The sequence below is a fragment of the Pogoniulus pusillus genome, chromosome 3, assembly GCF_015220805.1.
Source record: "Pogoniulus pusillus isolate bPogPus1 chromosome 3, bPogPus1.pri, whole genome shotgun sequence".
NCBI classification, from domain to species: Eukaryota; Metazoa; Chordata; class Aves; order Piciformes; family Lybiidae; genus Pogoniulus; species Pogoniulus pusillus.
The window spans coordinates 17,294,229-17,408,200 of record NC_087266.1 but is presented as its reverse complement, the minus strand read 5'-3'; the positions used below and the strand labels follow the sequence as shown (position 1 = coordinate 17,408,200).

The window sequence follows — 113,972 nt, the reverse complement described above, 5'->3', positions numbered from 1 at the left end:
GGCCTCTCTTAAGTTCATAGAGATCATAAAATCATAGAAGGTTCTGTGTTGAAGAGACCTACAAAAGTCAGCTAGTCCAACTCCCAGTCCTTCAGCATGATGTCCTGGTGCAGTGATACCGGGGACAAAACTCTCCCAGGTCTCAGAGACTGCATTTCCCTGGAAGTGCTCAATTTAAGCTTGGTAGGGAGAAGCTTAGGACAGCAAATGCAAGGGACAACACACTGACTGTGTTGTTTTGTTGACCGAGAGCCTCTAAAAGCAGCATGGGGCCCACAACTTCACTTCAGAGGGCTTGAAGGACTGTCCTTGGCAGAGTGAGCAGAAAAGCTCTGTACTGCTCCTCAAACCTGTATGAAGTCAACATAGAGGAGAATGCAGTAGGAAAGGCAATTTTCCCTGTTTTGGAAGTCCTCCAACAATTTAAATATGATGGGAATATTCTTGATAGATTTGTACGTCAGTCAAAGCATCAAAATCTACTTGAGAGCCTATTTCTGCTGGAGCCTCCAAATGATCATTTTAAGAGGGTATTTAGGTCTTCACTGATTAACTGAAGTCTCAGGTTTGCTGTTTGCCTGTTTTGTTTGGTTGTTGTTTTGTTTGGTTGGTTGTTTTTTTTTTTTGTTTAGTATTTGCTCTTTTTTTCCTGAACCGTTTCTCTATTTCTAGTGGCATTTGGTAAGCTCTTTACTTTGCACAACAGCTTTAAAAATGATTTTATTGAAATCTGCAAGAAACATTTGTGGGTGTGTTTAGTGAGTGAATCACAGAATCAACCAGGTTGGAAGAGACCTCCAGGATCATTCAGTCTAACCTATCACCCAGCCCTGTCCAATCAACTAGACCATGGCAAGGCATGCTTTTGCCATTACACTGACTGGTTAGTCTGTGTTTTCCCATTTCATCTGAATCTGGAAGGGGTCTCAATATGCAGCTCACAAATTTCCCTTGTTACTAGGGTCCACATTTCTGCAAATTCCAAAAATGCATTTTGGTTAACTTTTCTGCCTTGTCTTGTGTGTGGTTGTGGACTATCTTCACAGGATGTTAGGGGTTAGAAGTGATCTCTGGAGATCTTTAAGTCCAAGCTCCCTGCCAGAGCAGGACCATATAATCTATTGCAAGTCACACAGGAACACTTCCAGACAGGTTTTGGAAGTCTCCAGAGAAGAGGAGACTCTGCAAGCTCTCTGGGGAGCCTGTTTCAGTGCTCTGTGACCCTAACAGTAAAGAAGTTCTTCCTCATGTTGAGGTGGAACTTCCTGTGCTGTAGTTTACATCCATTGCCCCTTGTCCTATCACGGTGTGCAAGTTAGAAGAGACTGTCCCTTCCTTCCTGACTCCAAACCATCACATATTTAAATACATTATTAGACCTCCTTTCAGTCTCCTCTCCAGACTAAAAAGCCCCAGATCTCTCAGCCTTTCCTCATCAGGCAGTACTCCAGTTCCTTAAGCCCTCTGTTGGACTCGAGTCTTAAGTAGATCCCTCACTCTCTTGAACTGGGGGGAGCCCAGAACTGGGTATGATATTCCAGATGGGGCCTCACCAGGGCAGAGTAAAGGGGGAGGAGAACCTTCCTTGATCTGCTAGACACACTCTTAATGCACCCCAGGATGCCATTGGCCTGGTCCCATTCTTTCTCCTTTCAGTGATAAACCAGAAAACACTGGAGCAGCGTGCCAGTAGCAGCTGCCTGTCCCACTGCTGGGTGGCTCCTCCTTTCCTTTGTCTTTATCTCTGTACATTCTCTGAGGCATTGGCTCTTTGTGTAGTGTGACTGCAGCTGGCTGCTCCTCTGCAGCTGTGTTGCAGGTACGATTTGGTTTCGAAGGCATATTCCTCACTAGCAAATGCAGACCAAGATATGTCTTCTCTTAAGCTGTGTGATTCTTTCAGCTCTACTGAAAACCTGTCTGAGGTGGCTGCACAGAGCAAAAATAGGTGAGATGCTTCATTGGTAGGAGGAAAGAGTCCTGAGAGAGACATGTTAGCCTCAGCTTAAGGTTATTCCATGGGCCCATGCAGATCTGCACTGAGGATCCAGGTGGCAGGAGATGGTATTTGACCCCTTTCCACACTTCTGCTCTGCCTAATCTCTCCCTGTTTTTCACAGATACACCGACATGTTTCTAATAACATTTTTTAAAGAAGTGACAGCTGAATGACAAGCCATTAAGACACATTGCTCTGTTAGCAAACAGCATTCCAGTTTCTTTCTTCTGGAAAAGCTACTGCATGATAGGAAACGTTGAAGCAGGATGAGAACTTAGGAAGACGGGCAGTTCAGGAGAACCTGCCAGATATCCAGCCTTTGATCCTGCAGACCATCAGTCTTCTCTTACAAAGGCATTAATCTGTACAAGAGATACTTGTCAAGGTCTTTTCTCCCAAGTTATGTCCTCAAAATAGTTTGACATGTACAGGGACAAAATGTCCAGAGGTGAGAATAGTGCATATTTGTCTCGGGTACCATACAGGCTTGCTTAAAGTGGGGCAGAGTTTCAGTGAGAATTTGACAAACACAGTAGTAGTCTGATGCTGATGCAGAAGGAAGCCAGCAGTAGTTCATGTTGAAAAGGAAGGATCTCCTGGTCTGAATGGCACTTTTTATACTGCACCTGCACGGCTAAGTCCAAATCAGGCCTGGCTGCTGAGCAGAGCCATATTTCTCACATCTCTCTGTGCTATGACTGATGCATTGTTTGAGCCAGAAAACCTCAAGGTATTTCTGTGCTTCAGGGAGGCTGAGGATGCCTCCTTTGGTGTCAGGTTATTTCTTCTTATAGGGACAGCCATGGCCTCAGCTCTCTGCAACTCAAATTCTTCTGTGCCAAACTTCCAGGTCACCGAGCTTGAGAGTTGAATTTACCATCCTGCATATGCATCTGGGTTCCTTCCAACTCGGAGGCACTGTTTCCACAAAAGGGGCAGCGAACAGGCAAAGTGTACTGCTAGATGAAGATGAGCATTTGGGGTCCAGAGTTCTGAGAAGCTTGTAACATGACAGCTTGGTCTGCTGTTTCCTAATAGATACTTCTACAGTGTTGTGCATGATGAAAACAGAAATGAACCATGCTTCACAGGAGGGGCTTAGTCCCGTGGAGATATGATGTGGATGCCTTGAAAAAAGGCCATCTCCTGAGGCTTGGCCACAGCTTTGAAGAAGGTAGCTGAAACGCCTGGAGAAGAGAAGGCTTCGAGGAGGCTGTGTAGAGGCCTTCCAGTATCTGAAGGGAGCCTGCAAGAAGGCTGGGGAGGGACTATTGACAAAGAGTTATAATGACAGGACAGTTTAAACTGGAAGAGGGGAGATTTAAACTAATGTTAGGAAGTTCTTTAGGAAGTTCTTTGCAGTGAGGGTGGCGAAACACTGGCACAGGTTGCCCAGGAAGGTTGTGGATGCTCCCTCTTTGGAGGTGTTCAAGACCAGGCTGGATGAGGCCTTGAGCAACCTGTTCTGGAAGGTGTCCCTGCCTATGGCAGGGGGGTGGAACTGGATGATATTTAAGGTCCCTTCCAACCTAAACCATTGTGTGATTCTCTGATGAATACACAAAGAGGAGGTGCAGTTTGTGCAAACACTTGAGCCTACAAAGCTACTGTGTGGGGAATTTTCTTACTGCCGTTTTAGGTATGTGTTATTTTGTGTCTGTCTCAGTTCTTCACTGTTTCCCTGTTGCTAGTAGTTGAGGTGCAATATGCACATGCCAACAGGACATCTTATTCCTTTTGGGCTCATGTGGCCTTGGACCACGCTGTTTTTGTATCAGAATCAGGGGTGGTCAGTTAAAAAGCCCCAGGAAGCACAGCTGGGCACTGGAGTGACTGAAATAAAGACTGTGGAAGAAAGAGCATGTTGTATTTCAAAACTGACTAAAGGAAAAGGCATGGATATGAAGGCTGGGTGGAGTTGCTTTGCTTTGCTGGTTTCACTGTAAGCGCTGGTAAGAGGGAGGACCTGCAGGAATGCACATGAAGAGCTGTGCTCTCCCAAGCCTGGTCTGTGCAGCACACTAGGGAAGGTCACTGTGCCACTGTGTGCACAGACATGGAGGCAATGTCGTTGTTATTCTTGTGATGTCTCTGTCTCCACTCAGAGTCAGATGGTTAAGAGGGATGCTTGCTCACTTTCTAGCTGTGCAGGGATGCAATGTGACAGAAAGGACAGGACTGGTGAGATTCCCTGAAAAAGAAGCAGCTTGTAGAGGGGCTCCCAGCAGAGTCCCTTAGTTCAACGGTCTGAAAGAGACAGAAGGACTTGCCTGCAGGGTTGCAGATTCCTGGAATATTTTGAAGACTGAACTCACAGCCTAGCTGTCCAAGAGAGATGGTCAGGAAAGTGGTGTGGAATTCTTCTCGTGGCATTCTGGGAATGGTAGGATGTGGAAGGAAAGGTACTTTTAGAGTAGTGAAATTTGGAAAGACAGCACTCATTGTTTATGGGTCACTTGACTCCAGTAGCTGAGACGCTTTGTTTCTTGGTGTTAAGGAATCACAAACAGGTGTGTCCAACAGCAGCTAATCAAGTTGAGCCAAGACAAATTCCAAGTCCAGTTCCCATGACAGAACAACTCCATGCACTGGCCCAGGCAAAGGACTGATTGACTAGGTAGCATTTCTGCAGACAAGAAGGTGGGCTCCTGGTTGACAAAAAGCTGAACATGTGTCAGGCCTGGGATGAAACCTCTATGCTCAGAGATTTGGAAAAAAAAAAAATCAGTTGGGCAAAGGCTTGAGCTACTTGGCTGAACTTTGAAATTTGTTTGACTTCAAGCATAGTTGGATTGTGTTCGCTCCTGAGGTCCCTTGCAACCCGAATTGTTCTGTGACTCTTGACTCTGTGACCACAGATAACACCATTCCCCCCCTCGTAACTCTTGTGAGCAAATCACTCGCCTGTGTGGTTTCCTCACTGTTTCCTCTGTGTCTGTTCCCCTTGCTTCAGACTGATGTATCTTTGCTGCCAGCATGAGCATGCCAGCTGTTTGCTGCAGCAAGGAGAGAAGAGTGAAGGGAGCAGCAGAATAGGGCCAAGAGCTCCCTGCTGTTCATAGTCTGATTCCCTGCATAAGCCCTTCCCTGCCACAGAGGATAGGTGCTATCAGCTTGGCACAGGATGGAGATTTGAAGGGGATTGTTCTGAAGTCAAGGCAGAGAAAGAGCCGTATCATGAAGCAGTGGGAAGGAAGTGGTGAAATCTTCCCTGCTTCTCTCCCTGTTAGTCATCTTTTGTCATATCCCAAGTCTCTGGTACAGGTGGGCATGGGTGGCACATGCCATGCAAAACAGTGTACTTTACTGCAGTTTCATCCTGCCCCTCATCTTTACACTTTTCTCATGTGAAAAGATATCCAGACTTTAAAATTGTGGAAAGAAATAGCCACTTCCAATACTGGTGGATGCTTCTTTATCTGAAATTAATTCACACAGACAAAGCCAACAGCTTCTGGTTTTACCTGGATCTTTCTAATTTCTTATGGGTGTTAATACTTTGTCTAAGTGCTTAGAGTGGCTTGGGTGCACCAGGCTGGACTTGTGTTCCTCCTAGGCTGAAGAGAGTAATTTGTGGTGGGGTCCTAAGCAAGCCCTCCACTGGCTGTAAAACAGCCAAGCCACAAAGCAGGTCTGTGTTAGCACAGCCACTTTGTACAGGAGGTGGGTTAGCTCCCTGGGAGTGCAGGATCTCCCTCAGCCAGGCAGAAGCCATGCTGACCCTTGTGTGAAATCAGGTAGGGAGGCTTGAGATCCAGCCTGGCACTGCCTCTGCCTAAGGCTGCCATCCACAGTGGGCAGCCAGACCCCTTCTTCCTGATATAACTCCTGGGGGAGTGGAACAGCTTAAAATCCTAGGGAGAGAGAGAAATAGATACGTCCTATATGTCACTATGTTAGTTGTCTGTCTTCCAAGCACAGTCAACAGACCATCTGAATTTTGCCCTCTGATGTCTCTGTAGGAAGTATGGGCTTTCACCATGGGCCACCAGGGTTGTGCTGTGTCTGGGGGCGGTGGTTTGAGGGATGTGGTAGTTCAGATAGCAGAGCTACAGACTGCAAATACTTCTTGATATCCATCTTTATTTTGAATTATGTGAGAAGCAGGAGGAAGAATGAAATCCATTTTCTTGGCAGCAGATCCTTTCACTGCTATAGCACATTTTTGAAATTTAGGGCAGAGTCCTCTGGCAAGAAAACTTTGTGTGGTTTTCTGCTCAATGCAAGCACATGTGCAGACACAAACAGCCTGCTGTACTGGACAAACACATCTCTCTCATTCTATTCCTGATCTGAGTCTGAATCATGTTCAAAGTCAGATTGGATGGAGCTTTTGAGCAACCTGATCCAGTGAAAGATGTCTGCACCCATGGCAAGGAGTTGGACAAGATGTTTTTTGATGATTCTTTCCAACCCCAACCTTTCTATGATTACAGAATCTCCCACTATGACTTGATTCCTTGTTCTGCTCCTGAGGGAACTCCTAGTATTCCCATCTCACTGCAGGAAAGCTGGGACAAAATTGCATTTTTTCAGCTTCATCCCATTTGTCTGAGTCTGGTCTTTGTATTAGCTGATGGCTATCAGTTACTGTGTCCACAACCCCCCTGGGCAGCCTCTTTAAGTGTTCTGTTGCCCTCACAGAGAAAAGCATCTGTCACATGTTTCCATGGAAGTTCCTAAGCCTCAGCTTCCAGACATTGCCCCTTGTTCTGTTACTAGGCATCACTGAGAAGAGCCTGGCTCCATCCTCCTGGCACTCACCCTTTACATATTTATAGACATGAATAAGTTCATCCCTCAGTCTCCTCTTCTCCAAGCTAAAGAGCCCCAGCTCCCTCAGTCTCTCCTTGTAAGAGAGATGTTCCATTCCCTTAATCATCTTTGTGGCTCTGTGCCAGAACAAATAAGGAGACAGCAAAGTACTCAGCATTTACCTTGTCTAATACAGATGAATGTTTTGCCAGCTAAGGTAGAAACAAACTTTCAGTGGGTGTTTGTGTGCATATCCTTTTGTTAAATGGTTAGGGGGAAAAAAAAAACCCAGAACTCTTACCATGTGTGCTCACAAGATGCTATGTCAAAAGTTACTGCTACATCTGGATGCTGTCAATTGAACTACATTTAGCACTTTGCAATACAGCCACTTGCAGTTCCTCAGGTCTTAGGGCAGTGTATTAAAAAACAAAGTAAACAGCTCAACTGCATGCATAGGTTTTCACTTAGGCATGTGGTTGTAGGTCTTCTTCTAAAATACTTCTGTGTGCTTCTGCTTGGTTTCTTGTACTAATCACCACTGGGGGGATGTTTAGTTTTTTAAACATGTCTTTGAATAGAGACTGGAAGAATAAGGAATGGACAAAGGTTCCACTAGTCTGACTTAGTTTTAGTTTCTGAAATGGTGTTGCTGTGACTTGAGGGTGGAGGAAAAAACCCATAGTTTTATACCATATTACTCTTCTGCCCTTTCTACATCCTTTTCTTTGTTCTCTAAGTGCTATTTTAATTAAGCCATGGCAAGGTTGCTACAAAGCCATGATCTTCGCTCTCTTGTTGCAGACAATACTGCATCCCAAACACTTACATTAGGAGAGATTTAGAAGGATAATATTTCCCATGCATTACAAGAATTTTCAGATTTTCCAGAATTTGAGAGTTTTAGTCCCAAAATTCCAGTTCAGATATGCTATACCTGTAAATGTTACAGAAAGATTCCATTCACAAAGGGAAAATCACAAAGATTTGTCTAGAAATACTAAAGAAGATTATTAGTTACTGTTTCCAGTGAGCTTTGTTTTGTGTATTCTTCTTGCTGCTGCAATTAAGGATTTCCTGTCACTATCACATTTTGTGTGTCACGGTGGGTTTCTCTAATTTATTGGGGAAAGAAGAGGGAAAGACATTTCATTCTTCATTGCACATCTTTTGTACGTGTATTAATGTGCTTTACATGAAGTGATTGACAACAGCAGCATTTGGACCCTCATTTATTATGCAGACAACTTGCCCTGCATTAACTAATGTGTGTCCACCAGAGGCAGAATCAGAATTGCCTGGGTTTGTCCAAACTGCTCTGAAAGGCCACACCTGACATCTCAAGTGGCCACAAATGAATCATTTTCCTCCTCTTGCCTGTCTCCCCTACCTGGTATTTGCTTCAGAGATGCTGGCTGAATGCAGACAGCTTGTTCCTGTGACTGATGCTGCTCTCATCCACAAGCTGGATACAGATCTCTAGACTGAGCCACTTCAGTTGCTCCTTTCTGCACTGAAATTAGGAGAAAATAAAAGCCTAGTTTTAAACCGTGACATAAGGAACTTGCCCTGTGTTTACCCCAATTCACCAGATTATCCAGCCTGTCTGTGAGTAACATTGAATGTATGGTCATAACAGACCAGATGATTACTAAGCTTTAGTAAAATATCTATAAAATTTATGTGCAGGTCATCCAGTTCTCTTCACTCCATCTAGTTCCACAAACAGTAATTCATGTTAATGCATTCAGTCACTGAAACTCTGGACTTGTTTTGCTTTTATTTTAATGGAAAGGTTTTGCATGTGAATGGGTTGCTACGCTGAGCAAATGTAACTATTTGAGCCAACATAACTAGGGATAAGAGTCATAAATAATCATGTGCTGCAAAGAAAATTAAGACCTTTCACAAAATACAACTTGGCTTTTATTTGTTCAAAGAAGAGGAGGATTAAGGTTGCTATATTCCTGCCGTGTTCTGCACTTACAGCAAGCAGTTACTGGGGTGTAAATACTGTAAAGTTGTTAGAAACTTTACATGATTTTAAGCTATTTTGAAGGTACTATTGTTTAAATTACTCTAACCCATGACTGTCATAATATTCAATGTCTGGTATTGTGTGAGCTGACTCAAAACTAGACGTTTTTCCTGTCAACCATAGCTGTGGCTTTGAAGAACTGAGGATAACACAAGGAGGAAGCTAGAGACAATCCAGCGGGATTTCTTATCCTGTCTATTTCTTGTTCCCTTTGCTTCCAGTAAATAAGGTGTTCTAAGCATTTTATTTTGGGACTTTATCTAAAGCCTCCTGGGGACTGATGGAGAGCTGCCTCTCTGACTTCTGTGAGCTCTGGATCTGGCTCTGAGGAAGGTGGCTTAGACAGAAGGGCTGGACACACCAGTTCTGATGTAATGTGAGAGAGGACTGGAAATGCTTGCAGGTCATCATGACCTCACTGTAGGCAGCCCCTTCATACAGGCAGCTTTATGGAGGTAGATGTGGGCACTGGCTGGATCAGGGACACAGAGATAGCTCTCTGACATGGGAGTTTACTCTCCCCCTTAAGCAGAGTACGGCTATGTTTTGCAATTACAAAAGAACAACCCCAATGACAGCTGTAGTTTCCCCTTTGATTTTACAAAAGCAAAGGCAAAAAAATTCAAAATGACAAGCAAATAAGGTGAAGACACGTGCCATGGCAATATTAGTAATGAAATACCTCCCTCCATTGCAGAAACACTCTGTGTTATCACTCCAACATGACTGTAATCTCACCTTTGTTGTAAAACTACTGCCCTTTATCTAAAAAATAAAACCAACCATCTATTGCAGCAATTGCAGAATCACAGAACTTCAGAGGCTGGAAAGGGCCTCCAGAGATCATAGAGTCCAAGAAGGCCAAGGGGATCTTGGGGTGTATTAGGAAGAGTGTGTCCAGCAGATCAAGGGAGGTTCTCCTTCCCCTCTACTCTGCCCTGGTGAGACCTCATCTTGAATACTGCCTTCAGTTTTGGGCTCCCCAGTTGAAGAGGGACAGGGATCTGCTGGAGAAGGTCCAGCAGAGGGCTACGAGGATGATTAGGGGACTGGAGGGCATGGCTGATGAGGAGAGGATGGGGCTTTTTAGTCTGGAGAAGAGAAGACTGAGAGGGGGTTTAGTAAATGTTTATAAACACCTGAGGGCTGGTTAGGAGATGGGGGTAGGGGGGACAGACAGGCTCTGCTCACTTGCTCCCTGTGATAGGACAAGGAGCAATGGGTGTAAGTTGCAGCACAAGAGGTTCCACCTCAACACAAGGGGCAACTTGCAACTTCTTTACTGTAAGGATCACAGAACACTGGATCAGGCTCCCCAAAGAGACTGTGGAGTCTCCTTCCCTGGAGACTTTCAAGGCCTGTCTGGATGCATTTCTCTGTGATTTGTGCTAGATTTTGTGGTCCTGCTCTGGCAGGGCAGTTGGACTTGGTGATCTCCTTGGGTCCTTTCCAACCCCTAATATGCTGTGATCCTGTGAACTTGACTCTGTGCCATTGATGACAACTCTCTGAACTCTGTTGTGGAGCCAGTTTTCTATCCACCTCACAGACAACCATCTATGCCACATCTCCTGAGATTATTTACGAGGATGTTGTGGGAGACAGTATCAGAAGCCTTGCTGAAGTCAAGGTATATGACATCCACAGCCCTTCCTTCATCTAACCATTTGGTCATGGTGTCATAGGCTATCAGGTTAGTCAAGATCTCCCCTTGATAAATCCATGTTGACTACTCCTGATTATCCTTTTTTCTTCCATGTGGAAGAAAATCACATTGATGCATTTGGTATTTGCTATGTTTTTGTCTTCTATTGTTACTGAAATGTAAATAAAAGAAAACTGACTAAACTGAAGCATAAAACAGTGTAATTATTTACTGTGAAATATGTATTTTTGCCTACGATTTTGTGCTCTTCATGTGATACCTTGTTCAGAACTTAGACAAAAACTGAAATAGTGACTCTAAAATCTAGAAAGACTTTAGAAATTATTAACATTACAAATACTTCTGTCTGTGTCTGAGCCATCTTGTTTCCTCAGCTACTTCATCTTTGTTGCCTTGTGCAGAGCAGAAGCTGGAGAAGCATATTTCTCATTACATTCAACTGCTCAAGCACACATCAGTACTTAATATCAGGTTCTCATACCCTTGGATGAGTTAAAAGCATAGACTTTCAACCAAGCAACTGATAATGCATTCATCTCCTGAAGGCAGAGTCCCTTACACTGTGCTGTGGCTCTCTTCAATCATTCAAATTGCAATCTGACTATAATTAAAGCTCTTTTATAGAACAATTGCAGTGGACCTTGCGCTCTTGCTGTTAGAAGGTAAATCTTGCCTTCAGTTTTCCATTTTCAAAGCTCCCCAGCTTTCCACACAGCTTTATTCTTCTAGTTGGAGGTGGCAAGGATGAGAAAAGCTTGGTCATTTTTTTTTCTCCCCTTGCATCTTGCTTAGCTTCCAAAGTGATTTGCACAGTATATAGTCTTGCTGCATTCTTTTATTCTATCTGAACCTGCTGATTTCCTTTTTCTTCCTTTCCAAATCAATCTTTGGAGCATAGCATCCTTTTCTGAAGCCTTGTTTATGTGTGCTGTTCATCTTTGCACCTTTATTAATGTACACATTTCCTCTTTCCAGTCTCGTGGCCTCTAAACTCTCACCCACATCAGGTTTCCTACTATACCAATATTGAAATAATCCCTTGACTCACAAGTAATGCCATGCCTGAATCCCTTGAAAATCCTGCTATATTTCCCATCCAAATACTCTCCTCAGATTTTTTGCTCCTCACTGCAGGGCAATCTTTTGCACATATTTTTCCCCCACTTTTATCAATTTCCTGTTAAAGCTCTTTTTTAGTCATGTGTTGGCTTTTAAAGGGACTTTGGCCATTCTGAGGAGGGACTCCTGTGAAGGAATTATGTGCAATGTGAACTCTTGAGCCTCAAAGAACAATTGTCTCATAATCAGTCTGCACGACCCTAGACGATGGACACAAGCCTCAACACTGGCCAAATGCTACTCTTTTTGGATGAGCCTGGAGTTTGAGATACTGGAATGTGTCCAGAGCAGGGCGATGACACTGGTGAGAGGACTGGAACACAAGTCCTGTGAGGAGAGGCTGAGGGAGCTGGAGTTGTTCAGCCTGGAGAAGAGGAGGCTCAGGGGTGACCTCATTGCTGTCTACAACTACCTGAAGGGAGGCTGTAGCCAGGTGGGGGTTGGCCTCTTCTCCCAGGCAACCAGCAATAGAACAAGGGGACACAGTCTCAAGTTGTGCTGGGGGAAGTATAGGCTGGATGTTAGGAGGAAGTTCTTGCCAGAGAGAGTGATTTGTCATTGGAATGGGCTGCCCAGGGAGGTGGTGGAGTCACCGTCCCTGGAGGTGTTCAAGAGGAGACTGTGTGAGGCACTTAGTGCCATGATCTAGCTGATTGGCTAGGGCTGGGTGCTAGGTTGGACTCGATGATTTGGAGGTCTCTTCCAACCTGCTTGATTCTATTAGTCTTTAAACCCTCTCTCTGCTTTAGGTGTTCACAGAGGGGTATGCATAACAAAGACCTGAATTGCACAGTGTTTAAAGCAATTACTCTTAGACTTTACTGAGTAACCTTTAAATTTATATGAAAGCAGTTTTGGGTTTCCAGAGCAATTTTTGGTTCTATTTAGGCATCTCAGGCTTGGAAATTTTGACACAAAGCCCTTGTCTGGTAGGCAGCCTGATGCTGTTTTTACTTTAGCGTAAGAACCAGATTCTAGCATAAGCCTTTCCTTGAAGGGTTATGCCCCTCGAGAAAGCTTGGATTCTTTGAAGAATGTTTTCTATCTTCTTTTTTGAAGTTGTTACAGTAGTGATTTCTGCTGTGTGCTCCCTTCACTTCTCACTTTCCTCTCTCTGAATCCTGTATTCTGGTCAAGAAACAGAGGCTCTTTTATTTAGAGTTCCTCACTGTCTCTCATCAACCACCAGAATGAGTGGTTGTATTTCATCTGGCCCAATTGTTTGGTTCCTTGTTTGCCTTCAAATTCTTTCCTCTCGAATTGCTCTGAAGTTAAATTACTGCAAAGATACTGGAAACTAACATTCATGCTCAGAGCATAAGAAAAATTTTTGAGTCCTCCAATCAGTGTAATATATTTTTTAATTGTTGAGTAATTTGTCTTCTACAGTATTAGTGCTTTCTACTCTGGCCTTCGTGAGCTGGACTTTTCAGAGAGAGCCTCAGAGAGAGCATTAAAAGGCATCTGGTTTTGGTAGGTCATTTGGCTTAAAACCACCTACAGCACTGGCAAGAGAAGGCTATAAGCTGCAGCTTTTAACATTCTGTGTGGGCCTAAAGGCAGTGTCTGTTACAAGCCTTCATTGGTCAAGGCCAGAGTAAGCCTGGTTTCCCTGTGAAATTCCTATCTGCTAAGCGCAGCCAGTACATATGGAGATACCTAAGACTGGAGAGGGATGCAGGAATCCTGCCTCTAGGATCTACTCAGTTTCCAAATTATGCACACCTGAGGAAAACTCTTACAGAACTTTCCCCTCTTCCTCATAAAGTAATATGGTCTCCTCATCCAGATTCATTTATGCCTCGGGCAAAGAAATAATGCTTGTAAGGGAGTCAGAGCATTACATTGCCTGTATTAAATTAAAGGAAACTGAAATTTATGCTAAGATTTCTCTAGCCTGTATCACCTTATTCTGTATTTCAAACACCTCTAGTGAAAGTGGTGATTTACTGTGCCATTCATTAATGCTGAACCTTTCCTCACATGAATGGTTCTTGTATTGCTGTATAGGAGGAACAGATTTAAACATAGGCTTGAGGGGGTTTTAATACTTTTTATCAGAAAAAGATCTCCAGTCTTTCTTTCTAGGGCAATTCCATGTACCGGTGTAAGTTGGGACTGACCTGTTTGAGACCAGCTTTGGGGAAAAGGAACCTGGGGAGTCCTGGTGGACAGAAGAATGACCATGAGTCAGCAATGTGCCTTTGTGGCCAAGAAGGCCAATGGCATCCTGGGGTGTATTAGAAGGGCTGTGGTTAGTAGGTCGAGAGGTGTTCTTCTCCCCTTTTACTCTGCCCTGGTAAGGCCTCATCAGAAATATTGTGTCCAATTCTGGGGTCCTCAGTTCAAGATCAGGGAACTGCTGGAAAGAGACCAGTGCCAAGCCACAAAGATGGTTGAGTGGAACATCTGCTGTATGAGGAGAGACCGAGAGAGCTGGGACTCTTCAGCTCGGGGAGGAGGGGACTGTGGGGTGACCTCATGAATGTTTACAAATATGTGAAGGGTGAGTGTCATGAGGTGGGACCCAGGCTCTTCTCAGTGGTGAACAATAACAGGACAAGAGGCAATGGGTGCAAGCTGGAGCACAGAAGGTTCCACGTGAACATAAGGAAAGCCTTTTTTACTGTGAGGGTGACACAACATTTGAACAGATTGCCCAGAGAGGCTGGGGAGTTTCCTTCTCTGGAGACTTTCAAAACTTGCCTGAATGCATTCCTATGTGACCTGCTCTGGGTGATCCTGCTCTGTTGGGAGGCTTGGACTAGATGATCTTTCGAGATCCCTTCCAATTCCTAATATTATGTGATTCTGTGAATGCTATTAGGGATACACTTTAAGAAAAGCATCTTTATTTATCATGCACTTTTCTTGGGTCTCAGGCTGTATATGGACAGATGTAAACTAGGAGGTAATCTGCAGTGAAACACATTCACAATGATTCCTTTTTAATGAAGCAGTGCTGATTATGAAGATTTATCTTATCTATATGCTTTAAGTTACCTTTGCTCTACCCAAATAATTCTCTCATATGAATCAGTTTGCTCAGCTAGGCCTACATGCCAGGTAGTCACCATGGGAAAAGAGGGAAGCCTAAATACAGGGTCAAAGATTACTTATCCATCCTGTGTATTTAATTTTATGGGTCATCTTCTAAGGCACCATTCCTGTGTTACCAAATCCTTTCAAGATTCACCACTCAGGCAGGATATCTTGCAGGGTTGTGTATATCTGCCTGTGTCAGCAGCACTAAAAAAAACCAACCCTCCAAGCTTCTCCAAGTGTATGGTCTCTTTTCTGGCTTGGTACTATCCAACACCACGACATATGCTTGAAGTTATCCTTGCTTGTTGCTGCCTGTGTGTTTGCAGTAACAGGAGCCTGGAGAAGCATTTGTGCTTGAGAATGAGGTGAGTGGCAGGACAAGCTGGTGGTTGTGCTCCTCAGAGGGTTTGCTGTCAAAAACAGCGGCAAGACAGTGGCTTCGGATGTCAGGCACATTACTCGGTATTTACAACTACTTTTGGGTCAAGGGCTGAGACAAGAACTGGATATGAAATTACTCTTCCATCTTGACACAGTACTATCAAATAAAGAAAAATGAAAAGCAATTCCAGGAATTGTGGGGTAAAAATTGGAGAAAAGTAAATTGTTCAAGTTGCTGCCAAAAGAGACAATTACAGACACTCTCTATGGCACTCAGATTCTCTTTAGACTTATCATTACAGTGCTGTAATGGAGCCCTTTCCATGGAGCAAGACCTCCTGCTCTCGATGATTCTTTCCCGTGGGCACTCACCATTTCATTAGAGAAAGGCATGCTTTCATCTCTGTGTGGTTTTTGATTTTTTACTGTGGTTCAGGTGATACTCCACATGAAGAGTCCAGCTAGGAGTGTTGAAGCAGCTTCTGACAGTTTGCCTTGTGTTGCCCATGCTGCATTGCACTGAGAAAAAGCACCACCATAAAAGGGCAGAGAGCCCCAAGTTCTCTGGAGCAGCCAAAGTGGTTATTTCTCCTCGTATGGGGTCTGCAGTATCATCTGTGGTATCAGCTTTTGGTATTGCTGCTCTTGTAACTAATGGGGTGATACAACTGTCTGTAGGTCTAGTCTACAAAAGGGTTCCTAAAACTGACCTACTTTTAAAACAGAAAAATAGGCTTTAATCTCACTTTAAAAACAAACCCAACCCATTGCACTGCATTGAAGCTCTGCCTAAAACTGTTTGAGTTATTATTGCATTGGTCTGATGCAAAAGGACTGATAAACTAAAGGATTTAATTTCCTGTCTCAAACAGGTGATCTCAGTCAATAATTAGGTCTCATTGTGGAAGTAACCCATTTGAAGCTCCCTGACATGTGCAATTCTGGGCCTTTCCAAGTTGAGCAGGCACTGCAGAATTATTTCTTTCAAAGAAATGATTTCTAAAAATGTGGGTTACCAGACTCAGTGAATCAAGGACAGGATGTTATCATTGCTGAGAGCTTCCTGCCTGCTTTCATCTTCTGAAAGGGAAAAAATAAAAATGCATGTAGAATTCCCACAAGAAATGAACTGAATGAGTTATCATTTCACATGTGTAACACATTCTTCACAAAAATTGTAGTAGTAGTTCACTAGAAGATGTCCAAGATTAATGATTCCCTTTATTAATATCATGAAGCTGGGGTTTCTAAACCCCATCTTCTAATTGAGATCACTCGTTTTTAAAGCAGCTGAGCAAATGAAGGAAATAACCATGGCTCAGGGGCAACCAATACATGATTTGCTATTGATTATGGAACAGTGCATGAATCATTCTTTGATCCACCAGTCTCCTTGTTTGTTTTCATTGCAGTCTGAGCTCTCCTTTCCAAGGTGGACTGTCAGGATTCTCAATGTCATAGAGGCTCTTTTGTTGCTGCCAAGAGCATTCTTTTTGACGGACAGCAGGAAGTTGTTTGGTTTTTCAATTCAAGTGCTCACTGCACAATTGAGGCATGAGCAACTAACGACTCGGGCTACTGCATTGATTTTTGGGCAAGGGCTTCTATCATTTTACAGCACTGAGTTTAGACAGAGTTGCTTTAATTTTCTTCTGGGGAAAAGTAATGAAATTTCTGTGAAGGAAACATGCTTTCCCTCTAACTGCGTCATTCTTTGGTGTGATTTTTTTTTCCTCTCTCCCTGAAATTTCTCCAAGGACTGACACTTTATTTCTGAGACAAGTCATTGAAAATTCCTATCTCAGTCTAAGTAATATTTTGGAGTTGAATGCTCAGCAGAACTAACTATAACTGGAAACCAGGTGGTTTTAAAAATGAATGAGAATTAACTGAAACTAAGTACATTTTTACTTGACTGTATCTTCTCTCTCTCCCTTTCTCAGCACCCAACTCAATATTGTGCTTCTTTAGTATGAAGACTTCAGAATACGTTCTTAAAATTGAAGTAAGAAATTCTCCAGTGGCATTGTGGAGAAAACATTTCATGTTCTCAAAGTAAAGAACCTCTTTTCCCCAGGGAAACATTGCCTTTCACTTTAAGAAAACTGCACAGAATCACATTGAGTGGAGAAGATTTTTTCTTCCAACCCTTTTTGTATAAAAATAAAATATCAACCAGAGTGTTGAAGGCTAGCAGACAAGGTTAGCAGCATGGAGGTTTATAGCACAGGTCAGTTGGAGAGTCATTAGCCTCTTTCAAAGCAAGTGTAAAATGTGTCATTAAATGGGAAATAGTAATTCATTCTGCAAGGTCAGTGCCTCCCTGCAGGAGTTCAGCAAAGATCAGTATCTTTGAAGCATTATTGTTTTATTAGCATGTTTAATTTGGGCACTGAGACTGAGATGACTGAACAGAGGTGCCCAGCTGACCATCAAAAGTGGTACACTAAGGACATGTTCTCTAATTCTCACTGGAGATTTCTAAAGCTATAAGAAGCTCTCCAACACACATTAATATCTTGAAAGAAATAAGACTAGACTTTCATTTTTGTTTGCTTCCTCTGAGAAAATCCTTTTCTTGGATGAGGAGAGGAAATAAGATTAAATTATGTCACCCTCTCTCTAACTGCTGACTTCAAAATTAAACTCAACTCTCAAAACCACAATAGCAGAATGATTGTATTTATAAAATACTTTCCTAGTTGTTATTGCTCTTCAGATTTTGTGATTCTAGAGTATATTTGCATCAGGTTTCTCTCCTAAAACCAGGGGCACTGGAAAGGTGTTTCTAAATGAAATTTTAAGGTATTAATGATGTAGACAGTTACAGATACCATGAATAATGTCAAATCAGGCAAAAGCTCACATCCTGCTTTGAGTTTTCTTATTTCTCTGTATCTTCCTGCTGCAGAAAACACATTCCCTATTCTCATTCTGGTACTGGTAGAAGAAATTGTCCACAGCTGTTGCAACCCACACTGTACCACAGTTGCCAGGCTTTCTGCTTTCACGCAGTTCTTTGAGTACTTCCTAAACGGACTTATTCACAACTAGTAGGGCCAGCTCAAAGAATCATAGAATCACGGAATAGTAGGGGTTGGAAGGGACCTCTGCAGATCACCTAGTCCAATCCTTCTGCTAAAGCAGGTTCTTCTAGAGGAGTTGCACAGCAATGTCTCCAGGAGGGTTTTAAAATTATCCAGAGGAGATAACTCCACAACTTCTCTGAGAAGCCTGCTCCACTGTTCTGTCATCCTCAAAATAAAGAAATTTTCCTTTATGTTTAAATGAAACCTCCTGTATTCTAGTTTGTGCCCATTGCCCCTTGTCCTGTCACTGGGTACCACTGAAAAGAGTCCGGCCCCATCCTCCTGACATCTGCCCTCTAGGTATTTATAAGCATTGATAAGACCCCCTCTCAGTCTTCTGTTCTTCAGACTAAAGTGCTTGAAGTCCTTCAGCCTCTGTTCATAAGACAGAAGCACATGGACTACCAATTTGCTGTTTAATACATTTAATATAAATCTATTAGGCCAATATGCCAAGCAAATGAGGAAGCACCAACCCAAGATGTTTTGCTGTCTGCCTGGAGCAAATGACAACATTGGGTGGAAGGAAACTGATTTGTTGCTAAGAACAGCACATCACAACCAGAAAAAGAAGCTTTCCTTACTGAGTCAAACATGCCCTTTTCTTGCTCAACCAGTGTACTTTGCTGCATATAGCTGAGGACTGAACATAGCATTAGTCAGTCCTGGTGGAGCATCTTTTATATCCATCTGTTTGTTTTCTAAATGGCTCCCCAAAGCAGGTTCATTGCTTAAGAAGCTCTATCACTTACCATTCTCAACCTAGTGGTGATCTACAACAGGTTCATCTTCAGATTTTGTTAAGTGTTATAGCATAAATTGAACCTAGAACACAAACCCTATGAGAAGAGGCTGAGAGAGCTGGGGTTGTTTAGCCTAGAGAAGAGGAGGCTCAGGGGTGACCTCATTGTTGTCTACAGCTACCTGAAGGGAGGATTTAGCCAGGTGGGGGTTGGTCTCTTCTCCCAGGCAACCAGCAACAGAACAAGGGGACACAGTCTCAAGTTGTGCCAGGGGAAGCATAGGCTGGATGTTAGGAGGAAGTTCTTCATAGAGAGAGTGACTGGCATTGGAATGGGCTGCCCAGGGAGGTGGTGGAGTCACTGTCCCTGAAGGTGTTCAAGAAAAGACTGGATGAATTAGTTCCATGATCTAGTTGCTTGGCTAGGGCTGGGTGCTAGGTTGGACTGGATGATCTTGGAGGTCTCTTCCAACCTGATTCTATGATTCTATGATTTAATACCGCCGTGGAGAGGATGATTAAATTACTGTTAACACTTTGAAAACATACTGTCCCATACAAATAGCTAGCAAATTACTCAACCACATTGCTCAGACCTTTACTGAAGTCATATTATTATGTAGTGACTGTGAAAAGTTAGTGTTAGACACACTAGTAATGCTCTGATCTCATCTCAAAGAATTTGAGACAGCAAATTGTTTTAAATCTGATTTGAGACAGCCAGCATGGCTTTACCAAAGGTGAGTCCTGGCTGACCAATCTAGTGGCCTTCTACAATCGAGTGATTACATCAGTGGACAAGGGAAAGGCAATGAATGTTATCTGCCTGGACTTGTGAAGGGTCTTTGACACAGTCCCCCACTGACTCCTGTCTAGGTTGGAGACATATGGATTCAGCGTGTGGACTGTGCAGCGGATAAGGTGGATGGTTGCATCCAGAGGGTAGTGGCCAATGGCTTGATGTCCAGATGGAGATGGATGACAAGTGGCCAGGTGAAGCTCTTGAAGTTTAGTGAGACTAAATGCAAGGTCATGCACCCAGGTGAGAACAATCTTCATTATTAATACAGGATGAGGGACGGTGTGGTAGAGACCAGCCCTGCGGAAAAGGTCTTGGGGCTGCCAATGGATAGAAAGCTGGACATGAGCCAACAGTGTGCGCTTGCAGCCCAGAGGGCCAATCACATCCTGGGCTGCATCAAGGGAAGCATGGCCAACAGAACAAGAGAGGTGACTCTGCCACTCTGCTCTGGCCAGATCTCTCCTAGAGCAGTGTGTTTAGCTCTGGGGCCCTCAACACGAGGACACAGACCCGAAGGAGTGGGTCCAGAAGAGGGACAAAAAGATAATCTGGGGGGTGGACCACCTCTCCTACAAGCACAAGCTGAGGGAGTTGGGTCTGTTCAGCTCGGAGAAGTCTCTGAGGAGACCTTGTAGTGGCCTTCCAGAACCTGAAGGGGGCCTACAGGAAAGCTGGGAAGGGCCTAGGGATGTGGTTGGGACCCCACCTCAGGAAACATTCAGCATCAGGGTTGATGGGGTCTGAGCGACCTGATCTAGTTGGGGATGTCTCTGCTGCAGGGAGGTTGGACTCTAGAGGTCCCCTGCAACGCTGCACTCTGAAGCGCTGCCAGCGACGCCCGCCCCGGCCCGCCCGGCGTTGCCAGGGACGCCGTTTACGACAGTGTCCCCTGCTCGCCGAGCGGCAGCGCTGCTGCGCGGAGCCTGCGCACTCTGCTTTCCGGGTGAGGCTGGCCATGGCGTCCGGCTTTGAGAGCCAGCGGAGCTTAGCGGCGCGCAAGGAGCAGCGGCGGCGGCAGCGGGAGGCGCTGCTGGCGCAGGTGGGGTGCCTGGCTCGGATCGGCCCGGATCAGCCTTCCTCCGGGGCCCGCTTAGTCCCTTCCCGGGTGGAGGCCGGCTGCTGGGGCACTCTTAACTTGGGCAGGGTCGGTGAGCTCCTGAAGGCAGCCCTAGCCGCGGCCTCCTACTCAGCCCCTCCAGCGGTAGCTAGAGGTGGGAGTCGCCCTGGTGGGAGCCCCGAGGGAAGTGGGGCTGCGGTACCAGGAGGGGTAGAAAGCAATCAGGAACTTAGTTTTGAGTGACAGCCACCTGAGCGTCTGCATTTTGCGTCTTGTAGCGGTATTGATGTGTTTAATATTTCATTTATGTGTTTCTGTTGATACACCTTTAAAAAGAGACAGACTTCAGTCTTCTTTGTGACTTCTTCTCTCCAGTTGTTTGTGTACATTGGTAAGACGGCTCTACCCCCACTCTCTGATCTTCTTGAGGCTGAACAGCCCCAGCACTCTGCCTTTCTTTAAAAGACACATACAAGGTAGCTCCTCCTCCTTGTCTCTAGCGTCCCCAACTTAACAAGGACAGGGAACTACTGGAGCAGGCCCAGAGGAGGGCTGCGAAGATCATCAGAAGTCTGGAGCACCTTTCCCGTAAGGACAGGCTGGGAGGATTGGGGTTGTTCAGACTGGTAAAGAGAAGGGTCTGCAGAGACTTTATTGCAGCCTTTCAGTATTTGAAGGGGGCCTGAAGGATGGCTGGAGAAGGACTTTTTACAAAGACACGTAGTGACAGGACAAGGGGTAGTGCCTTCAAACTGGAAGAAGCTAGATTTCAGTTGGATACTAGGAAGAAATTCTTCCCCATGAGTGTGGTGAGACATTGAAATGGATTTCCCAGACAAGGTGTGGAGACTTTAACCCTGGAAATATTCAAAGCCAGATTGGACAGGGCCATGAGCAATGTCAGGGGATTGGAACTAAGTGGTCTTTAAGGTTCCTTCCAACCTAGACCATTTTTCTGTGCTTCTGTGATTATGCAGGAAGGCAGTTCTAATTTTCTATATACAACAATGGGCCCAGATTTGACTTTTTGACATTCAAGACATAACAATTGGGGCATAAATAGCTCTGTAAAGATGCTGCATTATTGCTCAGACAGAAACTAATCTAGTGGTTGGACAAAGGAAGTGGGTACATAGGCATCTTACTGATTTCTGTATAATATCAAATAGCATGTGCAATCCTGGTCCCAGCATCACAAGGAGAGCTGAATAGTCTTGAGGAAAAGTGTCAGAGGTGATTTTGATACCATCTGTCCAAGGAGACTAAAGGGTTTGAGATGAGAAGTAGGCTGAAAAAAGTTAACATGAGAGAATTCTGTAAAATTATAAGTGATACAGAGCAGGGAAAAGAGAATTGCTATCTACTGTTTATTTCAGTGCAAGAACTAGATCTCTATTAAAAGATTTGCAGGTGACCAGCTTGGAGCAGACAAAAGAAATGAACTGTTGGGTGATGCACATAGAAGTTATGGGGCCTTTTGTATAGCATGTTGCAAATACTGACACTTCATTTGTATCCAGACAAGGATAGCCTAAAGGTAAATATTTATTTTGAAAGTTACTGACTGAAAAGCTACTGGGCCTCAAATTGCTGGAGGATACATGATTACTTTGCCAATTTCTCATTTTAAGCTTAACACTTTCATCTGCTTCCCTGGACTTGACTGTACATTTTTCAGCTGGCATACTAGATTGGAGTCTCAGTTTTGAGAATTACAAAGTGCTGAGAAATTCAATACATGGAAGCAAGATGAAGTATAATTATGAAACACTAGGCACTATGTTCGTACTGGCCTGTTTTCTTGTGGAGTGTAGGAAGAGGTCTTGAGACACCAAACATTGTTTTCTGCAGTATTCAACCATTAGAGGTGCTTGGTCTCTATATGGCCATTGAGAAACTTTTGCAGTATGACTTGTGTGAAGTGTGTGTGGGTAGATTTAGTAAGAGATTAATCCCATTGCATTCTAGCCAAGTCCTTGAGGTCAGAGGGGCTGAATGTGGCTGTACTTAACTCTTTAATAGAGGTGCCAATTAGGATGTCTTGCTATAGGTCTGTCACCAGACACACTAGCAGCCTGGTTTTGCTCTAGTTTGGGTTCCCTTCAAAGGGAGCAGCTGAATGCACAAATAACACCATAATTTCCCATGATTGTAGGTCAATCAATCATAGGAATCAATCATAGAATCAACCAGGTTGGAATAGACCTCCAAGATCATCCAGTCCAACCTATCACCCAGCCCTATCCAGTGAACTAGACCATGGCACTAAGTGCCTCATCCAGTCTTTTCTTGAACACCCCCAGGGACGGTGCCTCCACCACCTCCCTGGGCAGCCCATTCCAATGGGAAATCACTCTCTCTGTGAAGAACTTCTTCCTAATATCCAGCCTATACCTACCCTGGCACAACTTGAGACTGTGTCCCCTTGTTCTATTGCTGGTTGCCTGGGAGAAGAGGCCACCCCCCACCTGGCTACAATGCCCCTTCAGGTAGTTGTAGACAGTAATAAGATCACCCCTGAGCCTCCTCTTCTCCAGGCTAAACAGGCCCAGCTCCCTCAACCTCTCCTCATAGGATTTGTGCTCCAGGCCCCTCACCAGCTTTGTTGCCCTTCTCTGGACATGTTCCAGCACCTCAACATCTTTCTTGATGAGGGGCCTAGAAATGGACACAGTACTCAAGGTGTGGCCTGACCAGTGCTGAGTACAGGGGCAGAATAACCTCCCTTGTCCTGCTGGCCACACTGTTCCTGATGCAGGCCAGGATGCCATTGGCTCTCTTGGCCACCTGGGCACACTGCTGGCTCACCTTCAGCTTACTATCTATCAGTACCCCCAGGTCCCTTTCCTCCTGGCTGCTCTCCAGCCACTCAGTCCCCAGCCTATAGCGCTGCTTAGGGTTATTGTGGCCAAAGTGCAGAACCCTGCACTTGGCCTTGTTAAATGTCATCCCGTTGGCCTCTGCCCACCCATCCAGCCTGTCCAGGTCCCTCTGCAGGGCTCTCCTACCTTCCAACAGATCAACACCTGCTCCTAGCTTGGTGTCATCTGCAAACTTACTGATGCTGGACTCAATGCCCTCGTCCAGATCATCAATAAAGATATTGAACACCCGATGTAGAAACAGCCCAGTTTGCTGTAGATCCAGCTGCATTTCAGCAGTCACATGCACAAAAAACATGGTTTATTTACATGTGCAGTACAGATTCTTTATGATTGCTGGTGACAGGAACTTAACTGCAGAAATCACTGTACAGCTTTAAGAAAACACAATTGTAATTACCTAAGACAAAATACTCTCAGTAGCGCTGAGGAAGAGGACAAAGCTTGTCAATGTGTGTCTAGGACTTTGTTGTTGAATTCTTGTCCACATACTGGGTTCAAAAAATGGCTAATGTTTATACCTTGGTTTTCTGTTGTGTAAAGTGTGGGACTGGGACTGTAGCCGTATCACTAAGTGAGCTTTTTGTGGCACAAACATTCATTGATGGGCCTTTCAGACTTGATGTCTTTTGCTGGGAACAATCAACTTTGGGGCTGGGGTGGGGGGGAGTAGGCGGGAAGTGGGGTATGGTGGTGTTGGTGGGGAGAAGGTTGATTGTGGCCCAGAATAGTTAACTACTGTGATACACAAGACTAAAGGAATGTCAGGGGCACACCTGGCCCTAACCAGCTTTTCATTTTTGTTCCGTCACAAACACGGACAGCTGGGCCTCCATTCAGTTTCAGTGTATGTTTTAGACTTGGATGCTAATCAGCAGTTACACTTTCCTATTTCATAGAATCATAAAGGTTGGAAAAGACCTTTAAGATCATTGAGTCCCACTGCAACTGAACTACCATAATCACTAAACTGTATCCTGAAGTGCCACGTCTACACCTTTCTTGATCACCTCCAGGGATGGTAACTCCATCATCTCCCTGGGCAGCCTGTTCCAATGCCTCATCACTCTTTCAGTGAAGAAATTTTTCCTAATATCCAATATAAACTTCCACTGGCACAGCTTAAACCCATTTTCTCTTGTCCTATTGCTAGTTACTTGAGAGAAGTGGCCAACACAGGTCTCGCTGCAATCTCCTGTCAGGTAGTTAGTAGGGAGCAATAAGGTCTCCACTTAGCCTTTTCTTCACCAGACTAAATAACCCCAGTTCCCTCATCCACTCCTCATATGATGTGCCCTCCAAACCCCTCTCCAGCCTTGTTGCCCTTCTCTCGACACAGTGCCAGACCTCACTATCTTTCTTAAACTGTAGCACCCAGAGCTGAACACAGTATTAAAGCTGTGACCTCACCAGGGCCAAGTACAGGGACATGATCCTGCTGGATCACTACTATTGCTGGAATTTCTAATAATTGTGCTTCCATCAATGACTTTTCATCTCCTTATTCAAAGAGTAAAGGACATGTTCTGAAGTCTCTGTTATTTTTCCGAGGTGTAATCTTTCGACTTTTGAGCAGCCTAATGATGTTGTGTTAGACTCATGACATTCAGGGATTCTCTAGGGCGTTTGGGGTAACACTGAAATGTACATTAATGATCAGATATTTATCATTGCTGTTGCTTGTGGAGTTACTGTGTTCATTGCTATATGTATGTCCTGGAACTATTTGTTTTCCTTGCATTAAGAACTAGGAGTTGTACTAAGGAGTAGATATGTTGAAGGTTAGTATTTCCCCTGCTGTCTTTTCTGTGTCACAGTTTTAGACTGTGCTAGCAGGAGTATGATAAGCATTTTATCCTATTTAAGTTGATGTGGGACAAGGATAAAGAGAGTTCTTAAGCTCTGGTTCTTGATAGTTAGGATAGTGAAGAGTGTGAGTGAATGTTCACTATCTCTTTGGAAGTAATCCTCCCCAAATCACTCTTGCCGATTCCATATCCATAGTAATCAGGAGATTAAACAGATAGTAGAGTCTGAAGCAGTTACAGAAATGTATTTCCTTAGTTACTTTTATAGCAAGCTGCAGAACTGCTTCTTGTTGATTTTTGGTAAGTTTTTTTTTGTGGTTATGAACTTCTACTTGTTTTGAAGAACAAAAATACCACCTCACTAATTGATTGGGATTTATCTTTAAAATTTTGGAAACATATTCTTTTATTTGTGTAGTCTGTCCTCCCAGCTGCATTGGTAGAACCCAGCAGCTGGCAACGTTCATGGTAATGCTTGGTAATCAAATAATTAAGTGTTGACAAGCAAATTGTTATTAACCTCCAGAAATAGCACCATGTTTTGATGAATGCAATAGTACATGACACTACTGTTTTAGTTTGCAAGTTTAGAAAGAGAAAATAATCTGATAGATGTTTTGGTATTTTTTTTTTTTAACTAGCAATTCAGTTTTGAATTATTGTTGTATCTGTGCTATGACACAGTATTTCTGTACTTGAAGGTTGCTCTTCTGTTACTTGGTTGGGGTTTTTTGGTGTATGAAGTTGGAGTCTTTCACTCTCTGGTCTCTGAGAGTGATGTGATTTGACCATTCCTTGTGCAGAAAATCCAGACATTTAATTGTTGAGGATTACGGAGAGATTACAAGTTCCTCTTGATTTTTGTTTTGTTAAAGAAGTTGACAGTAGGTAAATAAGACTTCAATCACACAAATAAGACATAGTATTGAAGCAATGTAAATAAAATTACACCTTTAAATGAGTTCATTGCACTAACAAGAAATTGTGTGTTTAGTTTTATTTATTTAGATTCCTGAAAAAAAATAAGATGTGCAAGCCATTATCTTTAGAAGCATCACTTGATGCTTTTGACTTAGACTCTAGCTTCAATTTTGTTTCACATTTTAAATGTGTTAAAAAAATAAACTCTAAAATTAAACAAAAGCCAATATAGAATCAGTCAGGTTGGAAGAGAGCTCCAAGATCATCCAGTCCAACCTATCACCCATCCCTCTCCAGTATGTAACAGTATTACAGAATTCATTGTATTTGAGCTTTAAGCAAGCTGTGAAATCAGCAGGTTTTCCTGGTGAAGTTAAATTAGGTTATTTCTTCATAAAAGCGTAACCATTAGGTTGCTGCATTGATTAGTATTTGCTGAGGTGATGAACTGCTTTGGCAGTACTTTGCACTTCATTTTTTAGTGGAAAATCACAGAAATTTCTCCTTAGAAAGGAAGAGTAAAACATTTCACTTTGGGGCCCACAGAGCTGTTATTTGTTCTAAGTTGCTTCTGTGCTGTAATTCTAAGTATCCTTTTGTTCTTTTCCTTTTAAATAATTTATGAAGTGTTGCATCCCAGACTCTCTGCCAACAGAAATTAGCTTGTCAGTGTAACTATACTCAGATCTTTGAGTGATATTAGGAGAGTACCAGCACTGAGAAAAGAATACTGCCTTTTTCAAAAAAGAATTTCAGTCTTTTAACAGAGTGTCCCTGGTTTTTTTTTTATATGATGCATAGAGAGTAGTCCCAATGAGAAAGACTTTGGGGTTCTGGTTGAGGAGAAGCTCAACTTGAGCCAGAAAGTCAAGAGAGGTCATTCTCTCCCTCTGTTCTGCTCTTGTGAGGCCCTACCTGGAATACAGTGCCAGCTATTGAGGAGGTCCAGAGAAGGGCTACAAGGATGATAAGAGGGCTGGAGCACCATGAAGACAGGCTGAAAGCATTGAGGTTGTTCAGACTGGTGAAGAGAAGGATCTGGGGAGGTCTTTCAGCAGTATTCCAGTATTTGAAGGGGCCCTACAGAATAGCTGGAGAAGGACTTTGTAAAAAGGCATATAGTGGTAGGACAAGAAATAATGACTTCAAACTGGAAGAAGGTAGATTTCGATTGGACATTAGGAAGAAATTCTTCCTCATGAGTGTGACGAAACACTGGAACAGTTGCCCAGAGATGTTTTGGAGGATCCAAACTTGGAAGTGTTCAGAGCCTGATTGGATGGGCCCTTGTGCAGCGTGGTCTAGTAGGACATGTCCCTGCCCATGGCATGGGGATTGGTACTAGATGATCTTTTAGGTCACTTCCAACCCAAACTATTCTGTGTTTCTATGGGAATACATTTTTGTGAGAAGGTGACTGACGAAGATGGGTATCTTCATTGTTCTATTCTGTGTATGTTATTTATCTAGATTTACCTCTGAGAAATCCTATGCTAACATGAAGTATCTACCTACAAGCTTCCTAGTAGTAGTAGCTAGCATCTGTTTATCTGTTGTGTCTGCAGCTGTACCAGTGGAAATATTTACTGCCTTACAGATGTTTCTGACTGAAGATTGACATCTCCTGCAGTCTGCTCTTTAAATTGTACGTGTGACTGTTTAATAATGATTTTTCATCATTAGAAGCATAAATGGTGGTCATTTCAGTGACCTGTCTTCTCTGCCTTCTGGCAGGTGACAATTACAGAGCACTGACATTTCCATCTGGCATGGCACTCTCTAGAGGAGGTGGGGGTACTCTGAATCGGTTGTGATTTGGCAAGCTGCAATGGAAGCTGAGGCTTTTCTTGTGTTTCCCCTGATATTCTTCTTTGGAAGTCTCTGTGAATATAACAATAGTCAGAATACTGGAGGTAGAAAAATAGGCTAAGCATTCAGAAAAGTGTGTTATTCAGATAGAGAGCTGGGGTAAGAGGATCAGAACTTCAAGGAAGGATGTGTTCAGATTCCCTGAAGGTAAGCACTCATGTGACTGAAGCTTTCCAGCCCTGAGCTTTGGGCTAGTAGGGCCTGGGGGGTAATACAGGCCGTAGCAACCTTTCTGATAGCTGAATATTGGAATTAAAAATTAGTGGAATAATTTGTGTGATAGAATGGGAGTTGGCCCTGAAATTAGAAAGAAGAGTTCATTGTTTAGATTTTGCATGCCTTATCTTGCTATCTGAAGGACTGGGCTCACTGCTAGGTCTTCAGAACTTGTGTCACAGAAAGCTGTTGCGGAAAGGAGTTTTTCCCACACTTCTTCCTCCCCAGAGTGCACATTTTATCCTTGTGTTTAAACTGGTACCCTCGTTGACCTTGCCTGAGGAAAAGCTTGGAATCTTTATCTACAGGAAGGTGCACCTTGCTATTGGTGGAATTAATTTTGTGTCAGGATGGTTCTTGAAGTGGCTTCCTCTGGGGCTGGAGGGTAGATACAGACCTGGGAAAGGAAGATGATGGGAATATGCAAGGAGAAGTGTACAGAGGAGAGGTGTAGGAATGTAGCCCTGCCATTAAGTGGTGGGTAGCCATTGGAGCAGCTTGGCTGTTGCTCTCTGCATTGGATGTTTTTGTCACGCTGTATTGATCTGGTGGTGTGCTGTAGTTTCTTCTATTTGCTTGTTGGAGATAAAGGGATTTTTTTTTTCTTTCCAATGGAGAAATTGTCTACTGAGTGGTGATGATTGTCATCTGAAGAACTAGAGTTTGACCAGAGTTAAACATTGGAAATTGCATGGTTTCTTTAGTGGCACAAACAGTTTTTTTCTGGCCTTGGTGAGAGCTGGAATGGAAAATAGAATTGGCCTCAGGAAAGAGAGCAGGTCAGCTTTGCTGTGAGCTAGGGAGGAAGTGTTTTAGCCTGCCTCCCTAGTTGACAACCCTCCATCCCTTCTGGACATATTGGAGAAACTGTTGTGTAATAACCTCCTTTTATTGTGTGACCTGGACCTTGGCTGTTGACAGTGCCTTTGATCTTTTCTGCTTCTTACTGGGATGATATGATACAACTTTTACAGCATTTGGAGTTTGTATCTGCAGTCTTATTAGGGGGATGTTTGGAGCAAATTTGAATCCTCATTTAGCAAATGCTGTTGTCAGCAGACACACAGGCTGGCCTTAATGACCTGTTTAATGAAAACCAGAAAGCACTTTCTCTGAACTTCATTTATTTCCCAATTCAAATGGGGCTGTGAAATGCACAACTCTTTGGCCTGCTTGTGCTGAAGAATACTAAGTTTGGCTCTCTTCACCTTGGGAAACATTGCTAGCATGTTGCTGGGGAATAATTATTATTTTTATAGCACCTTTTATGATCCGTTGTGTTCATGTGTGGTGTGCACAGCCATTTGTATAAATAATGCATTACTTTGAAATGGTATTTGAGAAATGTAGCATTCTATATTTAGGAAGAAAATTTTATTGCTTTGGTGACTTAAAATGTTAAGTACTTGTTTGTAAAGAGGAAGGGATTAATTCTTGGGTTTTTGTGGTATCATAAACTATTAGTGAACCTTAATGTGAATGAACTACTTGAACTTCTCTGGGTGAAGAGATGAAACTGTAAGAGTTTGCTTTCACACCGTAGAATGGTAAGTCTGACAGGAGAGCTAGTTTTTCTTTTCTGTATTTTATAAGGTGCTAGTAAGCTCTGCAGCATCATTATAAGTAGAAAGGTAGGGTTTGAAGCTAATAAGGTAGTGTAGACAGATTTTCTTCCTCCTCCCCAACTTAAATTAATTATGTATATGTGTGAAGGGAGTCCATTCACCAACAGTAAAAATTAATACTGTAATTTGATGGTAGAGGGAGCTAGATATTTTTTAGGGATAGAACGGATCACAGGGTAACACTGCTAACTCTACAGTCTTATGTTGAAACTATAATTCAGGAGAAAATACATCTTCTTTTGTATTTTAAATCTCTAGGCAGCTTTCTCTTTATTTTGCATGCATATATTGTTAAGAATCTTCTATATTTTCTACCTTTGTTTAAGAAGAAGCAAACTTCCACCTGGTGCTGGACTCTTTAACAGTCTGATGGCATTGCTGCTACAGATTGATCTTGCTCAGTCTTGTTTCATTTAGTATTCAGGAGACAACAGTCTGCAGTTTGATGATGATTTCTAGTAATTCTGTGTTCGGAATATGTATTTGTATTCCTCAGCCAAAATGGTGATCCACCTCTTTTGTTCAAAACATGTATCTCAATTACCTAAATACTTGCCTGTATTTTTTATGTTTATTCTTAGATCTAATAAAATGTAAAAGCACTTTGGATGAAATGAAATTAAGATTATAAATAATGTATGTTTGTACTGTTGGTAACATGAAGAAAATAGTAATTTTATTTAAAATACACTGGTTACTGTAGAGAAGCATAAGAGGCTAAATCTTTGTAGATAGGCAAAGAGCATATTAAAAGACAGGATGACAAGTTGATCTTGATAGGCCTTTATTTCAGTCATTTATAGATTTATATGCTGAAGACCTGATAAGGGGACGGGAGATATTTCTCAACTGAAAATGAAATGAGGATATGCAGAAAGCCTGTCCTTTTTCCAGTCTAAATACTTGCAACAGGTTTTGTGTTTACTTGTTTTAGCAAATAAATTTGAAGTATGTTTTTGTCCTGTTTTTTGCATCTAGAACTATATTCAAGTTGCCTTTAAGCTCCAGTCTTTCATCTGTGTTCAGTTACAAGCTTAACATTTGTGTATGTGTGGCTTGTAGACATTTTGTGATTTGCCTCCCTGAGATTATTACCTTTCACTTGCCCTTGAATGTGAAATGCTTAACTACTTTATTTTAATCAGATTCATGTATTTTTAAGACAGAAGGGCAGTCATTGTCTGTGTGGACTGAAAATACAGTCAGTGATGTCTGCGTGAGCTTTTGAAGGTTTTGTCCCGGATGGATAGATGTCTTAGGGTGTCCAGAGTTAGCCAGGGAGCTCTCTGGATCATAGAGAAGTAGAAGGAAGTATACCTGCATTTTTTTTGAGCCCTGGATGGTAATTAAGAAATATTTTCCTTGCAGTCTTCTAAAAGGAAATGTTCTCAGCACTGTGTTTGATTGTGTCAGTGCAGCTTACATAACAGTTGTGTCTGTCACTAAATGCTACTTCACTGGTTATTTTTCTTCTCTGTTCATCTTAGGCCAAAATTAGTTATGAAAAGGAGCAGAGGCACAAGCTCCTAAAGCATCTTCGGGGTGAAGATACGTGGATGCTTGCTGATGTGAACGAACGTGTGGAACAACTGGAAAAGGTGACCCAAGTGTAAATTATGGAACTGTGTTAATATCTTTATGGCATGTTCATATGAACAGAATTCTTTGAGGGCTCTAAGATGATATTTACAGCCCTCTTGGTTTCTGAATTCTTGATGCTTTGATATTAGCCTTTTTAAAGTGAAAACAATCTTTTACTCACAAGAAGAAGAATATCTGTCATTTAGGTACAGCTTTAATTTTTGGCAAAAGCAGGAGAGCAAATGCTTCCAGACTAAAGTTGTGCCTTGGGAAGAAATCTGTGTAGATACTTTGTCAAAGGACAGATGCGTAGTGATGCAGCGATTCTGGAGGAAGATTTCACTGAAATAAGCACAGAGTAGATGATGTTATATGTATAGTTGTGCCTTCATTCCCATGAAAAAGATTGAGGGGAGGATAGAAAGTCAATTTTGGATGTGAGACATGCCCTCCTCATTCCACCACCAATAGTATGGTTGGAGTAAATGTAGCTATGTCCAGCTGTGTATGTTTTATCTTTTTCATTATGGTTTGGTAAGTGGGTTTGTGATTGCTTTTCTTATATGTGGGTGATTTGCTTTATTCATTTACAAACATTTACTTATAGGAGCATTCTGTGCAGAAAAAAAAGAAAAAGGATAAGCATTCAAAAAAAGCTAAGAAAGAAAAGAAGAAGAGTAAGAAACAGAAATCTGAAAAGAAGGATGACTTACTTGATAGTTCTTCAGTAAGTAAGCAACTTCAAATGCTTCAATGGACATTTTTGAAATGTGCACCATTTTAATGTCTTTGGGTACACATCATAAACAAAATAAAGACTCATTCTTAACATTTTCTGTTGGGAAAAACTGTGACAGTTTGTCTTTTTAATATGCCAAATATTAAATCAATTGAAAAGATGCTGTTATCTGAATGCTTGCTAATTGAATTCACTTATTAGAAACTAAGGCACTTATAGTTTGTCAGTCAGGAAAAAAATCCTTATTCTAGGATAGAATGGAAAAATTCCTAGGTTCCCTGTGTCAGTATATAGCAGAATGATGTAGCTAAAAATGCAGATACTTTGCTTTCATTTTGAACATGAGTTACTGCTGCCATTTTCTGGGGATATTTCAATCGTGGAAACTCCCAGCAACATGGGAGTTGTCTGTGGGTCTGAAGGAAGGCTCAAATTTCTGAATTTCAGTCTGTAAATGGATGCCTACATGTTGAGGGGTAGTCTGATAAAACAGTACAGAAACTGCTTTATAAATCTAAGTGCTGCTTTCTGGCTGCATTTTTGTATAAAATCTTGCTAGCAAATCACTTAGCACTGGGATATTTTTCTTTTCAGAGGATCTCTTTTATTGAGTGAAGGAACATCACACTGCAAGTATGATGACATTTATTTGCCAGGAAAAGATAGCAGAGGTGAACTATGCTTTTCCCTGTGGGAAGTGATGTAAGGCACATGTCCCATATTTCCCATGAGAGTCATCAAAACCCTCAGATCACATCCATGAGCCTTAGGATACAATCCTGGCTGATACCTTTTTAAACCTTTACAAAGTAAACCTGACATGTTCATCTAAATAGCAAAGAAACTTTGTTCAGTGGAGTTCTATTTGCTTCAAGTGTAAAATCAATGTTTGCAAGTACAAATGTGGGAAGTTAGACGATAGGAGGAAACAGCATCTACAGTGCTTGATATTGTACTATTATTGATTTTTTAAAATGTAAAACATACTCAGTAATTAATTTAAATGTTTATTTTGCCTGATTTTTTTCAATGCCATAAAAACAACTGTTGGTTTTATTCTGAAATTTTTAACTTTTGTCTTGCTTACGTACTGTGATGTGCACATGAAATGTTATGGAGTGTTCTGATCACAAAGGAATGATCTCCTCTGGGAATATCAATATTTTGGTTTTATTATCAGTATTTTAAAATAATAACTTTATATTAATCATGCTAATCAAGATCAATTTTCATTATCAATATACTTGATAAGTATAGCAATATATGTATGTTAAGCTGTTGTTTACATAAAACTCTTGTTTTCAGGATTCCTCAGTTGAGTGGGTTGAATCAAATGTGTTGCAGCCAGATAACACAGAAAAGGCTTGGAAGGTCAACAAGCAGTCACATGCGGTGGAAGAGCCTTCCCAGCAGGTGAGCAGTCTGATATCCACTCCAGAAATAGATTCAGCATGACCAAATGTGAAATGTGCTTAGATTTCTTGACAGCTCTTTTGCAGTGTATTAAACAAAACCTATTTTACAGACAAAGAAATATAAATCCTTATGTCTGTCATGATAATTTATACTGCAAAACCATTTTCAAAAGCATTTATTGTGTAATGTGTGCTATGGACCTGTCTGTTTTCAAACTGAGAGTGTGCTTTTGAAAAGAATTTCATGGTCATCCCTACTTCCTGTATTTTGGCTCACATTATGAAGAAGTCTTGGAGCATATAAATCTGTTTCCTTTTGAATTAAACTAAATTAGAAGATAGGTTCTCAAGGTGCACCTAAGGTGCTCCATGGGACTGGTCTTGGACTAGTCCAGAGTGTGCTTATGTACAAAAAATAAAAAATCCTCAAACCTAAAAAAACTAAGTCAAGCCCCACAAAATTCCCCAAACCACAGATTCAAAGCTTGTATACAGAAGTCAGAACCAGGCTTTTTTTGGTGCTCCCCAGTTGCAGAACTAGAGGCAGCAAGCAGGAACTAAAATATACGAGTTTGACCGCCAGAAAACAGTGTTTTACTGAGGGGGGTGACAGGCAGTGGCATGGGCGGTTGGACCAGATGACCTCTAGAGGTCCCATGCACATCCAGTTCTGTCGATCTATGTTGCTTGCTAATGTTAGCATAGGGTACTATTAAGTCACTTGAAGGCAAATTATTTTTCAATTCCTTAGAGGACATCCAAGAAGCAGATTGCTGCATTTTACCTGTGAAACTCTCCGATGTGTTGCCTAATACAATTTTTAAATAGCAGAGAGTGTGTGACATGTAGCAAGTCAGACTCAAACCCTGCTGAAGATAGAAGAATCTTCTGCAAGGACACATTTCAGAACGAGTACAATCTTGTTATTTCAGTTGTGATACTATCCACAGAAGTGTTCCAAATGCTTGTTTTATGGCATGTACATCATTGCTTTTTTTTTTTTTGAGGCTTCATGTTTTGTATAGGTTTATCTAGGGGTTTTATGTGCTACTTCTCTTCAGACAATAATCCTTATTTTAAAAATGTCCTCAGTTGGGCTTAGGCTTTGTAAACGCAGTTTTCTGCCTGTTATTGTGGATACTGTTCACAGAACTTAGAGTGAAGTTGGTGCCTAGATATCCAGGGTTTGGGCTGTGCTCCATTATGATTGCAGATGTTGTATACAGTAAGAGGTCATGAAGTCAGAATTAGGAAGAGGGAAAGGAACTGGTCCAGACATACCGTGTTCATTTAAGCACATAATAAGCAGTCTGTACAGTTTTCATGTTTACTTGTCTTAAGTACACGGTGAAGATGTGTCTCTAATTACAGAAAGACATGACTTAGTTTGTGTAAATGATTTTTAAAGATTTGAAAGATGGAAATTCTTAAAATCATATTTACTTTTCATTATAATATTTAATACATGTTTGTAAAACCTATGCTGTTTATTCTAGGTAACATTTGCCAGTTGCACTGGTTGGATTTGTACCTAAGCCATGTTTTTGTTGAAAATATGAACACCAATTCTTTGTGTTTGTTTTAAAGAGAGAAGAATGGATGAATTTAGATTTCATGTTATTAAAAACCACATCAGCAGCAGCTGTCAAAGGTGAAAGAAACAAAGATAAAGTGTTGGAGCGTCAGAAAGCTCAAGAACTTGAGCAGGTAGGAGAAATTAATATGTTCACCTTTTTCTACATGTTACTAAATCTGTATGATGAATGAACCAATGAATTAGTTCAAATACAAGTCTGTATAGTTTTAAACTTGATTCCTGTTGTGTTGTGTGATAGCAGTTTTTAATTTAACTGATTCTAGTTTGGATGGGAAGGGCTCATACGATAGGCTTATCTTGTGGAGAAAAGATTTGAAGCTATCTTCTAGGTTTTATTAGTGCTGAGTTCTTTAGTATTTGAAGGGCTCAGTAACAATGACAGACTGTTGGTGTGGCCTTCTGCCCAGTGGTGTGTGTATGAAAGGAACATCATTGTTTGTGTGATAAAAGCTAACTTAAATAACTGTGTTAAAGCCTACGGTACTGTGGCTTCTTTGTTCCTGATGAGAGAATTCTGAGCTGTTGCTGTGCCTTTTGTGCCAGTTTTGCATGAACATGTAGGTGGTCAGAATCTGACTGGAGAAGGGGTTTCTTTTAATAAATTAGTTCTGTGGCTGGCTACTTTCTTTGTTCATTTAGCTCCTTAAATAAGCTGATCTGAAAACATAGTTGTCCTCATGTCTCACAGTAGGCCATTTGTTGCTGTTAGGTTTTCCAGTTAGTTATGTTGTGGCTAGGAAGCAAATTGACCTGAAATGCAGTTCTTATCTAGTATGCAATGCTTTGTGGTTTTGTTTATTTGTTTTGGTTTTTTTTGATGAAAGATTAATCTTTTTTATTTTATTCCCCCCACGTAGTTTTTTGCTGAACAATTTTTCCTGTTCTGTTGAAGAACCATTTAATATGGAATTCTTAAATCTCTAGAATGTTGGAATGCATTATGTGGTTAATGACAAGTTATATGTATTCTTGATCCTAGAAGAATATGACTTACATAGATGGTCCAACTCAACCATTTGCTTTCCATACATGTTTATACTGTTGGGTGTTCCACATCAGAGTATCTGTCCTTACTTTGGTATTCAGAACAATGTGCACAGGAGATACATCTGGTATGCCACTGGTGGTGAAGAGTTTATGATGTAACAGAAACATTAAAAATTCACTCAGTGCTGGAGTGCCTGGGTCAACCTTTCTCTCTAGTAGGCTTCTTTGCCTGCTTCCAGAGAAGTCAGTTGAGAGAATCAATAAGTGAAGTAGAACTCAGAGACCCTGTAACAGCAGTGCTTCAAAAATGAATATTTCTGTTACACTGGTAATGCAGTTAAACACTAAAATTGTTAATGTGTAAGAATAATTCGATAGCTTTGGCACAGCACAAGTTATGAGTAAGCTGTTCTGTTTCCTGTTATGTCTCAGAAAATTTATCAGTTACTCTAGAAAATACAAACCATATGCTATGCACACATTAAAATAATTTCTGGTTTAGGCTGTGCTGTCTGAGAGAGAACTCAATCCCTACTGGAAAGATGGGGGTACAGGTTTGCCACCAGAGAAGGATGAAGCAGCTTCAATTAAGAAAGGTAAACAGCAACTTTTAGTAATAATCTTAAATTTCTGTCTCCAGGCTCTGGTCTCTGTGTTGCTAACAAATTACTGATAATGTTGATGTATAGAGGGTATCAATAACGTGTAATAAAATAATATTTGGATGAAATTTTGATAGTGAATATCAGGTTAATATTAGAGTCTGTTGGTTTGTAGAACTTATTTTCACTGTTTTTAAATCTCAAGTGGTTTGACCTACTACAGGAGAATTCTCCATTTTGAACTAATTAAGGGAAAGCATGATTTAACCAAGACAAGATAAATTGTTGTCATTTCATTTGGTTCCTTTCATTCCATTACACAAATTATAGTTTTAAAAGAATTCAACCACAGAAGTCTGAGTCACATGAAAATGAAGTACATTACAGATGCACTTTGTGAAAAATACTATTTCTGTGACCTTTTCACTTCTTTCTTTACACTAGAGTTATCCAGCCTATTTTCAGCAAGATCAGTTAGAAAACGTTTTTCATAATGTCATGAAGTGTTTATTTTGTGATAAGAAGGGTCCTTGTATTCTGTCAACAGGGAACAGTAGGGTCCCTGGCTTTTCTCTTTGTGAACCTTTCCCTGTGCACTGTCTGTCGTGGAAACCATTAGCCTCATGCTCTCTTCTAAGAGTCACAGAGGTCTGTGATCTCTAAGAGGTGACAGGCATCAGTATGTGTCCTGAATGTTAAGACCTCCATTAGCTTCTCAAATGGAAAGCAATAGGCAGTCATTAGTTTTCTGGAGAGGTGAATGGACTTATTTTTATGTAAGTGGTGTGCCAAAGAACGGGCAAATAACGTGGAAACAGTAAGAAGATTCTTTAATTTTGTAAAACTACCTGACAGCTTCTCATAGGGCACTCTTGCCTTGGAAACTGCTTGTTTGTGTTTTGCGATAAAATGAAGAAACTTGAATTAAATCAGTGGTATTACACGAAAATCAACTTATAAAAACATGTAATTGTATTATGATGATCTTTCAAATTTAATTTTTTTTGCACATCTTGAATTTTTAAAATAAGTTTAGGTAAAGATTTAATGTCACTTAGAGAATGAAGTTAAATAACTACTGACATGAAAAGCTACCACCTCCAATTATTTTCTACTTTAGTTACAGCTGTAGAAGATGCTGGATTAAGCTGGTTACGAAAATCATACCAAAGGATGAAGGAGCAGGCTGAGAGGGAGAAACGAGATTTTGAGGAAATCGTAGCTGAGAGATATGGGGTAAGAAGCAGCAGTTACATTTTAATTTTTGCATTTGTAATAAATGCTTAGAAATGGTTACTTTTATGGTAGAGACACAAATACTTCATATGTATTGTAAGACATAATGAAAGTAAGAAGAATCATCATCTGAAGTATTTCCAAAGTGACAAAGAGTTTAAAGCCACCTAGCCTTTTATACACAAACCGTATGAGGAGAGGCTGAGGGAGCTGGGGTTGTTTAGTCTAGAGAAGAGGAGGCTCGGAGGGACCTCATTGCTGTCTACAACTACCTGAAGGGACATTGTAGCCAGGTGGGGGTTGGTCTCTTCTCCCAGGCAACCAGCAATAGAACAAGGGGACACAGTCTCAAGTTATGCCGGGGAAAGTATAGGCTGGATGTTAGGAGGAAGTTCTTGCCAGAGAGAGTGATTTGCCATTGGAATGGGCTGCCCAGGGAGGTGGTGGAAGCACCATCCCTGGAGGTCTTCAAGAAAAGACTGGATGAGGCACTTGGTGCCATGGTCTAGTTGACTGGATAGGGCTGGGTGCTAGGAGCAATATAACTTTTTTTTTTTTATTTCTGTCTTGCAGTCAATGGAGATATTTCAGTCACGATTAGAAGAGGCTGAAAAAGTTGCATCCAGAAAGAAAGATTCTAATAGAACTGGAAGATGGAATAGAAGTTACTATTCCAAAGGTGAGAAAGAGAAGACAGAGCAGCATGTGAAAAAGCAGACGAGAGATGAAGATGATAGGAACACGTGTTGGAACTATACTAGTGAGAAGTATGGCAAGAGACAGGCACAAGAAGACAAAGGTTATGAAAGAGATACGTCAAGAGAAGACCAAGGACATAGACACAGTAGCACAGACTCAGTAGCGAGAGACTACAGCTCCAAAGCAGAAAAAGACTCTGATCTAAAACGAAGTTGGGAAAAAGGTTTGTCTCTAAGCAACATGAAACAAAAATTTCTGAAACCCTCTGATGACGATTTATCATCTTACAGTGCATCTAGAGACTACAAGTCACAGCAGTCCTCTTCCAGAGTGCCAGATCACATCTCTTTGAGCAGTCGTTTCCAAAAACCTAGTGAGGATACTGCACTGTGGACCAAAACACACACAGAAGATACCAATGAGAAATTAATGTCTGATGAGAAGTCATCAGGTAGTAGGGAAAAAACTGATGACAGTAGTTGGCGAAGAACTTCAAGTGATGAGAAAGAGAAGTCACCACAGGAGTACCTGAGTGATATACCTGAGAAGAAACAAAAGTTAACTGGCAGTAAACCAGCATTTTCTAGGTATTTTACAAATGTCTTTTCTTGTCTTTTATTTGCTGTATTTTTCATGGCAAAGTATATTGGAAACTCTATGTTCTTTGTGCCAGTGTTACATCAGATCTCCTTAATTAGAAGGAGGCTAGCCTTCCAGCCTAGGGGTGGCTAAAATGAGCCTCTGTAGAAGTAATGAACATCCTGTACTTGCCCTGTCTCCTCAGTTCAAGAGCTGTTTATGATAGATTATCTTCTGCTTCATTATAAATGGTCATTCAGACTGCAGTAAAACTGGCCTTTTGGTCAAAAACTCTGCAAAATGGTATCTTAACTGTTGTTGAATTTATAAAAGACAGGCTTGAAATATTAGAAAATGCTGACTAAAACCCAGCTAATTAATACAGTAGGGATAAATTTGCCACCAGTGAGACAAACTCATGCTAAAGTAGTAGCATATGAAAAATAGTAGAAGGTATTGATTAGAAAAGTGAATTTTCTTTGAAAAAGAGGAAAAACTGAATAGGAGAGGGAAGGGTAACACAAACGTGTAGTGTGATAAGGAGTGGTGGTCAGAAAAGTTGTAGACAAGTGAGCTTTTGCTCTGTTCAAGGCCACCTGTATTACCAGCTTGCTGATTCTTCGAGTGAGTAGTGTGCTTATTACTGTGAACGCTTTCCTTCAGATCTTCCCATAATAGGTAGGCATGTGCAGAAGTATCCCCCCCCCCCCCACTTTAGAAATCACCCAGACTAGACTCAGCTGGCTCTGGAAATATGAATGAAGCTTATATTTACAGCTAGCACAATATACAAGCAGATATTTACAGTATATACAATTATAGACAGAAATATACAAGGTAAAAGGTAATACAGAAACACAACTCCCCTCCCAGAAACCTGAGTCCCCAGGAGGAGCTCTCAACCACCCCTTCACCTTCCCCCTACTCCTCTCAACCTTACCCCAGTCCCAAGGAAGAATAGAGGTTCGGCCAAGAGGTTAAGAAGCAAAGTGGGTTAGCCCAAAATGGAGGGTGAAATTAGAGAGATGCAGTTCAGCCAGCAGCCCCAGCGAGAGTGATGCCGAGTGTGAGTTATCAGATGTTTTTATTTCTTGTTCCCATACTTCTCGGCAAGACTGTGAGCGAAGTAGACGTCACCATTGTTTTCCTTTCACAGCCTGTAATCTAGTTTTTCTCACCAAAATATTCTACCCTGCTTCAAGCTAGGACAGTCAAGATGGTGATTTAATTGCTTGAGGAAACTGGACAAGTAAATGCTCTTGGTGATCAGATGTAAGAAGGATGATTTTAATTGGAAGCGATACTTGATGAATCTCATGAAGGTGTAATTCCTTCTTTCTTAAATGCTTGTGTCAGTTATTTGCAGAAAAACTTCTTATAGCAGGATTATGAATTTAATGTTTAATTGTTAGATTCTTGAAACTATACCTTGAGTGTATTTATTTTATTTAAAACAATTCCATCACAGATTCCTAGAACGGTCATCTAGTCCAGCCCTCTCTGCAGTCAGTAGGGACATCCTCAACTAGACCAAACTGCCCAGAGCCCCATTGAGCCTCACCTTGAATATCTCCAGAGATGGAGCCCCAGCCACCTCTTTGGGCAACCTATTCCAGTCTTCCACCACCCTCGTAGTAAAGAACCTGTTCCTAACATCCAGTCTAAATCTGCTCCTCTATAGTTTGAAGCTGTTGCCACTTGTCCTATGACTACAGGCCTTTGTAAATAGTCTCTCATCATCCTTCTTGTAGGCCTCATTCAGGTACTGGAAGACTGCTTTTAGGTCTCCCTGGAGCCTTCTCTAGGCTGAACAACCCCAGATTCCTCAGCCTGTCCTCGTAGCAGAGTTGCTCTAACGCCCTAATCATTTTCATGGCCTTCCTTGACCCTCTCCATCAGGTTCGTGGCCTGAGGGCTCCAGAGCTGGATGCAGTACTCCAAGTGAAGTCTGGATCTGCTGTCAGTGCATCTTATAAATGCAGCCCAGGATGTGATTTGCCTTCTGGACTGTAATCACACAATTGTCCAACTTCTCATCCATCAGCACTCCCAAGTCCTTTTCCACAGGGCTTCTTTCTATCACTTCATCTCTCAATCTGTATTGATCACCAGGGCAGTTCTGGTCCAGGTGCAGAACCCTGCACTTGCTCTTGTTGAACCTTACGAGGCTCACCTGGGCCCACCTCTCCAGCTTGTCCAGGTCTCTCTGGATGACATCTCATCCCTCTGGTGTATGGACAACACCACTCAGCTTGGTGTCATCTGCAAATTGCTGATGGTGCACTTGGTCCTACTGTTTGTAGCATTGATAAAAACATTAAACAGCACAGGTCCCAGTATGGACCCCTGAAGGACACCACTTGTCACTGCCTCCCATCTGGACTTCAGGTAGTATTTAGAGATACTTCTTTGTGTATTTGTAAAGAGAGATTGTTCATTTAATGAGTATTGCATGATTAGCTAGAAACAGGTAGAATCATAGAATCAACCAGGTTGGAAGAGACCTCCAAGATCATCCAGTCCAACCTCTCATCCTGCCCTATCCAATCAACTAGACCATGTCACTAAGTGCCTCATCCAGGCTTTTCTTGAAGACCCCCAGGGATGGTGCCTCCACCACCTCCCTGGGCAGCCCATTCCAATGGGAAATCACTCTCTCTGTGAAGAACTTCTTCCTAATATCCAGCCTATACCTACCCTGGCACAACTTGAGACTGTGTCCCCTTGTTCTATTGCTGGTTGCCTGGGAGAAGAGGCCACCCCCCACCTGGCTACAATGCCCCTTCAGGTAGTTGTAGACAGTAATAAGATCACCCCTGAGCCTCCTCTTCTCCAGGCTAAACAGGCCCAGCTCCCTCAACCTCTCCTCATAGGATTTGTGCTCCAGGCCCCTCACCAGCTTTGTTGCCCTTCTCTGGACATGTTCCAGCACCTCAACATCTTTCTTGAATTGAGGGACCCAGAACTGAACACAGTACTCAAGGTGTGGCCTGACCAGTGCTGAGTACAGGGGCAGAATAACCTCCCTTGTCCTGCTGGCCACACTGTTCCTGATGCAGGCCAGGATGCCAATGGCTCTCTTGGCCACCTGGGCACACTGCTGGCTCATCTTCAGCTTACTATCTATCAGTACCCCCAGGTCCCTTTCCTCCTGGCTGCTCTCCAGCCACTCAGTCCCCAGCCTATAGCGCTGCTTAGGGTTGTTGTGGCCAAAGTGCAGAACCCTGCACTTGGCCTTGTTAAATCTCATCCCATTGGCCTCTGCCCATCCATCCAGCCTGTTCAGGTCCCTCTGCAGGGCTCTCCTACCTTCCAACAGCTCCACACCTGCTCCTAGCTTGGTGTCATCTGCAAACTTACTGATGCTGGACTCAATGCCCTCATCCAGATCATCAATAAAGATATTGAACAGGACTGGGCCCAGTACTGATCCTTGGTTATGCAGTTCTTTGCATTGTAGAGGTTGGTATTTTTGTTTCAGATTTTACTTGTGATATTTTTACTTTAAGAGGAACCAATGAAACTTACATTTCTTTTGACAGCAGGAAGACAGATTGTATGAAGTTCACTTAGAATAATTTATTATTTATTCAGTTATTATTTTTTAAAGTGTGAGTTTGAATACACATCATTGCAGGAGTAGTTCCCATTCTGGCATGAATAGTTTGTATTCATTGTGGGAAGTCACACTCATAAGTGTTTGTCATGTCTTGTTTTATTGTTTATTTTAGTATTTTTCTAGGTGTTGCTTTGCTGGAAAATGAGAAATATATCTCAGAGTTTTAGTTACTCTGAAAAAAGTATCTTGTAACATTAAGCCTGTGATGTATGAGTCATACTAGACATTGGAATTTAGTGAGCCTCTTTGTTTTTCTAGATATTGCCCAAAGAGATACTGCTCTGAAGTGCCTGGGGTTTTTAACCACTTAAATGTGCTCTGTAAACTTTCATGACTTTGCTTGGGTACAAGGTATGCACAATCCACAGTTGTTTAATGCCTGCCTTTGAGTAGTACATTGGTTTCCATATGGAAACACAAGTATTCCTGTAAGGTGGGGTGTTGAATGAGCTGGGAAAGTGCACCTATGTGCAGTTCAGACAAAGAAAATACACACTCAGAACTACATCTAGAAAAACTCCACCAAGACACTTCTTTTTTTATGCACAAAAGGTGTGATTATGCATAGAGTCTTACTCTTCATTTTAAACACCATGCACTTTAACCCCCCCCCCCCCAAATTTAACTGATTAGCACAAATAGTCTGTGTAAATGACAAGTAATCCTTGAGTAAGTCTGCCTGCATTTGCAGTTTTGTTTCCTCCATGATTTCCAGAAGGAAGAAGCAAGATTTCACAGCTGTGTTGGTACAGCAAATGGCAAATAAGAGTTCTGACATCAGTATACTTTATACTTTGACTGTCATGATCTGCTGGTTTGGACTGTTTGATTGTTTGGTCTTTTAGTCGTCTGTTATGTCTGTATTTTTTTTCATTTGTTTTGTGTGTTTGTTTGTTTGTTTGTTATTTATTTTGCTTTTGAGAATGGAGCAAGGTGTGGAGCTGGATGTTGCTGTGCGTGTTTATCTCAGCAAGCAAGTAAGCCTATGTCCAGCCACCACACACATTCTCCCTCTTGCAGAGGGAACCAGAAGCAAAAGGGGAAGAAATTCCTGTATTGATGAAGACATTTTAATAAGCAAAGAGATTAAAATAAGTGATACAATGGCAGTCACTTGCCACCTCTCATCAGCAGACTGACGCCAAACCACTCTCTGAGCAGCAACTACTTTGGAAGGCTGCGCTCCTCAGTTTTTATTACTGAGCGTGATGTTATGTGGCATAGAATAGCCCTCTGGCTAATTTCGATCAGCTGTTCTGGCCATGTCCTTCCCAACCTTTTGCCCATTGTGGCCAGCTTGCTTGGGGTGAAGAGTGAGAACCAGAGAAAGCCTTGAAACTTTGTAAGCAGTGTTGAAAAACAGCCACGACTCTGGTGTGTTACCTGTGCTGTCAGCAGTTATGTCCAAAGTGTGGCACTGCACAGGCTGTTATATGGAGAGCATAAACTCCATCCCAGACAGACTCAGTAGAATATGTAATTATTGAGCAGAAGTTAGTGATACCACTGCCTCATTTTTTGTATAAAGAAGCAACTACTCCTTTACAATTTTTGGTTTTCATTGTTAAATAAGAGTGGTTCACTTTTTATTGCAAGTATGAAAGCTGTATCTTTTAGCTTTTGATTACTGCATGTATTAAGTGCAGTGATAACTGGAACTGGACAAAGCTGCAGATTTGGGCAAATTGAATTGTGTACGGAAGTGGTTTGCTTATTCAAGCTCAAAGAATTCAATTATTATAATAGAAAAGATAGTTCTTTTCTTTTCGTCACAGAAAAGAACTAAGCATAGAAGCTATTTACCTGAAAACTTTCTTTTGCAGATGTTTTCTGTTTCAATGCTGTTAAATGCAATTGTACCTCGTCTTTGATATTTTAATTGTATTTTTTAGCCAATACAATTGCTGAGATGATTTATTAGTAACGTGGTGATTATTTAGGCCTGGAAAACCGCATAGCCTCTGCTTTTATTGACTAATTTATTTCCCAGTTCTTTTAAGCTTCTGTGTGTCTGAGATAGCATATGACCTGTCTTCCTGTTTTCTTCACTAGGGAGTTGTAGAATTTTGTGGGAATTTTTGGTTTTTGAAGCATTGCAGATTTGAATACATGGGGTAGTTATCCATTGGGGGTAATTTATGAGCTGCTGCTTTCTTTTTCTTCCTGAAATTTCAAGTCTTGGAATACACATACTTGTCATGTGGCAGTGATGTTGGTCACAGAAAATAAATCTGCACTGATGTGAAGGGCTGGATTAATAGATGTTACTCTTTCTGTTCCTCATCTCTCATGCTGACCATGTACCTTTAAAGTTTCGTCCCTTATAAAACACAGAAAGTTTCTTCAGCCTATAAATCAAAGTGCTTTGAACAGTTATGACACAGGGTAATTAAAAGTGTTGATTGGATGTCCAGGTTATCTCCCCAGAGGATAAGTCCATTCAGCTAGCATTTGCTGAAAATCACAATAATGTGGCTGGTTCAGAGTTTAATTTGAGGCAAGATAAAAAAGCAAATTAAAAAAATGTATCTAGTGTCAAGAAGTTCAGATGATTCAATCTCTGGCACTGCTGTAAAAAAGCACATAGTATGAAGTAATAAGCATGTCTTGCTCCTGAAATAGTCTGCCTTACTTTGAAAAATACAGGTTAAGGTGAAGTGAGAACTTCATCTTAGAGAGTTCTGTTTCTGGCAAATTTCATGTAAATGTTACTGCTGAGTTTTGGGGCTTTAGATTGGTCATCTCCAGAGCAGACCAAAATAACCGGTAATTTCCTCAGGGCTGCGGAGATCTGACAGTTAAAGGTGATGCCGTCTTCAAAGTTCTGTGTTAAATCCTGCAAATTTCTAACCATACTGAGTAGTGAATGATTTCTCCCTCCTTCTTTTGTTCTCTCTGCTCCCTATGCACAGCCCCCATATTCTTTAGTGTTAGATATTTTACTTTTAGGGTTAGTTGATTTTAGTCTTTTTCTAAAGTTAGAGGAAAAAACCCCAAATTTGTCATCATTCTTAGAGACTTTATTTCTTATCTTAAGAATTCATACACTGACATTTTAATATTAAAATTAACATACAGTGCTATTTATTACTAGCTGTAGCTTTGCTTCAGGTTCTGTAAATATTTTGCCTTTTACTGAAGATTTCCATGGACAGGAACAAGTATGAGTGTCAGAGTCTATGATCTTATAGTGGCCTTCCAGTATCTGAAGGGGACCTACAGGGAGGCTAGGGAGGGACTATTTACAAGGTCTTGTAATGACAGAACAAGGAGTAATGGATTTAAACTGGCAGAGAGGGAGATTCAAACTAGATGTTAGGAAAGGTTTCTTTACAATGAGAGTGGTGAGATACTGGAACAGGTTTCCCAGGGTGGTTGTGGATGCTCCCTCCCTGGAGGTGCTCAGGGCCAGGTTGGATGAGACAATGAGTGACCTGTTCTAGTGGGAGGTGTCCCTGCCTATGTTGGAGGGTTGGATCTGGATGATCTTTGAGGTCCATGCCAACATGAACCATTCTATGATTCTGTTTTAAAAACTGTACCAGTTAATTTTCCATGGAAACTTCACCATATCAGCCCTAATGTCTTCAGAACAGAGAATGTACTATGGACAGGTAAGTCTGGGCATGTAAAGAGTTTTCAAGAGATGGAAGGCCATTTGGCATACAAGAGAACTGGGAAATGGGTGATTTTGCTTTAGCTGTGAAGTAAGAACATGGCCAAAGCCTGAAAGGAGATTTATAGAATGATTTAAATTACTCTTTCTGCTCCTATTTTCCTTGCTTTTTGTCTACTCATACCTACTACTGGCTCTTTGTCTGTTTTTTTCATGCAAAGAAAATCTTCATAGATAGTGCTTTTCATTTTAATTGTTCTCAAAAGTAAAAGGAGACATACTTTATAAAAATTTTATTCCAGCTTTGTGGTTTGAGTCCTTGGAAACTTCTGCAAAGACATTTTAATGACATATTGTTACCAGTTTTTTGACAACAGTAGCACATGTACTGATACTGTAGGCATATAATACTTAATTATTCAGATGATTACTATATTGTGTTTCCTGTGGATTTAGTGTTGCTGGTGTTTTGCAGCTATACATCAAAAGATGAGCCACCTCGAGTCCTTAATGAAGAGGAGATGAACAGACTGGGAGCAAGGATTGTGAAGGCAGAACTCATGGGAGATATGGTAATGTCTTTGAAAAAATGTCATGTGTCCTGGTTTCAGATAAGATAAAGTTAATTTTCTTCCCAGTGGATGTTTTGCAAGTGCTTACGCTGAGTAGCTGCTCTTTAGGAGGTATTGCTGAAATGTTTTGAAGCACATATGAAAATTACATTTTTGGAGATGAATCCTCTAACCACTGTGAAGCATTGTATTATTTTTTTAAAGCAAAATGAATTTTTAATGCAGCTGTTTGTCTTGCCTCTCATGACAGGATTTGTACCAATATTTGTAAAATAAAAGAAATAATAAATAAGACATGTTACAATTCTAAGTGCCAAATTAGTGTGACTTGAGAGCCATTGATTCTTTGATTTGTGGCAAGTTTTAGGACATTTGGTTTATCCATGTATTGCTGGGTTAGGACACAGTGTTTGTTGATCTTTGTCAAGTTACCATCTAATTTAATTCTGTTAGGAGAAAGTGTTCGTTTTGTAAGTACTTTCTTTACAGACTTTAGACACAGGTGTATATAGCTTTACAAAATTTGAGCAAATACACTTTTTCTAGAAATCCTGTCCATTCAAAATCTTACTAGCTTCAAAAGTGAATTAAAAGTAACCTCAACCAGTTATGTTTTCCACCAAGATACAATGAATGTTAATGATTTAAATAGATGCTTCTATGTTTTAGTCTGTAGTTTTCTGAATGTTTAGGAATATGACTATAGATTTGTGAGGGACTGGTGCTAGTCACTTAAGTTAGTATTTTAAGACATTTTCTTACAGGTCAAAATGACTGATGCTCAACCTGCATACTTGTTGTTTTCCAAAAATTCTTATGGAGAGGAGCAAAAATTTGTAAAATTTTTTTTATCTTTCTCCCCAATTGCTAAGATTCAGTATCATTGTCCAAAAAAAAAGAGGTTTGGACACAAATGTGTTTTTTTCTTAATATGACAGTTACCAAATAAAAGTAATTTGAGTAAAAAACCCACAGGTGTTTCTGTGGGAAGAGTGTGATTCTTCTATTACTCCTATTATTAGTTTTATTGGTATTATTGGTTCTTCTATTACTACTTTAATTGATTTTGTTTTCACCAATATGTAGCAGAAGCCAGCACTACAATTTGACTGTTGATTTTGTGTAGACATTTTTCTACATATGCACTCTGAATTAGCCTAGTTGAAGAACAGAAAACCACAGTATAAGTAATAAAATAACGAATCTTTGCCTTGCTGCTTTCTAAATATTTTTTCACGGACATTATCTGATCAGATTGGAAATGCAGCTTGTTTAAACAAGATCATCACACACCAAAACGTGTGGTTATGACAGTATGTCCTGGTGGCCAAAGCTCAAGGTTGACCTTGTGGGACAAACAAATTCTGAATCTGTTGTTGCTGACTTGCTGCTCGGTGTTGGCCAGATGACTTAATTTTGGATGGCAAATACAGAGATGATTGTTGGAGTACAATCAGTGAAACTGATAAAGTATTCAGAGTAGAAATGGTTATATTTCTAATAGGTTAATAGGTTGCCATCTGGCAATCCCTAGCAAAGAAAGATATTGTAAAATGTTTGTATTTATTTAACAGACAGATGGATGAGAGAGCAGGATTATCAAAACCAATTTGTGCAAAGCTGTAAACAATTTTCATTTTCCACCTCTTCTATGTTTTAATGTCCTTAAGTCTTACGTGCCAAAAGTGGACATGTAGCATAGAGATGTGTGAAACTATGTAGTAAAAATATCTGAGGTATTTCCCTAGACCCATTGCATACATATGTGTGTATATATATGTATAAATAAATGACAGGATGTACAGTATATGATGGAAAGGTTATACACTCGATGTTTTCAGTCTTCCTTGTCTTTCTATACATAAACAAGTGTCTATTTAGCTACACAAAATGTTTATTGTAATAACTTAAGTAATAATTAAGCATAGTTTTTCTGGTGGCTTTATGGCAATATTTGTTTTTACCCTTTGTTTTTTACTTTTGTTCTGAACAGTTTTTATTGTTGCTAGTGAAGAGTTGTGTAAATTACATTGACATGCTTTCTTTAGTCTTTTATGTTGTTAGAGTAAAAAAAAAGTACAAAACATGAAGAAATGGAATGGTTAATTCTGATGTAAAGGTCTCTAAAAGTTTTAAATGGTTAAACTAATGGAATCCAATTGCTTCCTTTGAAGGAATTAGCCTCAAAACTTCAAGAGGAACTTGACAATGCTCGAAGATTGAGAGAGACTCAAGGGCAGATTCCAACAAAGTCTGGCAAAGAGGTAAGGGGAAATACTCTTCTTTTCCTTGTGCTTACACAATGGTTCAGACAGGTAGCAACTGTATTACAGAGGACATGAAACATACTTAAGAAAATGACAAAGAATGAATTTAGATGAGTTACTGTTCAAAATGGATTTCATGGTAAACAAAACTTTCTTGATTTTACTTTTGCAACTTCCATAGGATTTTGGTTTTTTACTGTTTTTGTCAGCAATGATATTTACCATGAATTAAAAATAAAACTGATAACGTGTTGTGTTGTTGACTGTGCTGACTGTTAGATAACTGTGATGTCTCTGAAATGGCTGGCTCTTCAAATCTTGCTCTTTTTAAGGGGTGGTTTTCAGCAAATGGATTGCAATCTTCTTCCATATCAACTTAATGCAGCTACAAGGCAGCAGGGTCAGTGCCTTCATTTATGAGTTCTGTCCTCATGATGTTGAGGAGAATTAGGCAAAAAATGAAGTTCTTCTTTAATTTGACCCCAATTCCACACTGAAAATTCAGTTGAAAGTCAGCTGTGTTTGCAAAGCTACGCATACTTTTTTCTAAGAGGCTTCATCTCAGACCTCATACATTGACTTGTGTCTCTCCAGACACACTGAATTAGAAGTTAATATGTGGCCTCTTGCTGAGTACATTGTGACAAAAATATAAAAGTTTCAGATGTTGAATTTTCAATAATTTTAGATTACAGAAGCTCTGTGTAGGTGAACTTCATTGCAGTGCAACTCTTAGGAGCATTTTTAATTTGTATGTAAGAAACCTGAATGAAATAGGTTGGAGATGTGTGATTAAGTAGTGTAATTGTGGATAAAGTGACCGGCTACATCAGTCACTTCAGTACATCAGTAGCAAAAGGAAGACTGTGTTCTGCACTCCACTTAAACATGGTGGAAAAAGTCAGTACTCTTAGTCTGCCTTCATTTTCATTCCTGTGGCAGCTTGTCTAAGCCCCCAGTGACCACCTTAGTGTTGTGACTGATACAGGCTTCTGTTGATAACTGAAGATGTGTAAAACCAGGGCTCTTTCCTCTGTGAAATAATCTTGATTGCAAAGTGTCTACCCTTGTGTATTCAGTGTTGGCTTTCTCTGAAGCTAAGGATCAACTTCTTAAATGATTCTGGGAAAGAGCTTGTTTTATGGACCTCTTAATCTTGGAATGTTTATTTTCCTGTTAGAGTCCATCTGTCTTGCAGAAACAATCTTCTGTGGAAGCCAGAACTAGCTGGCGCTCCTACTGGTTTGGACTTTCCCTAGTTGGAATGGCCAGTGTCATGCTGAAAGGTCCTAAAACATGACTTTGCCTTATTTTAACTTTTCTGTTGGGAGAACTGGGGAGATAAGTCTGGAAGCAGTGAAGGCAATTCTGAATGCATCTCTTTAGGAAGTTACTTTTCTTCTTGATTAATTGAACATGAATCAATTTCCCAATTCAGTTCACTGTGTGACTGAATGAAGGCTCATGCTAGTATAGAGAGATGTGTTTGGGGAGCTGGGTTTTGTACAAAGGACAAGATCAATTCTTTTGGCAATGGTGATGGTTTATTCTGCTTTAAACTGATCAAGAGACTGAAGGACAGTGAAGTGGTAGCCTAAATTCAGCTTTTATTTATTTGTGTGTAAATGAGAAGAGAGGCAAATCTACCTTTTGTAAATTGATTTACACAAGAACTGTACCCCAAGTGACCTTAAAAAATGTGATTTTAAAGTGCAGTTTTCAAATACTGGTGTTTAGTGTTTAAAAACCTTGCATTTATTAGCTGATATATTTCACCAGGCTTTCAGATCCTTATAAGATCATTTTGTTACTAGTTCTTATTTTGATCCAAGTCATTCACAGTTTTAAGATCTGCTGTTTATGATGTTGCAAGTAAAGGATTTCCATCTGAGGAATATCACAAAGCATGAATGTATACATCTTTATGAGCTTAGAATATCAAGAAAATAGTGAAAGATACTGAAGCAGAAGAGAAGTTTATAGCTGTGTCCTGAATAAGCCCACTTGCCTAATTGTATAGCAAAAAATTACCTTGAGAAAGAGCATAGTTGCTTTTTCTTTTTTCTTTTTATTTTTCCCCTTCTTCATTGTTCTTGGTAATTAGTGTGTGTTTTCTGTTAAATGAAGTGAACACCCACAAATAATAATGTGTAATGAAGGGGTAGTTAATTAATTGTGAGATTATATTTTTTCCAATATTATTATTGTTTCTTAATTTTTATTCAGAGCACTCACTGACCACTCATTTTAATAATAATAGTTTCTTCACACAGATAATAACATAGGATCTAGAAATAAACAGCAAAAATATAAACATGAACTCATGAACTGAACTGGAAGAGAAGATTCTTGCAACCAAATACCACTTGCTGTCAATATACTGCTTGCCCACTAGCTCCTTTCTGCTTATGGAAGGAGCATTTCTGCTTATGGCAGAAGGCAGTGGTGAATCATGAAGAGGCTTTAACTATTTACTCACAAAATATTATCTCCTGACTTGTGGGGCTAGCTAGAGCTTCAGACAGTACTCAAACACTTTCAGAGAATTCTGCTGCTATCAGCCACTGAGACTTTTGAATCTTCCCAGGCTTCCCAGGCTGGGAAAATGGAGGCAAACAATCTCTGACGTGGTCCTCTGGACAATTTGTGTAGCTCCAGGACTTCCCATCTTGGCAGGAGACTTTCAGGTGCAGGCAGGATGTCTTGCAATGTGCAGTCTCAGCACAATGTCACACTGGCTATGCAGGCTGGTCTCATGGAGACATTTAGAACCTGTCTCTGGTAAACTCGAGACAGTGGAGTTTCCAGGCAAACAGAAGGCACTGAGGCAGTAAGCAATAGCAGCAGGCAAGCAGCAAGTGAGAATACAATGTCAGAGCACACTGTGTTTACCTGTGTATCTCCTTTTAGCAGTACAGCCCAAGACTAAAGGGCCTTTGGACACAGAATAACCAATCAGAATGGCAGTTAGCCAAGCTTGACCATATTAGGTGAAGTCATGGGCTTGCTTTACCCAAATTTGGGAAAAGCATAGGTCTTGCACAAGGCAGGCACAAACCAAGCATGTGTACCTTGTTCACCACAGGAGAAAAACATGCCTAAGCAAGCCAGTAAATGTCTAAACCTATTTCTGGCCCATGAGGCCCACCACGACATAATGTTAAAGATTTTATGTGTGTGAAGATATTCTGGATTAAAATTCAGTACAGGTTAAAGCATGCTTATAATCTCTTGGTATGAAAAAAAAACCACACATGTTTTTTCAGCAGTATTGAAGTGTTTTGGCTTTTTTTTTTTTTTTAAATGCACTACCAGCCTCCATTCTGCCTAACATTTGATTTGTTTTCAACTTCTACCCTTATGTGTGTCCAGAGTGCAGAAAAGATTAGTTTTTTTTCAGTTGAGTTGCTCCTATGTTATTTATGGCATTGTAATAACTGCTGGGGGCAGATGTGGCTGAGTTGGAGGGTAGAAGGGCTCTGCAGCGGGACCTTGACCACCTGCACAGATGGGCAGAGTCCAAGGGGATGGCGTTCAATAGCTCCAAGTGCAGGGTGCTGCACATTGGCCACAACAACCCCATGCAGAGATACAGGCTGGGGTCAGAGTGGCTGGAGAGCAGCCAGACAGATAGGCATCTGGGGGTGCTGATCGATACCTGCCTGAACATGAGCCATCAGTGTGCCCAGGTGGCCAAGAGAGCCAGTGGCATCTTGGCCTGCATCAGGAATGGTGTGGTCAGCAGGAGCAGGGAGGTCATTCTGCCCCTGTACTCTGCACTGGTTAGACCACACCTTGAGTACTGCGTCCAGTTCTGGGCCCCCCAGTTTAGAAGGGACGTTGAGATGCTTGAGCGTGTCCAGAGAAGGGCGACGAGGCTGGTGAGAGGCCTTGAGCACAGCCCTATGAGGAGAGGCTGAGGGAGCTGGGATTGGTTAGCCTGGAGAAGAGGAGGCTCAGGGGAGACCTTATTGCTGCCTACAACTACCTGAAGGGAAGTTGTGGCCAGGAGGAGGTTGCTCTCTTCTCTCAGGTGGCCAGCACCTGAACAAGAGGACACAGCCTCAAGCTACATCAGGGGAAATTTAGGCTGGAGGTGAGGAGAAAGTTCTTCACTGAGAGAGTCATTGGATACTGGAATGGGCTGCCCGGGGAGGTGGTGGAGTCACCATCCCTGGAGCTGTTCAAGGCAGGACTGGACGTGGCACTTGGTGCCATGGTCTAGCCTTGAGCTCTGTGGTGAAGGGTTGGACTTGATGATCTATGAGGTTTCTTCCAACCTTGGTGATACTGTGATAAATGGAATTATTTTGCTTGAATTAGGATGTGAATTTTTCAGTAAAAACTGTGCGCTTTATTGAAGAGGCTGGTTTTTATCTATGTTCCTCTTGAAGCCATAGGTATAGCTGTTATTTTTTTCTTTTTTTTTTTTTTGTACTTCATGAAATATACTAGGGAATTTTGTTTAGGGATATTGGTTTACTGAAGTTGTTTAATTTTATTCATATTATTTTATTTCCCCCACATCATTTTAAATATTGAATTTCTCATTTGCATTTTTTGGGTACTTCTTTCCTGTAGCTGGTGTGGTAGATTTTGTTGTTTTTTTCAATGAAATATCTGCATCTTTAAATAAATAAATATATACTTACACATGCATGAAGCCTAAATAGAGGATAAGTGTTTTTTAATAGCCTCTCATCTAATGTGTTCTCATAAATATTTTTCCTAGTTAGTTGGGGTAGGAGAGCTAATAAGTAGTGCTATTTTTCTGGCTTAGTGCCTGAATATATAGTTAAAAAGATACAAGCCTTCTGCTCTTCAGTAAGCAGGACTGTGAGAGGACACCACTATGCATTAGTATGCTATAAGCTGCAAAAGCTTCTCAGAAATTTCAGCATTTGGAAAAATGACTTCTGTGTGTGAATGGTTTAGCATGGTGCAGTTACCTGAAAGTGCTGCTCAACTCTCTACTTGAATGCATTAGTCTTGAGGCTGTTATCTATGACACTGTCAGTACCAGTTGTAATTTATATAATTTATGCTTTTATTCTCTATTTTTTTACTTAATATATCTGGAGCATTAGCACTCCTTGTTGGCACATAATTTGCAGAGCATTTTTTTGGTGGAACAGAAATTGGAGACTAAAATGTAAATGAGCAACAGGCAGTATATAGAATATTTCAGTCAGAAGGGACCTACAGCAATCATCAAGTTCCAAGTGAAAAGGCTGATTTAAAACAAGTGGAGAAAATGTGATCCTTCACAGAATGGCTGTTCTAAGATGCTGTGAATGCTGAGAGCTTAAGTAGATTCAAGAAGAGACTTGACGAGTTCATGAAAAATAACCCCCTTGAGGACTGTAGATGAATGATGTCTGGCTCTTAATTGCTGAGGCACAAATACTCAAAGGCATTCAGTTTTGGCTAGTGCTGGAGAAGGCATTTTGGGCTTTGGTTTGATACAGTATAGCTGCTTTTATGTTTTAGTGTGCATGTAGAAAATGTTCTTTATGATGATTCTAAATAATTTATTATGTGCTTTATTTGTATGCTTTGCTTTTTCAGGTTTTTTTTCATTTTTTTTTTCATGCTTTCTTCTTTATGCTCCCAGCATAAGATTTATAGCCAAATCTACTAAATGAAGAACAGCTTTCTTTTTTGTTGCTATAAACTGACTTAATTGTGTTTATTTCTTTAATTTTGTATCACATCAATATACTACCAGATTAAGTAAAGCTAGACTTGGTTCATGATGGTGGATAAATAAGTGTAAGGGAATGCATCTTTCACAAACTGTTTTCGATTCCAAATTGAGTGTCTGGCCTTTAAAAATAATGCTTCTCAACTGTAAGCCTGCTGCTGTGTTCCGTGGCACTTAATCAGTATGCAGGAAACAAAGTAGTCTCTGCTGAGCAATTGCTAGAGACAGTTCTTAATAATGATAAATTGTGTTTAAAATACAAAATCAATACAAAATTGATCAAAACATGAAAGGTGATACTTCACGTAAAATAACATGGTAGAGCATATACTGTCATACAGTATTTAAGAGAGGAGAGTGAAGCTCTCAAAAAGAAGTAAATACAGGCTTTTCTGCCCTGCATTTGTGAAATTGTATGGACAACACAAATTATTTCAGCATAGCATATCTTCATTTGCATAACTGAATTTTCTGTGTAGGTCCATCAGCCTTCAGTCTACTATGGTCCATGTAATAAATAAAGCATGAGGAATAAAGCAGTGATTGGGATAGGTACAGATATATATACACACTTAATGTATGTAAATATACACATATATTCTGTAAGAGATATATATTTCTAAAAATAGAGCAAAAACATTCAGAACTTTTCCTAATTAAGGGTATGAAATGCTTCTCTGGAGCCTTTTGGACATCTGTAGAGCAATACTCTTCAATTTTTGGAAGAGACTTTATTTCACTTCGTAGTAGGCATCTGACATGATGCTGCTTTAAAGGAGAAAACTTTTTCTATGCTACCTGTTGTGTCTGTAAAAGTGACACTCTCCATTCTTTTGGTTATGCTTTTCAAATGGGGAAAGTTTAGAGTGGAAGGAGAAGTTCATTTAGCTAATTCTATATTTTAAGTAGGGCTTGTCTTCTCTGGTGAAAATTTCCCTATTATTAAGTTTCCCGTATTTTGAATACTTCTGCCTTTTTAAATTTAATTATGCTTCCTCAGTTAAAGGATGATTTGGTTCCCAAAGCAACCTCTTAGAAACTGCAGTTTGAAATGTTGAAGGTCTGGTCTTTAATTTGTATCCCTGAGATGCATTAGAGTCCAGACGGAGAGAGAATTCTGTAAGTGAATTTATTTCTGCCTTCTTTTTGAAGAATTATCACACCATTTTTTCAGAAAGGAAACTGAATACAGCCACTTGACTTATACCTCAGATTGTATTTATGATAAAGTACCATCCATCCATGCCATTGTGCCTAGTTCTGCATTAAGAAAGACAGGATGGAAACTGCTGGATCTAGAGAAACTATTTGCAGCACAGTTATTATCTTGGGACAAGTAAACCATATGACATCAGGAGTGGCTGAGAGAAATCAGTTGTGGAAAAAAGCTGAAATAACATTCTGTTGGTTCCAATAATGATAGTAGGGGAAAATGACAATCTTCTATTTTTCATGTTTTCAAGATTAGCCTTTTCAAGAGTAACAAAAAAAATTACAGCGATGTCTTAAGGAAAGAACCAGTTTAGTAAAAATAAAATGGTGTGTTTGTGTGTGTGTATGTACATAAGTGTTTGTATACATTAAAATATTTATTTATTAATACTTTGGAGTAGGAAGTGAAATGAAGAAAGATAATCAGTACTTCTGATGTGTTGTTTATTTTCTTAAAAAACCCTTTCAAAACTAACAATAAAAAACATCTACCCCAAATCACCCTGAAAACTGACATTCAAAATTACACGTGTGCCAATATGTTTAATTTTAGGTTTGGAAACAGAGACTATAAACATGTATTTTTCTGCAATAAAAATAGGTGCTTGTCACAATTTACCTGTAATATGTTTTAATAACACATGGTTGAGTGGCATTTTGTTGTGACATACCTGAGGCAGAACTTAAATACAGTTGTAGTAATGCTTCTAGACTTGGGATACATAAAGAATCATTTAAAAAAATACTTTAAACTGCTTCTTAGAAAAGGAGGAGCTGAGACACTTATCTGAAACCTAGAATGCTGGGGATTAGTGATCCTTGCTAAATGCACAATAAAAATCTGTGATTCCATTTCAAACTTCAGATGGTGATGAGATACAGCAACAGATGGCTCTTGGCCTGTTTACTCTCAGATGTTTTCAGTTTATTATAATTTGTAATTCCTGGTGGTCTATTACACTTGAATCATGTCTGCAGGATGGCTCAGCCATTCTTTCTTCAGCAAAAGTTTGTGTTTTTCATAAATTGAATTGACAAGCTCTAACTGGAAGAGGGAATAATGAAGTGGACATACTTTAGCAGAACAACTTTAGTATCATTAGTGTGTATGTTTTAGAAAGAATAGGTATATGCACCTATTTTTTACTATATATATATGAAATATATATATAAAACATAGATATAATATATATTATATATACAAAATATAAATAAATGTAGGTATTTCCTGAACACAAACCCTATGAGGAGAGGCTGAGGGAGCTGGGGTTGTTTAGCCTGGAGAAGAGGAGGCTCAGGGGTGACCTCATTGCTGTGTACAACTACCTGAAGGGCCATTGCAGCCAGGTAGGGGTTGGCCTCTTCTCCCAGGCAACCAGCAATAGAACAAGGGACGCAGCCTCAAGTTGTGCCGGGGGAAGTATAGGCTGGATGTTAGGAGGAAGTTCTTGGCAAAGATTTGCCATTGGAATGGGCCATCCAAGGAGGTGGTGGAGTCACCGTCCCTGGAGGTGTTCAAAAGAAGCCTGGATGAGGCACTTAGTGCCATGGTCTAGTTGACTGGCTAGGGCTGGGTGCTAGGTTGGACTGGATGATCTTGGAGGTCTCTTCCAACCTGCTTGATTCTATCATTCTATGATATATATATAAAGGCAAAGTGGCATTACTTCTTGAATGTAATTTTTTAGAAATTGTTTTTTGCAGTTAAAAAGTACTGGAGAAATTGCATCAGTAACTAAGCCATGTAAAATCTTACTGACTTCAGTGCAAGTTTCATGGCTAGTGCAGATAAAACTTCTGAGAATTCAAACTGATAGTCAAAAAGGTTTAGAGTAAGCTTTGACACTGGAAGCGAAAGCTGTCTGCCAGTGCCATCCAGCACTTGTGGTTGATGGTGCCATATTTTTGTTGCTCTGTTTTCTCCTAATACTGTATTGAATTTCTGCATATTTTTTAGTGGTTGTATCTAACCTGTTGCTGTGTTTTCCTCAAATAAATTCTGTGTTTTATTAAAAATGTGACACCTCCTCCACCCCAAGAGCAAAGAAAGCAAAAGTGTTTTTCGGAAAGCCTTGGTTCAATAGATACTTCCAATCCAAAATGGATTCTAACTAGTCCTTTTGCATGATGTGAAACCTTTTTAGACTTAAAATAATTAACACCTAAAGCCATTTATAAAAGGGTGAACCATAGGTTAATTTTTCTGTGCATTTAATCAATGAAATACAGTAATTGTGTTCAAAATGAGATTTTGAAAGGAGAATTTGATTGACTAATGAGTGTTGGCATCACTCAGTCTTTAGTGTAATTGTATGTTAGGTCTCATTAGCCACTGCTACTGACATAAACCAGAAATATTTTGTAGCAGTAGGCTGTTTAAGAGGAGCAATTATACCATACACACATTTTCTTAAAATAAATGAAGACATTTGGTTTTGGGCCAGCACATCTGGGTAACGAGACACTTTCAGCTAGCAGCATGGCTTGCAAACTTGCGTGTGTGAGATACTTACAGAGGCTCTTCACTGGTGCCACACTGACAACTGTGGAGGGTGGTGTCTGAAATGAAAGTGCAGCTACCAATGTCACTATTAGCCTTGACATTCTCTTCTGCCTGTCTAAGTCAGGCGATGGTATCGACTCCTTGATTTTGCAAGTGATTTTATTTTCTTCCCAAAATAACAGAGTCACCTCTGGCTTGAGACTACTGATCTGCATGAATGGAAGCTTAAAAGGATGCGGAGCTGGCTGTCTGTTCTGCAACATCCAGTTGTCCATGTTGGTTTTAGTTTTTTCTTTATTTTTCCCTCCCATGCCAACTCATTCCATGGTTCAGATACAGAAGATACTCCTCTATAGCCTGAGTTAGTGTGCTGGCACGCAGAAATGAGAAGAAAAAAGTTTAACTGTTGTTACACACACATAAATGCACATACTGTCTGTTTTTCTGAGGTCTGGAACACCTCGTGAATTTGGTTCAATTGGGGAAAATAACAGGCTGCTCGACAACGTCATCCTTTTTGAAATGTCTGTATTTAGAGAAGTTTAGTGAAGGTACTTAAAAGGAATTAGATGCTTGTAAGTTAAGGTAAGAGTCTGAGATTTACTGTGCCAGGCAATTGCTGCAGAGTTTTTCTTATGATGCCTATTGTTTTAGTGATTTATCTTTTTGAAAAAATATGTATATAATGCAGTGAAATTTAAAGACTGGGAATGGATAACTTGTGGAAGATTTACATCCCTTCTCTTGTTTCAGCAACAGTTGTGAGGAAGGAGTGTTTCTGAAGGGTCCAGTTTATGTGAAATCCTCTGTCAGGCATATCTTTCCATTTATATCATTCACCACCTTGTTGCCCCTTCTGTATGTGGATTTGATTAGTTCTGTTGGGAAAGCTGCCATATTCCTGCTTGGTCACGTGTGTTTGGTAGGTTTGAGATAAGGTATTTTTTACCCTCCACAAAGATCAGTTTCATTTCAAACTAAAAAGCAATGGTGTGGATTGTCATAGTTTTCAGCACGACTTCTATGGTTATGTCTTCAGCTTCCAACCTTGTAGAGCATTCAAAATCTTTAAAGAACTAGGGCATTAATTAATGCTTCCTATCATGTGTTCTGGTGGTGTTAACTTCATAGAATCAACCAGGTTGGAAGAGACCTCCAAGATCATTCAGTCCAACTTATCACCCAGCCCTATCCAATTTCTCCCTCTCACAATAGAGAGAAAACTATTTTGTGAAAAAGTAACAGCTGAGGCAAGTATCTGGCTGATACTGGAAATAAGTATTATTATTATTATTGCAGCCAGACCAGTGCTGGACATCTTGGCATTTTTTGCAAAATGAGATTTATCTTTGATGAAACAGAAGAAAAGCTGCTTCGCTAGGCAGTCTTTTGATCTATAACTTTTAATTTTATTTTACTTTACTCAGAAAAATATAAGCAAGCTAGTGTACCTCAGTATCCACAGAATTTTGAAACCTTATTGGGGTTTCTGGGACAAGCTTTCATTAGGCAAGATGGCAGATGTAAAAGCAGACATCAGTTGTTTGATGAAAAATAGCTTCAAATTGAGATTAATAAAGTTGTTTATAAGACTTGACATAGTCTGTCCTAATAGCACCAGATTCAGTGATGTCCCCATTATTTGCTCTAATTTAATCAACCAATTTACGTGAACGTCTTTGTGGTGTAATCAAGGAGTTTTCAGGCTATTTTTAGGTTTGGTTTGGTTAATATTTTTTGAAGTGTAAATGCCTATTTTTCTGGTAAAGAGTTTTTTTTTATTGGTAAAATTTCTATATGCATGTATATTTATCTAAGTCTGAGAATGCCCCTTTGAAGTAGGAATATACTATACTGTATGTGTTTTGGAAGAATCTGAGCTGAGCTGGCTCTTACCAGGACATTCCCACCTGAACACGAGCCAGCAGTGTGCCCAGGTGGCCAAGAGAGCCAGTGGCATCCTGGCCTGCATCAGGAATGGTGTGCCCAGCAGGAGCAGGGAGGTCCTTCTGCCTCTGTACTCTGCACTGGTTAGACCACACCTTGAGTATTGTGTCCAGTTCTGGGCCCCTCAATTTAAGAAGGCCATTGAGATGCTTGAACATGTCCAGAGAAGGGCAACGAGGCTAGTGAGAGGCCTTGAGCACAAGCCCTACGAGGAGAGGCTGAGGGAGCTGGGATTGTTTAGCCTGGAGAAGAGGAGGCTCAGGGGAGACCTTATTGCTGTCTACAACTACCTGAAGGGAGGTTGTAGCCAGGCGGGGGTTGCTCTCTTCTCTCAGGTGGCCAGCACCAGAACAAGAGGACACAGCCTCAAGCTATGCCAGGGGAAATTTAGGCTTGAGGTGTGGAGAAAGTTCTTCACTGAGAGAGTCATTGGATACTGGAATGGGCTGCCCAGGGAGGTGGTGGAGTCGCCGTCCCTGGGGCAGTTCAAGGCAAGGTTGGACGTGGCACTTGGTGCCATGGTCTAGCCTTGAGCTCTGTGGTAAAGGGTTGGACTTGATCTATGAGTTCTCTTCCAACCTTGGTGATACTGTGATACTGTGAACAGATGTCCATCATCTGAAAAGGTAACATCTTCCATTCTAAATGAGCAGGTAGCTGGCAGGAACAGATGGAGGTTTGAGATGACTGAAGGCTGGCATCATAAAGGGAGTGGTATGAAACAGCACTTAGCACTCCTGTGCTTTACTTTTAGGCAGCTGGCAATAATACTGCAACTGTAAGTACCTAGAAATTGGGATTGCAAAAGCTGAGGTGTAATGAAGTATTTAAGCAGTCATTTGTGAAGTGGGTATATTCATTCTGCACCCAGGTGTTTTGTCTGAGAACTGGAATACTAAGTTCTGTCTGGATTGATGAGTCCTCAGTGACTGTTCTTCACTTGTGCTATACAGGTATTCCAGGCCTCCTCCTCTCTCTGTTGGGTGGGAGATGTATTTGTAGTCTTCCTGGGTGGCATAGAAGTTCAGTTAGTGAATGACATTCCTCCAGAATATTTTTACAAAAGGGTATTTTTTTTCCTGAATTATGTCTGTGGGCACAGCATTTTTTAATGACCTTGAGAGTTTTAGTTAGCACTGTTTCTAAACTAGAGATAAAACTTGGGAATACAGGTGCTTAGTCCAGACATTCAGATTGAGTTTTGATATAGGGAGTAGATGTTTAGAAATCCATTTGTCAAAATGGGAGCAGTTTTGGGCATTGTTAGAAGAACTCAATGCTACTATGGAACTGCAGTGAGAAAAACAAGGTGCCTATAAGATCTTGAGTGCTGAAGCATAGACTAGGAGTTCAGGGATTACACTTTTCTGTCCAGGCTAAGATGACTTCAGTTCTAGGTAATTCCTTGAGACAGGTGTTTTCTTCTGAAGGAGATTCCAGGAGGATGTATGCCACCTGTCAACGTGTTTCTATTTTACAAGGAAACTGAAGGATCTCTTCTGTGCTCACACAAGTGACAGTGATCTTACTATCCATTCATTTGCCACTGGCTGACAGACTGAACTGAAACCAGGCAGTTGGAAGCTTGCTTCTTGGGTTCTGTTAAAGAAAAATCAATGTTACCAGTAGCTTTAGTATTAGCCTTCTGTGTCTGTGCCTATTGGTAAGGATTACTCTGTGTACTTCTTTCTGATATCCAGCATTTAATGTGCTCGGAGCTGTTCTGGTTTTCGTCTTTGTAATATAATCTCAGAAACCCTGTCAGTCATACCTAATAGGTTTTTTTTTTTGGTGTTTCATTCTTCCCCCCACCTTCCACACTCCACTCAAACAGAGAAGTTTAACAGCATCCTATAACATTCCTATGTATTTGTGATGAGGATCTTTTGATATCTCACTACTAGTGATCTACCTTTCAAGTGGCTCCAGTTTAGAAGTTTTGAACTCTTAATGCCAGTTATAAGCATATTACAAAAATACATACACTTTTTTTTTTTTAACTTGTGTCATAAAAAGGTCTCCATGCTTCATCAGGTAATAGTGATTGTGAAATAGCTGGTAAGATGTGTATTTGGCCCTGCTTATTTTAAGAATACAGGTTAGACCTTGACCATATGAATAGCAGTAAGAAAGCTGGGTTTTGCTAAGAAGAAAAGATTTCTTACTGGTATCTGTTGCTTACAAGGAGAGCAAAGGCAGTAGAGACTTGAGAAGTGTATGAGTTTGTCCCCTAGACTGAGAATGTTGGAGATTCCTGTCAGCCCATTCTTCAAGTTATTGAGCTCTCTCTGAATGGCAGTCCTACCCTCAAGCCTATCAATGCCCTACCACCTATTTGGTGTCTCTGCAAACCTTCCGAGAGCTCATTCTGTTCCATTTTCCAGAGTGTTGAAGTTGTCTTGATTCATATTGACCCATGACCTAAATAGTCAATGCACATCTACTCACAGATGTAGAGACATTTACACCTGTGTAGATGCAGATCTAGTGTATCTGTATAGATAGACAGGTACTTGTGTTTGTATTTCCTATTCTAAATCAAGATTAAAAAAAAAATCATAATTACATTGTGATAAAAGTGGTCTGCACTGGTGATGGGTTTAGTGAAGGAAACAAAAGTCTCATCTAATAGAATATATTGAAAAGCAATAGCTAATGTTTTGCCCATTAGTTTGTTAGCCAAAAATACCCCACAAAACACCCCCAGCACCCCCAGTTCACAATAGCCCAGGAGTTGGTAGTGTGCTGCAACTTTTCAGATGGCTTTGAGGAATACACTGTTAGCATGATGGTGATGCATGCTCATTCAATATTATTGTATATTTCTTTGGGGGTTGAAGCTTTAAGAAAATGAACCAAGACTACAAACTTGTTTCTTTTTTTTTGAATGGGTTTGTTAACTGTGCACTAAAGATGCTGAATATCATTTTAATGTTCTTTTATTTTTGAATGTGGGAAAGACAGCCTCGTGTAATGCCTGCTTTGAATTACAATGATCAGGCAAAATGTAAAGAATACATTGTTTAATCTTCTGGATTGTTAACATTTACATTTAATCCATTTCACGTGGATTAAGTATTTCTTTTGGCTTTGCTTGTATCATTCTGTTTTCAACTTCTTAAAATCTGACACAGGCTTCAAGCCGCCAGGAAGAGGAACAAGTGGCCCTTGTCAGAACAGATCGTAGTGGAAGGGCATGGCCTGTGTCTGCACCAACTGAACCACAGGAGCCAAAAGGAGGACGGAGAAAGAGACAGATGGTAAGTTTTACCAATGTGAATATTAAAGTATAATTCGGAAATGATTTTGTAGTCTTACTTTCCTGATGCCATAATTAATAGGAATGTCTTACCACAATGTCAAAAGGTAATTGAAAAGTTCCCTTCAAAAGATGATTGAAATTGAGTTTTAGAGTACATATTTGTTAAGCATATATTAAGTTTATTTTCAGACTGCTTCCCTAGAGATCACTTTAGGGCTTATTTCATTTAGTGCATTCAAGGAAAAGTAAGTTTTTTCAAGTAATCACAGTCTCTTAGCCAATTAGTTTATATTACATAAAGTTATGTAAATAATTAAGGTTAGCAGAGGTGGATGTTTCCAAGATAAGAAAGGTATGCCTGAGATAGTCAACTCTCAGGGGATTATTTTATCTTTCTGCAGATCAGGAATACTGCTACTGCTGATAAGGGAAACCATGACTTAATCTTTGTAACAAAGTGCTTTGCAGGACAGTGAGAAGCTTGGAGGCTGGAGCACTCTGTGGGATGGTTGCTTGCAACGCTAAATAAGCTAATACTTGGATATTCTAGGAATAAGAGGAGATGACAATACCTTATATTTCTAGTAGTTATGTCATTGCTTGCTAGAACAGATCAGTTTGGAGGAGTTAAAGGCACAGGAGGACGAGGAATTGATTGTCATCCTCAAGTTGTTTCCATTTTGGAAAATGCCATCTTGCTTTATTTTTATTCCCTGTGCTCCTTCAAGATTTATTTTGTTCCTGCTCTAGGAGAAAACCTCTGTTCTCTTGTGCACTCTAAAATTTTAACATTTCCCACCAGAGATACCACATTTATACAAGTTTTCAGTACTATCTGTGTTTCAGTAGTGTCTGTGAGTTTGCATTTCAAAAGCTTCTGTAAATAGTGAGATCACTTTTTGAAATATGCTGCTTAACTAGTTCAGTGAGTTATTGTACATCTTTTCTGAGTGGTAATGTTGTAGCTTTGATAGCTTAAGGATACAAAGGGTATAGTGATTGTGGGAAAAGGCTGTGTGTTCATTTAAACATACTGATGCAGTTGAAAAAAGGGAAATATATTCTTTTCTTTAGGACAAAGGAAGCAGCAAGTCCCGTTGTTTCTGATCTGCTTAGCCTGACTCATGGTTCTTTAAAGTTGTTGAAATAATTAGTATTTTATAGTGCATCTTCCTCACTGGGCTAATAGTCATTTTTAATATGTTTGTTTCCAGATCCCTACTCATATAGATAAAGAAAGAGTAAGGTATTTTCAGGATGATGATAGTATGGACCTGAAGGACTTGGTCAAAAATGAGAAGATGAGAACAGCAGAGGATCAAAACTCCCTGTTCATGCGTATGGCATCAAAGGTAAGGTGTGGTGTATATGGCTTTTTAATTAAGCAAATTATGATTAGAAATATCAGGGAGGACATTAGGCCTCAGTGCTCTAGGTATGTTTTTTTCAGTTCAGAATCTTCTTGATTAATAATCAAGTCTGTTTTAAGTTGGTCCTGGTAGATATTATCAACATGATGGAAACCTGCGTGCATGCAGGAAGTGTGTTGGGCTCAGTTCCTTCAGAGAGGTGATTGTGCTGTTACTCTCCCTGTAGAGTTCAACACTTTTGAGGTGAACACCTTGAGTGTGTTGTACACTAATGCATCAGCAGGTTACCTACACCCAACAAAGGTCCCCAGATCAGTGACAAATAAAACTAGCATTTTCTTAGTATTTAAAGTGTCTCTTCCATCTACACTGGACCTAGGGGTCTGGTTAAATAAATGTGTCTTATTGCTAGTATTTGATTTCTTTCTTTACCTTCCCTTCCCCCAGAAAAACCCAAAACACGTAGAACTTTACTTCAAAACCTATGCAATAGTACAAACTATTACCAGTAAATGAAAATGTAAGGGCAAAATAAAACTGTACTGTACACATCATATAATAGTAAGTGTAACAAAGAGACGTGGCTGCCATTTTCTTGTCTTGTATTGTCTTCATGAAGTATTTTCTTTAGAAGAGGTAACTTCTGTGAGAAATGTTGGTTAGAGCATGTGTGTCTGTAGTAAAACATAAGTGGAATGGAATTATAAAAAAGTCTTATAGTCAGATCTGGTCATCGAAGGTGAGTTTGTAAATCAATATTAACATGACTTTCTGAAATTCTTACTAATGTGCTTAATTCATCCTGTGTATGGTCTGATGTCTTCATGTGACTGCTTCCATTGAACAATTTACAGGATTGCTTTGTGTGCTTTGATTCTTCTCAGAGATGTGAAAATAAAATGAGCCTGATTTGGGCTGAGTCAGGTAATAACAATTGTTTGCAGTGTCCCTGTGAAAACATAGTCGGGAATTGTTTTGTTTGTTTTTCATGGATTTTTCCAAACAAATGAAAGGCTGTGATGGTTTGGGTGTTACCCCACTATTATGAAATCACCCAGACTAGACTGATCCAGCTGGAAGTTAAGGAATGAAGCTATATTTACAGCTTAGCACAATTTACAAGCATATATATACACAGTTATATACAAGTAAAAAGTAACACAGAAACACAGTACCCCTCCCAGAACAATCAGATTGTAGAACTGAGAGATAAGTGAGATGTGTGTGAGAAGTATTTGACAGGTACAGGTATGGATGGCTGGTACCAGGTAGGCCTCTTCCCATGGGACCTTGCCCCTGCAAATCCATGGAGATTGCATTCCATTGTACAGGCTCAGTAACTTGTTATGGAACAGGTTGCTGCAAACTCATGTTAGCCTGAATATGGATCCAAGTCTTGGGGTATGGAGGTCCTGATTCCTGATGACAATGATAAGACAGATAATGCTCTTTGGACCAATCCTGACAGATGATAATCTTTAAAAAGAAAACAGAGGAAGAGATGATTTTTGATGTGTGTGTATTTGTTAGGGTTTTTTTTGTTTGTTTCTGTTATAAAAGAAGTTGCCAGTAGATGCATCAGGCATCTCTTCTGTTCAATACACATACACACATACATAAAGCATCTGAGGAAGGGGTACTTCATGACCTGACAATTTGTTATCGCTACATAATGAATCAGGACTGCCAAAAATAGAGATCACTGTGAATTGTGGAATCTCAAGATACAAAGCTGGGATTTTTCTAACATTATGACCTTTACCTCTGAACTGATTATTAAGATACACTCTACAGTGTCTCTGGAGAGAGGTACAGATCTTAGTGGTGCCCTACTTGGAATGCTGTCTGAAAGACATTGATATAAAAGGAATTACATTATCTAGCTTAGACAAAGGAGATTATGCTTTAGGCCTCTTAAATAGAGGGAAAGAGATTGCACCATAGGTATCGAGGAAATCAATTCAGCTGAAAGTGAGAACTGCTGAATGCAAAACAATGCTAATTGTGAAGTTGAGTGAAGCCCTAACTGCATATATCACAAGAGACTGTTACTGCTTGATTTGAGAGTCATTCCAAGTCTACAAACATAATTGCTGCTTTAATTAACAAGAGAAACAGAGAAAACAGAGAATTTAGGACCAACTGAAAACATAGAAGACTACTGAAGTGTACCCGCAGTGGACCTGTAGATTAGAATCATAGAATCATTTTTCATTGGTACGGAATACACAATTAACATAAAATATTAATAGGAAACAACTGTATTTGCTTCTCATATGAGAGGTGGTTGCAAAGCAGTGAATGAATGTTTTGCTTTGGTTTTGTTTGGTTTTTTTTTTTCAGTGAAGAAGGAAATTGTAGAATTTGTGCTCTAGATGCTGCGGAGGTTTTAATTGTGAGTGGGAGGAAGAAAGATACAGTGACTTTGTGAAACACAGTTTAATTGGTAAATATTAAATAGGGAGACTCAGCTGAGGTTTGGACTCAGGATTTTTACAGTGAAATGCTGAGAGCTGCTAGTGTGTAGCAGAAGTCAGTTCTATGTGCTTTATGTTTTTCCCCATAGATTTTAGCCATTGCTGGTGATGGGGTTTTGCAACATAAAATGACAACACTGGTGTAGAGCTGAGTTGAGTATGTTTTGTTCTAAAAGCTTTTTTTTTCTCCCTCTCCTCTTCCTCCCCTGTAAGGATAGATTTTCTCAATAATGCTGCAAAAATGTTTTCTATTTTGTGGCTTAGCCAACTACTTTGTTTTAGTTTGGGAAGGCTCTGAAGTTCCTCATGACTTCAGTAATGTTAGGTACAGGGTTTCTTTTTTGTTACCAGGCAAAGATACACTGCATCATATTGTTTTAAGAGAGCACATTTCTTGAATTAATAGGTAATGCTCGATTAATCTTTTAATATTGAGCCATATTATTTATGTACTAGCTAAGTGTGCTCAAATTAGATGTTTTTGTCAATTACTGTTGCAAGGGATTTTGGTTGTTCAAATTTTAATTTGTGGTATTGAAGTCCTCCGTTCCTGTGCTATGTCATATTTAGGTTTTGAAGGTATTTTTGTTTAGCTTTCATAAAAGGAAGCTTCACAGAGGCCAGTTCTTCTCTGTTAAAACCTGAGAAGTTTTTGGTAGTTTCTTTGCAGGTGATTCTCAGCTCCTGTCACCTGTTCTTCCCCAGATGGTGATTGTGTCTTGATCCTAAGTTAAGAAACTGGCTCCTATGCTTGCTGAGTTTTCCATATCTTTCCATGTCTGTTCACAGCATTACAAGATTAGTGTTAGTGCTGAAGTGTTGTCAGTAGTCAAAAGTTTGGATGTGATCACAGATGCTCTAAATGGTTTCTTTATGTACTTTATAAACCTCTACTATGTAGAGTGTCTGCATTATGATCTGGACCTTAGTGAAACAATTGTCTAAAATTTTGCATCTCTCCTAAGTGGATTCAGCAAGGTGGTTTATGCCCAGCAAGAAGTCTAGCAATCAAGCCTCTTTTGTCAATTTTAGTTTGATAATAGTACACAAATTTGACACATACAAATTATGCTCTCTTTGTGCCTTCATTTGAGAAGTGGAAAAAGTATCCACAAAAATGAATCTGTCATCTTTCAGAAAAGCAGTGGGAGGAAACTGCTGAAAGTCTATAAATAATATCCTACCTATGATGAGAGAAGGAGCATCCCATTCCTTAAATTCTTCTGAATAATTTCATTCATCTTATCAGTCGGAACAGATTTTGTTGATTGATTGTTGTGATTTTGTAGGAGTGGCTGGTGGTCTAAGAGGTTATCCACTGCAAATACAACAATTGCTTTTGAAAGATGAAGCACAGGGTATATTTTTACTGCAGCCTTCCTGTAAGGAGCTCTACTACACAACTGCTTCTCATTACAGTGGTGTTTTGGCTTCCATAAGTTCTAATGTCAGTGTAATTTTCAGGAAAATAGATGTTTGATGGATGACTCATTCTTAAGTTCACTTGGTTGCCTCATTTGAGCCAAATGGAAATACAAACAAACAAGCAAACAGATTTGTTTGAATTACCAAAAATACTTAATAAATCTCTTGAGTTCATTAGTTGTCTAAAATTACTGGCTGCTGCAAAGTAAAATTAAACTGCAAACATAAGAATCTTTTGCTATCACAGTATAGCCAAATATGTATGGGTTGGTTTTGTCTGGTTGGTTTTGTTTGTTTGAGCTTTTGTTTGTTTAGAGTTTCTATATTATTTCCAATTATATTTTTCCATATAATCTGTATCTTGTTCAGTCCAGTGGATGTTCATTGTCTGCAACAAAGTGGCCCTCCAGTCCTTACCATTCTTTGGTTATGCAGTATGATCATCTTTAGAGCCACCCTTAATGCAATTGGAATTTACCAGTGTGAACAGAGGAGTCTAAACCCTCCTGTCTTCATTTCCCCAGTCTTGTGCAGCATGTTTTCTCCCACTCCCATAATGTGTCAGGCCAACCAGCAGTGCTGTTCCCCATGCAGTTGTGGCTCTGGTCAACTGTGGTTACTGCTAAGCATATAGACTACAACATTATTTCCCCAGTGGATTTCGTTATCACTTTCCCCAAAAGAAAATTCCAGCCAGGTGTCTGTAGAGGACAGAGGAAATAGCCCCTGCTCTCATGAATGGGAATGAATTGAAAAAGAGCAGCATATTTTCAAGCTTTTTCACACCTGAATCCCCTGCTTCACGTGAATGTTATTTTCCAAATAGAGTTTTAGTGGCATTTCAACTAATATATAGACTAGTTGTTATGAAACTCTGATGATAATGACATAATTGCAGTTTTGTATAGGGAGATGGGGATATTGAAATAGATAGGATTCATAAAAGGATTTACTTTTTCACATGGAACTTAGAAGAAACATGTGTACATAGGTTCAAAATCTCTGTCCATGAAACCTTTCTAATCTCATTGGAAATGAAGGTCTGCATGTCTTCATCTCATCCTTGATTCTCACCCAAATTTGCACACTAAACAAGCCTCTTAAGTCTTCTCTCCACCTGTAAAGTGTCATTTCTGAAGAGGTCTGTGAGATCAGATGAAGGGAATGTGCCATCTCCTTGCTACTTATTTGCCTGTTGAGCCTGTTTTAAATTGGAATTTGCTTTTCATTGAAATCTGTTATTCCCCTCTTGCCATTCTTCATTTTCTAAGCATGGTTCTAATGCAGAATCACAGAGTGCTATGAGTTGGAAGTGACTTTGAAAGATCATTTAGTCCATCACCCCTGACAGAACAGGGTCACCTCTATCAGGTCACACAGGAACGCATCTAGGCAGATTTTGACTATCTCTAAAGAGGGAGACTCCACAGCTCCTCTGGGCAGCCTGTTCCAGTGTTCTGTCACCCTCACAGTGAAAAAACTCTTTCTCACGTTTGCATGGAACTTCCTTTGTCTCAGCTTCCTCCCATTGCCCTTTGTCCTGTCATCGGGCATCACCGAGCAGAGCCTGGCTCCATCCTCTTGGCGCTCATACTTTACATACCTATAAACCGTAGTGAGGTCACCCTTCAGTCTGCTCCTTTCCAAGCTGAAGAGACCCAGCTCCCACAGCCTCTCCTTGTAAGAAATGTTCCGCTCCCTTATTCATTTTTTGTGGCTCTACACTGGAATCTTTCAAGTGGTTCCCTGTCCTTCCTGAACTGAGGGGCCCAGAACTGAACATAATGTTCAAGATGCAGCCTCTCAAACCACCACAAAAAAACCCCAAACCCAAACTGAAACAACAAGCCAACCAAAAAAAAAAAACAAAACCCTGAACACCATTCTTTTTTATATGTGGAAAAAAGTTTGCCTTAACATTTGATTCTTTCATATTTCCCTGTTATGCCTAAAGGGAAATAAAAACTGAACTTACTATTTCTCTACGCTTCTTTCTTCAGCTAGGCAAACAGATTAGGGTCTCCCTGCTACAGAAACATAAATATAGGATACAAAAAAGTAAAAAAACATACTAAAAAAATCTAGTTTTAGGATACAAAATGTGTGTGAAGTCTTAGGTTTTCATAGTTACAGTTCTAAGAGCCCTGTCAGTAGTTCTTTCTGCTCTTGACTGTTGTAAGTAGTTCTGTTTTCCCAAATTCATGTTGTTAAGCCCTACGTAATCCTTTCACTTACGTCAGTAGATGCTTGTGGGTGTATAGAGACAGATTTCTAGAACATGAGCTAAATAGAAACTACCTTCTATTTGTATGTGTAAATCCTACTAGGCATTTGCTTGTTAATTGTGTTTTACTAAAAGAAGGTGAGAAAGACTAATTTGTGGTGTTCATCAGACCATTTAGATTTTGGCCATCAACTAATTTTATTTAAAATTCTCTTTAGTAAGCCATAGCATGAATTGAAACAGTGAAAAATGCAGAACTAGATTTCCTAAAGGGGTATGCTGATATTAGAGGTTTTTTACAAAGGGAATGTGAATGTTGAGTTTCCTTGATTCTGAAGTCTGTAAAATGGAAAATTGCTTTCAGCTTTATAATGATTTACTTGCTGTGTAAACTTGCCTGCTGCATGTCTTCGCATTTCCATCACCATAAACCAAAGTAACAGTCTAGACACACTATAGAAGTCAAGTGGAAAAGAAAAGCAGAATGTTGCTGCTTCCAATATTACAATCCTTTTTAACTTCTTTCTTCTCATGGTGAAGCCATTGTAGCACAATATTGAATAGACATGGTAAAACTAATAAAGCTCTGATGTACTGTTGATTTTTACATTTACTTTAGATGGTTTGCTGTAAACAATTAATATGAAAATCCAAGAGAAAATTATTTCAAACACCTGTGTTACACTGTTTCAGTTCAAATCACTAAACGACTTTCTGTGTATATTGTGTGGACACAAAGAAAAAGAAATAAATTAACAGCAAGAACAGTTGCATTGGGAAGGAGGACCATCAACCCATAATGAATGGCTGCATGAGTGTCCAGAGAAGGGCAGCAAGGCTGGTGAGGGGGCTGGAGCACAATTCCTATGAGGAGAGGCTGAGGGATCTGGGGTTGTTCAGCCTGGAGAAGAGGAGGCTCAGGGGAGACCTCATTGCTGTCTAGAACTACCAGAAGGGAGGTTGTAGCCAGGTGGGGGTTGGTCTCTTCTCCCAGGCACTCAGCAACAGGACAAGAGGACACAGTCTCAATCTGTGCCAGGGCAGGTTTAGGCTGGATGTTAGGAAGGGTTTCTTCACAGAAAGTGATTTGCCATTGTAATGAGCTGCCCATGGAGGTGGTGGAGTCAACATCCCTGGAGATTTTTAAAAGGAGATTGTGTGAGGCACTTAATTCCATGGTTTAATTAATTAGAAGGTGTTAGGTTGGACTCGATGATCTTGAAGGTCTTTCCAACCTGATTAATCCTGTGATTCTATGAGCATTTGGCTTTCTTCATGAATTGTGTTAAAATTACAAGATACATTGCAACTGAAAACTTGTGCAGGGGAATCTTTCTAGATGTTGAAATTATGGCCAAAGGTAATTAAAGTTAAATGCTACTCACACTTTTAGTAGAAGAATTCTGTGCCTGGAGATACTTTGTTTGGTTTACATTTAATTTCACTGACTTGCATGTAAAGGTTTATCTGTCTTACTAGCTAATTATAGCAAAATCTACAGTTTTCATTTCCAATAACTGAAACAAGAAGTTACCCTAACCATTGAGCATTATTCTGCCGGGTTTTTTTAATCACTTGATTTCTGCTGCTTAAAGGTAACCCAGCACTACCTTGCTCATCAACATGATTCATATTTTCCTGTCAGTGTCATAGGCCTTAAAAGCAGTCTGTGCCTCGATATGCTAAAGTCCTTTGGTTCTATGTGTCTGATGTATTATTTGTTTCACTGTAATGATAGGTTTGGGAAATACCTCTATCCTGAGTTATATGTTGAATTAAACCTACAAATTCAGATATCTGTGGTTGTTGGGAATTTGGACTTCTAAAAAAATTAACATTAAATATGTACCTTGATTTGGCTTAAGCGAATATTATTTGAGGTCAGAGAGGTTGTTTTCTGAGGTGATTTGGTGGTAAACAGTTAAGTGCTAAATGCAGAATAAATTCGAATGTGATCAGATGTGACACTCGGATTTATATTCTAAAATAATAGTTTGTTCTTCTTTATTGCAGCTTCCCAAAATATATTATGAATACCACATTCCACAAATATTAACTCTGTCATTTAAAGTTGAAGACGTCAGTGTTGCCATGACAATTTAAAGCCAAACTGATACATTTTGTACAATCTATAGACTTTTTTCTTATCTTTTTTCCAAGCAGATGCACTTTTATTAGCTTATATGGAAGTAACTTTAACAGTGATTGCATTAGCAAGAAAGCAGAAAAAGCAAGGAACAAGGAAGTAAGCAGAAAAGCATGCATACAAAAAAGGTGGAAGTAACCCACACTAGAAAGATGCAGGCATATTTTGTTACCATGCTAATTTTATTTAATGGAATTTCCTGTTTCATCCTCAAATCTCAGAAGAAATTTGAAGAGGGAAAAAAAAAAAAGCATACTCTGTGTATCATAAAAGAAAAATTCCTGATGATTAAGAATTCTGCCTCTTGAGGTTTTCTTTCAGTATCACAATGATATTAAGTACTTCCATAGGACTTGCTTTCCAAAGAGCGCCCAAAGAGCAAGGACTAGCAGCAGAGAATCCACAACACACTTCAGGTGGTGTGTAGGTAGCCAGCAGTGTATAAGGCTGCAGGATTTTACTGTGGCAAGAAGAAAAAATACAATCAGATTAAAATTTAGCTATGAAATGGAGTTCTGGTGATCTGAACACACATCCTTCATATGTGTTCAAATGTGACTGACCCTGAAGTATAACTTGCTCAGACCTACCACGTATACTTTAGGAGATAGCTGCATGCCAAGGTGCCTGACAGTTTCAGTAATGTAAAAAAAAATAAAGTACATCAATTATTTTATGAAAATAATGTACTACAATGAAATTATCCATGTAATGCATTGGTATGACTTGTAGTAATTATAATGTTAGAAATTTAATCAGCAAATACAACATTGCAATTTCCCCCTCTCTCAAATCCTCCTCATTTATGTATAGTCATATCCTGATCTTTAACTGAACTCCTGTGTTGAATGGTTAAGATCTTCCTCCTTGTTTTGTGTTTTGGCTGTATTTCCACTGTATTAGAGCTGTCCAAGCGAGAGCCCAAAGGATGAGTTTTATAAGCTCCTACAAGAAATTTGGGTGCATTCCCTGACTGCTGTTTAAATGTTTGTGTATTCCACGTCTTTTTTGGACAGGGCAAGCAAAATTGTGATGCTCTCTTTTGGTTAAACTAAAACTACATCCTGGCTGTGGAAAATGGATCCCTTGCTACATGCATGGTAGAAATTTTACAGTTCTACAGTTAACACCATGAGATGTAGGGAGGCTTTGTCATTTTGCCTTGTGCTAAGGCCACCTGTGTATTCTCTGGTTAACTTATACTTGCCAAAAGAGATAGAAAAGTTGGAAAACAAAGGCTGTGTATGAAGGAATAATGTGGCAGATGAGCCCAGGAAAAAAAGTGAAATGGGAGAGAGGAGACAAGGGACTGTTCTGGTTCTTAAAGAGAGCTGTCAGAGTGAAGCTCTCAAATGAACTAGAGAGAAAACAGGATTATATTTGAAGAGAGAGATACAGATAGAAATTACAGAGTAGATACAACAACCATAGCGACCCACTTGAATTTTTCCCAAAGCTAAATCTGTAATCCCCAGTGCTCCAATCCCCCCCAGCACCCAATGCCTCTGCCATCCATAGGCCTAAACATAAGCCTCTGGAGGCCCCTAAAAGCAGCTCCCGCCAGACATAGCGCTGGAGGAAGAGGAGAGGAGAATGAGCTGGCCTCACCCTGAGTTTATAAAGAGATAACAGAATTGTGAGGTTGAATAACAATATTCTAGTCTCTAGAGGATTTTTAACCCTGTAGTCCCCAGCCTGGGATAAGATGATCTGTCTTACGAGCACATCAGTTTATGTCAGGTCTTTGTTTTGGCCAGCATCTGGTAGAAACAAGGACTTAAGGTGCTTTGCCTTTATAGATGTCTGTTAATTCCAGCAGTTCAGTGATGCTTTGTAGGACATCCTGACTTAGAGGTGATGTATCCTTGTAACTCCCTGCATCTTTGTGATCTGTGCAGCACCTGAAATAGTGAGGGAACTCACTACAGAACTTGCAAAGTACATTGACTTTGATAATTGACAGGCATAATACTTCAGCTGATGCAGTTCAGCTTCCCAGCAACTCTAATACATGAATGTGGTTCCTGTGGATTTTTACTAGCTCTGCCTTTTGTGTGGAAGAAGATATGTATGAATGAAATCAGTTTTTAAATGATCACTTGCTTTCCTTCTGGTATTTTGGAGAACACTTTCTTCTTGCTCATTCAATTCCCTTTAACATTTTTTGAGAGATTTTATTATAGCCAAGTAATGCAGTTGACAGAACACACTGGGCACCTTATTATAAACATGAGTATAAATAGTTTTAAAGAGAATTTCCTCCTGAATAACTTTTCAAAAAGACCAGTATTTAGAGTAGCAGTTGAAGAGTACTTCCCAGTCTCCCATAGTAGCAGCTGTGTTCTATTTTATTTCACTTCTGACACATTGATGTTTGGCATTTTTTTAGGATTTGAGGCATAATCACATTTAAGAAATTGTGCCTTAAACATGTTTTTGATTGCATTTTCATTGCTACTGGCAAGGATTGTGTTAGTGATGTTCACTGCTACTATTCTGATATTGCAAACTAAATGTCATTAGTGGGTGTTTGTTTGTTTTTAGGGAAGAAAACATTCCTAAATAGATTTTTCCACTTACATTCATATAATTTCAGTAGGAGTACACAGTTCTTACTGGTTGATATTTTTGCCTAGTTTTAGGTTTCTGTACTTCCTGAACTGTTTTGAAGTATATTGAAAGAACACTGGGAGTTGCAAAGAAATTCTTACTCCTTTCATGGCTGTTGCTTTTGGAGTTGAAGATATATCCCCTTTTAACACTCTTTAAAATCATCTAAAGGGTAGGATAAAACATGGCAAGAAATAAAGATTCAAGGACAGAGTGACCATCTGTAACTTGGTCTGTGTCTCAGAACTGCAGCATACTGGCACTGTGCATTGATATGCTAGATTTATGACTTGAGTAAAAGTCTCATAAACTCTTTAAAGGTACAAAAAAGGGGAAAAATAAGGAGTTATTTTTCCACTTTGTCCCTGTCTGGTTTTCAAGGGAAGGTTCAACTGCTTGGAGGGCATCCAATTGGACATGAATTATTAATGACAAGGCTTTTTTAATTGCATGAGAAGGTTGAAATGTTTTAAATAATTTTTATTAGACTCTACTTAAGTAATTTCAAGCACTTATTTAATGTCTTTGAAGCTGGGGTGTTGGTTTCTTGAACTGTCTTGCATTCCTTCTTATTTTCTGTTAGTATTGCAATTTGATCTATAATTTGCTGGTACTTGCTGGTAGAGTCACTACGATAGAGATAAACTGGAAATGACCTGTGAAGACTTTTTCCCTAAAATACCCCTTTAGTGTAGCATGTTTCCCTGTGCTAGTTTGAAGCTAGCTAGAATGTTTTGGTGAGAAGAACTAGATTACAGGCTGTGAAAGGAAAACAGTGGTGATGTTTACTTCACCCATAGGCTTGCTGAGAGGTGTAAGAGCAAGAATCCAAACATAGATAAGGGAGTTGCTCTCTGTCTGGGCTCTGGGCTGCATCTCTCTAACCTCACCTTCCATCTCTCTGATTAATCCACCTGCTTCCTACACACCCCACCCCCCCAGCCAACCCTCCATTCTTCCTTGGGCACAAGGTAAGGTAGAGAGGGGTGAGGAGAAGGTGGAAGGGCAGTTGGGAGCCCCTCCTGGGCACTCAGGTTTCTGGGAGGGCTGTTGTGTTTCTGTATTACCTTTTACCTTGTATGTTTCTGTATATAACTGTATATACTGTAAATATCTGCTTGTATATTGTGCTAAGCTGTAAATATAAAAGCTTCATTCAGTTTCCAGAGCCAGCTGAGTCTAGTCAGGGTGATTTCTAAAGTGTGGGAGGCCAGGTAACACCCAAACTGTCCCGTTCCCCTAAATGCTGCATTGCTACCTACCTTTTCTTGTTCCTTTAATTCTCCAAAGTAAGTTTACATTTAGTCTGTTTCCTTCCCCATTGTGCTTCATCTAATTCTGTTAACCAATACAGATCTTAAACCAGAAGACTGGATGAGGCACTTAGTGCCATGGTCTAGTTCACTGGATAGGGCTGGGTGATAGGTTGGACTGGATGATCTTGGAGGTCTCTTCCAACCTGGTTGATTCTATGATTCTATGATTCTAAGTGCAATGTTATCTGGCTCATAGGGCCTCTTGTGGTATTGAAGAACTTTTCTATGCATCTTTTAGTTTCCATGAAAAATGGGGAATTTTTAAAAACTCTCCACTGACTTCTTACTCCAGCCTGATTCACATACCTTGAGTGGGATCCAGGCTGTACTGGGAGCTTACATTGAATGGGTGATAAATGCATGTGATTTCACACACTCACACATACATATATATATATGGCTTAGTAATATTAGAAGTCAAAGTCTTATTTAATATTTCCTACTGTTTTTCTTTACTTTGAGGGCTTATAATTTTGAATCCAGAAATTTCACTGCTGGATCTCCAGAAAACACAAAGAAAATTCTCTGGTGCAACTGGAGAGTCTTTATCACTATTATTCAGCTTTTGCCGAGGGCTGATTGGTTGGTGTGGCTTTTTTAATTCCCTCCCCCCCCCCCCCCCCCCCATTTTTTAAATTGCAATTGTAGCTTGTGTTTTTTCCCTTTTAACCCTCCTGAATTGCTCTTCTTTTCATTCACTCCACTCAGGGTCATGTATTGGGCTTTATATTTGCTACAGACCTAATCTTAGGTTTGAATCTTCAAATGATGACTATTTTTTTCCACATTGCCTCAAACATGATGCAAAAAAAGTGCAACTCCTGAAGAAGAGCGGCATAGTTTCTTTTTAGTCTTGCTGAATTTCCATTTAAAATGTAGTAATCTTCTGCTAGTTATGAGTGTACAAGGAGAAATGAAGTCTGGTCTTTAAACAGCACTTTACTGCATTCTCTTGAATCCCAGACGTCTCACAGTATACAGTACTTTATCCACTGTTAGAAAAAAGACACCATCTAGTTTGCCTACTAATAGGATGAATACTTATTTGATCACAAGAAGATCTGTAGAATATTTTTAAGGTGTTTTGAAAAGTAGTATTACTTAAAAGAGATTATACATAACAAACTATGGATTTCCATAACTCTTAAGTGCAGGCATTACAAGATCATCATAATTTTCTGTGCTGCATTGTGACAGTCATGATAGCTAAGGTGTGTGGATTTCCACTTTGCCTTTTCTTTGGCAGGTGTCTTGTGTGCTTGCATTCTCATGTTAGACTTTTTTATTAAAAATAAACCAAAGTAAACAGTAAACTTTTACTTTTGGTAGTAACAAAGTGGGGTCATTCTCCAGGTAGTGCTTATTGGTGTTTCTGCTGCTGGAGTTCTAATTTTATCTGTCTTGTGCTTATTTGATGGAAGAACAGACTTGATTTTTGACAGTCAAACAAGTAAATAGTTTCTAAAGGTCAGGAATCTCCTGTTTATTTTAAATATAGAACTACATCATTGCAGTAAAACAGAGCAAGAATGGAGCAGATCTCTTGAATTGTTGATTTTAGTCTTTAGTGGCTTACAATGGGAAATGTGCATAAACAGTTAAATGCATTACAGCTAAATAAAGTAATGTTAAGGAGGCTGCTCCTCAGTCATTTGGTAAGGAAGTGCTGAGCTTATTCAGAGTAAGCTATTGGTGATATTAGTTGTGATGGTTTGGGTGTTACCTGCCCCCCCCACTTTAGAACTCACCCAGACTAGTCTCAGCTGGCTCTGGGAATATGAATGAAGCTATTTATTTCCAGCTAGCACAATATACAAGCAGATATTTACAGTATATACAGAAATATACAAGGTAAAAGTAATACAGAAACACAACTCCCCTCCCAGAAACCTGAGTCCCCAGGAGGGGCTCTCAACCACCCCTCACCTTCCCCTTGCCCCTCTCATCCTTACCCCAGTCCTAAGGAAGAATAGAGGCTCAGCCAAGAGGTTATGAAGCAAAGGTGGGTTAGTCCAAATGGAAGGTGAGGTTAGGGAGATGCAGCTCAGTCAGAGAGTGAGACAAAATGGTGAGAGTGTTATCTAATGTTTTCCTTTCTTGTTCAGCAAGACTGTGAGTGAAGTAGACATCACCATTGTTTTCCTTTCACAGCCTATGATCTAGTTCTTACCAAAACATTCTACCCTGCTTCAAACTAGCGCATTAGTGAATTGCAGTCTTTGGGAAAAGCAAGAGCTATTGTCTGTGGGGAAGCTAATTATCTAATCTGTAGAATGTAGTTTGGGGTTTTTTGGTTGGTTGGTTTTTTTAAGTGTATATAAGATTACATACACAAAGTACACCAGGGATATTTGGGAGGGTCTTTTTTGGAAACTACTTCAGTTAGGATGCCTTCAGCATTAGTCCTTTGCTAGGGCTACCTCAGTCAGTATTGTAAAACACATTGGGATTTGTTGTGAGGACAGCTCTACAATTTCGTTATCAATTCTTGGAGCAAAACTACTTGTACATAAATCTGCCGAGAAGACTGAAGGGCCAGCACCTGAAGAAATCTCCATGGTGCACTTCCCCCCCTCCCCCACAACATTTTGAGAGGGAGATTAAAATTACAATCAAATAAAGTATTGCAGCACTGGGATTTCATTAAAAAAAAAACCAACCAACTTAATAATTGTCTTGAAAACTTTATACCTTTGCTTTAGCTACATGTGTTGAATGTTTATTAATGGCACATAACCTTAGAGTCATATGGAAAAGCCAAAGCAGAAAATGAATAAATGCTTTCCTTCCTAAGTCCTTAAAAAAGTTAATCTTTACAAGATGCTATGAGGTTTGCTTGTCAGCAAAGTAAAATAATATAATACTACCTATGTGTTAAAAAAGTGTTCTCCAAGTTACAAAGGGTAGTGAAATTTAGGTTGGATGTTAGGAAGAAGTTCTTCACAGAAAGAGTAATTGGCCATTGGAATGGGCTGCCTGTGTAGGTGGTGGAGTCGCTATACTTGGAGGCGTTTAAAAGGAGACTGAATGAGGCTCTTAGTGCTTTTAGTTAGTTAGAAAGTGTTAAGTTGGACTTGATGATCTCAAAAGTCTTTTCCAACCTGATTTTAAAAAAAGAAAACAAGAAGAACTCTACTGTCATTTGGGTTTCAGTCCCATGATCCCATATTCTCTTCCTTTCCATACAATATCTCTTGCTATAAGCCTGCCTTCTTACCATGTACTCTCTCACCTCGAGTCACCTTCAGTTCCACCATCTACAGACTCCATCCTTTCTAAATACTGTCTAGGTAAAACATACCCATTTTCTGTGGGTTTCCACTCTTGAGATCCTGTAAGATACTGCTGACCTCAGACATGTTTTCATAACAAATGAAGTATTTTCAGAGTTTCCTTTTAAATATGTCACATTTAACTGAACTATAGCAATTAATGAACAAACAAACCAACAAAACAGATCAGCCTTGTTTCTGGTAATGTGCTCATTGTGTTGATTATCTTTACCTATCAATAGGTGCTCTCAAAGGTTAAACATGAAGACTAAGGCACTTTTCTTCATAACTTAATATTGCTTATTGGCTCATGGTTCATGGCTTATTTCTCATTGCTCATGGCTTAGTATTGCTCATTCAGAATAACTGTTGGCATGTTTTCACCGAGTATGAATATGAGGTGCAGTTTCATGGTCTAGTTATTTCACAAGCCGTGTATTAATAGGTAGTTCTAATAGGAGAGGAAGAGAAGGGGGAGGAGTGAAATAAAATATCTGGTAATATATGATTTAAAACATTGTGTGCCTATTTAAAGCTGAAGTTATGTCGATAACAGTAACTAAGCCCTTGAGATGGGTTATAGTAATACACTTTTCTCCTCGCTGTCACACACCTGTATTTTAATATGTATGCTGTCTAAGATTGTGTGTAACTGCTCTTGGGAGGTGTACCTGATGATTCCATGTGCTTCAGACACCATATAGAAAGTAGTGAAGATACTGCTTGTATAATTTGTGCTCTTCTTAATAAAGGATCATACAAAGAGCTAGGTATTCTGTCTTATATATATGTGCATTTTTTCTGTGCATCTCTTTCAGCTCATGGAAAAAACTGACAGAGAGTACTACACTCTGGATGACATGTTTGTCTCCAAAGCAGCCAAAAGAGCACGCAGTGGGGAAGAGGAAGAAGTACAAAGAAGAAAAGCCATACATGAGCATCAGCAGCTCGCCGCACGTATGGAAAAGTGTCCGTACTGCTTTGATAGCAGTGAACTTTCTAAACATCTTATCATTGCAATTGGCACCAAGGTAAGAAAATAGCAATTTAACAGAAATACAAAAATAAAATAAATAAGGGAAAGCAACATTGATGTTAGGATTGCCCAAGATTAAGAACAAAATTGCTTCTGTGAAATTATTTTTGTGTCTTCTTTTCCTTGTTCTTCCAATTGCATTCACAAATTTCTCAAGGCTGAGGGAGAAATAGATAAATCTGTCATGAATTTTAAAGCTAATCTTTGATATCAAAACTTCACATTTGTGGATTTGTGGAAGACAGAAGCAATAATGAAAGATCTGAATGCAGAGATTAGACTCTAGGTGGATTTGTGGAAGACCAAGCTTCCTCCAGTACAGTGTGATTGAAACTAGTAAAGAACTGTATCTCGGTGACATCAAAGAAAATTAAGTGGAGAACTCCATTTAAAGCCTAAAATCCTTTAGAATAGAAGTTTGGTTCAGGGAACCTTCCTGTTTCTGCTAATTGTTTTAAAAAGTTACATAAATATTTAGACTTACAACGTCTGAAAAAAATCCTTGTTGCAGGCTTTGTCATTCTTTCTCCAAAGTTTTAATTTATTGTTGATGTTTTTCACTTGAGAACTTTTTGTAGACCAATGGATTAATTGCTTAGGTATCTATTACAGTACATTGCATTTATTATTTTCTCTATACAGATATAAATGCATACAAATATATATCTGTGTATGTATATGTAGTCTTTGTATATACTATATATCTAACAATATATATACACATAGCTATATCTATATATGTATGCATTACATGTATAAAATATTTTATTAACATGCATAGAGATAGATACCTACAGTAAAAAAAATGTAATGTCATCAGTGTCACAGAATCAGAGAATGGTGAGGGTTGGAAGTGACCTCCAAAGATCTTCTAGTCCAACCCTCTGCAAAAGTAGATACACTTAGATCAAGTTGCACAGGAACATGTCCTGGTGGTCTTTGAAAGCCTTCAGAGAAGGAGATTCCACAGCCTCTCTGGCAGCCTGTTCCAGTACTCAGTCACTCTTAAAGTAAAGAAGTTTTTCTTATGTTTTGATTGGACTTCCTAATTTGTTCTAATTTGTGCCCATTAGCCCTTGTCCTATCACTTGGCACCACTGAAAAGAGTCTGGCCCAATCCAGCCCCACCCTTTAGATACTTATAAGCATTGGTAAGAGCCTTTTGGTCTTCTCTTCTCCAGGCTAACCAGCCCCAGGTCTCTTATCTTCTCCTCACAGAAAAGATGCTTCTGTCCCCCTGTCATTTTTATAGCCATCTGTTAGATTCTCTTCAGTTGTTCCCTGTTTCTCTTGAACTGAAGAGCCCAGAACTGCATACAGTACTCCAGATGTGGCCTCACTAGGGTAGAGTAGAAGGGTAGGAGAACCTCCCTTGACCATTTCATAATGAATGGTTATGGTACCAGGTGGTCTGTAAGACTGATAATACTGCCTTGTTAGTGGAATTACCCCATGGATGCTACTAGTTCCTTTGAGCTACTGATGGATAATGGAACCTTTTTAAAAACACTATTAACTTTGCTGTAATTAGAAGTAATGGTTTCTACTGGCTTGAATTTAGCAAACAATCTATTTCTTAACCTCAGTTTTTGATACTTGCGAAATAGGCACTTCAGTTTCCGTTTGGTTTTATAGGTATATTTGTCTCTACCAAGCAACCAGTCTCTAACTGAAGGTCACTGCCTGATAACCCCCCTACAGCACCATACTGCAGCCACTCTTTTGGATGAAGACATCTGGGAAGAAATCCAGGTTAGCTGAGAAACTGTTTCATATTCTAAGAGTTTCTTAACGTAATGCTGTTTTCAATAATAATACACTTGTAGTAAGTACCTATGTTCATAATTTCAAGCCTGGCAACTCTTCTCTGATTCTACTAAAGTGCAGAACATTCTTACATTATGGATGAAAATGAGTGGTCAAATATTTTTTACCCACTCAGAGTTTGGAGGAAATGTGCAATGTATTTAAAAACAAGACAGTGCAATCTGGGAAATGTCAGCTAACATCTGCAGATACTGTAGGCTTTTCAGTGGGTTTGGATTTCAGTTGATATTGCAAGGTAGCAACTCCTAAGTAATGAACTTTCCCAACTTTGGGCTCAAAGTTTCTCTCATCTTACTGCAGATGGGGAGAGCTGTTCATTCAGAGCCATATGTCACTCTGGGCAGTGAAGTCATGGTACTGAGATCTATTCACTGGGCAATATCTTCTACCTATGTTTAATTGTGCCGAGGGGTGTGGTGCTAGTGCTTTCTTGTCACAGCGTTGGAGCAGCTTATTTGAAGGAAAAATTCAGGGCAGAATGGCTTGGTTTGAAGAATCTGGTTAACATATCACAGAATTGTAGAATGCCAGATTGGAAGTGACCTCAAGGATCATCTTGTACTACTTTTCTAGACAAGATAACCCAGCATCTTGTCCAGCTAAATCTTAAGCATGCATTATTGAGGACTTCACCACTTTGCTGCAGAGATTATTCCAATGGCTGATTGTCCTAGATGTGAAAAAAATTCCTCTTCTGTCTAATCAGAATCTCCCCAGGAGTCATGTGGACTAATTTACCCTTATCTTTTCCATATGACTCCTTGTAGCCACACTTTAAGTACTGGAACATGATGATGAGGTCTTCCCTAAGCCTTCTTTTCTCAAGACTGAACAAACATCTCATCCTCTCCGCATATGACAGGCTTCCCAGTCTTTTGCTCATCCTTGTGGCCCTTCTCTGGTTGCTCTGCTTTTTTTAAAGCAGTTTTCAAGATTTTGAAACATTTTTTAAAAAAATCAGCCTATCACAATGTCATCTCTGTGCACTTGAAAATAAGTCTGAATAAGTCCCAAAAATCATCCCTTGTGCTTGATAATTTAGTTCACCATGTACGTTATAAGCTATAGAAGGATGCTTTGGCATATGCTGGATGCAAATACCAACTGCCAAGAGTCAGCAAGCAGGAAGAGTGGGTTTGAAAATGAGTACCTGAGCTGAACTGCAGGTTCCAGGTGATGGAGGTGCCAGGCCCCCTCTTTTCACAGATCTTTTTTCCCCAGCTCGTTTTTCTGCTGCATCTGATCACAGTTTACAGCTACAGCATGTTAGAGCTGCCCATCTGCATTGGCAGCCAGAGCTCCAGCAAGTAAAAGTGGCTGCTGAGCCTGCTGTGTGTATGGTGAGCCCTTACACTAGAGCTAGCAGAACTAGAGATGGAAATACACTTTGCATAGGTGCAGCGCCTAATCTCTACATAGGGAAACTGGTAAGCTTATGTTGAGGCCAGGCATACTAAGTAATACATATGGTTAGCTTCCATACAGTGAAGGTGATAATCATAGCTGTGTCTGTTTTTGAGGCAATGCTAATATTTTCCTTAAAGCTCAATCATGCCTCATGGAAATGTTACTGGTTTTGGATTTTTTTGGTTTTCTTCTTTAGATATGTAATTGGAAGCAGTAGTGAAAGGATAATGGTATCTATTTGAGCCAGCAGTGTGCCCAGGTGGCCAAGAGAGCCAATGGCATCCTGGCTTGCATCAGGAATGGTGTGGTCAGCAGGAGCAGGGAGGTCATTCTGCCCCTGTACTCTGCACTGGTTAGACCACACCTTGAGTACTGTGTCCAGTTCTGGGCCCCCCAGTTTAGGAGGGACATCAAGATGCTTGAGTGTGTCCAGAGAAGGGCGACGAGGCTGGTGAGAGGCCTTGAGCACAGCCCTACAAGGAGAGGCTGAGGGAGCTGGGATTGTTTATCCTGGAGAAGAGGAGGCTCAGGGGTGACCTTATTGCTGTCTACAACTACCTGAGGGGAGGTTGTGGCCAGGAGGAGGTTGCTCTCTTCTCTCAGGTAGCCAGCACCAGAACGAGAGGACACAGCCGCAGGCTACACCAGGGGAGATTTAGGCTGGAGGTGAGGAGAAAGTTCTTCACTGAGAGAGTCATTGGACACTGGAATGGGCTGCCCGGGGAGGTGGTGGAGTCGCCGTCCCTGGAGCTGTTCCAGGCAAGGTTGGACGTGGCACTTGGTGCCATGGTCTAGCCTTGAGCTCTGTGGTAAAGGGTTGGACTTGATGATCTATGAGGTCTCTTCCAACCCTGATGATACTGTGATACTGTGATATAGACAATACAAGCTGTGCTAGTTTGAAGCTAGCTAGAATGTTTTGGTGAGAAGAACTAAATTACAGGCTGTGAAAGGAAAACAAGAGTGATATCTTATTCACTTATAGGCTTGCTAAGAGGTAGAAGAACAGGAATCCAAACATAGATAGGGGAGTTGTCTTCTTCTGCTGGGGAGTTCGGAGCTGCATTTTTTTTCTCTCTCTAGCCTCTCTGCTGTTTCTCTGATTAATCCACTTTGCTTCCTAACCCTCTGGCCAAACCTCCATTCTTCCTGGGGACTGGGGGAAGGTTGAGAGGGGTGGGAGAAGGTGGAAAGGCAGTTGGGAGCCCCTCCTGGGGACTCAGGTTTCTGGGAAGGGAGTTGTGTTTTTGTATTACATTTTACCTTGTGTATTTCTGTCTATAACTGTATATACTGTAAATATCTGCTTGTATATTGTGCTAAGCTGTAAGTATAAGCTTCATTCAAATTTCCAGAGCTGGCTGAGTCTAGTCTGGGTGATTCCCAAACTGCGGGAGGGTGGGGAACACCCAAACCATCACACAAGCCAAGACATTACCTTTTTAGAAACTGCAAGCTTGGGACCTGTTGCTGAAGCCATATTCTTTTATGGAGCATGTTGGTTATGCAGTTCAAGAGTGCCTTTAATTTTAATTGTAAAATTCACATTGCTTATTAAACTAAGTTTATAGTGTTGATTATAATGTGAATTTTACTGTAGTTTTCTCAATTTCCTAAGTTTGTAGCATAGGAAGGTACATATTAAATTGAATAATACAAAATTTTCCTTATACAGTAGCTCCTGTTATCAATTTTATTATGAAATTTTGAGCGTGTTGTTGCTGAAGTTACCTAAACTTTTATATTAAAAGGTGTGAAAAGTTAATTCAGATTATACTTTTTTTTCCTCTCTATTTAAAGACCTTCCGGAATGCCTTGGTGAAAATGTTTGAAGCTAAAGAGTTGGACTGTGTGTTCCTGGAAACAAACATGAGTATGAAGAAAAGGTATCACATGGTGTATGAATGCATTCCTCTTCCAAAAGAAGTAGGAGATATGGCTCCAATCTACTTCAAGGTACACGCAAATGTTTTTTGTTAGATCATTTGAATGTATTTTTGTAATTTGTCTATTCATGGAAAACTGTTTTTGTTATTGAAATGGTGTTTTTGAAAAGTTGCATTCTTTGATGCTACTTCTTGATCCATTCTTTGATCACCTCACACTGGTGAGACCCCACCTTGAGTACTGTGTCCAGTTCTGGAACCCCTATTACAAGAAGGATATGGACATGCTGGAGTCAGTCCAGGGAAGGGACACAAGGATGATCAGAGCGTTGGAGCACCTCTGCTATTGAGACAGATTGAGAGAGTTGGGACTATTCAGTCTGGAGAGGAGAAGGCTCTGAGGAGACCTTATGGTGGCCTTCCAGTATCTGAAAGGAGCCTACAAGAAACCTGGTGAGGGACTTTTTAGGATTTCTGGTAGTGATAGGATTGGGGGGAATGGAGCAAAACTAGAAGTGGGTAGATTCAGATTGGATATTAGGAAGAAGTTCTTCACCATGAGAATGATGAGAAACTGGAACAGATTGCCCAGGGAGGTCATGGAAGCCCCATCTCTGGAAGTTTTTAAGGTGAGGCTGGATGTGGTTCTGAGCAACCTGATCTAGTGTGAGGTGTCTCTGCCTATGGCAGGGGAATTGGAACTTGATGATCTTTGAGGTCTCTTCCAGCCCTGACAATTTTATGGTTCTAAATTTAGATTGCTTTTACATAAGTAAATTTGTAACAGTAATAGTATTACACAGTCACTAGAGCCCAGTGAATTAACCCATCAGGTCACATGCAGTAGTGTAACAGGCTCCATTCTCTGCTCTCTGGGTTCAGAAATGGAAGAAACTTTGCTTTGCAACGTTCCTTGATCTGAAAATAAGCCCTGAGAGGTAAATCTGGTTTTCAGGTAGTCAGGGGAAGGCGTGTATGTTGCTGTACAGTTGTCTCAAGTATGACTGCACTGACAAATACTGGAAAAAGACAAGAGAATTTTAGGTTCTTGAAGTGCTGTAATGACTGCTATACTTCTTACTTCCCTGTAGAAGAATTTAAAACCCCATAGATGTGCCTTGGCAAACATAAAACAAGAAAATACTCACAACTGTTACAAGAAATAAAAATACACAATGTTTCATCCTCATTTCATTTCAGTAAGCCCAAGGTCTTAGACCTCTAATGAGCGCTAGACAGCAAGATAGTTATTCTTTCTGTATCTTTCCTGGTTGCTTTTCCCTAACCCTGTAATTAAAGGCTCATTTGAAGCTTTTCTCTGGAACTTTTGCATTTCAGCTTTCAGCAACTGGATCATTAGTTGCTTTTTATATATAAATTATTGCTTTTATTCTTGGAAACTTTTTATTTGTTTGTCTTCTGGAAATAATGTGATTTGGTTTTGACAAAGTGAAGCAATCAATCTGTTGAGCAGCAATATGGTAAGTTTTACCATATTGAAACCTCCACCTGGTTGATTTCACTGCTATGCCTCTGTTGCGGAGGGGGATTCTCGGTACCTACGCCTATTTGGCAGAGGAGAGAAATTAATTGGGGTGATATAAAATTTTATATAAAAATATAATTTATTAAATTCAATGTTTTGAACTCTTGCCACCCCCAACCACTGTATATTAATATTCAGTTCAGTACACAGTTATGAAAACAATTTAGGATAAAATATGTACAGGGAATCTGTTATTTAACTAGCAAACATACAAACTATAAACAGAGAGAGGAGTTTTCCCCGTGGCTTAATGCTGTTTGGGATCTTTATGCTCTTTGCCCAGCAGAGAGGGCTGAAACTCTTTCTGCTCTGTGGCAGAGGTAACTTACATTACAGAGGTATTAAAGCCTTTACTCACAAGTGTTATTAGTTGTTAATCACCCTCCGGGGCTGTGTCACAGCCTGTACCTAGTGTCCAATTCTCAAGGGAATCTCTGCCTGTGGACTCTTTGAGGCTGGAATCTTCGTGGCTTGAGGGGAGAGGATAAATCTTCCCAGTCTCTAGGGAAATATTGGCTTTCTCTAACCTTTTCTCCTGGCAAGGGATGATCTTGGCCTTTGATGCTGCTGTCTTCTTCTGGATGCTGTGTCCAGGGATATCAGCTTGGCAGGATGTGAGGAGCAGGAGAATATCCGTGCTGTCTCTGGCACGGTTCTTCACCGCTTCAGGCCACGTGTGTGGCTGCTAGGAGTCTGAGCTCCCTAGGTAAATTAATGCAGGATCTGGTCCTGATAGCGCAATAGCTTGCAGATATGCACAGCTGGCTTAGGAGGCTATAGGCTCCTTATATATGTATGCATATGTGCAGGCTTAAATGAGCTCTGCATCTAAGGTACGCAGGCAGGTGAGCTGCGATTAAATCAAAGCATGAGGTCTGAGCCTCTGAGCATCGGAGCTATGCAATGGCATCTGAGCATGAGGTCTGAGCGGCTGAGCGCTACAAGTGAAGGTCAGAGCAGCTGTGGGTAGGGCCAGAGCCGAGCTGGGCTGGGTATGTTGTTTACCTGTGCACCCCTATTTATTGACTGTGGGCCGAGATTAATGGCCTCTGGCCACTAGAATGACCAATCAGGTTGGCAGTTAGTCAAACCTTACCATAATAGGCAGAAGGCTCTTGCCTGGACTTTCCCAAATATGGGGATCACATGGATTTGCCCCAGGGAGACACGAGCTGGGTGTGCATGGCTTACACAACCTGTTTACAGCCAAGGGTCCTGGCAGAAAACATGTCCAGGCAAGGCATAAATAAGCCTCTTTTTGGGCCTACAGGCCCACCACGACAGCCTCAAGTGCTGGCAGAACTTGTGTTTTGCCTAAATATTAAAGGAAAGGTGAAGATCAAGGTTTAAGGCAATACCATTTCCATTTTTTTCTAAAGTTTCCATGATTTAAATGCAAAGAAATGAATTTTAAAAGGAAAACACAACACACTATCCCCTCTTCCATGCTATAGAGGATACAGAGGCAGTTTTAAAGGTTTCAATGCAGAATCAGTTTTCTAAGCTGGGTTCTCCCTCTGTGTTTAAAAAAGGGGAAAAAAAGGCTAATACAGAGTAACGAATTAGTAAGAGATATGTATGAGCTTATTAAAAAGAGAATGTGACCATTTAGTTTAAGTTTGTTAATTTGTGTCAGGAAAAAGTCATTTTTTAAAAGAAAGAACAGAATTAAATTATTTTTAAGATGATGTACAGTGCCTTTGTCGAGTGAAACATGGCAATCACAAAGGCTACTGAAAATAAAGCTGCTTTGTCAGTAAATAATTGGTACTTGCAGTGCAATTTACTTCATTACATTGAAAAGTTACTGCTTTCCTTGGTGTATGAGGAACTGTTTTCACATCTATATACAATGATTTTACAGAAAGCTATAATGGAGTCTGATGAAGAGTGGTCTGTGAACAAGAAGTTAATTGATCTTTCTTCAAAAGATATTCGGAAATCTGTAAGTAATGAAACGTATTGAAGACTGAATTTCCTAGCAAACTCTTCTCATCTTTCTTTCTTATTAACTGTTTCAGAGAGGGAAGAAAGGGAACACAATTAGATTAGCACATCAGGAGATGACAAAGATATTAGGAGAATTAAGACTGACTGAACCCCTAGCTGACAGTTGGTAGACTGAGCTGCAAGCATTGGTTGAGAACAAAGCTGGAACTTACAGAACATCAACCAGCATAATTTTCCTGATTAACTGTAAGAATTAAGGTAGATCAAAGATTTGCAAATTACTTTGCTGGAGGTAGTGTGATGTGTCTTTTTCATTGACCTAGAACAGCCTTTTGTGTTGCTGAGTTCATGAAGCAAAAACATAAATAACATTCTAAGTCTTTTTTTCCTGAAAGGAAGCAGCAGTACTGTCTCTCCTGGATACCAAACTGAAATGTCTTTGATGGTACAAATCTTAAGGGAAATTGCTGAAACTATTAGGTTCAAAGGTTGTTCCACCTTTTTAATTATAAACCATGTATCTTTTACTTTTATTAACTTTACCACAAGTAGGTTGTGTGACAGTAACACTGGATTTCTGAAAGTGTCTTGTAGTATATCGATGTCACCTTTGTACTAATGAGATCCTATTTCACTAGAAAAAGGAGATGGGTTTTAATAATAAAACATAGAGACTGATGTGACAAAGGGAGAGATTAAATGCAGGTGAGTAAGGGATTGGGTGGCTGTACAGTAGGAGAGGTTTTGTATATTGTGATGACTCTTGAGCTAACCCAGCAGTGGTAGCAAATGTAGGAAAAAGACAAAGTTTATTCCTCCATGTAAGCTGAAATGTCATAGAAGTGTAATGGGAGTCAGTAAGGGGTCACCTTACTCAAAGTGATGAGGAAAGTTTGGGTGTGGTTTTAGGTGCAGTGTTTTGAGACAGTTGCAGAAGAGGAGAGTGTAGGTTAGTAAACTTAACTGAAGAAACTAGTTTAGAGTTTGTGCAGTCTATGAAGTAAAGGAGAGAAATGGGATTCAGTAGTAGTTTTCTGTAGGTAAGAGATAAAGAATATAGTATTTAGCTGGCATTATTGGGTGCAGACAAGAATTCAGTTAATTTGAAGCAAGAACCTGAGGGAAGACTTTAAACTTCAGGTGGATGTAGGCAGAAAACAAAGTAGTCATGTTTTGCATATCTTCTACTCATTGCTGTTTCAGAACAGGGAAAGTTGACACAAATCTGACACAAATACATTTTCTTGACACATGGTGGAGCATCAGAACGCTTGATTTCTTTAAATTTCTTTTTAACCATGCAGTTTGGGACTATTTATTTAGCCATTTGAAGGTACTCCTGTTTTCAGATTAAGTCACAACTCTTCTTTAAATCAGTACAATGCACCTGAGTGTAAATTGTTACAGAGATGCATGATTTTAGCATTATTTTAGGGTGAAACAAATGTGTAATAGTCTTCAGGAAGAGAGTATGATTTGGAGACAAAGCTGAGGTTTGGGAAGTTGGAGAATTATATTAGGAGATAGTGGTGCCTGGAAGGAAGGTCAAACATGGCAGAGGTATCACAGAATGTGTAGTTTGTGTGCAGATGCTGAGACTGGGGTGTCCAGAGGGAGAGCATAAGCATCCAGCTCTTGCATAGCAACAAGACTTATTTTGTTTCTCCCTCTGCTTCCCACAGCAAGGAAGCAGGGTGTGGACAGTGGGCTGAGAGGACACAGGTAGGAGAGCAGAAGCCCAAACACTGACATATTATCAATGCTGGTTTAGGAACCAGTCCACAGTTTGGCACCCTATGGGCTACTCTGACAAAAATTAACTACATCTCAGCCAGACCTGATGCATTGTCCTTAACTGTTACTGACCCTCTCTTACCTTATTTAATGATATTTCCTTTTTATTCAGTTAATTTAAAATGTTTTATGGTCCTTGCTCTGCTACATTGCCCCTCTGTATTAAATCTTAATTATTTCTACAGTGAATTTTCAAGCAATATATGGAACATGCCTTCTGGAAATGGCACAGTTATTTGGGCTGTAGCAGAGGAAATACGTAGGAATTTGAAGTTTTGTAAATCTTATCTGTACAGGAACATTCTCAGCAATTAAGTGAGTGGAAAATAAGTTGTTGCAGTGAACCATCAGAAATTAGTTGCAATACTGTAGCAATAAATGACTCCTCTGTCAGACTGAAGAGTCTTTTCTTGTGGCAGGATAATTAATGTCTCCTCTGTAGGCTGACTCAACTATTATATTATCAGGAAGGCAATTGCTTAGCGTACACGTTGCTGCTTAGCCTCCCCTGGTCTCTTACCTGGTGCTGCAGCAGTTCCTGGAGGTTCTACCACCCAATAATCATCTTTTCAGTTTTCGTTGTCTTTTTATTTAGCTGTTCACCTTATGTGTTTGTTTTACTGTTTCTGTTGCAGTTTTCCACTGCATATGCTTGGTTTGAGAGATGGCTTAAAATAAAATATGATACTACCTACTGTACGACTACTTTGAAATTCATTAAGCTGTGGAGAAGTTAATTGAATTACTACATTATGCTAAACATCTAAAAATGTGGGTTTGTGTACATAGGTTCCTAAAGGATTACCATACTTTTCTGTGGATTTTGGCCTTCAAGGAGGATTTGCTCATGTCATTGAAGATCAACACAAGTTTCCTCATTACTTTGGAAAGGTATTGTCATGTAAAAGATCAATTTACCATTGTGTAAAATTAGATAATTTAACCAGATGCTGCCAGACCAGCCGTGTTGATGTGCCTTATCCCAGTTTATTAGCTGTCATTTCTTAGTTAGTTGTCACAACTTGGCTTGTTGAATAAAGACATAGTTGATTTCTTCATTGGCTGATACTCAGATCTTAGATCTCTGTTTCTTTTGAATTAATAGGAACTCTAGGTATTTGACATGGAGTGTAATATAATACAGTGTAATACAATATAGTGGAATAGAAGAGAATAGAATGCAATAGATAGAAAATACTTACATCTATTTGAGTTTTCATGGCCATAGTATTCTTATATAGGTGCACTGACTTCTGCTTGTATAACTCAAGGTGCTGACACAGACTCACAGGTGACTCCTAGTAAAACACTTCTGTGATTAAATCTCTGTGTGCTATAGAGAGTATAATATGTACAGGAAAACTGCAACAAATTCTCCCTTAATTGTGTCAAATCAATCATTTATTGAAAGACATAATATTGCAAAGAGGTGACTGTGAAGAGACACAACTACAGGAGGAGTTAAGAGCAAAGTGAGCAGATTTCTTTTTTCCTCAACTTTTCTTAGTCACAAATGTCAGAGTATTTGTGCAGCTAGGATGTTTATGCAGTGCATTGCTGTGTTGCACCTCAAAGTGTTGCTGAGGCAGTTGTCAGCAACGACAGTTACAGTGTTTGAATTGGTATATTTTTCAGAATTTATGCTTTTAGTAGCCAGCACTCAAAGGAAACAGTGACATATAATGACACCATTTGAAAATACGTGTTTCTCTATCCTATGGTAAAGTGTTAAGTAATAGACTTCTTACGTTTATCATGATCTGTCTTTCTTCTTCTTGCAAAGGAAATCATAGGTGGCATGCTGGACTTGGAACCACGGCTGTGGAGAAAGGGAGTCAGACAGAACTTTGAGGATCAGAGGAAGAAGGTGTTGCAGTTCTCACAGTGGTGGAAACCATATGACTTCACGAAGAAGAAAGAATGAGTACATCTCTGAAGTCAAGGACTGTATAAGCCATAAATTATTTTAAGGGATATTTTGTATGTTAAGAATAACAGCAGTTTGTTATGTATCACTATTAATTTTTAAAATCAAGAATATTGGTTAATTGCTGATTACCAGGTTTTGGTTTGGGGCCTATGGATTGCATGAACCCAAACCCCACAAACCAGAAGTGGACAGTGCTTTTAATTTTTCCTTTTCGAGCTGGGCCTAAATAACACTATCCATGTGGCCACTGAAATTCTTCAAAATGTAACTCCTGCTTTTGCAGTTTTTATTGTCTTTGAGGCAGGTGGTTTTATTTGTTTTTCAAAACAGTGTATTTGACATCTAGGCAGTGCTTAATTATCTTCATGACTTTTTGTAGAAAATGGTGTACATTTTAAGGACATTTTGATTAATACAAATACATTGTTGCAGAAGAAAGCTGTACAAAAATAATTTTCTGGGTTTGAGTTCTTCTGTTCTCTTAAGTTGAGGTCATTGCAGTAACACAAACATTCATGTAGGATATGACTGAGGAACCTGCTGCTGTCCCCTGCACAAGAATTAACACAGTGGTTTTGTGCTTTCTTTTGATACTAAGTAGTATTTTTCAAGCTGACCTGTTGCATGAAGGGTAATGGGAGTCCATAGGTGGTGCCAAATGACAGCTTTAATGGTAACAATTATTTTTGATGACAATAAAAAACAAAGAGAAGAGAATGGAAGAACTTTAAGGGCAAACACTTCCCAGTAGCTAACCAAGAGGAAAGTCATCACAGAGATTTCTCCAGGTGACTCTTCTCCCCAGGAATCCCCTCAAGTGTGGCAGGTAGTCTGCCATAATACTTTTCTGATAATAACTATATATTTTTCATCAAGACCTGTGCAGATTTCCTGCTGGTTGCTCCTGCTTATGATGCTGTTAGCACTGATTGGAGCATGCTCTGATGAGAAACAGGAGTTGTACATTAAATGATTTAAGCTTTGTGCATGGTTGTCACTGGAAAACTCATGTCCACTGTTTAAAGGACTGCTGCCTACTGTGTTATTCATTAGATCCAGGCGTTTTACTTTTGTGTCAAAGTTATAAAATGGGGGTAGGAAGGTGTGAGATGGGGAAAGGGATGATTCTTTCATCAGTTTCAATCATTTCCCACGAGGAACTTGACATAGTAGGCTCAGGCTTCACAGTTACAGAATTGCAAGAAGGGCACAAAGACAGAGGACACTGTGTCTGTGTCCTGCCATGCGTAAGGGAACTGATGTAGCCTTGCAAACGGGAGATGGAGCTGCTGTGGGGAAAGGCTCCAAACAGGAAGTGGAAGGCCCTTGGCATAGGAGAGGTGGAGGCATTGTGTATCTCAACATGTTTGCTGTTATTTTCCTGTGGGACCATTGCCCTGTACAGCTTTGTTAAGTCTGGGAGCTGCTCAGATTGAGAAATAGTTCACTACTACAAGGTTGAATAAGTGTAGAGTCTACTGTGCTGTGAGTTATTTTGTGTAGAATCCTTGTACATTTGTCACTGCAAGAGAAATAACTTAAAAATGAGCTCTCATGATAATTTTGGTGATCTTAATGTGTGATTTACACATTTTTTTTTACTGCTGGGCCATGGATAAAAAGGCCAGTTCTGCTGTTCTCCGGTAAGTTTTGACCTTCCTTAGGCTACTGGGGAGATTATGGAGCAAATAGGACATGAAATACTAGTTGCTGCTTAGAATGTGGTAATGCTGAAGCAAATTTAAGGAAAGTATAGTCTTTTGTGAAAGCCTATGCTGCCTGCAGTTGCACCTGATCTGGAGGATAACTGGTAAGTAGCAGAGGTGACAGTCTTTTAAGGCCAGGGAAAAGGCTTTATCCAATGCTGTGCTCAAGAGGTGATTTTTATAAATGATGCCACTTCTCACAAAATTTGTTCCTAAAGGGATGTGCTCTGTTTCACAGAGGCTATCAGACTTGTGCGTAGAAACAAGCCTGGAGAAGAGGAGGCTCAGGGGTGACCTTATTGCTGTCTGCAACTACCTGAGGGGTGGTTGTGGCCAGGAGGAGGTTGCTCTCTTCTCTCAGGTGGCCAGCACCAGAACAAGAGGACACAGCCTCAAGATACACCAGGGGAAATTTAGGCTGGAGGTGAGGAGAAAGTTCTTCACTGAGAGAGTCATTGGACACTGGAATGGGCTGCCCGGGGAGGTGGTGGAGTCGCCGTCCCTGGAGCTGTTCAAGGCAGGATTGGACGTGGCACTTGGTGCCATGGTCTAGCCTTGAGCTCTGTGGTAAAGGGTTGGACTTGATGATCTGTGAGGTCTGTTCCAACCCTGATGATACTGTGAAAAGTCCTCCTCTCTACCTCAGGCTCTGTGCGTACTTTATTATTCCAGTTTCAGCAGAACTACTGATACTCTTTGGATCAGTAAGAATGCTGAAATGTGCAGTAAGGATAACAATCTCAAGCTAGCGATACAGTAAAGAATGTCCTACCCTATTAGGACATTATCAGAACGGGAAACTGTGCTTGACACACAACACTGAGAATAGTATCTTCTTGTAATTGGTCACAGACCAGATGTGCATATCTTCAGCTTCCTCTTCAGAAGTATCTTTAAATATTCATGAGGCCATGAAAGTGAACACAGCTTGTAAAGGCATTTTATGTGGAAGGCATGCTATGCCTAAACGTCAGTCCTTACTCTTACAAGTATTAAAATGTTTTAAATATACCTCCTTCATCCAGAAGAATACTGTTATGAAGGGGCTAGTTGAAGTCTGAGTTTGGGGTGAAATGCAATGAGGCCAATTTGAAAGTTATTAAATAATTTATTAATATATGCAAAGATAATTCCCCCAAACTTATTTACAGTTATCCATACAAGTTCTTGGATACAGTTAGCAGAACTATTTTACAGCGTGTCTCTATACAATGGAATTTTGATAGAGACTCTGGCGACTTCATTCACCGCTTGTGAGGTTAACCAAATTCCTTTAGCAACTGGAATAAAGAATTCAGAATACTCACTAGTCCTCAGTCTTTATGGCTCAAAAATGTGCGCAGGAAAATACTCAGTAGGAGTCCCGTGGTGAATTCCACGTGGGCTGCAATGAGGCTTGGCTGCTGGCACGGCAGGCTGAGGTGGCAGGTGAGCAAGCACGCAAGCAACTTATTCACCTGTTTACCCCCTTTTGTAGGACAGTGGCCAAGGCTGATGGTCTTATTGGCCTCACAATCACACAATCACCTTTGGTAATCACCCAAATAGACCCAAAAAAGGAAGAACCCACAGGCTGTTCTCCTCCAAAATGAGGGGCGCATACACCTTGCATGTGACAGGGGTGTGGGCCTTATGAAACCCCTCTTATGCTACCGGACTAAACCAGACCAGGCTGTCTGGGTTTCTTTTGTCCTGTTTTCCTGCCTCTGGCTGCAATGCAGACAGGCAGGTAAATATGTCTGGACAAGTCAGGACATGCTCAAGCCCATTTTGTGCCGTTTAGGACTCTCCACCACAAACACCCAGTGTCTACATTCTTTGACACTAAGGGGTGGAAAATATAAATTAGGATACCTTTAGGGAGAGCAGAGATTGAGAGCTGGATTTCTTACATAAACTGACTGACCGAGTACTGCGCGTCAAAATTCCAAGGGGACACAGTCTCAAGTTGTGCCAGGGGTGGTCTAGGCTGGGTGTCAGGAGGAAGTTCTTCACAGAGAGAGTGATTGGCCATTGGAATGGGCTGCCCAGGGAGGTGGTGGAGTCACCATCCCTGGAGGTGTTCAAGAAAAGCCTGGCTGAAGCACTTAGTGCCATGGTCTAGTTGATTGGATAGGGCTGGGTGCTAGGTTGGACTGGATGATCTTGGAGGTCTTTTCCAGCCTTGTTGATTCTGTGATTCTATGATTCTTACATTGCTATAAATGTGCTTATATGCCCTTTGTGGTGTAACCAGGGAGGAAAAGAGCTTCCTCTCTTCACATGAATCAATGTGTGTGATTTAGTAGGTGTTAGAACATATCCATGTCCTCCCCTGTCAGACAGGAAGATTGTTACACATAGTGTGTGCTGCTCCTTTTCTGCTGGCACAGAACACAACATTTCTCTGCTATCAGGTCAGCTTTTTCTTACTCCAAGTACTCCCCTCCTTTGTATTTCTTTATTGTGCTGAAGGAATTGCATCCTCTTACCTGCATTCCAGGCTTTTCAGTGGTTTCAAGTAGGATGTGCTGCACTAGCACAGCACAATTAGTGCTACTCTAGCCCTGGTTGAAGTCTGAGCAGGAACTCAACTTCCAGAACCCTTTATTCAATTACATTTGTCACTAGGTTCTCTAGAGAGAAACGAGATGGATGCTGTAGTTAAATAGACATCTGTCTGCCCTTACTACCTTTAAGATTCCCAGGCTAGGTCTGTCTTGGAGAAAATGAGCTAAACAGGCTCATCATAGCTACAAAACAAAGTGCAAAAGCTGCTGTGTTATCAATATTCTTATGCATAACCAGTGGTTGGTTGATGTCAAAGTGGTTTCCTGATGTCATATGAGGTAATGTAAAATGAGATTGATTTAAGCTGAGGTAAATCCAGCTAAAATGGAAAGCACAGCTTTCTGCCGTTACTCGTGTTCTTCCAGATGGGTAGTTCTCACTGATATCCATATTGCACTTGTTTTTCTTTTCTCTCCTCCTTTTGTCATTTTTTTTGTTGGTTTGGTTTTTCTTTCTTTCTTTCTTTCTTTCTTTCTTTCTTTCTTTCTTTCTTTCTTTCTTTCTTTCTTTCTTTCTTTCTTTCTTTCTTTCTTTCTTTCTTTCTTTCTTTCTTTCTTTCTTTCTTTCTTTCTTTCTTTCTCTCTTTCTCTCTTTCTCTCTTTCTCTCTTTCTCTCTTTCTCTCTTTCTCTCTTTCTCTCTTTCTCTCTTTCTCTCTTTCTCTCTTTCTTTCTCTCTTTCTCTCTTTCTCTCTTTCTCTCTTTCTTTCTCTCTTTCTTTCTTTCTCTCTTTCTTTCTTTCTCTCTTTCTTTCTTTCTCTCTTTCTTTCTTTCTCTCTTTCTTTCTTTCTCTCTCTCTTTCTTTCTCTCTCTCTTTCTTTCTCTCTCTCTTTCTTTCTCTCTCTCTTTCTCTCTCTCTTTCTCTCTCTCTTTCTCTCTCTCTTTCTCTCTCTCTTTCTTTCTCTCTTTCTCTCTTTCTCTCTTTCTCTCTTTCTCTCTTTCTCTCTTTCTCTCTTTCTCTCTTTCTCTCTTTCTCTCTTTCTCTCTTTCTCTCTTTCTCTCTTTCTCTCTTTCTCTCTTTCTCTCTTTCTCTCTCTCTTTCTCTCTCTCTTTCTCTCTCTCTTTCTTTCTCTCTTTCTTTCTCTCTCTCTCTCTCTCTTTCTCTCTCTCTTTCTCTCTCTCTCTCTTTCTCTCTCTCTCTCTCTCCCTCCCTCCCTCTCTTTCTCTTGTTTTGGGTTTTGTTGTTTTTGTTTCACATTTTAAAATACTTGGAAGAGAACAAGATGGATTTTGTTGCTTTGCTAAAAGGTCATTCAATCTCAGGTCTCTTTGGGTTGATGTTTTTGCCCAGGTTGTTCCAGACTCTGAAAAATTAGTTACTCTCTACAGAATTGCAGGATCTCTTTTTCTACAGGCTTCTTTACCCTCCCTGATGTCTTTCTTCTTAGATGTGACCTAAGCACTGTACATAGAGAACCCAAAGGCACATAACACAAGACAAAATGAGAGTGTTGGTTATGTTAGTGAAAGCACAGCCTGAGCTCTTCATGTGTGGGTAGATGTAAAAAGTTTGTGCCCCAGTGCGCAGGCTGCATAAGCCTATCTACACGTGGTCTAAGGGCAGCTGGCAGCAGCAAATGGCTCTGACAAAACAGCTTTAGGTTTTGTCTTAAAATCAAAAATACATCCTTTGGACTGTTAATTTTTTTAGCTTTTGTAGAGCAAATCCCTTAAAATATATATGCAGCAACCAAATATAGCAAACCCCTGCAAGTGTATTTAACTTTTCAGAGCGTATTTAACCTTTTTTTTTTGGTTGTTGTTAGACATTCTCCATAGCCCAGTGTCTTTGAGGGCAATGTTTTTAGTCAAGATTTTCTAGTTTGTGGTTTCTGGTCGTTGATGCACAACTACTAGTCACTGGTTGATCTGGAACAACAAATAGACAGAGTTTGGTATTGAGGCCGGATGAGATGGTGTTTCAAAGTCTCTTCCAGGTCTTTCTGTTGTGATTTAAAATCTTAATTCTCATATGTTACATGGAAGTGGCTTGGAGAAGCACTTGAGTTGTTCAGTCTTGGGAAGAGGAGGCTGAGGAGAGACCTTATTGCTCTCTACAGCTACCTGAATGGAGGTTGGAGTGAGGAGGGAGCCATCCTCTTCTTTCTGGTGACAGGTGACAGGTCTAGAGGATATGGTTACAAGCTGCACCAGCAGAGGTTCAGGCTGGATATTAGGAAATATTTTATCATTGGAAGGTTTATCACACATTAGAATGGTCTGCCCAGGGCAGTGGTGCAGTCATTATCCCTGGATGCATTCATGTGATGTGTGAACCTGGTGCTTAAGGACATGATTTGGTGTTGACCCTTCACTACTGGGATGATAGTTGGACTTGGGTGATCTTTGAGGTCTCTTCCAGCCAGATATATTCTGTGATTCTGTAAGACAACTACTGCCATTCTCAGTGAAGTATCGTATTCCTTCCCATCCCCACCCTCTATCCCCTTCTTCTTCACAGGTGTATGACTTAGTGAAACCCATGTGTCCTTGTAATCTTCAGATCCTCTTTTGCCTCCCAAGTCAACAGTTTAACTGTTAGAGTGGAATAGTTTTTGTCAGAGTCTAGGTTCTTCCTCTTATCTTTGTTTCCTTTTCATAGACCATTTTTTTTTTCCATTTTGCTGACATAATTTTGAATTTTCTTTCTGCTTTTAAGTGTTTGGGTTTTGTTTTTTTTTTTTAATCTAGAGTCATCTGCAGAATTAAGCAGCAGTACTGTGTTGTGGCAACAAGAGATTTACGCCACATCTATGTGTGCCCTGCACTGTTAGTATACACTAGCTAAATGGTTTTCCTGCTGTCACTTTTATCTTTACTGGATTTACTGCAACTTCTGATACTTCTCTTGTTGCCGTGGATGTGGGTCCTGTGCTATCACAAGTAGCAAAAGCAAGTAAGGGTGGCTTTAAGAAGAGCCATCTGGGAAAAGTGAATCACGTAATGCATTGGGTTGGAAGAGACCCTCAAAAGTCACCCTGTCCAACCACCCTGCAGCGAGCAGGGACATCTCCAACTAGATCAGATTGCTTAGGGCTCAATCAAGTTTGACCTTGGATGTATTCAGGGGTGGGGCCTCCACCTCTTCCAATATTTCACCACCCTTGTGAAGAACTTCCTCATTATGTATAACTGAAATCTACCCTGCTCTAGTTCAAAACCATTGAAGTGTCATGGAAGTGAAGTCCAGCATTATTTTTGGTTTTGTGGGGACAAAATGGGCTGAAAATAACCTTTCCTGTAATACCATTCCTATTCAGGTAATTTGCCTGGCTATGTCCTCTCCCAACCTCTTGCACCAACCCTCAGCATTCTATTTGGTGAGGGGGCAGAGGGAGAAACAGAAAAAGCCAAGATGCTGTGCAAACACTGCTCAGCAGTAGCTGAAACTAATATGTTATCAATATTTTTGTGCTCACAGATCTAAAATGAAACACCATACAAGCTGCTGTGAGGATAGTTAGCTCAATCCCAGCCAGAACCACAGGTACAAAATACATGAGAAGAGCGAACCTCAGGTCCTACTTGGGCTTGCACATAATTCCACTATCTGGTAATTGTATAGGGTTAGAAGAGAAGGTGCCAAACCTCTTAATTACTGAGCTCTTTTTCTCCCTTGATAGACTTTCACTACATTTCAGCGGTTTGAGGACCTGTTAGATTCTCTGTCTCAGAGCCTGAGAGTGTCCCTTTGCTGCAAAGCAATGTTTCTTCCATTTCCAAACCCTGAGAGTAGAGATGGAGCCTGTTAACACTACTGCAGGTGAATGGATGGGTTCACTCAGTGGGCTCTAGTGACTGTGTTAGTCAATGCCCACTACTACTAATTCACTTACGTAAAAGGAGTCTAAATTTAGAATCAGAATTGTCAGGGTTGGAAAAGACCTTGAGGATCATCTAGTTCCAACCCCTCTGCCATGGGCAGGGACACATTCCACCAGATCAGGTTGCCCAGAGCCACATCCAACCTAGCCTTAAAAACATCCAGGGATGGAGCTTCTGTCACCTCTTTGGGTAATGTGTTCCAGGTCTCACCAACCTCATGGTGAAGAACTTCTTCCTAAGTCTAATCTAAATCAACCCTCCTCTACCTTGGATCCATTCCACCTAGTTCTATCAATACCAAACATCCTAAAAAGTCCCTCAGCAGCTTTTTTGTAGGCCTCAGGACTTTCACCTTCACAACTCTTTACAAACAGCTTCATGTCTGAAGGCTCTGACGAACAGCTGCAGAACTTCTGTCCATTTGGACCAAAGGAATTTGATCCCATGCCTCTGTACATTGCATGCCCCAACCCAGCACCAGGGTTTTGTGTTGCTGAGAGCACTCAGAAGGTCCTTTCAGATCCCAGCTGATTGTGCACTCCTGAGATCCTATTCAGTTGCTGTTCACCTCCTTGAAGTGCTCCATGTCCATGAGTACTGTTTTAAACCATTTATGACTGCACAGTCTTATTTTTAGCTTCTGTGCATATCTTCCAAATCAAATCTTGGAGGGAACTGCTGTCTGTGATAATTCTGCTGTCTTCCTCTCCACTAATGAAAAAGAAGTTCAGTCTTGCAGTTAAACTGTGTGGTTGTCTTCCTTAGTACATTTTTGTACAAGTCAAACAGGAATACAGGTAAATGAGAACGGTAATATGATTATGGCATATTAAATAATTAACTTTAAAAAGGTCAATGAGTCCCTGTCTAACAAAACAGCCATACTGGAAAGGCTGGATTGTCTTTTAATGATGGAAAGAGAAAGCATGCAAGTGAGTTGTGAGAACTCCACCATTTTCTTGCTCTTGATTTGCAGAAGAGTTGCACAGCATTCATAGGAAGCAAGTTTGCTGTGCAGCGAGAATGCTCACTTCTCCCTTTTGACTTCAAGGCTCTTTATCTTATCTGTTTTCTGTGAATTGCTGTGATTTAAACATTAATACTTATTTTTATGGCATTGAAACATGAAAATACAAGATGATGATATGGGTTTCTTCTAAATTTCTCCTAGAAGAGGCTACTTTGTGAGGTGTCTGGCCAGCTAGTTGCAGAATCCTGCCTGTATTTGCCATAGGTAAGTGGCAGCATTGCCTTTCCACTGGTACCTGCAACCTTAGTCTGCAAGAGAAAAGCACAAAATGCAGAAATGGAGTGAAGCTGTATGGGACTTCAGGAGACTCAGGACTCTGAAAAATATTAGATCACAGAATCAACCAGATTGGAAGAGACCTCCGAGATCATCCACTCCGTCCTGTCACCCAGCCCTATCCATTCAACTAGACCATGGCACCAAGTGCCTCGTCCAGTCTTGTCTAAATTATCTTTAATCCAATCCTCTTCTACTAAGGCAAAAATCTTCCTTTCTCCTGACTTCGTCTGTAGTCTTGAAGGTCTTGGACTCCTGGCAGCTGTCTTTAAGTAGTACTGAAGACTGAGGAAAAGATTTTACCTTTTGTTTGAAGCAAGTTGCTGAAAGATGAGCAAAACACATCCATGTTGCAAATACATGGCCTGTTATAATCCAGATAGGTAAGGCTGATGGTTGCAGCTTGCTTTGTTTGCTTAGTTGCCAGCATTTGTTGCACCTGGGATAAAATGGCTCTGGGTTCACCAACACGGTTAGATGGTCATTCTCTGCTTTATTTCCATGTTACAGTGAGTTATATGCTTTTTTAGAAGAGGTGTGCACAGCTAGCTTAGTTCAGGATTGGTACATGTGGATAGCTCACGGTTGGTCCAGGATTACCAGCATGGCATGGATAGGTGACACTACAATAACATTCTGAGGGTCAGCCCCTGGGCTGGCTGACCCAGCCCCCTTGGGCTGGCTAACTCTGCCCACATGCAGCTGGCACTCCACCCCCTGCAGCTGCATGTGGGGGGTGCTACCCAGCGCCTGGTATCTTAAGTCCAAAGATGGACTCAAGGACACTTCCCAGCACGAGTTGCTCATGTTTGTCATTTCATGTCCTGTTAGGAAAAATCTCTTCACACTTGGTGTATGCTATATATATGTGTACATATGAGAATGTGTGGGACATGTCTTCTCTAGCCAGTGACTGGGGTAGAGTACCCCGCTCTAGGCTCCACAGCTCTGGGATCTGGAGGTTTTGAAACACTGTAGAGTGTTTTCTGGAAATGGCACAGATGGAGTCACTCTGTCTTGGAGCAGTGAAGTTCACTAATTCATCCTCAGAGTCCCTTCCTGTGCATGGCCTGTGTTTTCTGGGGAATTTGTACACCTTCTTTGCTTGGCAGTTCAGTTCTTTTGTCACGGGAGCATAGGATCACAGAATTGTTTTGGTTGGAAAGAAACCTCTAATATCATCAAGTCCAACCATCAGCTCAAGACCACTGTGGCCATTAAACCATGACCCAAAGTGCCATGTCCAGATGTCTCAAGCCTGTCCCTGACACCTGTCAGAAAACAAAAGCAGCAAGAACCAATGAAGCTACATCAACATTTCCATTTCTACTCAGTAATTGTGAGAATCTGATGGAGAAGTTTAGTGAGAACAAGGACAAGTTCTTTCCTATGACCACCAGGTGCCCACCAAGCCAATTCATTCAGGCACGACCACAAACAACTCCAGACAGGTCTTAATAACTTTCCCTAGCTGTGCTAGTTTGAAGCAGGCTAGAATGTTTTGGTGAGAGCTAGATTGCAGGCTGTGAAAGGAAACCAGTGGTGATGTCTGCTTCACTCATAGGCTTCCTGAGATGTACAGGAACAAGAAATAACAAACACAGATAACCACTCTCACTTGGGCTGCTGGCTGAGCTGCATCTTACTCTCTAACCTCACCCTCCATTTTGGACTAATCCTCTTTGCTTCCTAACGCCCTGGCCAAACCTCCATTCTTCCTTGGGACTGGGGTAAGGTTGAGAGGGGTAGGGGGAAGGTGGAAGGGCAGTTAAGAGCCCCTCCTGGGGACTCAGGTTTCTGGAAGGGGAGTTGTGTTTCTGTATTACCTTTTACCTTGTATATTTCTGTCTATAACTGTATATACTGTAAATATCTGCTTGTATATTGTGCCAGCTGTAAATATAAGCTTCATTCATATTCCCAGAGCTGGCTGAGTCTAGTCTGGGTGATTTCTAAAGTGTGGGGGGGTGGGGAACACCCAAACCATCACACCCAGCTCAAGGACTTGAACCTACAGCAGGAAGCACTTGCCCATGAAATGTTAGCAGACCCACCTGAGAAAGCTTTCTAGGATAGAGCAGGTATTGTCTTGCACCATTAAATGCCTGGAACTGTTCTAAGGCAAACAGGAAAGCCCAGGAATATGCAAAGCAAAAAAAAAAAAAATAAAGAAGCTAAAAGGAATAGGAAAGGGATTTTTTTTTTGTCACCCAAAGGGATATTTTTGTCACCTCCGCTAAGGTACTGATAAACTGGTCTTAACTGTATGTTTTCAATGCCACTTACACAGATTTGTGTAAAAATGTGATCAGCAGAGATCCAAAAGAGCTGCAAACACTTGCAGTTTTGCAGGAAACAAGCAAGAGAAAATAGAAGTGGTTTTACAGTGGATAGTAGCAGGAACTGATGCTTCTTGGGAATAGAGTATGACTCATCATATAGAGGCAAGAAGTCAGGCAACAGCTAGCTGTGAAGGGGGAGGGGGCAAAAAAGCATCTGTAAAGGCTTCCAGTGTCATTTACAGTTGCAGATCAGCTCATCTCACCACCTTGCTCTGGTGTTCCATAGAAAAGTGAAGAAATCCTCCATTTTATATCATAGGAGGCCAACTTTGGAATGATTACATTGGTGCAAAAAATTGTCAGCAACCCTTAAATATCCAGCAATGAATTTCTTTCAACTGGGAAGCTCTTGCTTAAGATCCCTTGCATGAAAGGCCTTACCTTTAGCAAGTATTTTATCAATAAGAATAGTTTTCTTTAAAACTGATGCTGTTAGCAGAAATCTTCATTTCTTGGTTGCTCATGGAGCTCTTTTGCTTTTGTAGTCAGATGATTCCCCGGTTTTGTCACTGCCAGTCCCGTGCTGTTTTGCATATACTGCTGCATTAGTTAGGGCAATAAAATCACAATGTTTCATCTTCTTAAATTAGCCTGTGCACGTCACTTAAGCAACACAGCCTTCTTCGTACAGCTTCTGCTTAATGTGCTCCATACTCTCACAAAAAAATTCTGGCTGTGCACTTTTCAGTGGTTGGGGTTTCTTTTTCCTTGTGATGTGTTGCCTGCAGTATGTCTGCTAATTTAAGGGTGCCATCAAGAATGCTTCTCCTGTGTGGCATCATGCTTAGCATCTCTGTACATTAATTCCTCTTATTTAGAAAGACTGGCACTGCTTGATCCTTGGACGCCTGTGTTGTTCCCTTTCCTAATAGATGGAGGTCTTGGGGCCAGGGTCTGTTTATTGAAGGTGGGAGTGTGTGATTATTGATCATCTCCCCTTCTGAAAAGACAATGTAATACAAGACCTTGGGAAACAGTCTAAAGATGATCACTCTTACCTTCTCAGGGGGTGTATTCCACATCTGGGTCATTTTATTAAGGATATTTACTAACAAAGTGCTAGTGTGGTGACACAGCAAGCAATTATTTTTTGGATTGAGTACCCACTTGTTTAATGACAGACAGCAGGACCTTTTAAAACTGCAGGCCTCACAGCTTTGTGTGAAATTTGTTATTTTAGTTTAGCCTTTAACAGCATCTCTAAACACCAACCTGAATTCCCAAATATCATCACATTACAGGCCAATTATTTTGTTTGCTGAGTCACTTGGTCAGTTTGACAGCACACCCAGCTGAAAATTTCAATTCCTTTCCATTATTTGATTAAGGAAACTAGTTCAAATTTTTGTTTTATTTGGAGGTGTCAAGTTCTGACTGCCCTACTGGTTCATAGCCCTTACCGATAGTCATAGAGTCATAGAATCAGTCAGGGTTGGAAGAGACCACAAGGATCATCTAGTTCCAACCCCCCTGCCATGAGCAGGGATACCCTACCCTAGATCAGCCTGGCCTTAAACACCTCCAGGGATGGGGCCTCAACCACCCATTCCAGGCTCTCACCACTCTCATGCTGAAGAACTTCCTCTTCACATCCAGTGTGAATCTCCCCACCTCCAGCTTTGCTCCATTCCCCCTAGTCCTGTCACTCCCTGATAGCCTAAAAAGTCTCCCCCCAGCTTTTTTTGTAGGCTCCCTTCAGATACTGGAAGGTCACCTTGGAGCCTCCTCCAGACTGAACAGCCCCAACTCTTTCACTCTGTCCTCATAGAAGAGGTGCTTCAGCCCTCTGATCATTCTCGTGGCCCTTCTCTTTGTTCTTGGAATTGCCTTGATCCAGATGCAGGACCCTGCACTTGGTCTTGTTGAGCGTCATGAGGTTGGCTTGTGCCCACCTCTCCAGTGTGCCCAGGTCCCTCTGGATGGCATCCCTGCCCTGCAGCCTGTCTGCTGCACCACACAGCTTGGTGTCGTCAGCAAACTTGCTGAGGCTGCACTCAGTGCCTCTGTCTGTGGCACCGACAAAGATGTTGAACAAGACTGGTCCCAGGGCCGATCCCTGAGGGACTCCACTTATCACTGGCCTCCACTTGGACATGGACCCACTGACAGCCACTCTTTGGGTGCGGCCATCAAGCCAGTTCTTTATCCATCTCGTGGTCCACCCATCAAACCCATGTGTCACCAGCTTGGAGACCAGGATGTGGTGTGGGACAGTGTCAAAGGCCTTGCTCAGGTCCAGCTAAATGCAATCAGTTGCTTGCCCCTCATCTATTAATGTTGTTACCTGTTCATAGAAGGCCACCAGGTTTGTCAGGCAGGATTTGCCCTTGGTGCAGCCATGCTGATTGTAGCCAATCACCTCTTCACTATTCTTCTGTCTCAGTAGTGCCTCCAGGAGGATCTGCTCCATGATCTTACTGGGCACAGAGGTGAGACTGCCTGGCCTGGAGTTCCCTGCCTCATCCTTCCTCCCCTTTTTGAAAATGAGAGTTCTGTTTCCCCTTTCATGCATGTCAGTCTCTGAAAATCAGCAAGAAATTATCTGGACAGTTTGGAGAAATGTGAAAGTACTTCTGTTGCAACTAATAAATATTCATAAAGCCTTCCAGGAGTAGTATGTTACAGAATGTGTGAAACTGCCTAGACCTATGGCCTGTAGCTTTGTCCCTTTTGTCAAGGACCTTTTCAAAAAGAATCAGAATTCAAGCAAATTGAAAAACAATACTTGACTTTTTCTTTACATTCTCTCTGTGGGAATCTTCACACTTCCTTAAAAAGTTACCTTTCCCACTGAGCAATGCTTGCAGTACTTCTACTCTGAGTTTTCTGTCATTATGCAGTCCAAATAAAACTGATCTGTGAGAAAGTTCCTCCAGATGGAGGTTCACTGCCAAGAAAGCAAGCGTAATTTTCACTACCCTCTTGGTAATTTGTGCAGCAAAGAAAGGTTGTTTTGAAGTGCACAAAACCTGCTTTCTGTGCAGGGCTGTTTTGCACCCTGTTGTGGCCAGAAAGCCTTTTTTTCAGTCCCAAATTCCCTAAAGTAGATAGAACACATTGCTGCAGAAAGCAGTATATTCAGATTGAGTAGATCATCTGTGTGCCCTCTCCCTATAGTCAAGTGATCCATATCTGTTTCCAAAAGGATATATCCAAATAACTTTGTTTTAATGATTTTTTCCCTCTCCTTTCTTCTACAGTTTTTTTGTGACTGCAGGAAAAAAAAAGGCAAAACTCTCACCTGTGACAGTTTATGCTTCATAGCCACCGTAGGCAGTCAGTCTACTTTCTTGTCACCTCTGAGAAGCTTTGTAGTGTCTCAGAAAAATGGGTCTTGGGAATTAAAAACACAAACCCAAAACCCAAGCTACAGTTCTGTATCTTCAAAGATCTTTCTTCCTTCTGTTGAGGCAAGCCCTCTGAGAGGCGAATTTGTTTCAGTACTGGAACAATTTATGTATTCTTTCCAAGGCAGTCACCAATGAGAGGTAGTGCAGGCACAAATACCTCAGTGATTTTCGGTTTGTTCCCAGCTAAATCACAGAACTGCTTGAAACTCTTTGTGCGTGTGCTGCCCGTATGTGAAAAGAAACTTCTTTCAAGTGTCCTGACATGCAGTTATGGATCAGTTTCAGCCCTTCTGCCTCAAATTCAGTTTTTACATAGTGTAATTTACCTTTCTTCCTGAGAAGCAACTGAAAACAACGTTACCCATTCTGGCATGTAACCAGCAACCTCCCTTTCTCCTATAACCTTCAGAATTTGCTTGGAAATGAGTTCTGTATTTTCACTAGCAAGTGTAGAAAAAAGTGTAGGACTGTGCTAATTTGAAGCTAGCTAGAATGTTTTGGTGAGAGGAACTAGATCATAGGCTGTGAAAGGAAAGCAATGGTGATGTCTACTGCCCTCAGAGTCTTGCTGAAGAAGAAATGAAAACATTAGATAACACTCTGGCCATTTTTGTCACACTTTGCCTTGAGCTTCTAACTGAGCTGCATCTCTCTAACCTCACCTGCCACTCACCTTTGCTTCTTAACCTCTTGGCCGAACCTCCATTCTTCCTTGGATCTGGGGTAAGGTTGAGAGGGGCAGGGGGAAGGTGCAGGGGTGGTTGAGAGCCCCTCCTGGGGACTGAGGTTTCTGGGAGGGGAGTTGTGTTTCTGTATTACTTTTACCTTGTATATTTCTGTATATACTGTAAATATCTGCTTGTACATTGTGCTAGCTGGAAATAAATAGCTTCATTTATATTCCCAGAGCCAGCTGAGACTAGTCTGGGTGATTTCTAAAGTGTGTGGAGGGGGCGGGGAACACCTAAACCATCACAAGGACTTTGCTAGCCAACAGTGAAATACAAGAAGTAGATTATATCACCTTAAATTTAGGGGAGTGGTTTAGCACTAGCATAGGGAAGGTGTCTAAACTCCTGCTACAGTCAGTGCAACAAGCGGAGTTGAGAGCGTGATTCAGCCTGCTGAGTGTGGGTGGTGGTTTTGGGATGACTCAGTGGACTCCATGTCATGTCCTGACTGGCTCTCCATGGGTTGCAACGAGAACTTGGGCATCTGCCTCACGCGTAGACACCTGCATTGTTGTAACTCTGATCCAGGAAGGCTGCATTGCGACCTACATTTCTATGCAGACAACTATTGTCATGATTTATTTTTCTCCTATATGGGAGTTATATCCTACAGAACATTACTTTTCTACTGCAAGACTTGCAGCAGCCATCACAATAGTATTGAATTTTCTTGTTCTAAGAGATTAGCCAAATTGTGTCTTGTTAAGGATGGGAAAGTTTAATGTGTTTCACATCTTGAATGTTTAATGTGTGTTGAATGTTTAATGGGTATTGAATGTTTAATGTTTGTTAATATAGTTTAATACCCTAATGAGAGTTTGGAACTGCTGGGAGAACTGAAGGCTCCTCTTTCTAAAGGCACAGGATTTTAACTGAAGGTATGTTTTCTCATAAACTAGTGCTTGTATTTCAGGAGTCAGACATGGAGCAACATCCTAGAGGACCTGCAGAAGAAAAACATTTCAAAAAGCAGACTAAAGAGAACCCAGGGCCCTACACTCTTCTATACCTTAGAACTGGAAGAAAGAAAGAAAGAAAGAAAGAAAGAAAGAAAGAAAGAAAGAAAGAAAGAAAGAAAGAAAGAAAGAAAGAAAGAAAGAAAGAAAGAAAGAAAGAAAGAAAGAAAGAAAGAAAGAAAGAAAGAAAGAAAGAAAGAAAGAAAGAAAGAAAGAAAGAAAGAAAGAAAGAAAGAAAGAAAGAAAGAAAGAAAGAAAGAAAGAAAGAAAGAAAGAAAGAAAGAAAGAAAGAAAGAAAGAAAGAAAGAAAGAAAGAAAGAAAGAAAGAAAGAAAGAAAGAAAGAAAGAAAGAAAGAAAGAAAGAAAGAAAGAAAGAAAGAAAGAAAGAAAGAAGATAAGGAGAATTCCTTGAGACTTCTGTTCTTTGAATGGCCCACAGGGAAAGCAACAGATAGAGGTAGAATTGCAGTGGTCCTGTAACTTGTGCGTGATACTTCCATCTGCAATTTGTGGGGATAATGAAACTCTGAAAATGTTGGTTCTATTCCACTGTCCAATCCATCTCCTTGGTCTCATATAGCACTGGGATCCAGATAATTCCTAAAATGCTATTAAATGTCACATGATTATTAGGTTTAGGGTACATGATTTGTAAAGCCTTAGCACAACCCTGAAAATGTGGAGAACAGCAAAGAGATAATTTTGGCAGAAAAGAAATTATCTTGAATTTGTGTTCAGATTCCTAATCAAGATGAAGGACCTTAGAAGACCATTTTGCTCAAGATGGGATGAAGCACTGCGTATGGCAACATGTGACACTAGAGTGTAGTTCTGCTACCTTTCTGTGCTAGTTTGAAGCAGGCTAGAATGTTTTGGTGAGAAGAACTAGATTACAGGCTGTGGAAGGAAAGCAATGGTGATGTCTGCTTCATTCATAGGCTTGCTGAGATGTATAGGAACAAGAAATAAAAACATAGATAACCACTTCTCTTCTGCTGCTGGCGAGCTCTGAGATGGATCTCACTCTCTACCCTCACCCTCCATATTCTTTTCTAATCCACTTTACTTCCTACCCTCCCTGGCTGAACCTCCATTCTTCCTTGGGACTGGGGTACGGTTGAAAGGGGCAGGGGGAAGGTGAAGGGGTGGTTGAGAGCCCCTCCTGGGGACTCAGGTTTCTGGGAGGGGAGTTGTGTTTCTGTATCACCTTTTACCTTGTATATTTCTGTCTATAACTGTATATACTGTAAATATCTGTTTGTATATTGTGCCAGCTGTAAATATAAGCTTCATTCAATTTCCAGAGCTGGCTGAGTCTAGTCTGGGTGATTTCCAAAGTGGAGGGGGTGGGGGGGTGGGGAACACCCAAACCATCACATCTTTCACAAGAGGATGGCAAACGAGAGGTGGTAGAGTGAAGGATGTAGACTGCAGTAGCAGTCACATCCCTCTTCTTCTTCCCCCCCTACCCTTCATGAGAATAATAGAATCATAGAATCAACCAGGTTGGAAGAGACCTCCAAGATCATCCAGTCCAACCTAGCACCCAGCCCTAGCCAGTCAACTAGACCATGGCACTAAGTGCCTCATCCAGGCTTTTCTTGAACACCTCCAGGGACGGTGACTCCACCACCTCCCTGGGCAGCCCATTCCAATGCCAATCACTCTCTCTGGGCAGAACTTCCTCCTAACATCCAGCCTACACTTTCCCCAGCACAACTTGAGACTGTGTCCCCTTGATCTGTTGCTGGTTGCCAAAAGAGCAGCATATATTTTGTGGCCTTTTTTCACCCACCTCTTAGGCCACAGCTGTTGTCTCTTGAGCTCTAGTTCTCACATGCTCCTTGCACAAAGGCTGCTAGGAGACATCAGTAGCCTCTTGTATGACTGATTAAACTCTCCTGTCTTCGATTCCTGCTGACTTTTACTAATTGTTTTAATTACTTCAGGTGGACTTTTGCTGCTTTCCCTGCTACAAGCCTCTGAACAGGTGAACCCTCTTGCTTCATACCCACTGTGGATAATACAGCACTTTCAGTCAAGTTGTCACATACTGGCAGGAATCCCGGGAGCAGAGTAGCTCCAGGCTCTGTATTCATACTGAGCCCAACCAAGAAGAGTTGCTGGTGTGTAGCTCTGGATTTAAGCTAACAGGGGGCCTGTTGTTTCAGGTAAGAGATCTATCTTTGAAGGATCTAGTGGTCCTTGTGGCTCATATTTCTGGGTGCACTGCACGAACCCAAATAAAAATAAGCTTTTCCAGAAGCTGTTCTTAGTATACCAATTGTAGCAGTTTTATACTAGATAAAAATATCTCACAAAACACCTTGTCTTTAAAAAATAATGTAGAGCTGTAGAGGCTGAGAGCTTCATTATGGAGTTAGGATTTTCTGCTTCTGCAAAATAGAAGGGAGACTATTCAGCCATTGTTCAAAGGACTAAGAAAAGCCCCTGGCTCCTGGCTGAACATCCCAAGAGGTGACTTCTGTCCTCCAAAGCTCCCCAAACAGGACATAGCCCTGTGTGATGGTCTAGGTGTTTCCTGCCCCCCCCACACTTTGGAAATCACCCAGACTAGACCCAGCTGGCTCTGGAAATATGAATGAAGCTTATATTTACAGCTAGCACAATATACAAGCAGATATTTACAGTACATACAGTTATAGACAGAAATATACAAGGTAAAAGGAAACACAGAAACACAACACCACTCCTAGATACCTGAGTCCCCAGGAGGAGCTCTCAACTGCCCTTCCACCTTCTCCCACCTCTCTCAACCTTACCTCAGTCCCAAGGAAGACCAGGAGGTTCAGCCAGGGGGTTAGGAAGCAAAGTGAATTAA

At 40.6% G+C, this 113,972-nt stretch overlaps 1 protein-coding gene across 1 annotated transcript; it reads left to right on the top strand.

The window, feature by feature from the left end:
- The first annotated feature begins 20,582 nt into the window (after window positions 1-20,582).
- Window positions 20,583-94,820, top strand: CWF19L2 (CWF19 like cell cycle control factor 2). Its single transcript, XM_064170958.1, has 18 exons — window positions 20,583-20,675; window positions 31,502-31,612; window positions 32,203-32,322; window positions 33,640-33,747; window positions 35,337-35,456; window positions 36,836-36,929; window positions 38,056-38,171; window positions 38,745-39,457; window positions 47,160-47,256; window positions 49,431-49,520; window positions 64,024-64,149; window positions 65,366-65,503; window positions 81,810-82,022; window positions 83,663-83,779; window positions 87,062-87,217; window positions 90,558-90,638; window positions 93,227-93,328; window positions 94,221-94,820. Exons 1-18 carry the CDS (start codon window positions 20,592-20,594, stop codon window positions 94,359-94,361), a joined length of 2,727 nt encoding a protein of 908 aa, XP_064027028.1. The 5' UTR covers window positions 20,583-20,591; the 3' UTR covers window positions 94,362-94,820.
- The last annotated feature ends 19,152 nt before the right edge of the window (window positions 94,821-113,972 follow it).

Bases quoted from the DNA above. Each gene is read 5' to 3' on its own strand.
- CWF19L2 (XM_064170958.1), top strand. From the start codon at position 20,592: ATGGCGTCCGGCTTTGAGAGCCAGCGGAGCTTAGCGGCGCGCAAGGAG. The intron at 64,150-65,365 runs GTAAGTTTTACC...GTTTGTTTCCAG, and splicing joins GACGGAGAAAGAGACAGATG to ATCCCTACTCATATAGATAA. The intron at 65,504-81,809 runs GTAAGGTGTGGT...CATCTCTTTCAG, and splicing joins TCATGCGTATGGCATCAAAG to CTCATGGAAAAAACTGACAG.